General features: G+C 32.8%; 10 protein-coding genes, 1 long non-coding RNA gene and 1 pseudogene across 23 annotated transcripts; 6 read left to right on the forward strand and 6 right to left on the reverse strand.

Moving 5' to 3' along the window:
- Positions 1 to 719: 719 nt before the first annotated feature.
- LOC114370721 lies at positions 720 to 1,826 on the reverse strand. Its single transcript, XR_003657910.1, has 2 exons — positions 1,231 to 1,826; positions 720 to 924 (listed from the first exon to the last, which is right to left on the reverse strand). It is a non-coding gene; the product is annotated as an uncharacterized LOC114370721 (long non-coding RNA).
- A 1,301-nt stretch (positions 1,827 to 3,127) lies between these two features.
- On the reverse strand, positions 3,128 to 8,973 carry LOC114384977 (protein DETOXIFICATION 1-like). 8 transcript variants are annotated; one of them, XM_028344895.1, is made up of 9 exons: positions 8,856 to 8,973; positions 8,423 to 8,543; positions 8,127 to 8,344; positions 5,275 to 5,819; positions 5,001 to 5,162; positions 4,852 to 4,908; positions 4,522 to 4,760; positions 3,775 to 3,980; positions 3,128 to 3,656 (listed from the first exon to the last, which is right to left on the reverse strand). In XM_028344895.1, the coding sequence occupies exons 3-9, from the start codon at positions 8,340 to 8,342 to the stop codon at positions 3,579 to 3,581; spliced, it is 1,503 nt and encodes a 500-aa protein (XP_028200696.1). In that variant the 5' UTR covers positions 8,343 to 8,344; positions 8,423 to 8,543; positions 8,856 to 8,973; the 3' UTR covers positions 3,128 to 3,578. The 8 variants fall into 8 exon arrangements, with proteins under 8 accessions (XP_028200696.1, XP_028200689.1, XP_028200704.1 ...); XM_028344888.1 differs by having other exon boundaries at positions 8,808 to 8,973; XM_028344903.1 differs by having other exon boundaries at positions 4,522 to 4,754; positions 8,127 to 8,351; positions 8,808 to 8,973.
- Positions 8,974 to 11,658: 2,685 nt separating this feature from the next.
- Positions 11,659 to 14,859, forward strand: LOC114385006. Its single transcript, XM_028344924.1, has 7 exons — positions 11,659 to 11,810; positions 11,978 to 12,174; positions 12,397 to 12,447; positions 12,852 to 13,087; positions 14,143 to 14,256; positions 14,324 to 14,383; positions 14,474 to 14,859. The coding sequence occupies exons 2-7, from the start codon at positions 11,997 to 11,999 to the stop codon at positions 14,540 to 14,542; spliced, it is 708 nt and encodes a 235-aa protein (XP_028200725.1). The 5' UTR covers positions 11,659 to 11,810; positions 11,978 to 11,996; the 3' UTR covers positions 14,543 to 14,859.
- Positions 14,860 to 15,387: 528 nt separating this feature from the next.
- LOC114370142 lies at positions 15,388 to 54,903 on the forward strand (annotated as a pseudogene).
- A 2,069-nt stretch (positions 54,904 to 56,972) lies between these two features.
- Positions 56,973 to 63,484, forward strand: LOC114385012 (EEF1A lysine methyltransferase 2-like). The gene is made up of 7 exons (XM_028344938.1): positions 56,973 to 57,248; positions 57,830 to 57,955; positions 59,703 to 59,903; positions 61,642 to 61,738; positions 62,410 to 62,513; positions 62,683 to 62,734; positions 62,970 to 63,484. Exons 1-7 carry the CDS (start codon positions 57,025 to 57,027, stop codon positions 63,192 to 63,194), a joined length of 1,029 nt encoding a protein of 342 aa, XP_028200739.1. The 5' UTR covers positions 56,973 to 57,024; the 3' UTR covers positions 63,195 to 63,484.
- A 10,021-nt stretch (positions 63,485 to 73,505) lies between these two features.
- Positions 73,506 to 77,235, forward strand: LOC114385019 (peptidyl-prolyl cis-trans isomerase FKBP19, chloroplastic-like). 2 transcript variants are annotated; one of them, XM_028344950.1, is made up of 11 exons: positions 73,510 to 73,835; positions 73,917 to 73,956; positions 74,054 to 74,188; positions 74,336 to 74,421; positions 74,521 to 74,571; positions 75,014 to 75,094; positions 75,180 to 75,224; positions 76,074 to 76,129; positions 76,567 to 76,642; positions 76,720 to 76,864; positions 76,958 to 77,235. In XM_028344950.1, exons 1-10 carry the CDS (start codon positions 73,764 to 73,766, stop codon positions 76,795 to 76,797), a joined length of 720 nt encoding a protein of 239 aa, XP_028200751.1. In that variant the 5' UTR covers positions 73,510 to 73,763; the 3' UTR covers positions 76,798 to 76,864; positions 76,958 to 77,235. The 2 variants fall into 2 exon arrangements, with proteins under 2 accessions (XP_028200759.1, XP_028200751.1); XM_028344958.1 differs by lacking the exons at positions 76,074 to 76,129; positions 76,958 to 77,235 and having other exon boundaries at positions 73,506 to 73,835; positions 76,720 to 76,856.
- Positions 77,236 to 89,247: 12,012 nt separating this feature from the next.
- LOC114370728 lies at positions 89,248 to 90,155 on the reverse strand. The gene is made up of 2 exons (XM_028328124.1): positions 89,800 to 90,155; positions 89,248 to 89,655 (listed from the first exon to the last, which is right to left on the reverse strand). The coding sequence occupies exons 1-2, from the start codon at positions 89,912 to 89,914 to the stop codon at positions 89,387 to 89,389; spliced, it is 384 nt and encodes a 127-aa protein (XP_028183925.1). The 5' UTR covers positions 89,915 to 90,155; the 3' UTR covers positions 89,248 to 89,386.
- Positions 90,156 to 101,560: 11,405 nt separating this feature from the next.
- LOC114385032 (eukaryotic translation initiation factor 5-like) lies at positions 101,561 to 104,157 on the forward strand. Its single transcript, XM_028344968.1, has 2 exons — positions 101,561 to 101,684; positions 102,232 to 104,157. Exon 2 carries the CDS (start codon positions 102,576 to 102,578, stop codon positions 103,899 to 103,901), a length of 1,326 nt encoding a protein of 441 aa, XP_028200769.1. The 5' UTR covers positions 101,561 to 101,684; positions 102,232 to 102,575; the 3' UTR covers positions 103,902 to 104,157.
- A 1,099-nt stretch (positions 104,158 to 105,256) lies between these two features.
- On the reverse strand, positions 105,257 to 107,499 carry LOC114385041. Its single transcript, XM_028344978.1, has 7 exons — positions 107,198 to 107,499; positions 106,840 to 106,911; positions 106,662 to 106,735; positions 106,415 to 106,565; positions 105,944 to 106,030; positions 105,762 to 105,848; positions 105,257 to 105,658 (listed from the first exon to the last, which is right to left on the reverse strand). Exons 1-7 carry the CDS (start codon positions 107,306 to 107,308, stop codon positions 105,572 to 105,574), a joined length of 669 nt encoding a protein of 222 aa, XP_028200779.1. The 5' UTR covers positions 107,309 to 107,499; the 3' UTR covers positions 105,257 to 105,571.
- A 16,743-nt stretch (positions 107,500 to 124,242) lies between these two features.
- LOC114385049 lies at positions 124,243 to 126,781 on the reverse strand. The gene is made up of 2 exons (XM_028344991.1): positions 126,433 to 126,781; positions 124,243 to 124,631 (listed from the first exon to the last, which is right to left on the reverse strand). Exons 1-2 carry the CDS (start codon positions 126,680 to 126,682, stop codon positions 124,477 to 124,479), a joined length of 405 nt encoding a protein of 134 aa, XP_028200792.1. The 5' UTR covers positions 126,683 to 126,781; the 3' UTR covers positions 124,243 to 124,476.
- Positions 126,782 to 127,422: 641 nt separating this feature from the next.
- LOC114385056 (ATP-dependent Clp protease proteolytic subunit 3, chloroplastic-like) lies at positions 127,423 to 130,646 on the forward strand. The gene is made up of 5 exons (XM_028345003.1): positions 127,423 to 127,795; positions 128,249 to 128,363; positions 128,891 to 129,066; positions 129,953 to 130,048; positions 130,148 to 130,646. The coding sequence occupies exons 1-5, from the start codon at positions 127,508 to 127,510 to the stop codon at positions 130,430 to 130,432; spliced, it is 960 nt and encodes a 319-aa protein (XP_028200804.1). The 5' UTR covers positions 127,423 to 127,507; the 3' UTR covers positions 130,433 to 130,646.
- A 2,506-nt stretch (positions 130,647 to 133,152) lies between these two features.
- Positions 133,153 to 140,796, reverse strand: LOC114385061 (phenylalanine--tRNA ligase, chloroplastic/mitochondrial-like). Of its 5 annotated transcripts, none has more exons than XM_028345047.1 (11): positions 140,669 to 140,796; positions 140,111 to 140,472; positions 139,442 to 139,632; positions 138,061 to 138,267; positions 137,866 to 137,983; positions 136,588 to 136,664; positions 135,843 to 136,022; positions 135,613 to 135,657; positions 135,063 to 135,167; positions 133,623 to 133,736; positions 133,153 to 133,512 (listed from the first exon to the last, which is right to left on the reverse strand). In XM_028345047.1, exons 2-11 carry the CDS (start codon positions 140,316 to 140,318, stop codon positions 133,462 to 133,464), a joined length of 1,296 nt encoding a protein of 431 aa, XP_028200848.1. In that variant the 5' UTR covers positions 140,319 to 140,472; positions 140,669 to 140,796; the 3' UTR covers positions 133,153 to 133,461. The 5 variants fall into 5 exon arrangements, with proteins under 5 accessions (XP_028200848.1, XP_028200815.1, XP_028200840.1 ...); XM_028345014.1 differs by having other exon boundaries at positions 140,102 to 140,472; XM_028345039.1 differs by having other exon boundaries at positions 140,102 to 140,322; positions 140,669 to 140,795.
- Positions 140,797 to 144,179: the final 3,383 nt, after the last annotated feature.

Genomic DNA, 144,179 nt, shown 5'->3' on the forward strand with positions numbered 1-144,179 from the left:
TTCAGTTGCAATTCGTAATCACGCTTGATCATGTTAGAACTTATAAACACATTGAAATAGTGCAATATAGGTTAATAAAAAATTTAGAATATAAACACTACTACAAAAAATCTTTCAAAAACAATTATTTACACACTTCCACAACATTTTCAACCGTCTTTAAATTAATCCGCCATCTTAAAAATGTTAACTTTTCACGATAATTTTTAATTCATCTTAAAAAGTTTTTTTTAGAAATCGTCTTAAAATACATTATTTTTTGTTAAAAAAATGTGAGGATTTAAATATTATTTTTTAAAAAACCATCTCAAAATATATTCTTTCTAAGATATTTTTTAAAAATCGATATTGTTTATTTTTTTTCATGTTTATTTTGTTTTATAGAAAGGTATGAAGGCAGAATATATTAAGTTTTAAACTTGCACGAAACCAATTCAATGGTATATATGACAAAAAAAAAATTAAGCTATCAAACTTTAAAGTATAAGGACCAAAACCATAATAAAAAAAAATTATAATAACAAAAAATATATTAAAATCAAATGCGTATATGACTATCGGCCTAAGACAATCCAAATACAATATTCTCTCTAATGATTAAATATCTTCTCTAAAATGTTAGTCATATTACTATCATATTGTGAATGCTAAGCCCTTTGACTCGAACAGATTAGCAATCAATATGTAGAAACAAAATATGTGCAACAAAGAAATAGAAGTGAAAGATTAAGCTTACATGTATAAAGTGAATGGGAAAGTAAGGTTCTAAAATATCAAAAACATCTTTAGCAAAGTTTGCAAGTAGACCAGATGAATCTGGATATAATTGTGACAAAGACTTAACAGTATGAAAAGCAAGCTTTAAACAATCTGGATCCTTTTCTGCATCTACGGCTTCACAAATTCCATAAATAAGGTCCTCCCCTGCAAAAGAGTCAAGAAACGAGTTATAGAGATAAAAGTCGGGGGGAAGGGGCATCAATGCAATAAAAAGATAATGCAGCAGATTAATATAACCAGCTAAGATTCAAGTTGGTTTAAAGTATCAAATTTGATTCTCCGACACAGATGGTAAGCAGAGTCTAAATTGACTAGCATAGTTTGTGAATATTTTAGCTAGCAGTGTACTCATTAACCATGCATTGTGCTTACTATGGTGTAACACATGTAACATTTATTTCTTAATTAGTATGAAGTGTGAACAAAGCTAGAGGATTAGATTAAACTTACGGATCACTCCCTATGACCCTGGATACCATCTTGATTGAGTCTTTTAATAGCAATAACAATGCTAGTGCCAAGTTTGGTAGCAGTCAATGAATTCTCATTGATCCACCCCTTAAAAACTTATCCAAAACCACCTTCTCCTAGCCCTTCAACATATGCTTTGGTTAGGTTCAATACCTGCAAATTAAATGCTTTTGAATAATCATACTGTAAATAAGCAAATTAATTATCTAAACTACATATAACAAAGCTTCATTATTTTTTTACCTTTATCCTGCAAGCATTGTTAGCAAAGTAAAAATAAAAAGTAAAACTACTCAAATGAGTTAATACCAAATAGGCATTGGTTTCATTCTTTTTTTCCTATAAAATAAGAAAAATATTCCAGACATTGTTGTCATTATATTTTTTACTATATCCTTTCTATCATGGTGATAGCTATTTTTAATCTTTTTTTTTTTTCCTTTGTTTTAGAGTTATAACCTTTTTGCGGCTTCTGTTTTTACACCATTAGTTCAAGCTTCAATTGTTATAATTCATAGATCTATTATGGTTTTATGATCGTATTGTTTCTACACATGGATATAAGAGTAACAATCCTAATTATAAGAGTAACTATAATAATATTTAATGGTTCTCCATATAAAATAACATTATCTGTCATCTTAAGTAACACATGGCTTGGAAAGAGTTTCTTAGCTTAATGAATATCTTTGATATGAATTTAAGGAAAAAGATGATACAAGCTCTGTTGAAGAACAAAATGAAAGGAAAACTCATTTATGTTTCTTACTTTCTATTAATTTGGGAAATGACGGGGATGTTGGAGGAGGGCAGTGAAGGTGTTTGGAGGAGGGTTCTTACCTTGGCAGAGAGACCATAAGAGTGAGGTATGTGAGCACGAGAGAAAGAGGGGAATGAAAACGAGTAGAGCCAGAGTGAAAATAAAAATTGAAGGCACATTCGCAACGGGTCCAGTAAAAAATGAGATGTTGAGTATCCCATTTTAACAACGGTTTTGAAAAAAATAATTTATATTTGAAAATATGTTTTTAAGACAATTTCGTGAGAATCATCATTGAACAATTATGATTATTTACAAAAATATCATTCAGTTTTTGGAACCGTCCCTCTTGTAGAACCGTCCTTAATGTAGTGTCCTAGAAGAACTTGCATTGTATGTAATAGTGAAAAATATTAAATTTTAAATATGTTAATAGGCAAATTAAAATATTTTACTCATTAGTTCAATTCAAATAAAATTGTTTACAAACAAGCTAAATTGGTTGGAGTTAATTAATTTTTTTTCTTTTTTAAAAAATCAACTCAAACTAACCTATTTAAATTTGATTGAATTATGTGATGCAACTTCCAACATCTACATACACCCCTGTACTTGTGGGCTTGAAGTTAAGAAGTTACTCATCAAATTTCTTTTATGAATAGCCCAAACTGATCAGTAGCTATTTGATACTTTAAAATAGTTGAAAATATAAAAATAAGTAGCTATTTCTTACAAGAAAATTGAAAATTCAGTATAAGACGTACATCTACAAGTTTGAAAATGAAAACTCAAATTTATATTAGAGAAGTTGATTAAAATACTGTGCAAACAATAATTATCTCACCATAAAAAGTAAGGGTGTTTTTAAAGAGAAATTGAAATGTATAGTTGAAAAATATTGTTGACCTAAATAAAATTTTCTTTTTTAACAATATTTTTAGTTTTGTTGTTTTAACCATTGTTTAAAGTTTTCTGTTTAACATATTTGTCAATCAATAAATATTTAAAGAACAAAAAGAAATATTTAAAGGAGTAAGAGAAAAAAGAATAAAACACCAAAGCAGGTCATTTTTAAAGTTAATCAATGTATATTATATGCCAAATACCTCTGATGAGTTGGATTTAGAAATGCCACCATCTTCCATAATTTATTTGGATGAGTCCAATCATGTTTCACGAGTTAAAATAGCTTACTATGGATAAGATCGGTCGCCATTCCTACTGGGTATCATATAGCAGACATATAATTAACCAATGTGAACTTGCGCCCATAGTTTTAATAATCTCTAATTGGAGTTGATCCAGCATTTTGACCAAATTAGAATAATATAATAAAACAGTCATGCATGGACACTCCATTATTACAAACACTCCATTATTTTTCTTGTAACATTTATATTATCTGTTACTTATTTCTTTGCTTTCATTTATTTCTTTGGCTCTCTAGATGTTGACGTAGGTGTCTCGTAACATTTCTTTGCGAAACCATAGTTTGGTGACTTATTTCCTACGGAAAATCAAAATTATATATCTATGTCTATGTGAGACACAGCTGACCAAACTAGCTTTAAGCACTCGTCATGTGATATGATCCATTTACGTCTGGTGGTTTAGCATCAAATACTCTTTCCCTTGCCATCATTGCCTACAAAAATTGCACAAATCCGACACCTAATTAACACCAAACATACAATATTTCTACATTGCAAAAAAGAAAGCATATTGGATAATTAAGGATAGTGTCAAATTTATCAATTGTGAACCTGTTTTTTCCAGTTGGTAAGAGCAGTAATAAGGGAAAGGAGAATCGATTGGACAATGGAGCCAGTGACAATTCCAATCCAGAGGCCCTTTGCTCTGAAATGTGCAACAAAGCCAAGTAGGATACCCACAGGAATTCCTACCAGATAAAACGCTCCCAGATTGACATAGGCTCCTAGATGTTGCCACCCACTTCCTCTAGCAACCCCTGATTATTTTATCTATTTACTTATTTATTTTCGTTGCAGGTTAGCAAAATAATAATGATAGTTACTGACAAAATATAACACACCAAATGCATTGGTAACACATTTTCTAACGTTATCTTTTTAACAAACCCGCTTTTGAAATTTAGGTGACTCCATCCTAACAATTTAGAAATGTTGATAACATATTTTTTAACACTTATTTTTTTAACAAATTCTTTCTTACTAGTTAAAATTTAAACCACTCCAAACAATTTAGGAATGTTACCCCCATCAAATAAAGAATGTGACTTACAACATATTTAGTGAGATGAATTTTACTCTAATGATTATGGGAGAGGCTGCGTCTGTTAAAAGTATCAAAGAGTGGTGCATTTCTTCTAGTTTAACCAAAAAAGAGTGTATTTCTAGCAATTTTTTGTTCTTGTTAGCTTTATTTTACTATGCAGCATTCAAGAGTAACCTAGTTGGTTGAAAGCACCAACGTACAATTTAATTTTCAAAAAGCAACAAGCAAAAAAAGAATAGGAGAGAATAATTAACCTGAAAGAACTCCTTGTAAGCTGTCAGTAAAAATAGAGAGACAGAGCAGAGGGATCATAACAGCCACATAATGAACAACCATACGGTCATCACTATAGGCATAACCCAAGATATGTCTGCAGCCGAATAGTGTTGCACTTACAATGAAACCCTCTGTGACTGCAAGGAACATCGTTGCAGAAACAGCCACATGAACTGCTTGTGGATTCCCAGCTCCTAATTCATTCGAAACTCTAGTGCTATCACATAGTATTAATTAATGTGTCACTTTTTACTATTAGCAAATGGAAAAAGAAATTACCATATAGTTTGATTAAGTAAGAAACAAACCTAGCAGCAGCCCCAAACCCATAAGGTATGGTGAAATGCAACGTAGAGATTGTTAAGCTGGCAATATTAAAAAAAAAAAAAAAAAGTGGTTAATTTCGTTTTCATCTAAATAAAGATGGGCTTTCTTCAAATATCAAATTAAGCATTACCATATAGATAGGACTGATGTCTCCAACTTTGGGTTTGGAAAAAGTCCAGCTAACAAAACAAGTATCTCGCAGGCCCACCACTTAAGACTGTATGACAGATAAGTGACCATGTTGGCCAAATCATTATGATCGTGTTGCAAAATCTTCTCAAAATACTCAAGACTTTTTTTTTTTTGTATTGGCAGAAATAAAAAATAGTATAAGGAGATTTATTTTAATTAATAAAATATTCTTAAAAAAAAGTGTATGGATAGCAAAGCGAGAGAATAGTTACCAAACCATGACTGCTGCTGGGACAGCAAAGCGAAAGAACTCTCCAACACCAACCAAAGCATTCTTGGAGAAAGAGATGCGTGTTTTCTCACAAGCAGAGGAATACCTCACAAAGGACAAAAGCATTATCACATTAAACCAAACGCAAAGGCTGAAGGAGATTGCGGCACCAACATGTCCCAACCCCAGTTTAAAAACAAGGGTCCAACATGTTACTACGTGGAAGCACAAAGCTATAGCGGAGGTTAGAATCATGGGAGAAATCAAACTCTGGGTCTGGAAAAATCGTGTTAGAGGTTTGAGAATTGCGGAACCAAATAGAGCAGGTATTAGCCAAATGGCATATTTACGAACTTCAAGGGATATTGTTGGGTCTTGGCCTAATAGAGTTAATATTTTGTCATTGAAAATCCATAGAATTGTGATCGGGAAACAAACCAAAGAAAGGGATATTATGGCAGTGTAAGTATATAGTCCAAATTTTTCATATTGCCCTGCCCCGAAAGCTTGGCCACATAAAGTTTCCAATCCACCAGCCATCCCTGACTGCAATATTGACATAAATAGAAGTCATGAGTCATATTTCAAACAATTTGGTTTTACAAATTTCACATAAGATTGCTCCATAATACTATTTCTTATGAACACATTTTCCCTTGAAACGTCTTTTGTTATTTTGTGACAAAAAAAAGAGAGTTGTTATTGTACTCAGAGAAATCTAAAGGCTTTAGTATAGTTGTTTTTTGGGTCAATAGTTAAATGAATTTGAGTACACCAAGAGAAAGAATCAAGGAGGGAAAGAGTTTCTCTATTAGTAGAATAATATCTTTAAATTTTTAAGAGTACTATAGAATTTCTCAAAAAAAAAAAATAATTGATCAAGTTGATTATGTCATATAAAAAAATTTAAGAATACTTGCTCAATTCGAAAACTCTTTTTCGAAGAGAATTCGTCCAAAACATCTAAATCGTTGATTCGAAGGTAACAAAAGGAGAAAAAAATAGATAAACAAAAATATATTTGGATTTTAGATTCTCATTTTTTTCTCTCTTTTTCTCTTATTAAAAATCATAAATATGTTAATCATACAGGTTTGGATGATGCTGAAAAGAATTCACTTGATAATGATTGTCATCATCAAAAAGGTGGAGAATGTAAATATATGAATACAGGGTTTTAGTGATGCCAAAAGTATAATCAAATAAGATTGCTTCAACAAACATTCAAAGATTAAGCATTGCTTCAAGATTAATTCAAGATTAAGCATACAAGATCAAGAAAAAGATAAGGTCTCAAAGAATCTCACTAGTTGATAAGCTTTTGTCTCAAACACATTGTTTCCAATAAATCAAGACACTGGTAATCTATTACCAGACAGTGTAATTGATTACCAGAAAACAAGTTTGCAAATTAGCTTTTAAAAAGGATTTTAAAATTTGAATTTAAAAGTTATAATCGATTACTATTGGTGTGTAATCGATTACCAGTAACGGAACTCCTTAAATTCAATTTAAAAAGTCATGACCCATCAAAATGTAACTGTGCAATTGATTACGAGTATCCTGTAATCGATTACCAATGAGAAAATTTCAGAAAAACTTTTTGAAAAGACACATATCTTCAAATCATTTTGCAAAGGCACGATGAGCCTATATAAATGTGTGTTTGACTTCAAAAAGTAAGAGAGAAATATTCTAAGAGAACTTAATTGTTAAATGTTCTCTCAACAACTATTGGACAAACACTTACAAATCTATTGAGAATTTATCCAAGAACTTCAATTTGTATTATCATCTCTAAAAGAGAGAAATTTCTCTAGAATCTTCAATTTGTATCATCTACTCTAAAGGAGAGAAATCTTTCTATTCATCTCAGAAACTCAGTTGTAATCAAGAGACTGATTGTCTCTTGGACTTTGAGAATTGTAATCAAGAGACTGATTGTCTCTTGGAGAATCTTAAACACAAGGGTGAGGGATCCTAAGGTGTGTTCAAAGTCTATAAAGGATTTACAGAGATAGTAGAAAATCTTAAGTGAATTGCTTGAGGACTGGACGTAGGCACGGGAAGTGGCCGAACCAGTATAAATCAAGTTTGCAATTTTCTGTTCCCTCATCTTATTTATTTTATTGCAATCAATTTTATCTTGCACGTTTAAAAATCATTATTAAATTGATTGTTGCTTCTTCTTTTGAATTTTGAGCCTATCATTTAAAAGGAGATTAAAAGTTTGTTAGTGAAAAATTTTGTAAGACTTAATTCACTCCCTCTTAAGTTATTGAGGCTACTTGTCCAACAAAATCATATGAAAAAAATAGAGATTTTGTTACTACTATTTTTTTTTATCCTTTTAAGAAAATTGTAATGAAAGAATATAAGTCCAAAAAACTAATGATAAAATTTTTCATAGTTCCAAAAAATATTTGTTTCAAGAATATGAAAGAAAATTAAATAATTTCAAATTCTCTTATTGATCCTATATTTATTTGATGAAAAATATTAAATATTATTTATATTTTCAACATATTTAATGTACTTTTTTATTATTTTTTGATAAAATGTTAAGACAATTGGTAAAAGAATCATGTAAGAAGATATAGTCTTACACATGATTCATAAAAAACAATACAAAAGACAGCTTAAGATCATAATTTTTTTTAATGCAATAAGACACCAAAATTTTATCGTCATGTGTTCGTTTAACTTACCATTTGTTCAACCCGAATAGATTAATTGAGTAGAGCAAGATTGTTGACAAGCCTAAAAGTAATTAACAATGAATTTGTTTCTTTGAACAGGGTAATAAAAAAAATAGTAACAATGAATTAAAAATTAAATCAAAGGCCTACTTACCAAAACACTAAACCCAGAAACATTGGTGAGAGAGGTCGCAATAGCAACACTTGAAAGAGAGAGCTGGTTAAGATGGCCAACCATTACTAAGGACACCACTGGCAAAAGGTATTGTAACACACTTGAAACCGCCATTGGAGCTGCTATAGTACCCACCTTCTTCAGCTCTTCCCTCATTTTCATCCATCCCCACTTTCCTGTCGAACTTTCTTCCATCACTGCACCCTTTTATCATTTTTGTACGATCAATTTTTACTCTTTTATATCACTCACTTTCAAGTGTTATATATTATTACCTTTTCTTCTATATGTCGATCTTATCCTTCTTTGGCTCTGCCTCTACCTTTGTCCTCTTTTGTATCATCACAACTAAACACAACTTTGCGTTATCTTTTTCAGTCACCCACGCAACTATACCTTAATAAATAACAAGCAAATAAACATACAAACTAGTAACGACAATCTATACACATTTCAACAAAATATTAATGTAGATATTTTGAACGTACAACTTGCAATTTCTATTTCAGTTTAAGTTGCAGAACAAATGTTAAATGATTTTTAGACCGTAATTTTGTAAACATTCTATAACTTAAAGCAGTGTATATGTCAAAATTTAGAACATAATCATCCAATAGCAAATCAAAATATATTTGTACGCCATATTTATATAATGTATACCTAACAACTTGTATAATCAATGTATCAAAATATTTTATACAAACCTACATATATATTATTAAAAACTAAATCATAGACGGGATCAATCCGCAGATGCTTCATTGAGATTTGATATATATACATATACATACATATATATATCTGAGTGATTTATCTGATATTGAATGATTAATCTCTTTAAATTAAAATTTTGATTCGAATTGTATGGATTAAAAAAATATAATTTGAATGACAGAAATCTCTAAAGATGATGAATTAAATTTTCTGATGAAAATTAGTTATTGATATTCCGTACAAATAAAATGATAAATATTAAAATATATTATATATGCCTTGACATGGTACATGAACCCTCTCTGATATGCATGAAGTAATAGCAACTGGTAGGACCTTCAGCTTCATGGACAGTCATCTCGATTTGATATGAATAACATTTTTTTATTGGGATCGATCAACTTGAATTATTAATCGTGATTTTAAATTGTGATGGGTTATTATGAAGCATTGCTAAAATGTGGGTAATCAAATAATAATAGAATACTTTTTCGCAAACAAAACAAAAAGGTCGTGTCCTTTATAGATAGTTTTCTGAAATATTCTCATACATTATTTTAATTGATATATAGGTTCAATGTAACAAAATCTTAATAAAAAAAAAACACTTATCTTTATTTTAAGGATTCTTTAGTTTTCTGAAATATTCTCATACATTATTTTAATTGATATATAGGTTCAATGTAACAAAATCTTAATAAAAAAAAACACTTATCTTTATTTTAAGGATTCTTTGTCTAATAGCTCTTCCGAAACCTCACTTATATATACACTTAATTATTATAGAGATCGCTAAACACTGCAACTATGCAAGATATCCTCATGAGGATATTATTATTTTCTTAATTGAAAAATATTATTAATATACTAATTTCAATATTTTTCTAGTATAAAATATATTTAAATATATTATATTATTACGATTTATAATAAATAAAATTTTTGTTACTTCACTTATATACAAAAAGGAGATTTTAATCACTAATTCGGTTGCTAATTTCAAAACAGAAATACGCACAGCGACTGCATTTTGGTCGGTCGCTATAATCTTGATATTACGACCGATACATCTTTAGTTGTTATCTTCAACTATATATCGATCGCTACTTTGGTGGTTAAAATACTTTCATTTTTTACATTTACAGCAATCGAAATAGTCATCGAAGTCTTCAGTGACCTTTATCTTCGGTTGTTAATTCAGTTGCTAACACAAGTTAGTCATCATTATCAAATTCGGTCGCAAATTCAATCGCGAGTTGCACCATTAACTGTATGGCCGCTACTGCGATCGCTAACAGAGATTGAAGTTTTTGGGTCGCTAATTTCGATTACTAAATTGCATTTTTCTAGTGATGATCATCACTAATTTGGGGTTGACGTCTAGCTAACATATTAATTCTCTGTTTGAACTTTGAACTTTGAACGTAAAGCCAAACTCCACCATGGTAAATGATTAGCAAATAAAAATTAAATTCAAATATCATAAATGAATATTTATTTTTTAATTGATTGGTAAGATCACAGTAGTGATATAAGTAATAAAGTGAAAGTAAAATATAGTCTCTATAAATATTGTGATTTAACAACAAAGCAACAAATTAACTACTCGCTGATTTAGGAATAAAAGAATAGTTGATTTTGGATTTTTTATTACTTAAATGCAATTAACAAGTGTTAATTAGAAATTTAATTGTGTAAAAAAAATTAGAAATTTAATAGAGAAAAACGGTTAGGTGTCAGAATCCCCTTGGTTTTCTTTAAAGTAATCTCCTTCTCTTCTAATAAATCTTCTTTTGTTATATATTTTACTTCTAATTTATCTAAATTAGTTTAATCCTAATTCTTTTATGTACCTAATATATTAGGAAAGATTGATTAAAAACATTAAGAGAGAAATTTACCCATAAGCATACAACTTATTCTTATCCGTGGACTCAATAGATGGTTGTATAATGACACCAAAAACAAAATAAAAATAGATGGTTGTATTATGCGATTTTTGTACCTAGGGATAAGAATAGGTTGTACCTAATCCTTTAGGCAAACAAGAATGCTTATAAGCATTATTTTAAGAGAATTTTTTTTTTACCTAGAAGCATACAACATATTCTTATCCCTATAATTTTGTTGTTACCATTGCAGCACGAATCTTCTGTAAGCATTCGGTGCTTCTACCATCACTAATGCTTAATTTTATTTGTGGGCCCGTAAAAATAATTTAATAAATAAACTATCATGTAAGGAAGTGAAATTACAGATGGGACCCATTTACTAAATTTTCTACAGGTGCTAGATTGAAGGAATTGGTTCTTAGAAGATGCTTAAGTTGAAAAAAAGTAAAAATGAGTAGTGTGTATAAATGAATCCACTTGAGAACTCAACCGAGAGATGCTGGATTGGAGATGGCCCACCCCCCTTCTTTCTCTCGCCTTCACCCCTTCCCCTCTCGCACTCCTCATATCAGCACCCTCATCTTCTCATTTCTGTCTTTCCAAAGCCATTTCAAACCATCTTGATCTTCCATTTGTTTTTTCTTTTCACAAATGGTAATAATTGTAATGTAATTATATATATATATATATATATATATATATCATGGGAAATATTTTTCATAATGCACTAATTATTTTTATACATCACAGAAACTAGTTTCCATAAAAAAAATTTTATTATACTTGTCACTTGGGACCCATTTATATTTTTTTATAATATTAATTTCTAAAAAGAAACATCTTTGTCAAAAAAAAATATAAAAAAAGATGCAGGTTGTGGAAAGGAGAGAAAAGAGGTGCAAAAGCAACCGCCATCTAAGTGGGTTGGGTCTATGAAGCCCAAAAAAATAACAAGTTCAATTGCCCATTGTCCCTATCGAACCCTTTCGTTTGATCGCCACTTCGGAACGCGTGTTGGTCTGCCACTTCTCATTCTCGCCGTCGCTGCCAAGTTCATGTAAGCTCTCTCTCTCTCTCTCTCTTCGCAGCTTCATTGATTCATTGGTCTATGCACCTATTGCATGCGTTTGTTACCAGTTAAGTGTCATTACAGACTACAGAGTGGACGAGTTTAACGGTTTCGAAGTAGTATTGTTTACGGAATCACGTGTTTTGTTGCCGCAGTTAGGTTTCGCGACACAAAATGATAAAGAGGAGGTTCTTCAAGCTCGATCACGGTGATCGAGAGGCCTCCGATCCGTCTTCTTCTTCTTCGGACTCCGAGCTTGAAGCCGTAGCTGAAACCTCTGAAGAAGAATCAGAGGAAGATGCAATAGCAGAAGTGAAACCGAATGATGATGAAGCTGGCTCAAATTCTTCTGGTTGGTTTGTTCACATTTTGTTAACTGTGTTTTATTGCTCTCTCTAAAATGTGTTCAGTGTTATTAGCCCTTGCCTCTGCCTGGGATAGAATTGCATTAGCTGATTATGGAATCATGCAGAGTTCAATATTTGAACAACAGATATTAGTTCTTATTTATAATGGTGTTTGTTATTTATTAATGCTACTCACTTTTTTAAATTTTGTATTTTGGCACATTCAGGGTATGCAAGTGAGGATAGTTCTGCGAATGATGTTGATGTCAACTCAGCAGGTAGGGTTTGCTTGTACACACTAACACAGAATTGTTTACTTCTATCTGTGAGGAAATATGTTATGCAAATGTCCTCTTTCAGCTTATTGATATTTCAATAATCAATATTATAATTATAAATGGCATAATTGTCCCTTTAACTCTATTAAATTAATTAAATGAATAACTCTTTCAGATGATTTAGTTTTCCACTAGGGTTTGATGGTGCTTGAGACTTAAGTCTTGAACTTTTGGTCTTTTGCACTCGTTCAAAATTCTTTTATCATCTTACTTCCGTATGTCAATTAGATGTCTACTTCTAGGATAATAGCTTCCTTTGTATTGGTTATTTCTGTAACCTGCGTGTACCTATTCCTTAGAAAAAAATTCCTTTCTTGATTGTTTTAACATTGATGTAACATCAGGTCTGCTATTTAGTGAAGATGATGCTGGAGCTATAAACGAAAGACAAATGCTTATTAACAGAGAGTTGCTGAGTAAAGGTGATACCGAAAAGTCTAATGTCTTGGCTGAAAAGAAATCCTTACCGACAGATATGCCATCCCATGTCTTAAAATGCAAATCAGTATTTAAGTGCAGGCTGTGTCCCCGGATTATCTGTTTATCTGAGGAAACTTTGCGGGATCATCTGCAATCAAAGGTAATGTGCCTTTTCTTTTGGTGGCTTATTATGCTTAAGCAACAGCTTTTACTATTCATTGTTATTCTTTAGTTTTGAGAAGTAATCCATAAACTCCTATCTTATTTATTCTTCCCAAAATCTATCAATTATTGCATACATTTGGCTGAAAATTAGTCCTGGGTTTGAACTTTGAAATGGGAAAGGATTAGGAATATACAACAATAAGTTTAAAGCTATTTACGTACTCTGGGATAGGACTAGCACACTTTGGGATTCTCCTACTCATTGCTACAATTTTTTATATGATCCCTTTCTTTAAGAACAAAAGTTGTTCACTCATTGAGTGTATGGCCAATATAAGGATGCTGATATATATTGGTGGCAACAAGTTTAGATTAGTAATAATAAAAAGAGGACAAATGTTAGTGAGAAGGGAAATTATGATGGGACTCTTTTAAGTGATAGACATTTGACAGTGTATAACTTGGGTCAATATGACATGGATTCTCTGCAAAGGATGTGGTGAATGTAAGTGTAACCCCCAGATTGGTTGACTACAAAAATGTATTTATAGAGCATTTCTTTTTTGTGGGTTGTAAGATTTGCCTTTCTAAATAGAAGAAAAGCAGGGGACGATACACAAATGAAACAATAGAAAGAAAACAGTCAAATCTTTTAGCTTTTCCTTGAAAGCTAGCATTTTTTTGGTTCTTGAAACCTATTAGGCTCTGTTCTTTACATTATTAATAATTAAAAATGTTAATAGTATTTTGCTCTTGCCTAATATACCAAATAACTCATTTTATAGTTTTGTTGTTCCCTCTGTAGAAGGACTTGCTTTTAGTTTGTGTTTGGTCAAAGTAATCTTTCATTCCTAACTAAATAAGGAAGACTTATATTGCCTCTCCCACAAGGTCCTACTCAAGAGTCAAAGCATTAAGATGAAACTAACATTTCATTCAACTCTCAATAGTTTGATCAACTTGGACAGGACAACTATCAACTATTCAATTTTTCCTTATCATTGCGTAAAGCTTCTTATTCATGTAATGAGGACTTTGTTATTACTGTAGAGACATGCTCGATCTGAAAAACTACTTAGCGAAGGTAGACTGAAGGCTATCCTCAACAGTGATGGTGAAATTGAGAACCAAGAGATCTCAGAGATCCAAACTAAAGATTCGGAGGTTGGTTCTTCAACATGTTATTGAATTGAACACCCTTGGAAAACTAAATCATTTATGAACTTTTTAGGATGATGCGGAGAAGAATCACAAAGGGAAGAAGCAGCATAAAAAGAGATTGAGAAAGAAGGTAAAGAACACTGGTATTTCATTTATAAGGAAGATTTTAAATTGAAAATTTGAAACTGTAAGGTTTATGATTTATTTTTTTGAATGGCAGAAAAGAGACAAAGCAAGCGCAAGGAAAATGCTGTCAACGAAAGAGCCAGGCAAGAGGAGAAAGAAATGACAACTCTAATGGTATTTGGCATTTTGTAGAGCAAATTTTTCCGCCACTACCACTTGCCTTCGTGTGCAAAGCCTGCGTAGTCTGATATATATGCTATACTGATGACACTTTTTGAGCAGTCCCCCGTTCCCCTTCTGTTCAATATTTTCCTTTTTTTTTTATTTGTTCAACATTGCCCTCTGCTTTCTACAGTTTCTGAGAGTATTATTATTTTTCCCTTTTCCCTTAGCATACTAATGTAACCGACATCAAAATTTCCTTGTAAAAGACTTGCCTAGTAAAGTTTATTTAAATTATATGAGGTTTAATTTTGCTGTGCTTTGGTCATAAAATGAACTATATGACATATTGAACACTAACTGTGATCCCATGCCACGTAAGAATGTAATGCTAACGGTAAGCATTTTATGAACAATTTGATAAAGAAAAATATAAGGTGGGATTTAAGGTTGATTGACGTTCAATGGTGTGTAGAAATACAATCGTTCAATCATTAAAGAAATTTGGCTATCAAAATTATAATTTAGGAAGTTCAAAATGAGACTAACATGTCATTTTATCATTTAGATGGATTTGACCCGACTAGAAAAAAAAAGTGAAAAGTTGTCAATGCTAATTGATTGGAACAAATAACCCAGAAACTATGCATGTCCTCATGGAAGTATAAAAGAAAATAACTATGTGATCACTCTTCCATGGATTCCGAAACCCTAGACTCCACCCAACTATTCCTCATCGCCCTCAAAACCCTCCAACCCCAACCCTCACTCCAAACTCATCATCCCCCACACCCGCTTCCTTGTCAACGCCTTCAGCCACGCCGGCCCCCACTCCCACTACTTTGACCTCTCCCATTTCTGGTCCCGCGGCGTCATCTTCTACACCTCTCACCTCGCCGCCCTCGTCGTCCCACTCCCACTCTGCCAGCCGCTCTACATCGCCGGCGTCCAAGTCACGCCAACCACTGTCCCAGTGTCGTCCAGTCCCTCTTCATCCCCCGCGCCACCGATGACACCACTGCCCTTAGGTACGCCCACAACAGCGATTTTCGCTTTTCTAATTGCATGGTTTCTGAACCCGCCCTCGCCCCATTCGTCGGTGTCGATGCAATGTTTCTTGACACCACCTATTGTAACCCTAAGTTCATCTTCCCCTAACAAGAGGAGTCTATTGATTACGTTGCCCACTGATGTGGAGAGCGTTGAGTGCAAGTGTGAGAATAATAGTAATGATAAAGTTTTGTTTCTTGTTGCTACTTATGTCATTGGGAAGGAGAAGATTTTGCCTAAGCTTGCGCGTAGGTTTAAGAGGAAGATACACGTTGATGCTAGGAAGATGGAGGTTTTGAGGGTTCTTGGGTATGGGGAGAATGGTGAGTTTATTAAGGATGAGAAGGAGAGTAATATTCATGTTGTTGGGTGGAATGTGTTGGGGGAGACTTGGCCTTACTTTAGGCCTAATTTTGTCAGGATGAAGGAGGTTATGGCTGAGAGAGGAGGGTCATATTCCAGGTTGTCAGCTTTGTTCCAACCCAATGGACCTATGAAGTCAAGCGGAATAAGTTTGCGGTGAAGTCCAAGGATTCGTTTCAGATTAATCTTGTGCCATATAGTGAGCACTCGAACTATGTCAAGCTCAGGGAGTATGTGATGTTGAGAAGAGTGACAGTAAACATGCTGACAAAATGAGGAAGTACTTTACCTGGCTGGTTGATGAGACTGCCAACAAGCAGGATTTTTTAAGGGGTTTTCATTGTGTCCCTTGTGAGAAGGGTGAAGTGGGTTTCAAGGCTGAGAAGGTTGTTAGTGATGCTCGGGAGCCAGGGCAAGACATGGACAAAGAAGTCAATGCATTGGAGAAGACAGAAGGTGATATAGGTATTGGTCCAGATGTGGCTGTGGGTTTGTCTTCTTTTATGGAAGAAACATGTACACAAGATCCTACTTTGCTGAATGATGAAGAAAAGGAGAAAATAATTCAAGAACTGATTTGTTGTTTGCCCTCATGGTTCACCTGAAACCAGTTGTTGGATCTGATCAGCATCTCAGGGAGCAATGTCGTTGAAGCTGTTTCTAATTTCTATAAACGTGAAACTGAATTTCATGAGCAAGTGATTTCTTGTCAAAATCCTGTTTCAACACCCAAGGGCTGCTCATTAAATACCGATTCACTTGCAAAACCATGTCTTAATACAAACAACACTGGCAAAAATATTGACATTTTTTCAAGTCAAGACTCTAAACTAAATAACCTGAGGCATACAGTGCCTAGTCCCATTTCTCCTGCCAAAAGGAAGAGAAGTAGTGACAGTAAGCAAAAAAAAAAAAAAAAACCTAAAGTCAAAGCAAGATCTGAACCAAGTGGTTCAAAGCAGGCCACAATCACGAGATTCTTCAGTAAATTAATACCTGAGATGCCTGGTGGTGCTCATTCTTATAATTCTGAACCAAAGCTTGACCAAAGCTCTAAAGTTGAAGACTTATTGCCAACTGATGATAGGCAATTGTACAAGGATGAAATTGATCAATTTATGCAAATAATAAATGGGAATGAGTCATTAAAAAAATATGCCATCACTATAATTGAGAAGACAAAAGGTGATATCAATAAGGCATTGGACATATATTACGGTAATTCTGAATATCTTGGTGAAAATAAAATATCAGTGGAGAGCAAAATTGATAGACCTGTAGTGAAGAAGCATGCATCAAAGGAATTGAGAATTAAACTTGATATTTTTTACTAGAAAGTCTTGAAAGATAATGTAGATGCTACCCATTTATCTCTACCACCTGAGAAATACAACCCTAAAGAACATGGTTTGTTTCAGTTTTTACCCCCCAGAAATATTGGTTTAGAAGTTGTTCAACTCACTGCATTTACTTCTATATTTACTCTTTATAATCACGTTATGTCTTGTAACATATGTACACAACTGGTATAAATGAGCAACGTGTTGGAGAGATGGACAGCCTGCACCATATTTACATATTGCACGAACCTTCAACCTGCTTGAGGGTGAGAAAGGAAAGATTAAAGCTACTTCATTGCTATGCAATATGTTCAGAAGGTTCCTTTGTTACTAATTACACTCTTTGTATTAGTCATTTCCTCCCTCTTTTTTTATGGAATAGTGAAACAGTTTTTCCCATAATTGGCTGATTGAGGAACAATATTTGCATGCAATGTTTCTATCACACAGTTTGTCGGCCTTATCTCTAGCAGATGTGCTTCCTGCTGTGTATCTATGCAATACCAAAATTGGTGCAGACCATGAAAACAAGGTATGTTTATTTCTGGTCTTGACTATTTGGATTTATAATTTTTATCATTAATGAGAATGGAACTTCAGCTGAGTAATTCAAAATAAATAAATGAGTAAATAAAAGTAAAACCTCTGTCCTGTTCCTTTGCTCTGGTATATGTACTCTGTCAAGTTTTTAAAATTCTAGGACTTGAGTTCCTTAATGAACACATTGACAATTTGTTATATATGGCATTTTAGTCCTTCATTGTTGATTGAGGGTGACTCTTTGTATCGAAACTTGCACGTATAGTTTTTCATTGAATTGCTATTTCCCTTTTCTTCTTCTTTTGTTTTCTTTGTATCGCGACAGCAAGGAGTGTAGCCTTGATTTCAACACACTAGTGATTTAATTGTTGTTTATGGTAAACAACATGTGAGCATGTAGGAAGTAGGGCCCACTATGCCCCTCTGCACAGTTTTCTTCTCCAGTTTAAAGAGAAAGAGGATTTCCTAGTTCTAACTTTAAAAAATTGCCTCTAAAATCCATCAGCCAATTTAAAGGTCACTTTATTTATACAATAAAAATACCTTTCTGCAAACATACATTACTATTTCTGGTTGTTAATGTTTAAGTTTGACTGCGAGTATAGGAGTCTATTGTATGGCAATAAGAGTTATTATGCACTAACAAAGTTCCTTTTATATTATTTAATATCAGGAACTAAATATTGGTGGAAGTTTAGTCACTGCAATATTTGGAACTAACAAAGTTCCTTACATTATACTATTTGACTGTTTTACTAAACCTGTTCAATCTGTGAGGATTTTGAATAACTGAAATAACATGTGATTGCTAAAGGGTGATGTTGCTCAAGAGTGTCGTCAAACACACAAGAGTGTCGTCAAACACAGATTGCTTGCAACACCTACACCACTTCTAATTAAGGATGTTTTCTCTGCACTACAAAAGATAAGGTATTAACAACCATTCTGTTTCTTATTGTAACTTTTGATCTTACAAGTTACAACGGATATAAATATAATTTACCCCCAAATGGTCTTCTCTTCAAATGTTTAGTTAAAAGTTGTTGCTAGACTTAGCTTCATGGTGTTACTTTGTATGTGGTAACTTAACATTCACTTAAATTAATTTACTCAAATGTTTCTATTGCTATTTAGTTAGGTAAAATTTTAGTTTTGCTATACATGCTCTTATGTAGTGCTCATTAGTGTAGGCAGTGGAAGCACATCTCGGAAGAAAGGCATCATTGTTCATCTCATGCATTCCTACTGTGAGAAGGAGATGAAGTTTCTTGTTCGGACCTTGGTAAATATCTGGGTTTTTTTTAGGTGCATAGAAGTTTTGTGGGAAGGAAGTTTACCCCATTTCAAGGTCAAGGCATGCTATTATTAAGACTCAATAATGGCATACAATGACACTTTGTGGTTAGGTATTATTAGAGTATATAAATACATAACTGTGTAAACAGTTTTGTTTCATATTAAACAACAATGTATATTGTTAGTCGTCTTTTACGACTAACTTTTGCATAGAAAAGTTTTTAAAAATGTATATATTTTCCCCAATTTATGGTTCTTTTTGGTAGGATTGTAAATATTTCTTGTTTAGTTTTTATATTTGCTCAGTAGAAGCTTTCCATATGAATTTAATGTAAATTTCACTTCAATTCCAAGTAAAAAGGAGAAAATTTTGAAGATGCAAAAGTTGTTGTCTCGCTAAGCTTGGACCGTGCGCTTAGCGAGACTCAACCGCTAAGCGAGACATCACCCGCTTAGCGAGTGAGAGGAATATTAAAGAGAATTTGTCATGTCATCACACGCTCAGCGCGTCATCAGCTCGTTCAGCGAGAAGATTGTCTCTTCTACACTTAGCGCGAGAATGGAGCTAAGCCAAATTTCACTTACTCGCGCTAAGCACGCCTTCGCGGACAAAAAGCCCTTTTTAAGCCTGAATTGCAGAGAATGAAAGGAAGATGTCTGAATAGACTACGTGAGCCTAGTGCTGAACGAAGAACAAAGGTAAAGCTGAGCAAGGAAGACAAAGGCCCTAACTTTCAGGTAGATTTTAGGTTTATGAGTGATTCCTAGGTTCCTAGAGGTGGAGGAGACATCCCCACTGCTTTGTAATATGGTATTTTCTCTGAAACCCTTCTCCTATTTGTGAAAGGTACTCCCTTGTAATGGAGGGCTAGAATCTTTTGTTGGGAAGTTCCGTTGAGTGCTTGATGTAAATATTATCACTATCTATTTGAAGTTGTTTTTATGTGTTCAATGTTTCTATCTGTGCTTATGTTATGCATGTTTGTGGCTTGATCACCCATTTGTGTGTAAGGTTAGGAGCTTTAGCATTGGAAAATGTACTGCATCCTTAGAACTGGATAGGGCAGGGCTAGGTTATCGAACTGCCGGACACGGAGTGCGGTAATTTAGTTTTTATCATGTTGTAATTGTAATGCTGTTCGGTTAGGCTAAGTTCAACACGAGACATTTGAGAACGAAGTTTAACTTGAATTAGGCCAAACTCGAGAGACATCGGTGTTTGGTATTTGTGCCTTCAGCATAGAACATAGAAATAATTTCAAGTAGAGAAAAACCCTAATTGCATCAAGTATCTCAGTGGAAGGACCCGACGATTTTACATATTTTTTTTCACATTCACTTGCTCATAATCACTGCTTTTACTTATAATAGAATTACTTCTGTTTTTACTTCATGATAATCAATTCTTTACGCAAATTCCTATTTACTGAATGATGTGTTGCCAAGTAAAATAAGTTCCCTGAGTTCGATACTCGGTTCACACCGTTTTAATTATTTACTTGACGACCCGGTGCACTTACCGATTAGATTTCACATCCACAAAAACAAGTAGTACCAGGATGCGAGCATATATGTTGTAAGGGATGTTAGTTTTCACTAAATTGCACCCAAGTAGTTACATTATGTTAGAAGTTGGTTAGAGGTAGTTAGAGTTAGTCTACATTCTGTTAGAAGTTAGTTAGAGTGATGCAATCCTACTCCCAAGGGCATTGGATAGAAGACTCCAAGAAGATTGAGCCAGAGATGCAAGAGAAGGCCCTACGATTCTCATGAGCCTTAATGTAGATTTCGGGCCCATGGGCTAAATATGAGCCCACTTATCTTTGTACATATTAGATTAAGGTTTCATTAATCTTTCTTCCTTCTTCATTCCGCTGCCATTAATCTTCAAGAAGCAAAGGACTCCATTGATTGTAGATGCAATTGGCTTTGATGTTTTGATGATGATCATGATGATATGTTGCAATTGATGCAAATGGGCTTTTCAAGATTAAAATTCAAGACAATACTTCAAGATTACAAGTCACAACATCAAGATGATCACTAGAATATTAGGAAGGGAATTCCTAATTGAATTAGCAAAGGTTTGGCCAAGTGATTTAAAAATAAAGTGTTTCTCAAAGGTTTTACTCTCTGGTAATCGATTACCAGAGGATGTAATCGATTACCAGTGGCCAAATACGTTTTATAACAGCTATAAAAATTTGAATTCGAAATTTTAGACTGTGTAATCGATTACACAATTTTGGTAATCGATTACCAGCAGTTAGTAAACGTTTTAATTCAAATTTTAAAAGCTGTAATCGATTACACAATTACTGTAATCGATTACCAGACAGGAATTTCTGAAAAATAATTTCAAGAGTCACAACTTTTCAAAGGCTTTACTCATGACCACCAATGGTCTATATATATGTGACTTAAACACGAAATTGTAAGAGATTTTTCAGAACAACAAAGTGTTTATCCTCTCAAAGAGCAATTTCATTTTATCCTCTTAAGAATTCCTTGGCCAATTCAATTGCAATTCATTAAGGAATTAATTGAGTGCTCAATCTGTAAAATCCATCTCTTTCTAGAGAGATTTGTTCCTCTTCTTCTTCTCATTCTCTAAGGGATTAAGAGACTGTGAGTCTCTTGTTGTAAAGGATCTCTAAACACAAAGGAAGGGTTGTCCTTGTGTGTTTAGAACTTGTAAAAGGAATTTACAAGTTAGTGGAACTCTCAAGCGGGTTGCTTGGGGACTGGACGTAGGCACAAGGGTGTGGCCGAACCAGTATAAAACTGAGTTTGCATTTTCTCTTCCCTTAATCTCCTTTATTTATTATTGCTTTATATTCATATTCAAGTTGCTTCATTTGAATTAATATTTAAGAAGATTGTCATTAAGGGAATTCATAACTTGAGTAAAAAGTAAAATAGATTTTTAATTAGGGGAAATAGTTTGGAATATCTTAATTCAACCCCCCCTTCTTAAGATATCTGAGGCCACTTGTCTAACAAGTGGTATCAGAGCTTCATTCTTGTACAAAGTTTAGAAGCTTCAAGAAAAAGATGGCCTCAGCAAATTCCTTATTTCCAGAAGGAAATTCTATCAACAGACCTCCAATCTTTAATGGAGAGGGTTACCACTACTGGAAAACCCGAATGCAAATTTTTATCGAGGCAATAGATCTAAATATCTGGGAAGCCATAGAAATAGGGCCTTATATACCCACCACAGTAGAAAGAGTTTCAATAGATGGTAGTTCATCAAGTGAAAGCATAACCATAGAAAAACCTAGAGATAGATGGTCTGAAGAGGATAGAAAACGAGTACAATACAACCTAAAAGCCAAAAACATAATAACATCTGCCCTAGGAATGGATGAATATTTCAGAGTTTCAAATTGTAAGAGTGCTAAGGAAATGTGGGACACTCTTCGATTAACACATGAAGGAACTACAGATGTTAAAAGATCTAGGATAAATGCACTAACTCATGAGTATGAATTATTTAGAATGAATGCAAATGAAAATATTCAGAGTATGCAAAAGAGATTTACACATATAGTAAATCATCTAGCAGCCTTAGGCAAAGAATTTCAAAATGAAGATCTTATAAACAAGGTGCTAAGATGTTTAAGTAGAGAATGGCAACCCAAAGTAACGGCTATTTCTGAATCAAGAGATTTGTCTAACATGTCTCTTGCCACTTTATTTGGTAAGTTGCAGGAACACGAGATGGAACTATTGAGATTACACCAAAATGAAGAAAATGACAAGAAAAAGAAAGGAATTGCTCTTAAAGCATCATCCTCAATTCAAGAAGAAAGTGATCAGGATAATGATGCAGATGATGATGATGATCTAAGTCTCTTTGTAAAAAGATTCAACAAATTTCTTAAAGTAAGAGGAAATCAGAGGCGACCAAATTTTAAATCAAAGAGAAGGACAGAAAATTCATCCTCTACTCTAAAATGCTTTGAATGCAATCAACCTGGACATCTGAGGGTTGATTGTCCCATCTTCAAGAAAAAGATGGAAAAATCTGAAAAGAAAAATCATAGTGAGAAGAAACTAAAGAAAGCATACATCACATGGGATGAAAATGATTTGGAATCCTCTGATGATTCTGAAAATGAAGAGATAAATCTTTGCCTTATGGCAAAAAGTTACGAAAGTGATGAAGAGGTAACATCTTCAAACAACTTATCTATTTCCTTTGATGAATTGCAAGATGCATTTGCTGATTTGCATAAAGAATCAATTAAACTTGCAAAATTAGTTTCATCATCAAAGAAAACAATTTCAAATTTAGAAAATGAAATTTTAAAATTAAACAAAGAATTAGATCTTCTTAGAAATGAAGTTTCAATTTCTAAAACAAATGAAAAAGTTAATATCTCCACTATTAATGACAAGAAAATTACAGATTCTTGTAGTTGTTGTGATAAATATGTAAAAGAAATTAAAGAGTTAAAAAATTCTCTTGCAAAATTTTCATATAGTAGAAATAATTTAGATGTTATATTAAGTAAACAAAGATATGTGTCTAATAAAAATGGACTAGGATATAAATCTGAAAAACTACAAAAGATTCATAAAAACTTTTTCACTTCCACACAAAAATGTAATTCTAATTCTATCACTTGTTTTTACTGTGGAAGAAGAGGACATGGCATATCAACTTGCTACTTCAAGAAAAATTACAGTAACATTAAAATGATATGGGTCCCAAAAGGATCCTCAGTTTATACTAACATGCAAGGACCCAATAAAATTTGGGTACCTAAGTCAAAAACTTGATTATGCAGGTATCTTTGAGAAAGAAGTGGTACATAGATAGCGGATGCTCAAAACATATGACTGGAGATGCATCAAATTTTACACACATATCTCCAAAGAAAAGCGGGCATGTAACATATGGTGACAACAACAAAGGTAGAATTCTTGGAGTGGGTAAAATAGGTACAAATTCTTCAAACTCCATTGAAAATGTTCTACTTGTTGAAGGCCTTAAGCACAGCCTGCTTAGCGTTAGTCAACTATGTGACAAAGGCTATCTAGTATCATTTGATTCTCATAAATGTCTTATAGAACATACGCATGACATTAATATAAAGCATGTAGGACATAGAGTCAATAATGTTTACATGATAGACTTAAGCATAAAACAAGAAAACAATCATTGCTTTCTTAGTAAAGATGATGATCCATGGTTATGGCATAAAAGAATTGCTCACATAAACATGGATCACTTAAATAAATTAATTTCAAAAGATTTAGTAGTTGGTTTGCCTAAATTGAAATTTGAAAAAGATAAACTATGCGATGCATGTCAAAAGGGCAAACAAACAAGAGTCTCATTCAAATCTAAAAATGTTGTTTCAACCACTCGACCATTACAGTTGTTGCATATGGATCTATTTGGTCCATCTAGAACCATGAGTTTTGGAGGAAATTACTATGCTTTAGTTATAGTTGATGATTTTTCTAGAGATACTTGGACATTATTTATTACACATAAAAGTGATTCATTCCAAGTATTTAGGAAACTTGCTAAAGTCATACAAAACAAGAAAAATCTCAAGATTGCATCCATTAGAAGTGATCATGGGGGTGAATTTGAAAATAAAGATTTTGAATTATTTTGTGATGAACATGGTATTGAACATAATTTTTCTGCACCAAGAACCCCTCAACAAAATGGAGTTGTTGAGAGGAAAAATAGGTCATTGGAAGAAATTGCAAGAACTTTATTAAATGATACTTCTCTTCCAAAGTATTTTTGGGCTGAAGCTGTCAATACTGCATGTTACATCATGAATAGAGCCTTGATAAGACCTATTTTAAAGAAAACCCCATATGAGTTATTTAACGGTAGAAAACCTAATATTTCTCATCTACATGTTTTTGGTTGTAAGTGCTTTGTACTTAATAATGGTAAAGATAATCTAGGAAAATTCGATGCAAAATCTGATGAAGGTATTTTTCTTGGATATTCTTTACAAAGCAAAGCATATAGAATATATAATAAGAGAACTATGAATATAGAGGAATCCATTCATGTTACCTTTGATGAATCTAATGCTATATTGTCAACAAAGAATATGCTAGATGACATTGCAGATTCTTTAGAACATATGAACATTCATGAACAAGATTCCAAAGGAAATGACAAAGGAAACAATGAAGATCCTCCAGAAGAAGGCAAATCCAATGATGCACTCCCAAGAGAATGGAAAACTTCAAGAAGAACTATGATTGAACCTAAAAATATAAAAGAAGCCATAGTAGATGATAATTGGATCATTGCCATGCAAGAAGAACTAAACCAATTTGAAAGAAACAATGTGTGGAAATTAGTAGAAAAACCTGAAATTATCCTATCATAGGAACAAAATAGGTTTTTAGAAATAAATTAGATGAACATGGTATAATCATTAGAAATAAAGCCAGGTTAGTAGCAAAAGGGTATAATCAAGAAGAGGGAATAGACTATGAAGAAACATATGCTCCTGTTGCAAGATTAGAAGCCATTAGAATGCTTTTGGCATATGCATCCATAATGAACTTTAAACTTTATCAAATGGATGTTAAGAGTGCCTTTCTAAATGGCTTAATTCAAGAAGAGGTATATGTTGAACAACCCCCTGGTTTTGAAATTTCTGATAAACCAAACCATGTTTATAAATTACAAAAGGCTCTTTATGGTTTGAAACAAGCCCCTAGGGCATGGTATGAACGATTAAGTAATTTTCTTCTTGAAAAAGAATTCTCCAGAGGTAAAGTGGATACCACATTATTCATGAAGAGAAAGCATAATGATATTTTGTTGGTTCAAATATATGTTGATGATATAATTTTTGGATCCACTAATGATTCATTGTGCAAGGAGTTTTCCCTTGATATGCAAAGTGAATTTGAAATGTCAATGATGGGAGAACTAAAGTACTTTCTGGGATTACAAATCAAGCAAACTCAAGAAGGTATATTCATCAATCAATCCAAATACTGCAAGGAATTGATCAAAAGATTTGGGATGGATAGTGCAAAACACATGTCTACACCGATGAGCACTAATTGTTACTTAGATAAAGATGAATCTGGTCAGTCTATAGACATAAAACAATATCGAGGTATGATCGGATCTCTTCTTTATTTATCTGCTAGTAGACCTGATATTATGTTTAGTGTATGCATGTGTGCTAGGTTTCAATCCAACCCCAAACAATCACATCTAAGTGCAGTAAAGAGAATCATGAGATACCTATTAGGAACAATCAATTTAGGATTATGGTATCCTAAGAATTCAACATGTAACTTAATAGGATATTCTGATTCTGATTTTGCCGGATCTAAAACTGATAGAAAAAGTACAAGTGGAACTTGTCAATTTATTGGATCGGCCCTTGTCTCATGGCATAGTAAGAAACAAAACAGTGTTGCTTTATCTATTGCTGAAGCGGAGTATATCTCTGCCGGTAGTTGTTGTGCACAAATTTTATGGATGAAGCAACAATTATCTGACTATGGCATCATTCTTGATCGCATACCTATTAAGTGTGATAATACTAGTGCCATAAATCTATCCAAAAACCCAGTTCAACATTCAAGAACTAAACATATAGAGATTAGACACCACTTTCTTAGAGATCATGTCTTAAAGGGAGATTGTGTATTAGAATTTGTTGATACTAAGAATCAACTTGCTGATATTTTCACTAAACCTCTCCCCAAGGAAGTGTTTTTCTCTATTAGAAGAGAATTAGGTCTCTTAGATGTAAGAGATTTAGAAAAATAGGGATTGATTGGTTGATTGATTGGTTGATTTACTTTTTACCTTTTGATTGTAGATTATTTTGTTTGATCTTGTTTGAATTCTTGTTTTTATGATAGAATTTATGATTTCTTGTGTATATAGTAATTGAATGATTGAATTTAGTGTATTAGTAGTGAAAATTAGTCATATAGGATGTATTTGAGCATAAATATAGATATTCTCTTAGAAACTAGCCTAGGATAGGCTCTGGTAATCGATTACCATCCAGTGTAATCGATTACACATGAACAGGCAGCCTGTAATCGATTACAACATCCTGTAATCGATTACCAGAAGGCTTATTGGGCATGTAATCGATTACCAATATCTGTAATCGATTACAATGCGTCATCTTCTATAAATACTCACGAAATCAGAGCTGCTGCGCAGCCAAAGCTTCCTCCACGTTTTCCTCCATACCTAGAACTTCAAACCTTCGATTCTCACTCAATTCTTCACCAAATCACGTCCCGTAAAGCCCAATCTTCCTCTTTTTCACTCCTCTTTCACTTCCATCGATCAAAATCCAGAAAAACTTCATCAAATGGCAGAGCCATCAAAGAAGAGAAAGGGATCATCCTCCACCGCTACCGCTGCTGCCCATCACCGTCACGGCCCATCCGGAGCACCCACAGCACCTATTCCTCCTTCTTTGTCATCTCCAAGATCATTAACACTGTTTTCATCCGATGATCAACGTCTACGGTACCTTTCTCAGTTTTCTTCTAGAATAATCTTAGACCCTAAGTACCTAGACGTAGAGTTCTTTAATGATGAAACGTTTGATTGCTATCAAGTGTTTCAAAATTCTGGTCTTGTTGATTTCATGTCATTTAAATTGCCATATTATCCTGAACTTGTAAAGGTCTTCTACTGCAATTTAAAAATTCAGGATGGTATTATTATGTCTGAGGTGCATGGTACTTCTATGGTCATTGATCAGTCACTTTTCTTTTCTTTGACTCATTTACCCAGTCAAGGTGCACCTTTTGAGGGCACCATTGTTGATGACTGGAAATTCGATTATTCGAGTCATGATGCTCGTCGTATGGTCTGCAATGATCAAGCTGAAATGACCGGTAGATTGTTGGTCGGGTCATTAACTTTTGATAATCGCATCATGCATTATATCATTGTTAGAATTTTGCTTCCTCGGTCTTCAAATTTAGCACAAGCCTCTGAGGAGGATTTGATTCTTATGTGGGCTTTTCTAACCGGTCGTCAGATCGACTGGGCCCATTTGGTTCGGTACCGAATGCATAAGGCATTACGGGCCAATGCACCTCTTCCTTATCCACATTTGATTACTCTGTTTTTGCGTCATTTTCAAATTCCGCTTGATGATGAACCCTTTGTTCAAGTCAAGCGTTCCTTTGCAATTGGTGCTGGTGCAGTGACCTCCTTTGGGTATCGTAAAGATCGGAATGGACAATGGCTGAAGAAGGATGTACTCCCTCCTCAAGATGAACGTACTCCTTCACCTCCCCCTCAACGTGAAGATTCCGCACTCATGAATGAAGTCCTCTCCGAATTACGGGGTCTTCGTTCTTATGTTGGTGACCGCTTCGACTCGTTAGATTCACGCTTTGCCGGTATGGACATTCATCTTACACAGCTTGAAGAGGATGTCGGATACATTCGTCAGAGTTTCGATCTTCCACCACCACCTTCGTCTTCTTAGATTTTAGTTTCTGATTATTTATCTTTTATAAGCCGTGTATTTTGGCTTTTAGTTTCTTAGAATTTACATTATTATGCTAAGTACTTTGCTTATTTATCTTGTGGTTTTTAAATTTCAGTCTTGGATGTTTTGTGATTGTTGACATTTTCAGTTATTTTGATTCTGGTTTGATTATTTCTTCTTTGTGAGTTTGGCTTCTTGTGTTTTATACTCTGATATTTATATATTTTTCTACTCCTTTGTCATATCTGTGTTGATTTCCGAGGTCTTTGGCTTTTTGATGTTGCCAAAGGGGGAGAAAAGGTTGTAGAAAAAGCTTAAGAAAAAGCTTAACAAAACTTAGAAATCAAGTGATCATGAATTCCGAAATATAGGGGGAGTAAACGGATGCACATTTTATCTATATACAATTGTTTGTTGCTTGCTTGAATCTTGATTTCAGGTATTGTATTGTCATCATCAAAAAGGGGGAGATTGTAGATGCAATTGGCTTTGATGTTTTGATGATGATCATGATGATATGTTGCAATTGATGCAAATGGGCTTTTCAAGATTAAAATTCAAGACAATACTTCAAGATTACAAGTCACAACATCAAGATGATCACTAGAATATTAGGAAGGGAATTCCTAATTGAATTAGCAAAGGTTTGGCCAAGTGATTTAAAAATAAAAAGTGTTTCTCAAAGGTTTTACTCTCTGGTAATCGATTACCAGAGGATGTAATCGATTACCAGTGGCCAAATACGTTTTATAACAGCTATAAAAATTTGAATTCGAAATTTTAGACTGTGTAATCGATTACACAATTTTGGTAATTGATTACCAGCAGTTAGTAAACGTTTTAATTCAAATTTTAAAAGCTGTAATCGATTACACAATTACTGTAATCGATTACCAGACAGGAATTTCAGAAAAATAATTTCAAGAGTCACAACTTTTCAAAGGCTTTACTCATGACCACCAATGGTCTATATATATGTGACTTAAACACGAAATTGTAAGAGATTTTTCAGAACAACAAAGTGTTTATCCTCTCAAAGAGCAATTTCATTTTATCCTCTTAAGAATTCCTTGGCCAATTCAATTGCAATTCATTAAGGAATTAATTGAGTGCTCAATCTGTAAAATCCATCTCTTTCTAGAGAGATTTGTTCCTCTTCTTCTTCTCATTCTCTAAGGGATTAAGAGACTGTGAGTCTCTTGTTGTAAAGGATCTCTAAACACAAAGGAAGGGTTGTCCTTGTGTGTTTAGAACTTGTAAAAGGAATTTACAAGTTAGTGGAACTCTCAAGCGGGTTGCTTGGGGACTGGACGTAGGCACAAGGGTGTGGCCGAACCAGTATAAAACTGAGTTTGCATTTTCTCTTCCCTTAATCTCCTTTATTTATTATTGCTTTATATTCATATTCAAGTTGCTTCATTTGAATTAATATTTAAGAAGATTGTCATTAAGGGAATTCATAACTTGAGTAAAAAGTAAAATAGATTTTTAATTAGGGGAAATAGTTTGGAATATCTTAATTCAACCCCCCCCCCTTCTTAAGATATCTGAGGCCACTTGTCTAACATTGATGAAGAAGATCCAAGGCCTACAAGCTCCACATGAAGCTACGTCATGTGGTATTAGAGCATCTTCATCTAGGTAATGTTCTTTTGCTTCCTCTATCTTTTTGTTTGGTCAATTCACTTTAATTCTTTGTTCTTCATCTTATTCTCCATGTATATCCTCTATTGACTTGTGGTTTGGTGCTGTTTAGAGTAGATTAAAAAAAAACCGATTAAATCTTAGATCTACACTTGTTCTTGCATTTCTATGGTTCAAATTTTATAGATATACTCTTGAATCATGTTTTTGTGTTGATTTTAGGTTCTATCATTTTTCAGTCATAATCTTCTTATGTTGAACCTTTAATTATAAATTTTCTTCCAAAATATTAATTAGAAAAAAAACACAAAAATTTAAGTGTAAATCATTTATTCCATGTTGTCTTAGAGTCATGTTTAGTCATAATAATTGTCACATTATGTTCTAAGTTTGTGTTGAATTTTGATTTTGTTGATTGAATTCTAGATATATTTGTTCATGTATTCTTGTCATTCTTAGCCTATCTTTTGAATTTTGAGTCTAATTCATGCATGTTATTTAGTTCATAACATGTTTTAAATCAATTCCTAGATGTAGTCTTGTTGTTGAACTTTGTTTTGTTTTCTAAGTTTCCTATATGATGCCTATGAAGAAATTGAGTTATGGTGCTGAGTTGTGGTTGAATTTGTTAATCAAAATAAGTCTTAAACTCTCTTGAATTGTGTTATTCAAGACATTTTAGCATAAGCAAACACAAATTGTAATTATCCAAACCTTAAGCAACATAAATACTACTCTTGATTTCTAGATTGAAATCGCTGGTGCTGGCAGCTTGAACATACGTACTTGTAAAAATTACTGGGAATTGGTCAATGCGAATTTTGAGCTGAAATTTTTACTGAATTTTCTAAACATCTGGAAATAAATTATAAAAAAATAACCAAGTTATTTGGATAATGTGGAAGCAATGTCTTCCAAGATTATTTTGATGATGCCAAAGAATCAAGAGTTAAGAAACGATTCTTTTCCCGAGAGCAGAAACACTTGAGTGTTTCAAGTCTTATTTTTTGTGTAGCCTTGGAAAACAACCATTCCTTTCTCCTTCTTTCTTCCAAAACCCTTCCCCAATGTCCCAAGCTTCTTCTTCACCACCCACAACCACCAGTAGACACCACGAACCACCGTAGTTCTCCGTTGAAAGCCCACACCAAGAGGAACCCTTCAATCGGAGTGAAATCTTCTAAACTTGTCTCGCGGTTTCGGTAGAGAACGAAGCCCAATCTGACCTTCGCGGTTTTCTTCGAGGTAACCATGATTCTACACTTGTTCCTTGTTAGGTTTAGCTTGTCTTTGCATCTTTTCTTACTTTGGAACCACCATTGTATGTTTTTACGCTTCCTTTGAAAAACCCTAGAGAAAGAGACTTTGTAAAAGTTATATTTTTATGAAATGGGTGTTATTTCCGTGACCTTCGCTGAACCCTGATCACATTGGTGTGATCGGAATTTTAAAATGATGTTCCTTTTGTAGAATCCGAAACGTCCTTAGCCTTTTCATGTAGTGACATGAGTATTTGACTCAGAATATTGTTGTTAACCTTATTTCTGAAATCCATAGTAATTTCCTTCATTTTGGCGTAATAGAGACTTGCTTTGGACCGACAAGCGTGAATGAAAGAGAGACCTCTAAGTGAGGCAAAGAGGAACCGATGGGAAGCTCACGATAAGTGAAGGGAGTTTATTATAAAATTTATCGTTTTGACACCATAGTTAGGATCAAGGAACCTAGCTACGAGAATATATGTCTGTCCATGTTGCATGCTGATTTTCCTTTATAGAAAACAACATTTTTAACTAATGGGATGTGATATAATTGTTATTGATGTGCATGCTAGTTTTCAAGAAAAACTATGTTTTTTATGAATGAAATGCGATATATTTATTATTGATGAATGAAATTATTGTCTTTATTTGACTTGTGTTGTTTGAAGACCTGGGGAGTGTGAATCTCAGGCATGAAAGAAATATGTATATGCGGAATGCGACTTACTGTTGATGTTGCTATTGATGACTTTAATTGATATGTGGTGATGTTGATATTTATGATGATATTGATTTGAGATGACGTTGCTAATGAAGATCATGCCAACATGAATTGATGTTATTATTGATGATTATGTGAATATGAAATGAGGTTGTTGTTGTTGTTGATAATTTCATTGAGATGAGATGATGTTTATGTTGAGAATGATGTTGAAATGGAATGTTGATGATGTTGGAAATGCATTGAGATGTGCATGTGTATGTTCATGGGGGGGTGCAGTGACCTTGTCGGATGTCCCTTGCGTGGAAAACTAGAGTGGTTAAAGAATTTAAGCATTTATGAGGGGATGTTTAGGAGCTTTAATTCATCCATGGTCATGTACTTGATGATGCCCATGTTTCATACGTTGGATGTTGTGTATGTCGTGGAGGGGTGCAGTGACCTTGTCGGATGTCCCTTGCGTGGGAAACTAGAGTGGTTATAGAATTTAAGCATTTCTGAGGGGATGCTTAGGGGCTTTAATTCATCCATGGTCATATACTTGACGATGCCCACGTTCATACATTGTATGTTGTGTATGTTCATGGGGGGTGCGCGGACCTTGTCGGTGTCCCTTGTGGGGAAAATAGAATGGTTAAAGAGTTTAAGCATTTCTGAGGGGATACTTAGGATCTTTAATTCATCCATGGTCAGGTACTTGATGATGCCCATGGTTCATGTCTCATATGACATGAGAAATAATATAAACTATGGCAGTATGTACTTTGTACTAGGGGGTGCGTCACCTGGTAAGGAACTCCCTTTTGGCGCAGGCTGATCACTAGGGGGGGAGTTACGGTGCACGACTAGGTGGCCTTGACAATTACTGCATAGCTTCCCTAAGTGAGGTTTCGTGTGGACATGCTTAGGCTATTTCCTTGGTTGATGGTACGTACCACATTGCATCTAAGAGTTGAGATCAGGTGTATGCATCATCCTGAGCATAATTGATTGGATCCATGATTGGATGATAAATAATTGTTGGATGTGTGTGTTGATTAATGAATGTTATGTAAGCTCATGATGTTTGTCTATGTTCTCTTACTAATTGTGGTTATTTGGATTTAGTATTGGTTCTTTTTATAATAAACTCACCCTTGCAATTTTGTATCATGTGGTTGATACATGTGATGATCGCGAACCTTGTTCGTGGGAGCAGAATGACAGCAATAGGGTACAGGAAGTGAGATTCTGTTGAGGAGCTGTTGAGCCGACGTGATGACGTTGGGATTATTTTAGGAGAGAGTTGTGTTTTGTTAATCAACTCCTCCATAGTTAGTTCATGATTCCTTTTGTTGAACTAAAGATGTAAAGCTCAGATTTTTAATTATATGTATGAACAAATTTAATTTCTATTATGTGTATGACGTGTACTGAGTTACTATTCATATATATATATATATATATATATATATATATATATATATATATATATATATATATATATATATTCACTCAAGTGATGGTGTGTTGTTTGGTGAATGTATGTCAAGACAAAAAATTACTTCTATTTTCATAAGCAAGTTAAGGGAGTTTTAAAAAAAATGAATTTCTTGAGGTATTTAGTGGTGATATCGTAGCGACGAGGCAGGTCATTACAAATCTCTTGGACCACCATTTACTGTATGCAATTAAACCCTAAACAGATAGGAAATTGCCATTCTTTATGTTTGTCACTGTTTTCTGTTATAAGCCTTTTTCATTATATGTAATTAAGTTAGTTCATCAGCAGCCATATCTGGCTAGATTGTATGGCCTTCTTTCTCCACACATTGCATATTTACTGTTCTGAATGTACGTATATAATGGAGGCTGGTGGTTTGCTTCTCAAACACCTTTATATAGATAGTTAGGAAGGTAGATTTTTATCCTTATATGATAAAGTCTTGGTTTAGAACTTTGCTTCTTGTGCAGGTTTGGAACCTAAGGATTGGGGCAATGCTTAGAACTATTTTTCCTGCATTGGCTCATGCTATTGATATGAATTCTTGCCCTACTTTGCACCAAGAAGGAACTGCAAAAAATATAAAGGACAAACTCCATGTTCATTCTGCAATCATTTGCTTTTACCTATGACCAAGTTTATGTATTAATGTGCTATTTTGATACCTTGTCTGCTTTTTTAATGGTTAATATTATTTTGTCATAAATAATTACTTTTCATCTGCCATTTTCTACACAGAGGAACTTTAGTTTAATAGGATAATAGGAGATTTCATTACTCTGAGAAAAAGAGAATATATTAAAGCATAAGATAACCGTATTGGAGAATATGTAGGAAAAAACATGGATGTATAAGATAACCTTCAATTTTTTCCCTTTGAAACGTTTTTTTAAAATCTGTGACTATTTGTTATAACTATTTTCCATAAGCTTTGTGAAACATTTTTGTGAAAAGATGAAGCTGCATGCAAGGTTGTGGGTTTTATCTGGGCTGCAATGCTTAATTGGATTTAACACGAATAGTTTGTTGCAGGTAAAAATGTTCTAATAATAGAAGTGGCCATTTTTATCTGTCACTAAATATTTTTCTCACCTCTCCAGGTTCTTTCTATGGCAGTTGTTGAAGCATATAACATACTGCCAAACTTAGTAAGTATTGGATATTTGAATTATGAATCTTGCCTATATATATATTTTCTTATTGACACCATAGCATTATTGCATTCATTAGGTTGCTGTCTATGCTTTACATTACTCAAATATTGTAGGACTAAATGTTTCTTTGGTTATGAACTACTATTGTTGAAAGTGAGAAAGTATAAGCATTATAGATTTACATCTACAACATCTATTAATATGATCAAATATTGACTACGTTGGAGGCACAACTATAACCGGTAATTTCTGTTGCAGTGCCAATAAATTTGTTTATGTGAAGTTGTTCTAATTTTCTCTTGATTACCTATCATATTTGATTGTTTTAATGCTGACTAATGAAAGATAATCTAACTACTTTTGACACTATGTAAGCAACAGTGCAGTCTTGCGATGTTAAAAATTTCATTGTCATTTATGTGACACCCTCTACCTCGACAAACATATAAATAAATAAAACATGTAAAAATACTGATAAACAAATTCACGTGGGTAAAAGGTTCACATTCACTTCACTATTACCAAATAAAACTTATTAAAAACATATCCGGCTCAGAACAAGGCTATCAAAGTTTACAAAAGAAATTTTGTTAAATCGGTGAGGTAAAATAAAATAAAATAACATCATGCAATTAAAATAAAAACTCATCCCCAATGTCACATCTTATCAGAGCATTGTGTCCCAACATCCTCTAGCATGAGGTTTTTTAAAGTCATCCACCTAGTCATCTGCTCCCACGAACACAAGGTTCAAGATCATCACAGGATCCAAACACAAATAACACACAAGGAGTGAGTTATCTTATTTCTAAAAAAAATACAAATAAATAAAGACGAAATCCAAATAAATTATAGAAGTATTTATAACATAGCTCAATTTAATACAACTCACATCACTTAACCACTTTATCATTTAAAATTCGTTTTTCAATCACCAATCATATTACACATGAATCACACACTCAAGTCAAGACGTAATAACACTCATCAATTTCATAATAGACAATTAGCAAACATTATACAACAATTATACTAAGACTCAAACCTATATGTGATGTCGTACCATGTAAGTGGAAAACCACCCTAGGGCACTTAAGAGTACATAACAAGACACACCACACAATGAGTATGTCAGGTCACTCTTACTAAGTAAAATCATAAGGTGACCAGTTAAGGTCACTCTGTTTTGCGAGAATGCTCCAACCATTTGGGATCAACATAGGCTTAAAGGAGCACTCAAACCGAGTGTCTTTACCGCCAAGGCCTAGACTCCAAAGAATCTGTTAGGGCCTCACCTTCTTGATTCAAGTCCAACCCCTAAAACAATTTTTTTGCATGCATGCATTGCTCATGAATTATACAATACCTACAACCTCACACTTGTGTTTCAAACACGTTTAACACATTGCGCTACAATTTAACATTGGTTCCTAACTAGGAAACCTACATTTTTCCTTTAACACTGCGCCTAAACATTTTTCTCAAGATAAACACCAATCGGATTATTGTATAACTCACAGCTTACAACACAAGTATTGTCACATCAAGTGTTAACCACACACTTATTCACAATCAAATCTCATGTCCACAATTTAACATCTCCACCATCACATGTTTACGTGTATCTCACAAATTAACACATGTTCAACTTTACACTTATACTCAATCTCAATAACAATATTATAATCTCTAAGCAACATGTTATCCCACAAATCATCATATATTTAATTTATCATTTACACACAATTTTAATCACAATTTCATGATCTCAATATTAAAATTTATCATGCTCACCTAGTAAATCTTAACCAAAATACAAATAATTTATACAAAAATATTTCTCACAACATGGAGAGTAAAACCCCTCAAACAATTTCACAAAACATAGGTAAAAAAAAATGAAAAGACCAAGAGCACTCAATTTATCAACCAATTCGCATCAGAATATCAATTGGTTCGTCAAACACAACAATATCATATTTATAATCATAAAGGAAAAATTATAATTTAATAAACATCCCAAAATAAATCCAATTTAATCATCTAATGATCCCTACACATGTTCATTCTAACCACAATTATGATAAACCCATCTCTTACCTTTAAGCGGGCTCACGTGTGTAGTCTGGCAATGATAGTTGCAACTCTAGCAGTTCCCTAAGATTCCTCAAGTTTTTCCATTGTTTGTTCTGTTAGGGTTTCCAAGCGTTAGAGAAAAGGAGAAGAGAATGTAACCTCCATTTTACTATCAACGTGTAAGGGACATTTCTCTCTCTTTGAACATTATTTCAAAAATCTCAACGGTGGAGATGTGTGGAAAGAAATTCCAAAGGTGGTGTCCAAATTTCACAATGATCTAACGGTTAACGAATCCGGAATCATTGTTTTACTGGGACAGGTTTTGGGCCTCTACGGGAAAAGAGAAAGCTACAATTCGAAGGGAATTTCTCTTACCTCCGATATTGTTTCATAAATTCCAACGTTAGAATGTTTGGAAATGAGTTTCGAACCTGGTACTCATATTTCACTATGATCCAACGGTTAACGAATCCAAAATCATCGTTTTATTGAGACATGTTTGAGTGTATGCGGGAAAAAAAAAGAGTTTTGGAAGGAGGAGAAGGGAAAACGAAATTAAGAGAAAGAGGAAGCGTAGAGGTTATCATCAGTCTGAAAACTGACCTAACATGTCTCTATTTATAGCTAGGGTACTCTCAGCCTATTATTTACTTTATTTTTCTTTATTTATTATTTTATAAACAAATATTATTTTATTTTCTATCAAATGAATAAACCAAATATCCTTTTTAATTTCCTTCAAACCATTATTTTAATAAAGTCATTTCTCCTTATTTATTTAATTATAAAAACCTCACCATTTTTCTAAAACTCTATTTATTTTTAATTAAAAAACCTTTTTAATTTATTTTACGAAAAATGGGGTGTTACAATTTACTTTATGCAGGATCTCATTGTTCCATTTGTCATGAACAAAGGGATTGATTTTTCAGTTTCAAGTTTATCAATGGTTCCAGGAATCACTATTAAGCCTATGCTAGAAAAGTATATACTATTCCACATATTGGCCATTTCTTGAATTCTTGGTGATATTTCAAGTTTCTAAAACCTTTTCTTAACTTCAGGAGTTCCCACCTACTTTATTAACTCCTGATTGATTCTTTTTTCCTTGTATTTTCCCTTTCTTCATAGGATCACCAATGGTATTCCCCAAGCATTGAAGCTATTTGAAAATAAAGCATTTACAAGTGAATATAAGTATGTCCTATTCCTTAATAAGTTATTTTTCCTTTATGCTATTCACTTCTCTCTTGACATCTCTCATTGCATTCAACAATGAACATGGAGAAGTAAGTAGCCATTTAAAACTTTGGTAGGATATATTAGTGGGTGATATGAAGTTTCAATCACAGTGGGTTAATAGTTAAACCAATGTGGGTCTTAATATAGTAATTGATCTACATCACTTCAAAGTGCCTCAAATTTGTATGTGAATACTATAGTAATCAAGCATCTTGTGTGTGAATCCTGTACAGTTGTAGATTGTAGTGCATGTCTTTTCAGTCATGTCTATACAAACTTATACGAAAACATGCTATTAAGCTTCCTAGATTGTGAAATATAAAGTTTTCACAAGATGACTTTAAAGAAGAAAATAAAATAAAGAAAGCATCTTTCTTGAAAGCATCTAAACTAAAGAGTTTATCTTTTCTAAATGGTCTTGAAGGTAGAAATTCTGGCACAAGGCAAACTCATCAAATTGCTATTGAAAAAAAAATGACTTTCAACATTCTAAGTTTCAAATTTTTAATCTTGCAACAAAAAATAAAAAAAATTATAAACCATTCAACATTCTAATCTGATTTCTAATTTCTAATCTGGCAGTCATAGTACAATGGTTGGTTACTTGCATTATTGTACAAAAATGAGGCGGTGAGAAATGCAAAGTCAGATTGCTTCATGTATAATCAGTTTAATGTGAAACTTGCAAAATCTCTTGGATGGTTTTAAATTGTGTATTAAGATCCTCTTTGGCATTACTTATCTCTCTTGTTCAAGAATAAATTGCATTTTTGTTTTACATCACCTGTTAAATTGAGTTTAATGTATTCCCAGGTATGATGGTCAACGGGCTCAAATTCACAAATTAGTTGATGGATCAATTTGTGTTTTTTCAAGAAATGAGGGTGAATCAACTTCGAGATTTCCTGATCTGATTGACATATTTAAGGGATCCAGCAAGTTGGTTGCATCAACTTTCATAATGGATGCAGAAGTACAAAAAAATTCCATGCCATAATATTCTTTATATTTGTTCTTGTTAACTAAGCTTCTATTATTTACTCATAATTTTATGGTTGTTGAACCTTTCAGATTGTTGATATTGACAGAAAAAATGGATATAGAATCATGTCTTTCCAGGTGCTATCTTCACGTAGGAGAGGTGGCAAAGATACATTAGTTACTGCAGAGAGCATTAAGGTTGAACATTTAAGTGCTTAAAAGAAATTGAAAACCTCTATGCCTAAAGCCAATTAAGCTTTAATTGAAAGTTACCAAATATAATCATTATATTATGAAGTTGTTATGCTAAAGGATATTTGGTTCACTTGAAAGTTTATGGATGAAGTTTGCTGTAATATCTGTCTCGAATTTATTTTAGAGAGAATTATTATGGCAAGGAGAAAAGATTCAAAGGGGAAAGAGAATAGGATTTGTTAGAACAAAGGAGACAATGGATGGAAGTTTGAGAAAAAACAGCTTTAAGTCCCACATCGCTCAGGGTAAACACTTGAATAGTGTTTCACTCCCTATATTTAGAGAGTTCATGTCTTCATTTTTTCTTGTTCCAGTCGAGAAGCATTTCCTCAACTTTTCTTTTTCCCTCCCAAATCTCAGCCGATGCATTTTCGACAAACTTCTCCCTCTTTCTTTCTGTCGCACTAAATTTTCGGTTGGCTATTAGAATGATTTTTCAAGTTATATTTTTTGTTGGCTATTAGAGTGACTTTTCATGTCATATTTTCAGGTGGCTTTAGAGTGACTTTTCAAGTCTGCTTGCACAATTTTTGGCAGTGCCACGAAACGTCTTAAAGAAAGCGACATTGTCCGCGACTCAGCCAATAATTTTTTCGGTTTGCCATAAATTATTCCTAGAACAAGATCCTGTTCCTCCTAAGCAAAAGAACAAAACAAAAAACAATAAAGGAAAAAGAAAATCAACGAAAAAGCCTCCCAATCACTTGTTAGCCAAAGAAATCCAATTAAGAAGGCCAGAAGCTTTACACCAAATGGATGCCAAATGCCTAATCTTATTCCAAGTTAGTTGGTGTACTGAAGAAACCTGCTTGATACAATAGTTTCACTCCAACTAAATACACCAAATTGCAGCATAGATTGCTCATTTTACCCGAAAATCTAGCCTCTTCATTTTTACTAAAAACATGAAAGCTAATCATAAAAAATTGGTCCCGGATCCCAAGATACACCCAATGTTATCTTAAAAAGCTGAATAAGGAATTCCATAAGTGAACTGCAGCAGAACTATGTAATGATAGGTGAGGAGTAGATTTTAAGAAAGCAAGACACATTATTATAGCATATCAGGGGAAAGACCTTTATGTTGGCCTATGAACATACATGTCATTTGTATTAGTTCTATCAAGTACTACAGTTCAAAATAAAACTTATAAAAAAAACTTGATCTTTGAGGGCTTTTGATTTTCACAAGGATTTGGCAAGACAAAATTTACCCCTACTCAATAAATATCTCAACACAAGGCACATTGATAATGGTTTGTTCTATGGACACTATCATACTTTATTGTTATTTAACTTTAGGTTTTAATTAACTTAGATTAAAACCAATCATTCAACTATCATAAGAATGCTATGTGATTCACTTCCTTTATGAAGGGTTTAGTATGATGAAGTATGAAAACATTTGTTTAAGTATCAAGAACATTGAAATTAGAGAGGGGTTGGAGAGCTAATGCTCTTTTTTTTCTAATTTCTGACTTAGGTAATCTCTTTTTGGTTTGTTTCCTTTAGAGCTTTTGTAGTAGGATTTCTTATCTTTCTTTTTTCTTCTCTAGTTCTCTTCAACTCTGTTTGCTGTTGAATTCTCTGGATTTGTTTCTGATATCTTATGTTCATGTAGGTGGATATTTGCATCTTTGTCTTTGATATCATGTTTGCAAATGGAGAGCAGTAATTATCTTTTACTTGAGTTTAAATAAATTGATGATGAACTTGGTAGAAATTCTCATTCTCATATAGTACATACAAATGATTCTGTTAGCAAATGGTCTATTGAATGCATTAGCCTTGTTTGGTGCACTCTACTGTATATGGCAAGATAGTATATTGATCATAGGGGAGTATAGGTGGCTAGCGTGCAAGATGGTGCAACCAATGGTATCTTGTGTAGGATAGACCATAAAAACCAGATAGGATAAAAACAAATGTGGCATTTTTGCATTAATCACAATAGTGCAGTTAATCAATCATGACCAAGCATGTGAATCTCAAGTTAGATGCAAAGTAGGACAGTGTGGGCAACATTGATTTGTCTTATAATATGTAAGACTAATTGTCCTTAAGCAGTTGATATTTACTTTGAAATACAATTTGTACTGGCCCATTTAAGTTCTGTTTTCAGGTTATTGGGTTTTCCTCTCCGCCTTAGACGAAAGTTTATGCATCTAATCATCTTATGTAAATCTTCTGCATTTGCTGGCAAGGCAAAAATGTACTGTAACTTGTAATTACACTTTCATTTTAATCCATTTGTATGTATTGGAAATCATACAGATCTGAAGGATCTATTTTCAATTTATGATTACTATTTTATAATGAAATCTATTTAATGAAGGTGTATATATATATATATATATATATGATTACTTAAATGTAGATTGAAGTAGATGATGCTTGCTTAACCTATGAAGCCACATTAACTAAGATAAATGCTTTCCTGGAAGATGCACTTTGCTCTTCATGTGAAGGAATTTTGGTGAAAACATTGGATGTTGATGCTGGGTATTCTCCATCAAAGCATTCTGACAAATGGTTAAAAGTTAGTAATTATGCTACAGGACTTTGGTCACTTTGTTTAAGACTCAAAAATCAGGTATTAAATCTGTATTATGTTCTGAGCCTTCATTTTGTAGGTCGAGTGAGATTATGTGGAAGGATTAAATGATACTCTTTATTTAGTACCGATTGGTGCTTGGCATGAAAATGGAAGGAAAGCTGGATGGTAAATTTCACCTTTCATACTTTTTTCTGTCTCTTGAAATCATTTAAGATGCTGCAAAGAAACTTGCATTAACTTTATCTAACATCTTTACTACATTAGTTCTGTCAAGGACCAACTATTCTAAATGCTTGAGATGTTAGGTGGAGGCAAAATAATGGTTTTGTAATTTGTATCTCTAGCAATTCCATGTCCTGCAAGGTTTATCAATCTCACATAGTGGTGGTAGTGCATAACAACTGATCCCCCAAAATGCTAGTTGTATAGTGTATAGTGGGTGGCTCTGCTGCTCTGGTTGCACACGACATATAGAAGACGAGGAAGAGGTCTCAAACAAAGAGAAGAGATGAGAAAGCATGGAGAAGAATAAGTAGGGTTTAATATTTTTAACCTTTTGGAAGGTCGTCTTTACCCCTAAAAACCCTCAAAATAACAGTTTTGAGGGCTAAAATTGGATTTCAGTCAGCTACCACAAAATGCCACTTTTTTGGCCATGAAAGTGGCTGCAACACCTGTGAACAGAAAGTGCACCACACCGCGAATTATGTGGTGACCAGCATCTGCTTCACCACAAAATCTAATTTTAACAACCGTATGAATATAAAAAGTTCCTTACAACCAATAAATTCGTGTGTGGTGTAATTTGACCAAATGTGTGGCTGACCGAACAAACCAGCAGTGTGACTGGACAAAGAATTCTCATTGGAGATTAGGTGGTGAAGGCAAAGGGGCTGGGCAAATAGAAACCCCTAAATTCAGTAGGGTAAAACATCTTTGACCATAAACATATAATGGGATTAGGGTACGAATGTTGAGCAGCAACTGTTTGTGACCTGACGTTTTTTTATCATAGTGTATTATGCTTATCCATGGATGTAGGCATACACTTCTCTGCTATGATAATTTATAAATTTACTTGTATCCTGAAATGGAAATATTTATAAATTTACTTGTATCCTGGAATGGAAATAGTGCAGGGGAATGCTGTCATTTCATGTTCAGATGCTCAGTATGAATCAAAAGATGGACTCTAATTTGTTTTAGTATGAAATTTATTGGGTGAAACGACTGTGTTATGTGCAATCAATACAAACAATAATAACTATATATGTCCTATCAACAACAAAATGTTATTCATAAGATGAGAAATTTCTCAGCTGAAGGGTGGAAATGGGATTTTCAATGGAGGCGACAATTGTTTGACGACGAGATAGACATAGCTGCAAAGTTCTTGGAAGAATTAGATGGTATCAACATCCATCCGGATCGACAACATAAATGGTTATGGAGGGAAGATGCATCTGCTGCATACACAGTGGGGAGTGTGACACCCTCTACCCCATACATATATGTACTAATAATAAAAGAAATAAGAAATAAAACTTAATTAAAAGTTTTTAAAACACATTTAAATACAAGTCTTTCAAGAAGGTAGAAGGCTCACATTTACCTTTCTAACATCCTAATAAAACTTGTCCAAATAAATAATAAATTCACTTCGGCTCAAAACAAGGTCGTCTAAAAGTTCATACAATTAATATAAAACCTATACCCTAATGCAATCCTACCCCCCTAAGGGCATTGGTTAGAAGACTCCAAGAAGATTGGGCCAGAGATGCAAGAGAAGGCCCTAAGGTTCTCATGAGCCTTAGGGTAGATTTTGGGCCCATGAGCTAAGTATGAGCTTACTTATCTTTGTACATATTAGATTTGAATTTCATTATTTTTGGGCCTTATATTTAGGGCTCCATAATGTAGGTAGGGTACCCTAGAAATGTAGGATTTTCCAGCCCTTGTATTTTAGGGCACCTATACTAGTTTTTATATTAGGGGTAGTTTTGTAATTTCACATGCATTAAGTAAATATTTGATGTATGTGTTGAAAAATAAATTTAATTAAATTGGGAGAAGCCCAATCCAATTAAATTTTAGAGGGGGAGGTGAGCATTTGTTTGCTACACCTCATTGCCACATCATATAGTCACACTTTGTGCATATCCTTCATGTTTTACATGTCTCATAACACCTAAGCACACTTAGTAGAGAATCTTGGACTTGATCTTAGATTAGTGGGCTGAACCATATCTGAAATTCACTAATCATAATTAGTGAAATTTTGGCTCCAAAATTTGGCTCCACAAATTCAATTTCAAATTCAAGTGAAATTTGAATAGAAATTCAAATTTTCCTCCAATTTTGTTTGACACTTAGGCTATAAATAGAGGCTATGTGTGTGCATTTTTTCAACTTTGATCATTTGAAAATTAAACTTCAAAGCTCAGAGCTCTCTTAGAGCACAAAATTTGGTGCTCTTCTCTCCCTCTCTCTTCATTCATCTCCTTCTTCCTCCAAGCTCTTATCCATGGCTTCCCTATGGTGGTGAGCTTCTTCTAGACTCATCTTCTCCTTGAAGTGGCATCTCCTCTCAAATCTTCTTCTTCTCCATTCCGCTGTCATTCATCTTCCAAGAATCAAAGGAATCCACTGCTGAAGAAGATCCAAGGCAAACAAGCTCCAATGGAGCTTATATCATGTGGTATCAAGAACATCTTCATCTCGGTGATGCTCTTTTGCTTCCTCTATCTTTTTGTTCGGTGAATTCTCTTTAATTCTTTGTTCTTCATCTTATTCCCCATGTATATCCTCCATTTTATTGTGGTTTGGTGCTGTTTAGAGTAGATTCAAAAAAATAAACCGATTAAATCTTAGATCTACACTTGTTCTTGCATTTCTATGGTTCAAATTTTGTAGATCTACTCTTGAATCATGTTTTTGTGTTGATTTTAGGTTCTATCATTTTTCATTCATAATATTCTTGTGTTGAACCATATATCTAAGTTTTCTTCCAAAATATTGATTAGAAAAAAAAACACAAAAATCTAAGTGTAAATCACTTAATCCATGTTGTCTTAGAATCATGTTTAGTCATAGTAATTGTCACATTATGTTCTAAGTTTCTGTTGAATTTTTATTTTGTTGATTGAATTATAGATACATTTGTTCATGTATTCTTGTCATTCTTAGCCTATCTTTTGAATTTTGAGTCTAATTCATGCATGTTATTTAATTCATAACATGTTCTAAATCAATTCCTAGAAGTAGTTTTGTTGTTGAACTCTTTTTTTTTTCTAAGTTTCCTACACGATGCCTATGATGAAGTTGAGTTGTGGCTGGATTTGTGAATCAAAATAAGTCTTAAGCTCTCTTGAATTGTGTTATTCAAGATAATTGAGCATAAGCAAACACAAATTGTAACAATCCAAGCCTTAAGGAACATAAACACTACTCTTGATTTCTAGGTTGAAATCGCTGGTGCTGGCAACTTGAACATACAAACTTGTATAAATTACTGGAAATTGGTCACTACGTTTTTTGAGCTGAAATTTTTAATGAATTTTTTAGACATCTGGAAAAAATTACGAAAAAAGAACCAAGTGATTTGGATTAAAGAAAAAAATAAGAAAAATCACACAAGTTGGCAGAAACAACAGTGTCCAGGAAAAAAAAGTGAAAGGGAAGTGTGTTTGTTGTTTTGACTCAAAATTTGTTCTATAATTGATGCATATTTTATACCAATCCTAGTTCTGAAATTTCAATTGAAAATTATTGTGAATACAAGTTCCAAAACTAGAGGTTTTTGAGTCTTTTTTTGTACTAGAGTCATTCTAAGTTTCTCTTTGAGTCTTAGCTTGCTTTTATGTGCTTTTCATTGCTTTAATTGTTGAATAATCCTTGAAAATTTGTCTTGTTAAAACTCTATTGGTTTAGCTTTCATTTCATTTTTTTGGTCTTTGGTTATTGTTTGTCTCTTTGTTTCCTTGTTTGTGAGTTGCCATATATGGAATAGGAAAGGAGGATAGGTGACATCCCTTGAAGAATTTGAGTCAAGAAGCAAGGAGAAAACCACCTTAAGAGCTATTGGACTAAGAAGCACTCCAAATTGAGTGAATCACCAAAGAGAGAACAACCACCAAAATTGAGGACTTTTTTGTAATTTTGTAATTGACAATTTACTTACTTTCATTGCTTTCAAATTTTGTAACAAAAAGGCCTTTCATTGGAAGTAAGTTGGGAGCCTCCAATAGGTCACCCTACTTACATTTGTGTGTAATAATTTTAGGCAATTTTCCCTTAGGATTGTGAGTGTTTTGTTGGGAACCTTAAATGTGGTCATCCAAACACTCTTAGGATTCGCCTAGTTTACATTTCTTGCTTACTTTCATAGCTTATTTCCTTTACCTTCCATTGTCAAACCGCCTAGATAGCTTACCTTTTACCAATTATTTTTTACCTTGTCTTTCACACCTCTTTTAGTGTTTATTTTGGCTAGTTTCAACCATAGTTTCTTTGACCTTTTGTTTTCAAACCCCCAACAAGAAAGAACCACAACTTAGGAACCAACAAAAGTCTTCATTCTTCATCTAGTGTTAATGGTGAGGGTTCTACTCCTAAGGCCCCCTGTATAAGATATTAGATGAGTTGAGATCCCTTAAGTTGTGGAAAGAAAAACAAGAGAGAAAACAAAAAGGAAAAAAAAGAGTGGAAGAAATAAGTCAAGATAAAAGAGAGAAAATAAGAGAGGAAGAAAGAAGAAAAATAATGAAAGAAATGAAAAGAGAAAAACATGCCTCCTATAGTAGTCATGACTCTTGCAAGAGTTTAAGTGAAGAACTTAGCGACTATTATAGAGGGCACCATAGTTCACTTGCTAAACATCATTCCTAAAGAAGAGAAAAGGATAGAAGGCCTCAAGAAGTTAACATTAGCCTCCCATATTTCCATGGAAAAGATAATGTTGAGGCCTACTTAGATTGGGAAATGAAGGTTGAACAACTCTTTACTTGCCATCATATTAGCAAAGAGAGAAAAGTTCCATTGGCTACCCTTAGATTTTAAGGGTATGCCCTCTATTGGTGGACTTCCCTTGTTAGGGAACGAAGGATTCATGAGGATCCTCCAGTAGAGTATTGGAATGATCTAAAGAGTGCCCTTAGGAAGAGGCACATTCCCTCCTACTATGAAAGGGAGCTTATGTACAAGCTCCAAAGGCTTAGACAAGGGAGTATGAGTGTTGAAAAATATAGACAACAAATGAAACTTCTCCTTTTAAGAGCTGGACTTAGGGAGGAGGAAAGAACAAGAATAGCTAGGTTCCTTAGTGGGCTTAATATGGATGTGAGGGACAAGGTTGAACTCCTTCCTTATAGGGACCTAGATGAGCTAGTCCAACTTTGTATAAGAGTGGAACAACAACTTAAAAGAAAGCTTTCTTCAAAATCTTATGGTTCTCACTCTTATCCAAGGAAGGACCAAGCCCATGGAATTTTGGGGGCTGCACCTTCAAAACCCAAGGAAGATAAGGGTAAGACCATAAAGAAATACACCCCTAAGACTAGTTCCCAAGAAAGGACTAGCAACATTAAATACTTCAAATGTCTTGGGAGAGGTCACATTGCCTCTCAATGCCCCACAAAGAAAACCATTATCATGAGGGGTCAAGACATTTATAGTAGTCAAGAGGAGACTACTTCTTGCCCTTCCTCTAGTGGAAGTGAAGATGAAGTAAGGGGCGAAGAGTCTAGTGAGGAAGTCTACCCTCATGAAGAATGTGACCTTTTAATGGTTAGAAGGATCCTTGGAGGTCAATCTTGTGATCTATCTCAATCCCAAAGAGAGAACATTTTTCATACAAGATGCAAAATTTTAGATAAAACTTGTTCTCTCATTGTGGATAGTGGATATTGTTGCAATTGTTGTAGCAGCAGATTAGTTTCCAAGTTGAACCTCACTATCATTCCCCACCCAAAACCTTATAAACTTCAATGGCTCAATAAGCAAGGGGAAATGATAGTTAACCAACAAGTGAAGGTACATTTCTCCATTGGGACATATAAGGATGAAGTTAATTGTGATATAGTTCCCATGAAGGCAGGACATATTCTTTTAGGAAGGCCATGGCAGTTTGATAGGAATATAATTTACAATGGCCTAACTAATGAAATTACACTCACCCATCTTGGCACTAAATTTGTGTTGCATCCTCAAACACCTTCACCGGTGGCCAAAGATCAAATAACTATGAAAGATAAGAGGGACGAGGAAGAAAAACTAGAAAACCAAATGAAAAAGAAGGATAGTAAGGTCTTCTCTTCAAAGGCCAAGGGGAAGGAAAAAGAGAAAAGTGACTCCTCCAAGAAGATTGTTAAGAAGGAAAATCATTTTGCAACAAAATGTGATATCAAAAGAGCACTCCTTCTTAAACAATCTTTTTACCTTATCCTATCAAGGGAAACATCCCTTAGCACCGCCATACCTCTTGAGCTTGAGGTTATTCCTCAAGTAAAGGATTTGTTGGATAAGGGTTTGGTTCGTGAGAGCTTAAATCCTTGTGCTTTGTTGGTGTCCAAAATAAGTATTATGAGGCACCAAATCCCTATGATAGGTGGTATGATGAATGTGTTGAGTGGTGCAACCCTATTTTGTAAAATCACTCATGCACCCAGCATCTTCATGATTTGTGTACATAGGGACTCATTAGGGAGGTTTGTTCTTATTTTTTGTTTCAATACAAACTTAGGTGCTCATATGGGACACCTTTGGTTTGTCATAATTTTTTGTAGGAATAATCAACATGAAAATAAAGAAAAAGGTATGTTTTATTCCAATACTTTTCTTAAATTTTTAAATAGTGATCAAGGGCTTCCCATGGACCCTAAGAGAATAAAGGTAATTCCTGAATGGCCTACTCCAACATGTAAAAGGGAAATTTGGGGCTTCAATGACTTAACAAACTTTTACAAAAGATTTGTCCCATATTTTTCTATACTTGTAGCACCACTCATTGAGTTGGTGAGGAACTATGTTCTCTCATGGGAAGATGGTCAGGAAAGGGGTTTTCAGTCCTTACCCTACTCTAACATACCCAACATCACTAATACATATGTTTTTATTTTTTTTACAGGTGTTAAGGAAAGAATCCCTGAGTTTCAAGAACCTATGGATTTTAGGTCAAATCCATTTCAAGGGGGAGGGAATGATGCAATCCTACCCCCTAAGGGCATTGGTTAGAAGACTCCAAGAAGATTGGGCCAGAGATGCAAGAGAAGGCCCTAAGGTTCTCATGAGCCTTTGGATAGATTTTGGGCCCATGAGCTAAGTATGAGCCCACTTATCTTTGTACATATTAGATTAGGATTTCATTATTTTTGGGCCTTGTATTTAGGGCTCCATAATGTAGGTAGGGTACCCTAGAAATGTAGGATTTTCTAGCCCTTGTATTTTAGGGCACCTAGACTAGTTTTTGTATTAGGGGTAGTTTTGTAATTTCACATGCATTAAGTGAATATTTGATGTGTGTTGAAAAATAAATTTAATTGAATTGGGAGAAGCCCAATCCAATTAAATTTTAGAGGGGGAGGTGAGCATTTGCTTGCTACACCCCATTGCCACATCATATAGTCACACTTTGTGCATGTCCTTCATGTTTTACATGTCTCATGACACCTAAGCACACTTAGTGGAGAATCTTGGACTTGGTCTTGGATTAGTGGGCTGAACCATATCTGAAATTCACTAATCATAATTAGTGAAATTTTGGCTCCAAAATTTGGCTCCACAAATTCAATTTCAAATTCAAGTGAATTTTGAATAGAAATTCAAATTTCCCTCCAATTTTTTGTGACACTTAGGTTATAAATAAAGGCTATGTGTGTGCATTTTTCTAACTTTGATCATTTGAAACTTAAACTTCAAAGTTCAGAGCTCTCTTAGAGCGCAAAATTTCGTGCTCTTCTCTCCCTCTCCCTTCATTCATTTCCTTCTTCCTCCAAGCTCTTATCCATGGTCTCCTATGGTGGTGAACTTCTTCTAGACTCATCTTTTCCTTGAAGTGGCATCTCCTTTCAACTATTCTTCTTCTCCATTCCACTGTCATTCATCTTTCAAGAAGCAAAGGAATTCATTGATGAAGAATATCCAAGGCAAACAAGCTCCAATGGAGCTTACATCATACCCTAATGCCACATCCTATCAGAGCATTGTGTTCTCATGTCCTCTAGCATCAGGTTCTTCATAGTCATCCACCTATTCATCTGCTCCCACGAACACAAGGTTCGAGATCATCACAGGATCCAAACATAAATAGCACACCGGGAGTGAGTTATCACATTCCTAACTAATGAAGAGTAACGAGACAACATGTAGGTATAAATATCATAAAAACAAAATAAAACTTACTTAAACATAACTCACATCATTTCACTACTTTGTCACCCAACATCACATCATAACACAACACATCTCATTCATTTTCACAACATTCACGTACTCAAGGATAACACACAATATCACCAAGTCAATCAATATCGATCAATACACAAGCGTTATGCAACATATACACTAAGACTCAATCCTATATGAAATGTGGTACTAGGTAAGATCATAGGGAGACTAGTCAGGGTCACGATGTTTTGCGAGAATGCTCCAACCATATGGGATCAACATAGGCTTAAAGGAGTACTCAAACCGGGTGACCCCCAAGGCCTACACTCCGAAGAGTCCTTTAGGGTCTCTCCTTCCTGATTCAGGTCCAACCCAAAAAACATTTTAGCACACAGACTCTATCTATGAACTGTACAAAACACACGACTCCTTAGTTGTTCTCAAAATAGTTTTAACTTGTCGCCCTTTAAGGGTCTTAGCATTAACTCGTCGCCCTTAAAGGGTCTTAGCATTAACTCGTCGCCCTAAAAGGGACTTAGCATTAACTCATCGCCCTTAAAGGGTCTTAGCATTAACCCGTCACCCTTAAAGAGTCTTATGGTCGTGTGATTGTACGATTCATAGTTCACAACTCAATGCACACAACATCTCAATGCACATATATATCTCAATCATATACGTACTCAATTTATCACTTACACTCGATCTCAATCATGGTATAATCTCAATTTAACACGTTATCACACCTCATGAATCATATACACTTTACCTATGAACTATGCAATACACACAACTACTCAATTGTTTTTCAAAATCATTTTATCTCGTCGGGTTCCCACAGTGGATCTCATCACAATACTTATCGCCCTTAAAGGGTCTTACAATTGTGTGATTGCACAGTTCATAGCTCATAACTCAATACACACATCTCAATACACATTTATTTCACCATTCATCACAGGTTTAATTTATTACATACTCACAATTTAAATCACCATTTCATAATCTTACTATAATAATTTATACAAAAGGTTTATCACAACATGGGCAGTAAAACCCCTCAAATAATTTCACACAATTATATCAAAATCATGGGTCAAAACACAAGACATCAAGAGCACTCAAGTTTATCAATTAATTCTTATCAGAACATCAATTGGTATGTAAGGACAATAATATTGTATTTATAATTGTAAAGGAAAAATTATAATTTAATAAACACCCCAAAATAAACACCAATTTAATCCTCTAAGTATCCCTATACATGTTCTCACTAATCCCCAATTGTGAATAACTCATCCCTTATCTCTAAGCGGGCTCACATGTCTTCCGACAGCGATAGCGGCATCTCTAGCAATTTCCTGAGATTCCTCAATTTTTTCCTCTGATTGCTCTGATAAGGTTCCCAAACGTTATAGAGAAGGAGAAGGGATTGAAGCCTCCATTTGTACTGTCTTCATGCGATTCTGTTATCTCCCTCCACGAATATTATCTCTCAAATCCCAACAGTGAAGGTGTGTGGAATTGAAACTTAAATAACATATCAAAATTTTACAACAATCCAACGGTTAACGAATTCGGAATCGTAGTTTTACCAAGACAGTTTTGGGTTTCCTCGGGAAAAGAAAAGGCTACGATACGAAGTGTATTTCTCTCAGCTTTGAAATTTTCTCTTAATTCTCAATGGTGAAAAGCCTCAGAATTGAGTTGCGAACCGGGTTCTTAAATTTCACAATGATCCAACGGTGAATAAGTCCGATATCATTGTTTTTCTGAGACAGATTTGGTGGTTTGTGGGAAAAAGAGAGGGTTTTGAGAGGAGAAGAGGGAAAAACGAAAATAAGGAGAAGAGAAGGCATGTTGGTGTGAAAACTGACATAACATCGTTATTTATACCTAGGGTACTCACAACTTATTATTTACTCTATTTATTTATTTTTATAATTTTATAAAAACAAACTATATTTTATTCTCTATCAAATGAATAAATAAAATACACTCTTTATTTTTTCTAAAATCATTATTTTAATTAATAAAGTTATTTATCCTTATTTATTTATAAAAAATCTTATCATTTTATAAAACTATATTTATATATAAATAGTAATCCTTTTTAATTTAGTCTACGAAAAATGGGATGTTACAGGGAGTGCATATAAGAAGCTGATGAAAGACCACACTGATGAAAATCAGGATGGTGCTTTTAATGCACTATGGAAGGAAAAGGTCCCTAGTAAAGTTTCTCTCTTCTTGTGGAGGCTAGTCAGGGATAGACTGCCAACTAGAGAAAATCTGCATAGGAGCAATGTGGAAATAAATGATCCAACCTGCCCATTCTGCACAAATCAAGAAGAGGATGCAACTCATATTTTTTTTAGCTGCAACAAAATTTTACTGCTATGGTGGGAATCATTATCGTGGACAAATATTTCAGTGCATTACCACAAAACCTGAGACAACACTTCCTCCAGCACATGTTAGGGAGGGATAGTGGCAACAGAGGTTAGACCTGGCAGTGTTGGTGGGTCTCTTTGACATGGAGCATTTGGCAACATCAAAATAGGAACGTCTTTTCAGACGAAACTTTTATGCGAGTAATTGTGATAGGAATTTGTGTTCGTCAAATGAAATCATGAAGTTTTATTATCTTGCTCACTGGTTGATACACCATACATGATTACTTAAGAACTTTTTTAACATACCACAAATGGAAAAGGAAATAGTAGAAAAAGGAACATGCATTTTCTGTGGCTTCACATTGTTTTTTTTTATATATACAAGTGATTTACTGCTCTGTTGTTAATCTGGATCTTTTACTATTGCAGGTATAGTCCATTTCTTATGGCATGTTTCAATCCTGAAGCAAAGAAGTATCAAAGTGTATGTTGTGTGATGTCTAGATTCTCAGATTCATTTTACAAATGTATAAATTCTTTTGACTTAAAAATATTATGCGCTATGCCAGCTTGCTCTAAAGTATCGTAGACTCTTTCCTCTTTTAAGTTAAGGATGTAATCATGATTATATTTTTCCTAGTCTTGTCTTTGAAATTTGAACCCTTAGAATAATCAATCTGTCATATCTATGTTACTTTTGCCTATACTGTTCTTAAAAAAATATTTTGGACCTTAAAGAATTGATTTTGCGGTGGGGTGGACAATTTTGTGTTGCTTATTAATGTTTTCTTTTCCTTTTTGAAGTTGTTAAGTTGGTAGCAAATTTCTTTTATCATCACTGACAGGAAATTGATATTGTGGTGCAGATGAAAGAACTCTTCTCTAGGGACAAAGTCTTGTCCAAAAAACCACCATATTATCAAACAGGAGTGGCATCAGACATGTGGTTTTGTCCACAAGTCGTTTGGGAAATAAGAGGAGCATACTTTACTGTATCCCTAGTTCATCGAGTGAATAGACATTTTGGTCCCTGTCTTTATACCTGTTTTGTAAATTAGTCCTTATCTTTTTGAAATATAAAAAATAGTCCATATCTTTGCATAAATGTTGCAAAATAGTTTTTGTCGTTAAATTTGAAAGTAACACCATTAGTGAGGTGCATTGTTGGCAATTTTAACTTGCTTCTTCTTCCTCAAATTAGGGTTTCTAAAAAATAGAACCCAAATGGAGCCAACAGTGCTGCAAAACAGATTGTGATTGTATTTAAATAACAGTCCACGAATTTTAACTTGCTGCAAAACAGATCGTGGTTGCATTGTGTGCTGCAAAACAAATTGTGGCTACAAAACACTTGGCAATTTTAACTTGTTTCTTCTTCCTCAAATTAGAGTTCCAAAACCACAATCAAGGTTTTAAATAACGGTCCACACTATGATTTTGTCCACAATTTCAAAGGTTTTTGGGGTGTTTGCAACCGTAACATGACCTCAATTGTGGCTGTATTTGATGTGGCGAAACTGCAACCCTGAATGCAATTTAAAACATTGACTGCAATGTTGCAGCTACAATTGCGGTTTTGAAACTTTGGTACTATTAAGGTTTAAATTGCAATAGTGGTTTTGTGTTATAGTTACTGTCATTGGCTACTATGGCCAATGCAGTCCTCATCTGCAGCAATTTAAAACCTTGGATGCATAATTGAATGAGTGTTTTATTTTGATTCATTGAAATCTAATTTTTTTCATGTGAGAAGGAGACTTGCTTTCTCCGAAGCTAATTAAAGGGGTCAAAGACTTGCCACATAGACATATGACTAACAGTGGAAATTGGACTTTAATGATAAAGACTTATTTGCATAACGGATGTAAAGATGGACTATTTTTTACATTTAAAAAAGATGGGGATTAATTTGTAAAATGGGTACAAAGACAGGGACCAAAATGTCTATTCACTCCCAGTTCATCATGCTGCCATTGGTTTAGTTCATCCATCTTGAGGCATCTCAATCAGATTTCTGAGATATAAGTTGTGCGTCAGACAGAAGCCCAAAAGAATGTAGCGCAATTGCCAATATAGTTGAAATGTTTCATTCTCAGACTCGGAAGATGGATGCCACAGCTGGAGACTGAATGTTGATTTGTTATGTGTGCATATATAGTCAGTTCTTGATGTAAATTTCATTCTTTAGGTATCATCTTATTGGAGATTTTAACATTTTATATGTACAGTCTAGCAATTTTAACAGCATATCTCTTGTAGGGCTCATGTTAGACTACAAAGAAGTTACCCTATCTCACTTTAGTTTTGCTAGCTTCTTTCTGATGTTCAACACTGGGACTTTATGTCCATATTGATGTTTTGCTTCCTTTTGGTATTTGAGAGAATCAAAATTTGATCTAACTTCTATTTAACCAATAGATATAGTCCTCTCATGGTAAAACTTTCTATGGGTTTGATGTACTTTGATCTTAAACAAGCGTCCAACATATGGTTACCTGGTTGGTTAAATGTTAATGAGAATAGTAATTCCCTACTTTTAACAAAAAGCCCGATATAGTTCTTATTCGTTATGCTATTGCCCCTACGTATAACTACATTGAGTCATTGACAAAACATTTATTGGTCCAAAATGTAGCTTTATGTCATGGCATTTATTCTTCCTATAGATTGGTTTAAAACTTGAACAACTCGCTTAGCCTTATAACGAGTCACGACCTTCTTTGACTTCATTGTTATCTGTCCAGTTGGTGTATATGGAAAAGCACAGAGAACGAGATTAGATGAGTGCAGGTGGGGCATTACAAGTCATGAGTGTAGTAATTCTCAGGAATACCACCATTGCTACCAAAGAAAAATAGGATCTTGACTGATGTGTTGTGAGAGTGAGAGGACGAGCCAGTGACAATTGACAACTGATAACTGACAACTGGCAACTTGAGAGAGTGGTTCTAGTTGTTGAGAATTTACAAGATTGAAGAAATGAAATACAAGAAAGTAATGTTTTGGATGGTTTCCTTTACAATATCCTTAAGTCTTATGAAAGCCTAAGTGCATCAATTTCTTGCTTTACCCATAAGAAAAGGATGAAGACCAATTTTACCATTATAAAGGGGAGGTGTTTGGTTGATTGTGACTTTCAGGAAGAAACATACAAGTCTGAATTATTTTTCATGCATGAATTCTAATTCATGCTTTACCTGCTTGGCTTGCATATACAAGGTTATCCTAAACTATAAACATCAAGACTTCAATCTGAATTAAGTCCTAAATCTTTGATCCAAATTTTTTTTTATAAATATTTTTCTTTGAAGACAATTATATTTGAGACACAATTAAATGCTATTAAATGTGAGTATTTGATTTGTTATATTGTAAGAGATAACTTTTAGTAGTCCCAACACTCATACCATATTCAAATCTTTAAACGTAAATCTTATGTCATAAGACCAAAATCTAAAAATAAATATTAACTAGTATTTTTAAGATATTTATTAACATTTTTAGAAAATATTTGAATAATAAACATAAATTTTAAAATTTCAATGTCCAGCTTATTTTCTTAAGTAACTAGTTTTTGGCTTGAACAATTCATTACTATTTGATAAATTTCATTATTTATTTTTCAAAATATAATAAATTTTGTTATTTTTTTTATAAAATCACACAAATACTCACATGTTTTGAGTAGTAATGTGATTTTAATTTTCTTAATTTATGACTTAGTTTATACATTTTTTTTATCATTGATCCATTAGTTAATTAGTTTGCCTATATAGACTATCAGACTAAGTTTGATTTTTGAAAATGACAATCAAACTTAAAAGAAACTTATTATAAATAAGAAGTCAGACTTAAACGTGTTAGGCCTATTCAAGCAATGTTTTTTCGCTTCAATCTATTTTCATTGAACCATTACTGTAACCAAATTAAAATACCAGTTATATGATTATTTTAAAAAAAATAGATGTAAAAATAAAAAGAATAAATAATGTATATTCTAATAGTATAAAAGTTTATGTTATCATTATCATTTAACACAAACTGTTATATATATATATATATATATATATATATATATATATATATATATATATATATATATATATATATATATATATATATATATATATAAAAGTTTGATTGTTTTTATAATAATTATTTTAAAGATAATTTTTATTTATAATATACAAACTTTTATAATATGCTATGTTAGACACAAAATAAACCAACGTATTCTCTTTCTCTCTTCAATGGCCGGAATCCGCTTGCAGCCGGAGGACTCTGACGTCTCCCAACAATCCCGCGCGGTGGCTCTCTCCGCCACCGATCTGGTCTCCGACGACGACCGCTCCGTCGCCGCCGACTCTTGGTCCATCAAGAGCGAGTACGGAAGCACTCTGGACGACGACCAGCGCCATGCTGACGCCGCCGAAGCTCTCTCCAACGCCAACCTCCGACCTCCCTCCGATTACAGGTTCACTTCCTCTCTCTCTCTCTCTCTCTCTCTCTCACACACACACACACACACACACGCACGCTCGCGCCTATACGAGATTGTATCCGAATGAATTGGATTTTGTGTTTTGTGAATTACTGCTCTGTGGACCCTAACGGACTTGATTTTTATTTGTTGATTGCGTTTTTCGCTGCCTCGGTTTTTGTTATGCTATGAGATTGCTGGTTAGTGATTATGCATAGGGTGAAAGTAAAACATGTTGTTTAGCTCTAAGCGAGATAAATATAATACCTAGGTTTTGAATTAATGTAAGGTGGAGGAAGTGAGGTGAAGTAGAATGTTAAGATCTGGTTTGTTTCGTTGGTGACATTTGATTTTAGGGCAGTTGGTTTATGTTTTAAGTTCGCTGGTGATTTATGAATCTGATCTGAATTGTTTGTACCTTTGTGTGGATTTTGGATTTTCTTTGAGATTTACAGTTGGGAACTGTGTGTCTGTATGATGGGAAACAAACTGGGAGATGACGACTGAGTTGAATGGATGAATCATCATTCTCGGTTTACCAATGCTGACTATTTTTTGTTATTCTGGATTTGCAGTTCTGACAAGGATGAACCTGATTCTGAAGCAGTCACATCCATGCTGGGATTTCAGAGTTATTGGGATTCTGCATATGCTGACGAGCTCACAAATTTTCGTGAACATGGTCATACTGGTGAAGTCTGGTAAATAAAACTTTGATTGCATAATGTGCTTTGCTGATCTATATGAATACGGTGCAGAGATTAAATGTGATTTGAAGTGGTACAGAATTATGCTGATTTTAATCTAATTTTGGATTACCAATTGTTTACATGTGTTCTGATCTTATTCTAAGCAAAAGGTGCAATCAGCTTACTAATTGGGCTCAATTAAAACATCTTTGCTGTAATCTTAGAGTACTGCTATACAGTACAAAACAACATAAACATGAAAGAATATGAAATATGTCTTGCTTTTTTTTTTGGTTGAACATTAAATGAAAAAAAAAAAAAAACTGAAAAACAGAATTGACGGAAATGATGGACAGCCGTTGATTTCTATTTTCGTACTTTTCGTGTGAGATATGCTTTGTACCATTCAGCAATTTGCATAATCTTAAGTTCAGCCAGTTGGTGAAATTACTTACTAGAAACCATATTTGGTGATGAGCAGTATTTGGTATTTAAGCACTCGGAGAGAAGTATTAATTTCTTTTTCTTTTGTTTTTATTTATTATTTGATTATTTGGTGATGAGCAGTATTTGGTTTTTGAGCGACTCATTAAAAATCAGCATTTCTTCATTGCTTATATTGTTTTCCAAGCTTGTTATACAATGTACTTTGCTACCTTAGGTACTCCTCCCTTTTATTGCATAGATACTGTGCATTCTAAGTTTTTCCTTATTAGATAAAGTTAATTCATTCATTCAGCACAATGTTAAAAAAAGGGATTATGTAAAACTCCAAAATCTACTTTGGCCTCCTTGCTTTGCTTAGCATGTGTTTGGGTGATTCTTTGCAAATTAAATGTTGGATGAACGTGATCTTGCAAAAAAGTTGATTGTAGTTAGAACTTAGAAGTGAGTTTAGTGTTAAGTGATTTATGTTTGGAAACTCTTGTCTCATAAGTAAACTTGTAGTAAAATTTAGTGTAAACAACCCAACACCAAAGTTAAACTTTTTCACATAGACTAACATGCAATAATAAGAAAAATGACATTTTGTTTAAAATAAACAAGCATCTTTTCTCTAAAATAATCATGTTTGGGAGCCCCAAATGTGAGTTGGAGGCTTCCACACCAGTCTAAATGTAGCATTAGACCAAAAAACCTTTTTCACAGCTTTGATCTATGTAACATCATCTAAACATACCTATAATATCCATGGACATGAACCAATAGATTAAGGAAAGTATGCACTTCAGACCCACATTAAGATTTCTGAGTTTTTACTCATCATTTTGCTTTGCATAATGTTTACAACACTTTGATTCATGGTAAGAGCCAATCCCTTTATACTACATTTTATGGAAAAACGATGTGATAAGAATAATTTTCCCATGTTTGAAAAGACAGATGAACATTTTAATGTGTAAACTTATGTAAGATAACAGAATGAGTTTGAAATCTTATTTTGCATCATTTTATACTGTAAGTTTGAGTTTTTCTGCTTCCCCTCAATGAGTAAGAAGTTTGTTCGTTGGGATCAATACCTTCTTATTTGCCTGTCTAGCCTTAAATTAAGAGATTGTATTCCAGTATTCCTTTGTAGTAAAGGACTGTAGATTCTTTATTTGCCTTTAATTAATGTTTATTTGCACTTAATTGCTTCTAGACAGTGATGAATGTTGACACTATATTCAATAGTTGGAAGTGACACATTCTATGGGTTTTCATAGCAAAAATGTTTAATTGCTATGTTTCTTTTTTCTTTTATTTTCTGTATGTTTAGGTTTGGAGTTGATGTGATGGAAGTAGTAGCATCTTGGACAAAAGCCTTGTGTGTTGAAATTTCTCAAGGTCACATACCAAATGGTGTCGATGAGGTTAAGGCTGAAGCTGACAAACTAGGTGATAAAGTTTTGTCTACTTGGAGTGTACTAGATATTGGGACTGGCAATGGTTTACTGCTCCAAGAATTAGCTAAACAAGGGTATGGTTTCACATTTTGTCCATTTTTGTTACTAATATATGTTGTGTCAATATAAAATAAAAATGCCTTAAATATATTTTTGGTCCCTCAAATTTAGGTTACTTTTGCTTTTTCCCCCAAATTTAAATTTATATTTTTAGTCTCTCAATTTTGAAACTATTCTCTTTAGTCCCTCATGTGGTCAAAAACCGCCACAAATTATACATCCAATATGCCAAAAGTCAATAAGGAAGGACAGAAAAGAACATTTTTCAAAAATTGAGGGACTTAAAGAAGTAAATTTAATTTTGAAGGATCAAAACTAAAAGTGGCCCAAATTTGAGGGCCGAAAAACATATTGAAGCCAATAAAAATATATATTTTCAAATAACCACAAAATGTATTGTCTTTCTCTACTTCTCTAATTTTACCCCAACATTCTTTTGCCTTCGCTCTTGACTACACAGAAATGTGTCAGTGCTTTGTTCTATTTGTTGGACAGCAAAAAGGCTTACTAATCTTGTACGAAATAAATATGTGAAAATGATTTGTATCAAGTAATTTACTTATAAAATATATGAAAATGTAATTAAATACTTGAATCAAATCAATCCATATAAGTGTCATTCATACCCGTGAAGTTATAAGGATGAGATTTTTCTATGCAAAAATCATGTAGAATTATCTTATTTTATGTTCATGATTATTTTTTTTAAAAATAAATTGAATGGTTTAAAATGAAAGTTTAGGGGCGTGAGTGTGTCTGAAACCTTACTGGTAAACTTTGATGAGAAAGTTTCCAAGGAATGAATCCAAGCCAGTGTTGTTAAATGGCGGCCATGGCGGCGCCATGGCGGATTTTCATGGCGGCTTTTCGAAAAAAAGCCACCGAATAGCGGTGGCGTGGCGGGTTTGGGATGGCGGCGCCATGGCGGCCGCCATAGCCATGGCGATCGTGGCGGTTATGGCGGGGTGGCGGAAAATCGCGTCCCTCCCGCACCCCACACGCGCACCCAGCCGCGTCCCTCTCGCACCCCACACGCGCACCCAGCCGCGACACCCGCAGCCGCACGCGCATGCAGCCGCGACGACCTCCGGCAGCGACGCACCGGCACAAGCGGCGGCGACGAGCTCCGGCAGCGACGCATCTGTCACGAACGGCGGCCTGCAGCGAGGAGTTCTCGCGGAGAAGACGAAGCTGCTGTCGCGAAGAAGAAGGCGTAGGTTTTAGTTTTATTTTTGCTGTTTGACACCCCCTGTTTTCTGTCTGTAGTTTTTTTTTCCTTTTGCTATTTGACACCTCTTTTTACTTTTAACAGTCCCATTTTTTTTTTCGTATTTGACACCACAATTTTTTTTTTCTGTTCAGTCCTCTTTTAAATGGCTGAGTTTATTTGAACTCTTTAATGAGTTTATTTGGTGTTGGTACTTGATTATTGTATGAACTCATGAAACTTTTTTAGTTTATTTGAATGCAATCCTTTGTTTTTTTCAATTTCAATGAGTTTATATATATGTTTTTTTTTTTTTTTGGTCCGCCATGATATCCGCCATTTTCCGCTATGCCATCCGCCGTATTTTTATGGCGGATTTTTTACTTTCCGCCATGAACCGCCATCCGCCATTAACAACATTGATCCAAGCTTGGTTCAGTCTAGGTTCTTGTAAATTGTGAATATTGGTAGTGGAGAGATATGTGCATTTGTTTATGTTGTATTGCAAAGATCTTATCAAGAAAAAAATCTTGTCATCTGTTCAGGTTCTCTGATTTAACTGGGACTGATTATAGTGAAAGGGCCATCAGCCTTGCCCAAAGCCTTGCTAATCGTGATGGATTTTCCAACGTCAAATTTTTGGTATGTTCTAATTTTAGTGTGTGTGTGTGTGTGTGTGAATATGCATGTGCATCTCTAAATGCATAGTTTTATTTAACTATTTTCTTCTTGTGTATAACATGAGTAGTAGTTATTTTGCTTTGTGTATACCATAGTAGGGGCTTCAACAGTAAACTAAGTGCATGTAAACTATGAACCTGGTGGAAGAAGGGCTAACACGATGAATTATGTTACTAAAATAAGAAAAAAAATGGAGGAATTCTGAATAAATGGAAGAGGGGACAATAATAGGAGAAGTACTGAAATGTCTGAGTTTTGTTTCAGCTTAACTGGGGCATGTACACACACATGAGCACAAAACACAAACAGTAAATAACAAATTTTCTTTTAATTAAACTGAGAGAAAATAAAAGAGGAAGTGCTGTAGAACTTTTTGTCTCTCTTGAGGAGTAAATAACAAATTTTCATCCCTACAAGAAGCTTTCTTAAACAACTTTATTAACTTAGCTAGTAGCTGGCTTATATTTCTTAACACTATCACATTTCGTAGTGTTTTGTTGTATTTGATAAATTGCATGGAGTTTTTACCTTCAAGTTGTTTCTTGGCATCCCCTTTTTGCATACAAGACATTACTTATTATCTTATATTATTGACATGTCTAATGCATAATATTGGCTTTGATTATTTTAAGGTTGATGATGTCCTCGAGACAAAGTTGGAACAAGAGTTTCGACTTGTCATGGATAAAGGGACACTAGATGCTATTGGATTGCATCCTGATGGTCCTGTCAAGAGGTAAGAGAAAATACTATCTTGTGTCCACGGTTCTATTATAATTCTATTGAAATGATGTTATTTTGCTTTATCAAACTATGTTTAACATTTCTTTCTTGCTTTACTTTCTGCATATTATAGTCTAATTGCATGGTACTGAGGAATTATATTATCACTTTCTCAATTTCAGAATGATGTATTGGGATTCTGTTTCGAGGTTGGTTGCATCTGGTGGAATACTTGTAAGCACTTTAAAATTTATTCAAAGCTACTGTTGAATGTTTAAATTTACTACCAAATTGTAGAGGCTTGTGGGTCTTGGCATGAAATTACAAAGTGGGATTCTTTTTATTCATTAAAAAAGAAGCCATTATTATTTTGATCTTGTTTACTGCTTGTTCATGAATATATAGTTGCAGCAGCTCTTAGTACCTAATAATGCTTGTTCTTATGGGCTTTCTCCTTGTTGGATGTAAGGTGATCACATCATGTAACAATACAAAGGATGAATTGGTACAAGAAGTGGAGAGTTTCAACCAACGAAAAATTGCTACTGCACAGGAACTTGGGGCAGTGAAGGACGAGGAACCGTGCAGAGAGCCCCCATTTCAGTATGTAAATCATGTCCGCACATATCCGACATTCATGTTTGGTGGATCTGTAGGCTCCCGTGTTGCAACCGTGGCATTCCTTCGAAAATGAAAATGTTTTGTCATTTGTTATGATTAAGGTCTCTGGTCGGATGGATTTGAAGTTGTTCCTAACTGTTGTGTCAAACAGTAAATATCTTTTTGCGATTTATGTGAAGTTCCATTACCTCTCCTTCTTGGGTGAATAGTAGTTATCATTCGGAGTTTATACTCTATAATTAGTAAGGAGAAAATACAGTTAGTTCAGCGTAGCAAAAGATTTTGTTATTCTGGTTCTTTTGTGATTCTGATTACGAGGTCGATGAAACTATATGGGAATTTTGTGTTTACCATGTTTGACCAGACTTTCTTTTCTTAAATGTTTTTTATTTTATTTTTGTGTTCATTGTTTTTGTTTTTTCTTGAGTTCAAAGTGGGAATTTAGTTTTTTTTTTACAAGAAAAAAAATATCATAAAGGAAATTCAATTACTAGGTTTATGCTAACCCAATTTGGTTTAAATATTAACAAAGAAAGAAATAAAAATAAGTAAAATAAATAAAACTAATGGGTTTAATAAAGTAGCAGTTGACTTAAGCATAAATGGGTTTAATAAAAGAAAAAAGAAAAAAAGAAGGTTGAATGAACTGAATTGAACCAGAAAAAAAGAAATAAGATAACAAGGCCATCATAATTGAGGTGCACTGTACAATGTTGGAGTGAATGTGTTTTTTCTGAGAAAGTAATTAGAGTGGATACTAAAATGTGAAAACAATGAGATGGCAGTTGCTTCCTGCACCAATTTGGATTTTTTTTTTTCCTTTAATCTGAATATCAAGAATTCAGAGTATAATTTTACATTCTTGTCCGATTTGAAAAGATTAAAAGGTGTAGGAAGTCCTTTTTTAAGTGCAGGAAGTAACTCCCCAATGAGTGTGTCATATCCTAATTTCGTCCGGGGTTCATTGTTTGTTAGCATGTGACCTTCATTTGGGATGTTTCGGAGAAAAATTGGCAAAAAAACACGAAAATGGGAGTGTATTTCGCAAAGTGGGGGTGTGTAAATAGACTGTTACACCCTAATTTTATTTGGGACCGTTGTTGATCGCTTCGGAAGGCTTAACACCCATCGTCGTGGAATCCGTAAAGTTCTGTAAGGAAAACAGCCAAAAAAACACAAAACAAGGGGTGAACTTATCAAGATAGGGTGTAAATAGAAATTTAGAATCTAGGCCATTCCAGAGCATTTTGGAAGCTGGGTTGCTTAAGGAGGAAGCAACCTAGCTCGCTTGGGCGAGCTGGGTGGCAACCTCCTCCCCCGTTTTGTTGAAAAATGGCTTCCGGGGCTTCCGTAATGCTTCCATAAAATTCTCGTAACTCTAAATAAGAATATTTCACTTAAAATGGGTGAGAAGGAAGAGAAAAAAGAAGAAAATCAAGTCCAATATATTTCCATAACTTTTTCGTGAATTACGTAAAAGAGGGGGTGAACTTTGTAAAATGGGGGGTGCATTAGGAAATTTCCTGAGAAAGCAACTTGCTCGCCTAGGCGAGCTGGGCGGCAAGCACCACACCCTCTTTTCTATAAATAGGTCGAGGAGGACTGTTCCAAAGGGTCTCTGATCCCTATGTTATGTATTTTAGCTGTTTTGGGTGAAAAATGTATTTTCGTGAAGAAAATTCAAGCCGAGGTGCTTTCGTAACGCTTCGGAGACGTTTCTGTGAGCAATTTCGTGAAGATTTTCCGACGTTTCGAAATCCGAGACTTTCAATTCATTTCTTGTTTTGTTAGCTTTCATCTTCATTTCGTTCACTTTCGATTTTCTTTTCTTCCGTTTTTAACGAGCTTTAACCGATCGTTTAAGCCGTTATCTCGCCTAATAAATGATAAAATGAATTTCAATTGATCATTTGTGTTGTAATGTCATTTAATCACTGTAAAAGCAAAATCTAACCGATTGTTCACGTTGTAACCTCGGTTAAATAAAAAAAGGCAAATAATAATAAAATAATCAAAATATCTTGAAAAAAATAATAAAAAAATAATCAAAAATATCAATCAGACATTTTTCTTTAAAAGTTTTCTTGAATGAATTGACTAATAATCAATGTAAAACTAAGGCTAAAATCAGCTCACAAACCAAGTTTTGTGCAAAAGTCACTCAAAACTGTTTTAAGGTCCAACGTCTTCTTTGCTTGTATTGATTAACATGAACCGTTCAAAAGCATAAAATCAACACATAACTTTACCGCTTTTAGCAAGAACTACGTAGGTTTGATTTCCTCATCGCAATTGAGGATACGTAGGAGCAAAAGCCCCGCTTTTGTCGACCACCCCAAGAGATCGTTAATGGTCCAATGTCTTAACGTTTCTCTCCTTTCAAAAACCAAGAGATCGTTAATGGTCCAACGCCTTAAAGTTTCTCTCCTTTCAAAAACCAAGAGATCGTTAATGGTCCAACGCCTTAAAGTTTCTCTCCTTTCAAAAACCAAGAGATCGTTAATGGTCCAACGCCTTAACGTTTCTCCCCATTTCAAAAATCAAAAGATCGTTTAAAGGTTCAATGCCTTAAACGACTTTTGTTCGGTTAAAATATATCTTGCAAAAAAAAGATAAAAACAACTTAACCAACGTTTAGTTCTGCAAGAACTACATAGGTCTGATTTCCTCATCGCAATTGAGGATACGTAGGAGCAAAAGTTTCGCTTTTGTCAACCACCCCAAGAGATCGTTAATGGTCCAACGCCTTAATGTTTCTCTTCTTTCAAAAACCAAGAGATCGTTATTGGTCCAACGCCTTAACCTTTCTCCCCCTTCCAAAAATCAAAAGATCGTTTAAAGGTTCAATGCCTTAAACGACTTTTGTTCGGTTAAAATATATCATGCGAAAAAAGATAAAAATAACTTAACCAATGTTTAGTTCTGCAAGAACTACGTAGGTCTGATTTCCTCATCACAATTGAGGAATACGTAGGAGCGAGGGAAATACCCTTGTCGATCACAAAAAGATAAAAAATACAAAAAGGCCCATAAAAAGCAAAAAAACATAAAAAGGGGAAAATACATAAAAACAGAAAGAGGGGAAAATACGTAGTTTTGAAGTTATATTTGCACACTTGATTGAAGGATGTCGTCCCTTGTAACAAACGCGTGGGGTGCTAATACCTTCCTCGTGCGTAAAAACAACTCCCGAACCTTTCACGATTAAAGTTCGCAGACCACATGTTTTGGTTTTTCCCGACATTTTCCTTGAATAAGTGTTGGTGTTGACTTTGCACGTTTTCTTTCCTTGGAAGACGCACCCTTGAGTCTCGCGTCGCCCTCCCGTCGAAAGGTAGGTTGCGACAGAGTGTTGTACAATGTAGGTGGGTGTCATGTTCCCATTGTTGGATAAAAAATGGAATAAGAGAGGACACAAGGGTTGATTGACTAAAAGGGCTAACTTTTTTATGGAAACAAACCACGTGCTTGGTTCAAATCAAATCTTCTAGGATGAAATTTGTGCACCAAGAGCAACAACCCATAACGAGTTTTTAATTTCGTTCGAATCTCGGTTTACAGAACTCGGATTTGAGTGATTCCAAAACAAGAAGAAAGATGATGCTCTGAACTACAATTTAAGGTCTAGAAACACTAAAAATAGACTCGTAAAATGTGTAAAACAAACCTGAGAAAATTCAGACTGAAGGCACAATCTGAAGAATGTCGAAAGTGTAGACATGAACAGAAACGTGGAAAATAGAAAATCAAAGAGGCGCCACAAACAACGAGGTTTGATAAGCCTAGAGGATCGCCACAAGAATTGGGTGAATTCCTGATAAGATTAGTTGGTTCAAGGGAGAACCCTAGCAGAGACAAAGCTCACACTTTTGCCAAAACAACAATTATCCTCTTCATTCAGTTCCAAAAGCTTTTATACAAATTAGTTCTCAAAAAAATAAGAGAAATGTAAAATCCCAAGGTCTAAAATTGGGCTTTCATTCCAAGCATTCAACACATAGGACTAGCAACTCTCCCTTGTGGGCCTCCAAGTGTTGGGCCTCTCCCTGCATTTGAACTGCCCTTACAATAGTCACCATATGTTCCACAGCTTCTTGGGCCTTTTTTGTTCTTGCTCTTATCATGGGTCCTCCTATGTCTTGTATTGGGTCTTGGGCTTCCATCTAGTCTTGGGCCTGGATCTGGTGGTTGTCATGGGCTTGGGCTTTAATGTCCACATCATCCCCTCCTTCTTGACAAGCATTTGCCCTCAAATCTCTGAAGTCATCACCTGCATCGAAAAGAGTGAGATCAACTACATTAAAAGTAGCACTTACCCCATATTCTCTTGGCAAATCAATTTTGTAGGCATTATCATTGATCCTGGCCAGTACTTGAAATGGACCATCTCCTCTTGGCATGAGCTTGGACTTCCTTTGGGAAGGGAACCACTCTTTCCTAAAATGTACCCAAACCCAATCACTTCGTTCAAATGTTACCTTTTTCCTTCCTTTGTTTGCATATTTTGCATACCCTTCCATTTTCTTCTCAATTTGGGACTTGACTTTCTCATGCATCTTCTTGACATATTCGGCTTTGACCTACCCAAACTTATCTTTAAATTATGAAATGTCAGGTAAAGGCAACAAATCCAAAGGAGTTAAAGGGTTAAAACCATAAACAATTTCAAAAGGTGACAATTGAGTAGTACTATGCACAACCCTATTACAAGCAAATTCCACATGTGGTAAACACTCTTCCCAAGTCTTAATATTTTTCTTAATAACAGCCCTAAGAAGAGTAGAAAGATTTATGTTGACCACCTCGGTTTGCCCATAAGTTTGAGGATGACATGTAGTTGAAAACAATAGCTTAGTACCTATTTTCCCCCACAAAGTCCTCCAAAAATGGTTAAGAAATTTAGAGTCACGGTCACTTACAATACTCCGTGGCAACCCATGCAATCTTACTACTTCCTTGAAAAATAAATCAACAACATGGCAAGCATCATCCACCTTCTTGCAGGATATAAAATGAGCCATCTTAGAAAACCTATCAACCACCACAAAAATTGAGTCCTTTCCTCCCTTGGACCGAGGCAAACCAAAAACAAAGTCCATAGAAATATCAATCCAAGGATGTTCAGGAATAGGTAATGAAGTATACAAACCATGTGGCTTGACTTTAGATTTAGCCTTTTTGCTAACAAGACACTTATTACATAATGAATGCACATCAGATTTCATGTGAGGCCAGTAAAAATGCTCATGCAAGATATCATATATCTTTTGAACTCCAAAATGCCCCATTAACCCCCCCTTCATGAGCCTCTTTAATAAGAACTTCCTTGATGGAACTCTTAGGCACACAAAGTCTCTTATCCTTAACCAAATAACCATCATGTTTAAAATACCCATCAAATGCAGTAGGATAACATGTTTGGTAAATATGTGAAAAATCAGCATCATGTTCATATAATTCCTTAATGCACTCAAAACCTAGAAACTTAGCTTCAAGAGTATATAGTAAAGCATAACTGCGTGACAAAGCATCAGCAACCACCTCAGATGCATCGCATTCAAGTTCAAAGGATTTAGCAAAGTTAGGCAAAGCAAGTATGGGTGCATTTGTTAATTTCTCTTTCAGGACAAAAAATGTTTTCTCTTGTTCCTCTCCCCATTTAAATCTCGCATGTTTCATAACTAGTTCATTAAGAGGTGCAACAATAGTACTAATGTCCTTCACAAACCTCCTATAGAAACTAGCTAAGCCATGGAAACTTCTCACTTCACTCACATTCTTAGGAATTGGCCACTCTTGGATTGCTTTTATTTTCTCTTTATCTACATGCACTCTACTAGAGTTAACCACAAATCCTAAGAACACAACATGATCTTTACAAAACGTGCACTTTTCCAAATTTGCATACAACCTTTGTTTTCGAAGCACATGCAAAATAGATTTTAAATGTTGCAAATGTTCATCCAAGTTTTTTCTATACACAAGAATGTCATCAAAGTACACAACCACAAATTTTCCTAAGAACTCTCTCAAAACATGGTTCATTAACCTCATGAAAGTACTAGGGGCATTTGTTAGACCAAATGGCATTACCTTCCACTCATATAAGCCATACTTGGTTTTAAAAGTTGTTTTCCATTCATCACCTTCTCTAATCCTAATCTGATTATATCCACTTTTCAAATCTATCTTAGAGAAGTAACATGATCCATACAATTCATCAAGAAGATCATCTAACCTGGGAATGGGATGCATGTACTTAATGGTGATGTTGTTGACAGCTCTACAATTTGAGCACATCCTCCAGCTTTCATCCTTCTTCGGCACCAATATGATAGGAACAATACATGGGCTCAAGCTTTCCTCTACCCAACCTTTAGTCATCAAATCAGTGACTTACTTTTGGATCTCTTAGGTCTCCTGAGGATTACTCCTGCATGTTGGCCTATTAGGCAACACAGCTCCTATAACCAAATCAATTTGGTGTTCAATGCCTTTTAATGGTAGGAGTCCTTGTGGCATCTCCTTTGAAAACACATCCTGAAATTCCTGCAAAATAGATTTAACTCCACTAGGAAGTTCAAGGTCTGAATCAAGGGTAGCAATCTCCTTATTATAAAGTATATACATAGACTTCCTTGCCATTAAAGCTCCTCACCTCTCCACTTTTCACAAATAATCCATTCTTTCTCACTTTCTTTTCTCCACTTTTTCTTTTTTCTTTTTTCTCTTTTTCTTTATCTTGTGGGTCTCTCTCTTTCTTTTCTTTTTTCTCTTTTTCATTTTCTTTTCTCTCTTACTCTTTTTTTTCTCTCATGATACTCTGATCATCACAAACCTCTTTTGGACATAATGAAACCAAGGTAACCTTGCGGTTGTCATGATAAAAAATGTATTTATTTTTGTGACCATCATGGCGAGCTTTTTGATCAAACTGCCATGGTCTCCCAAGAAGCACATGGCTAGCTTCCATAGGAACCACATCACACAGAATTTTTTCCTTATACTTCCCAATAGAAAACTGAATCTCCACTTGCTTATCCACCCTCAACCCACCTTCCTCACTAAGCCATTGTAGCTTATAAGGTCTAGGATAGGGTTTAGTCTCTAAGTTCATTTTCTTCACCAACCTAGCACTAGCCACATTTGTGCAACTCCCTCCATCTATGATCAAAGAGCACACCCTCCCTTGGATAAGACACCTAGTATGGAATATGTTTTCTCTTTGGCTTTCCTCACTCTCCTTGGCTATCCCTCCTAACATCCTCCTCACAATAAACAAGTCTCATTCAAGGATCTCCTCCTCTTCCGCACTCTTTTCTTCACTTGATGGTTCAGAATGAGAACTCTCACTTGTGATTTCCCCATCATCTTTTAATATCATAACTTTCTTAGTAGGACATTCAGATGCTATGTGTCCTCTACCTAAACACTTAAAGCACTTTATGTCTCTAGACCAAGAATTGTTGGCCACTTCCTTGCCCCTATTTTGGGTGGGCTGTGGTGCAGCCCTTGGGGTCCTATTGGATGAAGTTCCCTCTTTCTTAAACCCCTCCCTCCACCTAGAGTTATCAAAATTAGATGAACTCTTCCTCACACTTTTTTTCTTTAATTGCTGCTCCATTTTCATAGCATGATGGACTATATCCTCTATCTCCACATAATTTTGCAGCTCCACTACATCCCTTATATCTCCATTCATCCCATTAAGAAACCTTGCCATGGTTGCCTCCCTATCCTCCTCAACATTGGCTCGAATCAGGGCTATTTAAGGTCTTTGTAGAACTCATCTACACTCTTACTCCCTTGGGTCATTCTTTGGAGCTTATCAAGAAGCTCTCTATGGTAGTGAGATGGAACATACCTCCTTCTCAACACTCTTTTCAACTTCTCCCAAGTCTCCAACATAGGCTCTATATACCTCTTTCTCTCCCTTTGGAATTGATCCCACCAAACTAAGGCATAGTCAGTCCAAGGTAGCTAGCTTGATCTTCCTCTTTTCAGTTAGGGTGTGACAAGAGAAAATTTGTTCTACCTTCAACTCCCACTCAATATAGGCTTCAGGATCACTTTTACCCCTAAATGGTGGAATGGAAACTCTTCCTTCCTCATCTTGGTTTCCTCTTGGTTCTTCCTCATTTCCTCTCCTTCTTCTCCCTTCATGCCTCTCATGTCTATCCCTATCTCCATGTTGGTCATTTTCCCAATTCATATTTTGGTTTTCTAAACTCTCAAGCCTCTCATAAATTCCCTTCGTATGCTCCCTCAACACTTGGTTCATCCTTTGAGTTAAGGCATCTAACAACATCCTATGATCTCTAGTAGGGGATGGAGGTCCCTCACTCTCAGCCATGAATAGAATCTAAAATAAGAAGACCTCACCAAAGTGTTTCACACAATTAGGCTTTTCAGTAAATGTACTCTCTAGCCTTTTTCTACTCGTTCTCTAACTTAAGGTTCTTACAAGAATCAACAATCTATGATCAAGAATCACTTTCAAGGGTAACAATCACAAGGCTTGACAGAATTTTGAACACCAACAAAAGGGAAGTAGCAAAGAACAATTTCACTACCAACAAACAAGAACAAATTCTATGGAAAACAAGGGTTAGAGAAAACACTTGACACTTAGGAATTTTATCAAACAAGTGGGGTGCAAGGACATTTAATGACTACAACTGTTGTACTTTTTTTTTATATACTGAATTTAATAACAACAGCCACAAGTTGTGCAAATATTTTTTTTAACACCAATTGCTTCTAACAATGAAATTTGTAACCTTGCAATCAAACTTTTAAGTTGCAGCCACTAAGTTACTAGATTAGCATTCCCCACAAGACAAGCTCATGTTTAACACTCAATAGAAATCAACACCAAGAACAAATATGCAGCAGAGTATAAACAAAACAAGAAATTGAAAATAGCAAACAACCAAATTGCACCATCCGAATTTTAGCAAACAAAAATTAGGGGTGAGTCAAACCTAAGGTGTGACCAGAATTGATTAAGAGAATGGAGAAAAAGGTAACTCAATTCCAACCCTAGAACTGAGCTCTGATACCAAATGATGGGAACAAACCAAGACAACAACCCAAAACGAGTTTTTAATTTCGTTCGAATCTCGGACTACAGAACTCGGATTTGAGTGATTCCAAAACGAGAAGAAAGATGATGCTCTGAACTGCAATTTAGGGTCAAGAAACACTAAAAATAGACTCGTAAAACATGCAGAACGAACCTGAGAAAATTTGGACTGAAGGCACAATCTGAAGAACGCCGAGAAACACTGAAAACAAACTTGTAAAACGTGCAAAATGAACCTGAGAAAATTTGGGCTAAAGGAGCAATCTGAAGAACGCCGAAAGTGCAGACACGAACAAAAACATGGAAGATAGAAAATCAAAGAGGCGCCACAAACAACGAGGTTTGATAAGCCTAGGGGATCGCCACAAAAATTGGGTGAATTCCTGATAAGATCAGTTGGTTCAAGGGAGAACCCTAGCAGAGACAAAACTCACACTTTTGCCAAAACAACAATTGTCCTCTTCATTCTGTTCCAAAAGTTTTTATACAAATTAGTTCTCAACAAAATAAGGGAAATGTAAAATCCCAAGGTCTAAAATTGGGCTTTCATTCCAAGCATTCAACACATAGGACTAGCAATTCTCCCTTGTGGGCCTCCAAGTGTTGGGCCTCTCCCTGCATTTGAACTATCCTCAGAATAGTCACCATATGTTCCACAACTTCTTGGGCATTTTTAGCTCTTTCTCTTATCATGGTTCCTCTTATGTCTTGTATTGGGTCTTGGGCTTCCATCTAATCTTCAGCCTAAATTTGGTGGTTGTCATGGGCTTGAGCTTTGATGTCCACATCACTTTTACAAGCAAATTATTAAAATGGAAGTGCATTTGTTTTTGTCGTCACGGGAGCAAGATGGAACTAGTGCACAACTCAATAGGGATACTCCAAACAAAAGGGAATTTGAAATGGCGGTCTAACTCGAAAATGCATCAATCACTTTAGCAACGCAATTATTTTTCTTGGAAACATTCATTCATCGAAAACTGAAGCAAATTAAATGCCAAAGACAAAAAATAATAAATGCTGATTAGCATTGACGCTTTTCAAAACATTCATTCATTGGAAAATGAAGCAAAGAAAATGCAAAAGGCATAAAATCAAATAATAAAATAATCATAAAATAATAAAATAAAACAATAAATGCACATTGACAATGACGTTTTTAGGCGGGAATAGGGACGCTTCTCATGACGACACGTTAGCACTTTCACGGCCACGTAAGCATACATAAGCATCGCCATGGCCTTGTTTGTATAATATAGATAGATTGTTAAAAGTGGGACAGACAACGATTTACTAATGTACATAGACAGTGTCAGGGGTTTTCAGGAGAAAAAAACGCATGCACTGTGTAGGACCGACGTACATGGAGAGGATCTTTACTCACCTAGACCTTTTTTAGAAAATGCTACTAACACCGCAGAGAGCATGGGATCCACAAAGTAACTTTGGTCAATCAGCTGCGAGAAAAAGGAATGAAATAGCACAAAGTTTTCTCCTCCACTCACCCCAAACCCAATTCTCAACTCTCTCTCGCGCATCTGTTTGTTAAGTTTTGCCATGCCATGGCGTCAATTATGTCCTTATCTCTTAGTTATGTTTCCCTCCCTAAATCTCAATTCTCAATCTCTGGTACGCAATTTCTTCGTTCATTAATTTTCCTATTTCTTTCCATTGCCGCACTCTCCAATGATTTTTATTTCTCCCCTCCAGGACCCCAAAAATATCTCCGATTCTTCTTCCTCCGCTTCCGGTGTGCCACTTGTTCAATTTTCTTTCCAGTCATCACTTATTAGTACTATGCTGAGTATGCTCCATTCTCTTTCTCATTTCTACTACCATGTTAGCAGGCAGGACGGCAAGTTGTTGCTGTGCGCCATTGTTCCAACGAAGAAAGATGCTTTTCTCTTCCATAGGCATCTTTGCCGGAACCTTGTGCAACATTCCACTCACCGGAATTTCTTTGGCAGCTGAATTTGCCGATAGTAATTCTCTATAAAAACCCATCTTTCATTTTTGAATATGATGCTATTGTGTGTTTTCTCTGCTGTGTTGTGTTGAGCCACGTGTTGATGTGGAAAGTATAAAATAAGAATATGCATAGCTACTAAGAATTCACAATGTGAATGCAGTGCCAGCGCTTAGAGGGAAGGATTATGGAAAGACAAAAATGCGATACCCAGATTACGCTGAAACTAAATCAGGACTCCAATATAAGGTGATGTAGTAGTAACTGTAAATACTCATGACCATGGGTTAATTAAGCATGTTTTCTATTATTAATGTTTTAATTAATTTATGTACATCATGAATGCAGGACTTGCGACCGGGGAATGGCCCCAAACCCAAGATGGGTGAGACAGTAGTGGTAATGCTCTGAATCGTTTCAACATTTTTTTTATTTAATTTTTTTGTTACGGTTGATTGGTTTAGAAATTCCAAGTCTGATATTAGCCAGTTAATTAAAAGTTGAAGCATTCTAAGGCTCAAAATTTCCAATGCACTGGAATGATTTTGTATGGGATAATGAGATAGCTTTTGGACAAATTTCACAACTAAGTGAAGAAAAGAAGAGTAGGCTGCATTTCTCCCAGTGGAGTCTAAACAAATCTAAACCCTTAAAATTTATTGAGTTCAATAAAATGTGGATAGAAAAATAGTGTTGAATAGTTTTGAATGGTGAGATTTGCAACTGCACTCACTGCAATTACTTTTACAACTGCAAGGGATCCACATCCTGTTCTTGACACTATTGTTCTCCCTTCAAACTAAAATAACTGAAGCAACTTTGGTCTTCCAATTTCTTTCAGGTAGACTGGGATGGCTACACCAGAGGTTATTATGGCCGCATATTTGAAGCACAGAATAAAACCAAGGGTGGTTCCTTTGAGGTATGAATGTTTTGAATCTTCTAACTGGATACTATAGGAGTGATTGATTATTACACACCTGTTGTGCTATTTTTATATCATGCAGGGCGATGACAAGAACTTTGTCAAATTCAAAATAGGTTATAATGAGGTGAGAGATCTCGTCATTTAATGATTAAACTAGTTCCTTGCAACTTGACTAGGATCTTTGTTATACATTGTGAATGCTATTTCATGAACAATGTTTACATTGTTGCTATGTGTGAACCAAGTGATCCAGAATGGGAGAGGGTCTTAACTATTTAGGGTTACTTGGATTAAAATACTATTTCTTTTGTAAATTAATCTTATATTTTATGTTCTTTTAGTAATTTTTTATTTCCACCACTGGAAATGGGGTTTTAGAATTTTCTTCTTGGTAATCGATACGATGTAAGAGAAGGATCTTGATTGAAACCTCCTTTGTGAAAATAAGTGTTAGCTCCTTGTGTTTCTGTTTTATCTGTACTCTTTAATGCATATATTACTCTTGGCCAAAGGTATTCTTTGGTTCCACTCCTATAACAAAATTGTGTGATAGATATGGCATGCTTTTTCGGCCAGACCACAAGGTGTCCTGTGCCCTTTGACTGTGGGATTAAACCCTGCTTGGGCATTGTCTTCCCTTGTCCACAAGATGCTTCATGTGGGTGCCATACAACATGTTTTGTGTACTTGTTTTCAATTGAATTCATCACAATTGTTAATTCACTAAAATTATCTCACTCCCTTATCAAAGTAAACAGATCCTTGGTAGGAACATTAATTCCTTGTTTACCTTGAAATAGTTCTTAGTTATATCCCTTACATCATGCTTCTTGATGTAATGCTTCACTTTGAAATTGCCAATGGACATTATCGATGGATGCCGAAAACATATTAGGTGCTCAATTGTGTTCTATTTTTTGGGTTCTGCAACTCTGTTTTGAAGACAGATCTCTTATGTACTTTGAATGTTCAGGTAATACCAGCTTTTGAAGAGGTTGTTTCGGGCCTGGCTCTTGGGGGCATTAGAAGGTGTTTCATCTATATTGCTAGAAATATTTGATGCATTCTAGAGTTCTTTCCTGCCATTACAATAGCCTGAACTTCATTTCTTTAGTGAAGAATAGTATTTTGATTAACATGCAATTGGAAAATAGCTCCATGCATATCACACCTACAATTAGCAGTTGGAAGTCCACGAGGCATAATATTATTTTATTGAACTGCAACTTCTATTAATTCTAACTCTGAATCTGGGGAACTTAACATCCTAACATTCATAAGTTAAAATTATGAATCACTGGGAATATTTAGTTCAGAATCTTCTATTTAAATCATTTTAATCCTGAAAAAAATATGAATATGATAGAAAACCTACACAAATGTATTTTGGGTTCATATACATATACTATGGAAAGAAATGTATAGGGAGAGATATACAAATTTCATTATGTTTATCAATGATGTAGGATAATTGTGCCCCCGGAACTTGGATATCCTGAGAATGATTTCAATAAGAGTGACCCAAGACCAACAACATTCTCGGTAAGAAGTGAATATCTATGTTCATCCACTATCTGAATGGATTATGAGGAAAATGCAATGCAAATATATTTTTACAGGGCCAACGAGCCTTGGATTTTGTGTTGAGGAACCAAGATTTGATAGATAAGACTCTCTTGTTTGATATTGAGTTGTAGAAGATTATACTGAACTGATTGATCAAATTTTGAATTGATTCTCAAATATCACCGTCAGAACATTGAGGTTAGTTTCCCTGTCCTAAGCATTAAGAGCCACAATTGACTTAAATTTTTAATGCCTTATTGTTATTTTTAGTATCTTGTGTTTTGGTTGTAGGTCTACCTATTTACAGAGGATAAGAGGATGCATGCAAACAACTGTTCTGTAGAAATTTTGTTAATATTGATATTTGATGCTTGCGTCAAATGGCCCCGGGAATAGATGCTATGAATAGTAAGTATATTATGGTCTTCGTTGTTGGTTTCTCTAGTAATAGTAACATATGAGGCATTCAAAGCAATTCTCCCCCAACATTGGGATACTGTATGAGACTGTAAGTACATGGGATGGAGCATCATATGATCAATTAGAAATTAGTAATAGTTAGCAGAAAAGCAATAATCATTGTAATATGAGAACTAAACATAATTCAGTGAAAATGGGTGATTTTCCCATTACACTTAAATATCAAGATTAAACATTAGTGTTAAATCTGGGCATCAACATTGTACTTGAGGTGCTTCAACATTCTGGATAAGTAATTCATTGCTCCATTTTCCTGTCTGATTTATAAGTCATAAATTGAATAAATCAAGTCATGTCATTGCCAAACACAGTCTTATTAATTTATAGAATAATAATCCTAATGAATATTTTTTAGCACCACTTTTCCTTTCACACCCACGACCATGGTATTCTAGTTAACCTCAGTAAAAGGAGAAACCAACTCCAGTTCAAACGAGTTTTGATAGATACACAAGATTGGTTTTAATAGCAAGCTTATCGCATTAGGAAAAAAAAATACCGTAGTTGCAACAACTTACTATATCTGCTAACATATTTATTCTAAACACTAAATGCATGTTTAGATTAAAGCTTGTAAATTTAAGTTTGAGTTAAATTTAAGTTAGTAAATTGAGTTTGCAAAAATAACTTAGTGTACTACGAAATTGAGTAGTTTTCAGACAAAATTTTAGTTGCACATAGTTTTGAGGATAACCAAACTATGTTTAGCATTCAAAAGTACTTTTTGAACAGTTAACCAAACATGTCCTAAATCATTATACATTAACAAATTCCTTTATTCAAAAAAGTTTAAATATGATTTATAAGGTTCATAGTATTAAGTTCTGGATTATTAGTTTTTAAAACATTTGATCTATAAGGTTAGTTTTATCAAGCGGCAAGTCAATCGTGTCGTTCACATCTTTGCAAGAGCACCTCGTTTCTATGCTAATTACTGCATTTTTTTATTTTAACCTGTATGTATGATCTTATTTTGAATGAAATGCAATAAGTTATTTCTAGTAAAAAAAAATAAACATTTGATAAAAACAAATTAAAGCATGCAAAAATAACTCATTAGCATCGGTTAAATTGAAGGGTTTGAATAATTTGCACAAGGTTCTGAATTCAAATCTTGTTCATTGTAAAAAATAAAGCATGAAAAAAAGAGGGGCAAAATTTAAACATAAATAATAAGGATTCGGTAAGATCGAGAATCGCAATGTAGGGATTCAGATAAAAATATGTTAAGCAGATTGAAGGATAATATATATATATATATATATATATATATATATATATATATATATATATATATATATATATATATATATATATATATATATATATATATTGTATCTGAAGGATAATATTTTAAATTTACTGAAGCATAGCTCCAAAATTACGCGGTTCCGTTCGTGCCGCATAACGTTACCAAATTTGTCTTTTTCAACAAATTCTGGATTAACAATTGAAAGACGACATGCGATTCTGTGATTGCATTTGGTGAATCTTCATGTCATGACAGATCAAGTCAAGAATATGATTAAACAGAGTGATTGGACAATGTTTTGAAAAGTAATAAAATCATAAAAATAACTTGACCATTTTTTTTTAATAAACGTTTAGTTAAATTAAGTCTTCTGAGCTCATAGGATTAAAGCAAATCTCTAAACTTTATAAATTACTTATAAAGATACTTATATATCGTTCATTAACAAAATCCTTATATTATTAACAGAGCTTAAATATAGGTCCATGTGAAATATGAATTTAATTCTTAGTAATTAGACGAAGCATGCAAATTCAACTCATTAAATTACTCCCATCATTTTAAATAGAGAGATTTACATTAATTATTCCTGTAAAATTATATGGGCATTCCCTATTTTTTCTTAACTATCACACTAACTTTCCTTGTAGGAAATATTAGTATAATATATGAGGGTGCGCAGAGTGATATTTTCAAGCATTAAAAAAATAGTGTAGGAATAAAAAAAAGAGAGTAATTTTATGTGTAATTTGAAAAAAATTGAAGGAGTGCCAGTGTAATTTTTTCTTTTTAATATCATACATACTCACAACCGAATAGATGGTTTTATGTTAAATCAGAAGGTTTTTATGATAATGAATACATTTAATTAAATTACATATCAACTAATCATCCATTATATAATTGCATTAAATATTTTTTAAAAATTATCATTCATAATAATTCTATTCAGTTCAGATATAATTATCTCTCATAAATGGTACTTGTGTTCTAAACAAAAAGAATTACAAATTAACCAGTACCAATTGGTGTATATATATATGGTCGAAATTTGATAAGCATATAGACACACTATTGGAAAAGAGACATTTTACGACGGTTAAATTGGGCATATAATGACGGTTTTGAACCGTTGTGTAAACAGACGTTGTAAAATACCAAAAAAATATTACGTCAATTGCAAAAAATTGTCGTTGAAAATTGAACTTTTTACGACGGTTATTTTATAACCGTTGTGAAAAGTATTTGATATTTAAGACGATTCATTTGGATAACCGTCGTAAAATGATGTTCTTTTATGTGGTATACTAAAACGGTTATCCAAATAACCGTCTTAGTATGTCAAGCGGTAATACACTTTCTACACCGGTTATCCATAATCGTCTTAGTTTCGCACGACATTCTACATCGTTTTGTTAAACAACCGTCGTAGATTCACATCATATCCTAAGGCAACTATAAGAACTGTCGTTGTATTCATATTTTTTTTTGGATTTATTTGTATTTATTTATTTGTTCTTTTTTTTTTCTCTGGTATCTTTAAATGGCATACATTGGTGGACCACAAAAAGTATCATAATCTTTTTCAAAAATTACTTTTATTTGAAAGTATTTCTAAAAAAAATGTTAACCTAAATGAATATTTAATTGAATAGAAAAATATAAACTGTAAGAATGAAACAACTAATACTCAGAAATATCCATCTCTTAAGCCATGAATAAATAAGGGATTTAATGGTGGTAGAATTTTGTTTACTAATCTACATGATCATACACTGCTAAGAGATTTAAAATATCATGGTCCCATATAAAATTGTTTTGTTTTCCCATTCTCCAACATCGCAATACATGTTAAAATAAACAGTAAAAAGACTATATATTTGTCATCTAGCCTGAAAAATCATTAATTAATCTTAACAACGAAATTGCTCCCAAATGCTCCTTAGCATTTAGCTCATAAAAATATATCAGACCTGAGTAACTCTCAATAAGGCAATCATCACCATAGGTCCAAGTACATAGTATTCTTTGAAATCGAGGATCCTTGGCAATCATGTTATGTATAAAAGGGATAAATAAATACACGCAGATAAGTAGAATTGAATACCAAGAAAGAGACTGGAAGCATAATGAACAACTCAATGTCATGATTCATCAATAATGCAGTGTCAGGACAGGAGAATTTAATCAACAAACAGAGTGTGTAAAAATTTTAGGGTCAGTGTCAACCTTTTAGTGTTTACATATACCCTAATACCTATTTTGGTAGGTGCATCACCTGTTCTAGCAAGCATTAGTGGATTGTAACTTCTATATCTATTAGGCATCTTTAATTAATGTCTTTAAAACCTATAAGAGCATGGTAAATGAAAGTTCAAATCACATGAACTGAGGCTCTGTAAATTTAAAAGAAACTAAACAGACAAAAACTACTATCAGCATTTCTAATATCTGCTACAGAAAACATCAGCTCTAAGTATAGTAATAGTATAATCACAAATGTAATAAGCCATGCATCAATATAGCTTACCTTTATTTTTTTAGTTCCCTTTAAAATTAATTTAAGCAATTAAAAAATAAAAATTAATTTATTTCAGTTAAAGATCATCATAAAATGTTACTTTATTATGTTAGAGATTAAAAAAATAATTTATCAAAATTTAGTGTTTAAAAAAATACAATTTTAAATTTTAGGACAAGAAAATCACATATCTCAAATTTATGAACTAAAATAATAATTAAGTCGTGATTTTAGATAAAAATAACTTTGTGAATTTTTATTTGGGTTTAAATAAGTTTTAAAGTTATTTATGTTTGATTGTTTTTATTTTAAAAGTTAAAATGTTAGTATAAATAATTTTTTTTATTCAAGACAATTATCTAAAAGCCGGGCAACAATGGAACGATAGTGACAACAAGCTTCGTGGCTTTTATTTAATGTGAGACTTGTATATGTAGAAATTCACTTAAAAAAGCTGGTATTTGAATGTAATTTTAGATTATATGAATTAATAATAAATGTCATCACAAGTTATCAAGGTAAACCAATTCAAATTAGAACAATAACAAAAAAGAGCTGCGTTCGATTTTTGAAATTAGAGTTTCTAATTATAATTAAATGTGAAGTAAAACTATAAAAGTAAAAAAAAGTAAGTTTGTTAAAAGGTCCTAGTCCTAACATATAGTAAAAACTTAATTCCTAACACATCGTAGCAACTCAAAGGGGTCATATTAGTAATATATATATATATATATATATATATATATATATATATATATATATATATATATATATATATATAAAGGAGAATTAAACCATATGCCAGGTATCTACATGACTGAATGCATTGATAATCAAAGTGTGCATAAGGAAATAATATGAAATATGATAATCAATCCTAAGAGATAATAAGGAAATAAGGAAACTAATTCTACCTAGAGGATAATCAACGATAAAGGAGGGAGTGACATACAAAGCAAATGTCAGGCAAATAACATCTACAAGTGTGGCAAAATCAAGTTGAGCAAAATTTATAAATAAAGAAACTCACAGTAAAGTTCTTTATCATAAAAATTTTATCTGCTATCCTCCACAATAAAAAAATAGCAACATTAGCTATAATCAAACCCAAAACCATGTCATTAGCTGTTAGCCCACGGAGCCATCATCACCTGCAAACAGGAAAAAATATATTATTGAAATTACTATATTGTATGCAAGAGGTATCATCTCCTGCTTAGTTGTGTATTTTTTTATAAATTTTTTGATTAATTTTAATTGCAAGTTATATTTTTTAAAAAGAAATAAAAATAAATTTTGATATAATTTATGATTTTCCAATTTTTTAAATTAAAATTGAATTAATTAGATAGAAATTATCATTTATAAAGTATCCAAATTAATCATTCTATGAGTTACCTATATTAATAGTAATCAAATAAATTTATATTTAAAATTGGACTATTTTCTTTTACGTATATCCATTAATTATTAGTGTGTATTATTTTTATTTATTTATTTTTAACTTATTTGTTACCATTAAACACGTGGATGTATTGACATATAATTATTTTAATTTAATGAATGGTTTTAAAATGAAGTCTTATTTATACTGTGTTAAATATTTAAATTAGCAGTGCTCTATCATAATATGCCGGCAGGTAGCGTGAAACAAAATCTCTCACCTGGAGAGGGCAAACCATGGAAATTCTTAGCTTCAATCATTAGAAGGTAGATGTTGCACCATTTTTTAACACAAAGATACATGGATGCTACAACCAGGTTCAGAACACAGTTTGTAATTTTTGAAAGAGGATGTTAAAAAAACCTACTTGTAAGCGCCATTCTCTAGCAAATTGTTATAGTCAGCCCTTTAGTATCATAAACTCCATGTGTATGATCTTGAGAAAGAAAAAATTAATTCTAACCTGGGGATCAACAACCTTTAGTGCGTCAACTGGAAGGGGCTTCAAACCAAGCATCCTTACTTTATCATATCTTGGTAACTTCAATTTCATACCTGGACACTTTTCAAATAATAAGAAATTACAAAAACCAAAAAAATAATATAACAAGGAGAAAACAAAACTGAATACAGAGAACCACCACCTTCTCTTGTCAATCATACACTTGAGAGAATGACAATCACCATCCCAGATGCCCAGAGTTTTGAATTTTCAACACATCTATTCTCTCATGCTTCCTTAATATTTATTAAATGAACATAGGAAATGCTAAAAAGCAAGCAAAGCCTAAATTTTGAAATGAAAGGAAATTTCTTGACTTCAAACTAAAGCATTGCTATCATTGCCATAAACCAATAACCCAGTTTTATTGCTATCATTGCCAAAGACTCAACGATGATTATCAGTTAAATAATAGATTTATGAGAGATTGTTCCCAATGCAAGCAGGATATAGCCATACATGGACACCTCTTATACCTGTTTATAGATCCTAGATGGTAATGAATTGAAGAATTAATTCAGAATTTTTCATGCATCATATCACATGGCTAAATTTAAAATACAATATTAATAGCTTCAAAGAAAATCTCAACATGTTCAACATCAAAAAAGTTTTGCAATTCTATCTGTGTTGAGAGTCATCATAACTAAAAGGCACAGAATCCACTGATACATAACTGATTGTAGACCCTTTCCGAATAAATAAATAGTAAGCAAGCAAGAACAAAAGCACATCATGTATGGAGTTATTTTCTAAAGTGAAAAAGAAATTTCACAGTGAATGAATTTTCTTGCATATCAAAATGGCCCGTTTATCTTTGCTGAAAAGTCAATCACCATATATAGCTTACTGGATTTGTAAATATATATATATATATATATATATATATATATATATATATATATATATATATATATATATATATATATATATATATATATATATTCAAGTAGTTTTCTAAATATCTTGGCAGAGATGTGAACTGAGTTTTCAAAAATATGATGTGATTTAAAATTGGATTAAACCACAATTGAAAAAATCACATCATAAATAGAAGTAATTAGGCATATCACATCTATGGTTTAAATATAAAATATAGAAGGTAAAAGTGCTTCCAATCAATTTTTTATTCTATAAGAACAATTTAAAACAAAAGCATGGTAATAAAATACAACTAAGATACTTCACTGTACATTTTGGTGGAAAAATTATTAACTTTAGTGGGAATCTCTTTCAAGCATCTCCCTGTTTCCTGATCTTCAAAGCATATTACCATATTCTCTTCAAAAATAAAATACACCAAGTCAATTAATTTTTATAAATAACCAAATCCTTTCAATTGAACATTGCATTATAAGAAAAATGAAAAATCAATCACGCATGCATCAAAGAATCACAGATGGCAATCTTGTTATGAACTGTAGATAAAGGGACAACATAAGTATATTGTTTTAACAATTGCACAAGTAGGCATTCAACACAAGACAGAGATTAATTTTTTGGAGCAAATATAGGACCCAAAATGCAGAGAACTTGACTAAGTAAATTTATTAAACATAAAAGTAACAATGGCTAGTTTGCTGAAAAAAAGGTAAAAATTGAACAATAATTTACAATGATTTCCAGAAAATTAATGGCTTGAAATTCAAAAGCACCAACTAATTGGTATCCTATTGATTTTGAAAAAATTATGTTCATCTAAGAAAGTTTTGACAATGACAAACCTTCATAACTAAATACAAGCCATATTTCATAATATGACTTCATATCTCTTTAATCCTAACTATAATCAAAACGCAATAATACAATCATAATTCTTCACAATCTTGGTTTATAAAAGATAGTCTATAAAAATCATTAATCACTACTAAAACTAATAAAGTAGTGACTAAATTTGGTACAAGAAATTATTTCCATTACTAATTAGTAACAGAGCTGTTTTATGATATTGAGTTTAACTTTAAAGAAAATAAAAGCGGACCCAGATCGAGGTTAACAATGAAGAGCTAAAAAGGATGAAGATAAAACTTACTGCTTAATCTTATAAATAGAAGGTAATCAAACTATTAAAGAAGTTACACATTTAAGGATGAAGTTATACATTGACAGTAAAAAAATAGTAAGAAACGCTAAGAGTGAAAAAAGAAGGTTATTACCTCTGGAAGAAGTGATGAGAGCGAAATAACTCTGTTCGAGTTCAGACATGGAGGAGCGAGCGTCTTTCCGAAGCAAGCAACACTTAATCTGCTTGTAGCCTTCTTACGCACTTCGAATTTCATCCTTGTTCTGCCGCTTCGTGAGAATATCCTCCTGAGACAGTGGGGGAGTGGACGGCGTAGGTACGCTTTGTGGAGAGGAAGGGGTTGCTTTGGATTCCGGCGGCGAAGACGGTGGCGGTTCTGGTAAAGGCTTGTAGAGCTTTCACTTCTTCACATGTTGTTCCGCTGAAGTCATGGAGGGAGTAGCCTCGGTTTAAGGTGACCTAGAAGCCTCCGCGGGTTTGGTTTCGCAGATGGACGCGTCTTCTCGAGAGCCTAGGAAGATGAGACATTGGAATAGGAGAGAGACATTGGAAACACTAGACTGCGCGAAGCAAGGAAAGGAAGAGTCAAATTTTAAATTACTCAGAGTTAAATTCGGGTTTCGCATAAAACCACATTTGTTTTATATTATTTAAAGACGGGTTCGCAAAAATCGTCTTTAAAATATTATTGGTATTTACAAAAATACCACCACCCCCAAACCAAAGCGGTTTTCTACACCCGACTTTGAATCCACGTCGTGGAATGCGTTATTTGTAGTAGTGACATCTTAATGTGTATATACTTATTTTTAATTGAAGTACGTTAACAATCTAAATTATCAATATATTTTAAAACAATCTTTAGTCATAATTATCTAACACAGTCCAACTTTTTTTTTATAATGGTTACATTAATAAGTTATATCCTTAATTATCTTTTGGAAATTAATGTACTATGCAGTCTTCTTTATATTTCAGAAGTAGTTGATTAATAAATTATACCTTAAGAATACTTTAATATAAAATAGAAGTTATAACGTAATCATTCTGGCATTATCAAATTCAAGAGAGAGAGAGAGAGTTTTTTTTTCCGCAAATTTAATTAAAACTAAATCTATCTTTGAAGGAGTCAAAGTTTGTCCAGAAGGTCTTAATTTGAGATATAGTTAAATCATAATCATAGATGTCATAAATTTCCAAATGCCCTTTAATCCCAGATTCCCAGGTGTTGTTGGAGCCTAATACAATCGAATATTAATGCAGTTATGTCTGCTGCATCAAGTCAAGACACCACAGACACTTTTTTAAGCGAAGGGGCTTAAACTTCAAAGACAATATAAAGAACAAAAAAAGTATCACAAAGGAACATAATTGTGTCATAATTCGTTTCATACCAATGCATTGTGGCCTGGGGGATTAATCTTTTCAATTCGTATCTGCATGCATGCAGCTACGAAGTGTTAGTGTGTGCCAAAACATGCATTTGTTGGCACAGTTGTTATTCGCATGTGATTGTGTAATGTTACTAACTGTCAGCGTGCAATCACCGTATTATGATATTATCATCTCATATTGGCCATCTAGTTACCCAAAAAGCATCCTATTAGTCATAGAAGTCATATAAACTAAAAAACAAATACCTTAGAAGCACGATCATGCACAAAAACTAACAATTAGTATTTCCCAAGCAAATAATATTCTTAGGGGAGGTGGGGAATCGTTGAATTGGTCAAATATAATATGTTTTAGTCAAATATAATAAATTTTGATTTTAATCTTTCAACTTGTTTAATTTGAATTTTGCTAAATAATCCCTATTAATATTATTTATTAATAATGTGACATATATTATTGACTACTGTGGTGCTCAGTAATGAAAATTTTATATATATATATATATATATATAAAAGGATACCGGGAGTTTTGCAGCTATTGGCCAAAGTGCAGAAGGAAAGAATGAGAAAGCATGATTCCATAATTTTAAAGGTCAAAATAATGATTTGAAGATGAATGGAAATATATTTATGTCATATATATTATTATTTTATTTATTCATTTGCCTTCTGTATCTGTGACATATATTTTGGGCCATGGCCTTTTAAAAATAATTCCTATTATTATTTATTAATATTGTGACATATATATTTATATGTCATATATTACATGCATATGCTACGTAGTACTGATCATGATCGTTAACGTGATATATTTAAATGTGTTATGTAATTAATTACTAAATGATGATACAAAATTTTAAATAATAAATTTATAGATACTAAAATCGTCAATAATTTCTTTTGAAAGATTAAAATTAAAATTTGTCATAATTTACTTATTAAAAACATCTGAACTTAAAAATATTGTAATATTAATAATAATAAATTAGGAGTGGGTTGATAATAATATTTTTGAGTAAGTTACTAAAGTTCATTTATAAGTTATAAAATTTATACTTAGTGTTGACAATTTGACATATAAAAATTATACTTAATAAAAAATATAACAAGAAAGAGTGAGAATATTATGTCCAACGTCCATAAGAGACGGGCCACGGAAACAAAACATTCTTAAAGCTACACTATTAGAAAAAGGATTTTTTATGACGATTAATAAATATTTTTAACGACGGTTGTCAATTGTCGTTATATATAACGTCGTTAAAATTAAATTACTTTTTACAACGATCTTTTTTGGCACTTAAAACCAAATGAATTATGCAACAAATTGGAGAGAAACATGCTACAATAATAAATTAAAAAAATAAACAGTGAAGAAAACAAGACTATGTATGTGTGTGTTGATGTGGTGTTTGTGATGGAAGCAGAAAAAAAAAAAGAAAATCTTTACAGAGACGGAGGGGTGCAGGTTCACTGAAAAGGGTAGGGGCTCAAATGCGAAAGCTACAACGAGAAGGTAATTGCTCTAAAATTTTGTTTTCTTTTTTTGTTCTTTTTTTATTTTGATTTACTATGGTTTTATAATAAAAATCAGTGTAAATTTTATTACTCTAAGACGGTTTTCAATAACAGTCTTAGAATGTATGTAGTCAATTACAATTTTTTCAACAATAATGACAAACGCTACTTGCTAGAACAATTATCTTATAACTGGCGTAAAAAGTAATTTTTGTAGTATAGCTAGCCAAATATCTAGCAGGGGAAGTATCCATCGAAACTTCGTCAACCACGTTAGGGATCGATTATCACGTGAATCACTTTATGTAGGCAATGTCCTGTTGTACCTTATTAACTATCCATTCATTTTTGTCTAAGGGACCCTTTGTAGTATCAGGTGACTAAAAGAAAAAAGATTGAGAAAGTAAGAGATTTTAAGGTACCACTGAATAAAAAAATCAAAATCCGATATTATTATATCGCTAATTAATTGTTACATGCATATTTTCAAAGACAAAAAGTTTCTAAAAAAACACACTTATATTTTAGTTGATGACTGTGTTTAACATACTTTTATTTATATATATATATATATGTGTGTGTGTCACACTTATATTTATCTAATCCAAAAGAAAATATTATTCCGCGCTAGTTAAGTAACCCAGCCCCATACCTAAAAATATTTTATATCAAATTTAAGAATATTGTCAGTTTTTACTATGAGAATATATATAGAATATATCTTACTAAGTAGTGTTATAAGAGTACTAATAAGGAATAGTGTGTAATTTTTTTAACAAAAATAACGGTACATAGAATTATATTAAAAATTATATGTAAGAAACTGTTAGTAAAAAAAATTCATTAAAAATATTTTAATTCTTTAACTAAGACTCTAACTAGACTTTCTAAGTTTGTATTATTTTTTGTACCATTGATAGATTTTAAGGAAAAATATGGTTTTAGTTATGTACTTTGTAGTATTTTTAGTTTTAATCTCTATATTTGATTATTTGAACATTTTATTTCCTGAATTTTTAAAAATCAGTATTTTTAGTTACTTAGGACAAACATTACATAAGAAACAGTGTTAACTGTCTGTCCTGAGGAACTTAAAACGGTTATTTTTTCTTATCTTTTGCCAAAGGTAAAATAATTTTGCATATAATACTGAAATAACAAATATAATACTCCATCTAATAATTACCCTTCTCGATCAGTTGTCTTTTTCTATTTCTGTTTTTTTCTTTGTCTTTCTTTTAAGAATAACAGTGAAAGTAAGAATTGAGTTACGAAGAGCTAGCGTCAGGCTTTGTTTCACTGCATGCTTGCCTACCACCACTCAATAAAAATCCGCATGCTTCGCGTGGATTATGTATATAATTTGGTTATTTGTACCAAGACTATACATATTTTAACAAGTTTGCAGATTCATTAAATAGGGCCGCAGCAATAAATAAAATAATAGTAAATCCCCTCATAATCTTCATCATACAATAATACAATTAATTGATGGAGAAATGAAAAAATAAATGTTAATTCTATGAGCTCTATACATTATGATGGTAAATAAATAAAAAATGAACATCATATACCCTTTAAATCATAAATGCAGATGAACAATCAAGGAAACAAGGCAAATGAAGAGTGATCCACCAAAACAAGTAAGACCAAGAGTCCCACAAACTAGACCTGTGAACTCAATTAAGCTGAACTCCTCTTTGTTTCCTTTGATTATTCTGTGGTCAGAAACTGGCACATAATTCCAACCATGTTGAGATTTGCAACACCTTTCCAATCTCTCCTTCACCCTTAACATCTCTATCCTCTTCTTTAGAACATTTAAATTCGCATCTATGTTGGTGGATGTCCCTGTTGATTGGTCATGATTATTACAAATAATGAGATGATCGAATAACCCAAAAGAAAATCAATATTAAAAAAGAAGAAAAGAAAAATCGTAATTGTATAACACTTGAAAGAGAATCATAGACTATATATGAAATTGATGATCACCTTCATCTTGATAGTTTTGAACTTTTATTATTTGTGGCCCTCGACGTATATTGCTTCTTTTGAGACATGCTCCTCTTGCTTGTACAGAGAAGAAAGAAGGGAGAGATGCAGCCATGTCACTTTGCACCCTAATTAATTAGTTCTTGTTAATTACAATATGATCACTGACTAGCTAATGAATATCACTCACTTCTGAAACAAAAAAAAATGGTGAGATAGCTAGCTAGCTAGCTAGGGTGGTGGTGATGATGCCACTATATATAAAGTATTGGAGGAGTACCTTAAATTTTGGAATATTTATATGAATTCGTTAGCCTTATATTATAGGTTCCCTTGACCTTGAATTCTCTTATACGACATGAGAAAGGGTGTTTTAGGGGTCAAGAATCAAGATACAATCCCGTACGTGCTTTGAGGACCGGGAAAGAATTTGATTTATAAGAAATAGTTGGTAGTTGATGTATATTCTAAGAAGTCTAGCTACTACACTAGTAGTGGAGGAAAGGATGTAGAAAAAGTCGTGGTTGCAATTAATAAATGATTTTACCCTGACTTTGGTGTTATCTATTCATGGATCGATTTGTCCCAAGTGACCGGCATTTTTAGTTTATTAATTAATACTAATTTGTTTTCTTCTTTAAATTAGATATTACTCATCAATTCCTATATCATAAAAATTAAAATATATATAGTTTTCAGAATGACAGATTCTTTTTTCACTTTTAATTTAACATTTTTAATATTCTCTTTCTTCTTTCTTTCAAAGATACATTTCATTTATACGCGTCTCCCGCAAAAACCAATAAAAAAAAAATTCTCTCATTTTATATTAATCTGTATACTTGATCTTTCTAACTGTTTATCTATTTCAATTTATTAATTTTTATCTTTACAAATTTAAATTACAATTTATATTTTAAAATTATTTTTAATTATAAATTTATATATATAATATTATATATTTTAATTATATAAAATAAATGTACATTATACATGCAGAAGCAAAACTAAAATATAATTAATTAATTCTTGATACTTTATGTTATTGAACGAATAATTGGAGTTGACTTAACTTTATTATCAGTTTTTATATTTTTTTTTTGTCCAAAGAACTCCTTAACGAGAGTTATAAACTAATTTTTAAGATAAGAAGATTTATTTAAAGAATTCATCTCTTCCAAAGATATATTTTATACATACAGCATGGAAGGTTGAACTCCTAATCACATGTATATTTCAAAAACATAATTAGTTATCTAAATACCATATTATGTTGGTAGTTTTATTTTTTTACTGATATTATGTTGGTAGTTTTATTTTTTTACTGATATTATGTTTGTAGTTACTCCCTTTAATCCTTTTTATAAGAAATAAAATAAGTTTTAGTGTATTTTATATTAAAACTTGTTTCTTATATAAAAAAAAGACTAAAGGTAGCATAATATAATTTTATGATTTCAGTCGGTCTCAATTTTAGTTTTTATAGACCAATGTAGTCGGTCTCAAATAGTACAAATGTCGAATTTTGCAATGTTAGAGACCGAAACTTTCAGTCTCCATAGTATTTAATAACATTAGCGACTGATAAGGTCTGCAGCATAATATTGTAGTCGCAACCGAAATAGCAACCGATGCTACTTTGATAAATTTGCAACTTATACAGCAGTCTCTAAGTCCGTCGCTGAATCTCTTCATTCAAAACTAAGTCTGTGGCGGTCGCTGAATTAGTCTCCATTTGCGACCTGAAGTTTCAGTCACAAAAATTTTGATTCTAAATTGATTTTTGTAGTGTGATATCTACAGAAAAAACTTTTTTGACCACCGAAGAACTTTTCTTGCAATCAGATTTTACTCAAACTAAAACTTTACTTAAAAAGATTGAACTTAATTTAACTCGAATAAATGATTTGTTGATATTATAACTATTATTAAAACTCTATATTGACAGTTAGATTCCAACTCATTTAAATTGAGTGTAACTTACTAAAATTTATGATAAAAATTATTTTTTTAATTCATCAATGATATTATAACATAAGTTCATACTAAATAATGTATTTGAATATACAAATTATATTTTAGATTTAAGATGGACAATTTATGTTTTGATATAAAATTATTCTTAATTATTAACAATTTGTTTAACAAAATATTTAAATATAATTTAAATATTAAGATAACATATTTTCATTAAAAATGAATTAATAAAAGAAAATAGACCTTTTGAAAAAATAATAAATAAATTAATAAAATATTAGTATATTATATTGTCTGCGAGATTGCCTAATAATGAAGGTTAATAACTACTCACGGGATTTGAAATAAAGTAAGTTCATAATACTACTTTTTTATTATAAAAAGTAAAATTAATTTTATCTAGAAACTTCTGAATAAAATATGAATACATCATATTAGGCTGCATAAAAAATTATTTAATTTTCATTTAAAGTTCACAAAAAAGGTCTTAGAAGACTAGAAAGGTCTGCTGAGCACCTCACTTGAACACTTGTTTCGAATCAACTTTAAGATCATAATTATTTTAATGAATAACTAAAAAAAATAGATTAAATTAAAGAAAATATAAAATAGATAGTTGTGAGATAAAAGAGAATAAAACTCAATAGAAACATCTCTAATAAATTCACAAATTTTGTTTTATGTTGACAGGTATCTTTGTACATATTGTTTGGAAAGTGGAAGATTCAATGATTATTCGTTTACCATAATTAGAATTGAAAAATTGGGTAGATAGATATCCCATAAAAACTTCTTTCAAGGAATGGACAAAACCAAATCATTTCTCAAGAACAATAACTAAGGGATATGAAACTACTTGGATCTGAAACCTACATGTTGACTCATAATTTTGATTAGCCATACTAATGATTTAGTGAAGATTTTCCAAAAAAAAGTTTTTAGTATTCAAATTGGGCAACTCTCTATCAACTTTCTTTGACTAAATGGCATGTATTTTAATGGTGCTCGTTTTTCCAATTGAGCCATGGTTAAGTGATCCTATTCACATTAAATATTGAAGGGAGAAATAGTCATGGTAAAATATACTAATAAAGATAATATATATATATATATATATAGTTCGAAACCATTAACATGGGCATTTTTACTAATTGCATGATTAATAGTATGTGAAATGTAATTTTGAACTAGAGATGAAAGATAATGTTGAGAATGTTTAATTGGAAAACTGTGCAAAGTAAGACTACTAATATTTTTTACAAATTTCTGTTTACTCTTTTTTAGTTGACCATTGACTTAGTCCTACGATCAACATTTAATTTCAGTTAAGTAACAAATGAAGACAGCTTTTGACAAATTCAACTTTACTAATGACAATAGTTTGAGAAAGCTCATGATTTTATAATACATATTTGCAAGCTGTATTTTTTGCAAACAATATTTAAAATAAAATTTTCTGTGTTAGGCCTAATTTTTACTTTTACCAAGTCCAATTCTTTTTTCTTTTGACAAATATTAATTATTAATTGTTAATTTTTTCATAAAAATCAAATTAAAAAGGCTTTTTTCTTTTTCTCTTCTTTTACTATCAAACCAACCTTATAATTGTGTTAATTAAAGTCCAATTCGTTCCACATGATATCCATACAAAATGTATCCCATTGGTAATAAGTTAACACTTCATCCAACGTATTTTGAACATTTTTTCCTCTAAAGAAAGAAGTAGAATTAAAAAAAAAGTCAGCGGGTGTCATTATTTTCTTTAACAAAAAAATCATGGCATTCTAATCTCACAATATACATGCCTCCCACTCTTTTTATTCTCCAAAAAAAAAAAAACCTCTTTTTATTATTGTGTTATCTCCTCATAGTTATAAAAGATATTTTTTTCTTTGGCATGGGGAGGAGGGATGTGGAATAGGTGAGGATTGAGTCCAGGCCATTTTACCCGTGTTCATGCTCCGGTACAACAATCCTTTTATAATCGGAACGAAGAATTATTCAATGAAATAATTACATACTTCTCTTCATATTAATCACCGACGGGCCTTTAGTTAAATAGGATATATGAGTGTTATAAATTTTATGGTATTGCATTTAATAAAATTAAACTTTGAACCGTGAACGAATGAGCTTTTTTAAAATTTTATATATATATATATATATATATATATATATATATATATATATATATATATATATATATATATATATCATTTTATATTTATTTATTTATATAAATAAAAACAATAATTTTTAAATATTTAGAATTATGTTAAGCATAATTATATTATAATTATATTATTAATGAAAAAATTAATTAATTATATTTTTATTTGAGTTAATTTTATCTTAAAAGTTAAATATATTAAAAAATTTCGTTCATTCAAGTAATAATAATATAATATCCTTTGAAAAATAAATATACATAAATAAAATTATTCATTTTAAAGATTATAGTAGTGAAATAAATATATAAATATTAAAATTAAAAAATAATATTAAATATTATATTTTTGATGAACACTTGTTTTCTGTAAACTTATTAAGTCATTAAGTCTGTTAAATTTTACTATAATTTTTTTTTCTATGAAACATAAAAGTTAAAAAATAATATATATATATATATATATATATATATATATATATATATATATATATTAAATAAATATGGTCATATTAATCATTTTTAAAAGTATAATTTTACTTATTTTGAATATATTAATTTTGTATAATATTTTTAAATTTTTAAGTGTGAATTAATTAACCTCAATATGACGTAATATAAATCGAATAATCTCGATTTAATTATTATTACTATTATTTATTTTTCCTTTGTTTTAATTTTATTTTCATTGCTTATTAATTTTCAAAATTTATTTATAAAAATAATTATATGTTTTAAACTTTAAATATTATTATTTATATATTTATTAACTTATTGAAGATATTTCCAATTATTTGTGTTTATTATTAATCTTTAATATGTTATCAATTATTACATTTTATTGTTTTTTAATAATAATTATAGTGTTACATATGTTAGCTATTTCAAATTAATGATATTTAATTGATGTTTATTATTCTTTATGGGCTAAATGAATAAAAATATTAAGTTATAGCTTCTTATGATTGATGTTTATTAATGTTATTGTTGTAATGGAATTATTCAAAATATGATTGATAAAAAAAATAATAATTGTCACAATAATAGAATCTATTCATGTGTTATCGAACAAATATAATATAAAAGTAAGATTTCTAATACAATAGTTATAGAAGAAAAAACATGAAACATATATAAAAAACCTTAACAATAATAATAATAATTAAAACTTACAATAATATAACACTAAAATGCAGAAGAAGGAAAAAAAAAGAAGCGATTCTTGCAAATAAAAAAAGAAAAAAAAAATAATGAAAGACAACCAGAAAGATGATTTATGTAAGAACTTTAAAATAAAAGAATGATATTGATTCAAATATTTATTTAATTTCACAAAAATTATTTAAATAAAAAATTAGACCTAAAATCCAAATATAAATATAAAAAACACTAAAAATAAAATTTTAAACAAATTTATTTTTCCGAATGATAAATATAGATCCACATTATACCTTACTAATATAAAAGAGTTAAATTTTGATTGTTGATGATGATCAATAGAATGCTCAAAGTATCATTTCATACATAAAAATGAAGAATAAAATAAATAATATTATATAAAAACATATAATAACATAACAATAAAATTACGAAAAGAAAAAATAATGAGAGTGATACTTGCAAAGAAAAAAATAATGATACAAAACAAAGAGGAAAATGATATATCTGATCAAATATGGTCTCTAATTTCCATTTTTCAATCCTCAAAAAATGTATTGGATAAATGATTCATATAAGAACTTTTTAATAAAAACATGATATTGATTCAAATATTTATTCAATCTCACAAAAATTATTCAAAAGAAGAGTTAGACCTCAAAATATAAATATGAATAACACTGAAAATAAAAATTTAAACAAATAAATTTTTTTATCAATTATGAATATAAATCCAACTTATACATTGTCAATCTAAAAGAATTAAATTCTTAATTTTGACGATGATCAATAACACATTCAAGTATCATTTTTCATACATAAAAATAAAATAAAGAATGAAAGAAATAATATTATAATAATAAAAGGAAGAAGAAGATAGTAAGCACACCGAAAAGAAATTTGGTGGATATTTACCACCATTTGAAGTAGAGTTTATATAAAAAATGAAATCATCAATTTGATAATCAACGGGGAAAATGGTAATATAATTTTAATTATAATCAATGACTATGAATATTATTAATTTAAAAAATAATTTCATTATTAAAAGCTTTAAATAATAATAAATTTTTATAATGAACCAAGTGAAAAAAAACAAGAAACATATAATATATTATACTATTTAAATATATAATAATAATAATGTCTACTATTTTATTATATATAGTAATAATAATAATAATGTCTTAGACAATTTTAATATATATTATTTTACAGTATAAAATATTATAAATATTTTTAGTTATTTTGTGAAATATATACTTCAATGTACCTTATTTAAAAAAAATTAAGCATAATCAAATATTATTTAATTTACTGTTAATGTGAAAATTCTTATTTAAAATAGCATCAAAATTATAGAAATAGGCTTAATACATTTAAATGAATATGGATGAAGTAAAAATTATATTTTACAAATAAGTTAACTTAGAGTTCAGATTTATTTATAAATAAAATTCAATCTTAAAACTCATTCATGCATTGTTAATTTTGTTTAATATGATTTAATAATATTTTAATACATATAACGGCTAAATCTTATTGGTATTCATTATGTAACTTCAATGTGTTATTAACGTAATCTAAAATAGAATTAATTTCTTTTATCAATGAACAAAAAGTTATTTTAGAAAAAATAATTTAAAATTGAAAAATATCGTTAACTTTTCTATATTTATATTAACTATTAGTCTTCTATCATTGATTTACATTTATCTAATTAGTTGTAATTTAAATAATTAACATTGAATATAACTATTAATAATTATACATATATATATATATATATATATATATATATATATCTAATTTTTATATTTCTTATTTTCATATTATATTATATTATAACTTTAAAGTCATGAATTTAATTTATTATTTTTCCAAAAAATATTTTTTAAGGTAATTAATTATAAAATATATAATTTGTGCATAGATAATAATATTAAATTAGTGTAAACTTTTATATTTATTTTATTTAATAATTTTTTCTTCATATTAAATCAATATATAAAATTAAATATTACAAATGATTTAATTATTATTAATGTGAGAAGTTATTGATTTTATTAAAATATATCAACGACTATTGATTAGTATTATTTTGAATTAATATAATGATACAAAACGTAACATAAAATGATCTTGTTCCTCCAAATTACTAATTTTGTTGATGATATTGAAAAGCTTAACTTTTTTATATTACAAGTTGATAAATAGATATTAATAAATATAATCTCTATTCAATTTAGCTATTGTATGGTACTCTTGTATCATTAGCCATGACACGTAAGTTGTAATATGAACTATGATTTTTGAATACCTATTAAATAAAAATATTTGGTTAACACTTATTAATATTACTATTATTATTATTATTATTTTTATCTCTTCCTTTTTGTTTCATCACAATATTAAGTACTTCAATTACTTTTATACCTAAATTTATAATATAAGCTCTCCTATGATTGTAATAAGAAATGGTTTTATTAAACTCTATAAATTATGAGTTTAATAAGCATATATTGTTAGTGTAAAAACTTTAACACTATCAATCTATCTAAAATCATTTTTAATATAATTTTTAACCAATAAATTTAATATGATTAAATCATAAGAAATCTTTAAACTCTCAATACTATTTATTCACGTTATATTTATTTATACTCACTCCAGTTGGTATAATGGTGAAAGGTTTAGATAATCTGTAAATAAAATCTTAAAGTTTTAACTTTCTAACCCTCATTGCAAAAAAGTTATATTAGTTTTCTTTTCATATATATATATATATATTGCTTCTGTTTCTAACAGTTAATTTTTTTTTTCTAAAATGGAGGCCCAAAACTATGCTACCACACTAGAGTGGTCCACCTAATTACAATCGCCCTGCAGTAATTGTAAAAACAATTAGACATACAAAAATCAGTAAAGAACATTCAAGGTTGTAGAAAATTTGTTTCCTCTTTGTTTGTAAATAGTATATATTGTTCTCAATGGGCGTAATATTTCAAATGTCATAATATTCACAATAAATTTAAAATAAGATTATGTATGTATGTGTGTGTGCTCCGATAAAAATCATATTAAAAAATTAATAATTAATGAAATTCTAAATAAATAAAATGCTTACATAAAAAACAACATCTTGACGCATTTAAATAAATATAACAACATACGACTCAGTGATTCTCATAATCATAAGACTCAATTCTTTATGTAATAACTTTTCCCTTTGAGGTATCTAGGATCTCTTTCTCATCCTAAATAGATATATCTATGATAATTTCATTCTCATCCTAAATAGAGATATCTATTATATAATTCAAAATTACCATTTTATGATATGAATAATATGTCATTCACAATTATAATTAAATAAACATAAAATATATAAATATCAATATTGTTATTCACACATGCCACAAATATACTTGCCAGAAAATACCACAAAGTGACATCAACATTTATATATGTGTATAATTGGGACCCCAAATTTTCTTTTACCATTGTTATTCAAAAATTAAATATAATATAATTCAACATAAATCAAAAGTAGTTAGACTTATATTTATATTTAGTGGCACAAATATTTGAATGGAAAAAAAACTCCATTAGTTCCTAAAGAAATTAGTTAAAGAAATTTGTTGTCTTGAAAGGAAATATTAGCACAACATACTAATACAAATCAATTAGTTAAAGAAATTATATTAGTTCTAAAATATATTTGATATCATTTGAACGTAAACACCATTAATTCCTAAATTCTTTATATCAAGAACACCGTAGAAGAAATCGTTCATAAAGAATTATATCATGAACGTTAAGAAAAACATTATTTTACTTATCTCTTAAAAACAAGTAATTAGGGTTTTTTTTATCTTCACCTCAATAGAATTTCTCTATTTTTTTTTCTTTTTTCTCAATTCTTAAGCAACCCATTAATGCCAAAAAAAAATTATTTATTTGTGTGATTCTAAAAAAATGAACAATATATTATTATATAAGCATTATATGGAATTTGAAATGATATTTTTTGAGATTTATTTAATCAACATTTCTTTATCTCTTATGTTTATTATCTTTACTTATTATTATATTTAAGAAATATAATATATTATTATACTAACATCTTTTAAAAAAAATAACAATCTAATATATTAAAATAATTTAATATATCTTTTCATTTACTAAAAAATATATTTATATAATTTTTATCTAAATAATTATTTGATATTTTCGAGATATTACACCTCCAATCCATGTTAATTTTGGGTAGTTTTTGTTTCCACTGCCCATTCTTCCCATTTGTAATTTGTTTTTACCAAAATATCCTGTGTTCTAAAAACTAATACAGTTTCTTTTTATCAGATTATGAGTTTGTAAACAGGGGTTGACTTGGGTCAGAGAACTGCTGGAAACTGTCATGCCTTCAAACCTTTATAGACGAAGCATGGGAACATGAAAACATGTATTGATCATTTTTTTTATAAGAAAAGTGAATATTTTATTATTGAGATAGCATGAGCACTAGTAGTGCCCAGGCCATAACGTTACAAAAAAAGAGCAACATGCAATTTTCAAATTGCCACTCCCTCAATGAGTATCATGCACAATCCAACACAATTCTAGCAACTATTTTCTCTACAATCCACTAACAGAAACCATAAATACACCACAGTACACATGCCTCCCCCAAACCATCATATTTGATGCAATGCATGAATCATGATATCACTTCAAAATAAAAATCAAATATAGCTAACAGAACTTATTTTCCACCATTGACACATCACCTCCAATATAGCCTTGAAACTTCTCCACGCCTTTTAACACAGTCATACCACCACCAATTGCCTAATTAATTTGTTTCATTTAAAATAATAATTATAAAGTAAAACGAGGAAAAGGGGAAGAAGCCAAAATATGTTCTTTTTTTTTTTTGTATTGCTTTAATAAATTAACATTTTATATTTCCCTGATCTAGTTTCATTGTCCAGTGGTAATGTTATAGGCAGGTTTCAAATTGGGACATATATTTCATATTTGGGAATTAGTTGAAAAACTAATAAGGATTTATTCTAATCAGTAGAGTGAGAAAACATGATTGCTCTGCATTCAATATGTTGCCATGTTGATTTGGCAGAGGGAGGAACCATAAGGGGAGTGTATTAGTTTCTGGAATGCAGGATATTTTGGGGAAAAAATTAGAAAGGGTAGTGTAATAGTAAAAGTGGGGAGTGGATATAGCACAAGTCTAATTTTGTGGTTCGAGAACATCTGTTGGGTCAACCCAACCCCACCAAAGTCAGTTTTATCTTTAGGTGAATGGATAAAATTGCCCTTGTGTTAAAAAAATAATTCCTTTTTTCGGAAGAAGGTTCTTCCGGTAGAACAATTTATTCTACTGGAAGAATTTGTTCTACCGGAAGAATCTTCTTCTAGAGAAGCTACCGAAAGAAGATTTTTCTGGATGAACAAATTGTTCTACCGGAAGAACCTTCTTCCACCGACAATACAAATTGTTCTTCCGAAAGAAGGTTCTTCCGGTAGCTTCTTCGGAAGAAGGTTCTTCCGGTAGAACACAAATTGTTCTTCTAGAAGAAGGTTCTTTCATAAACTTTTTAGAAAAACCTTCTTCTAGAAGAAGAAATTATTTTTTTTAATGTAAGGACAATTTTGCCCTTTCACCTAAGTGCTGGGTGCATCAACAATGTTACTAGATGCACCTAGCATGTCCCTTTTATCTTGCTTCATAGTTGACAATTTGGTTTAGGACTTTCAGGTTTTCAAATTTCAATATACTGAACATATTTTGGTTAAGGGCTAATTCACGCCCTTTCTTTACTTTTTTTTATAGACAATCGTGCAATAAAAAATTAAAATTAAATTTAAGATCATATTCAAATTACTCAAACATAAATCAGGTTTTGTTTTGTTTTTTTATTGAAGATTCACTAGTTCACATAAAGCCCAATTATCACATATAAAAAAATAAAGCCCAATTATTATTTTCAGAATCTTATCTTATCTTATTTACGTGCGTTAAAATTTACTTACTTTTGATGTTTTCTTTAAATATTTTTTAGATCCCTTACAATAGTATTATATTATTTATACTTATGTTAGCATATATTAATGAAATTGCAGTATTATTTACTTATATTTATTAATTTAAAAGTCATCATCATGCCCCACGTTTTCCTTTACCAAATTATTACATATTATATTTAAAGTTTTTTTTATATTAAAAAATAGTACAAAAGAGATAAACATACGCCTATTAGTTTAAATTAGCTACACATATTTGCTGTGTATTTTTCAAACTTAAAAAATATCCTTTTCTTTTAGCCGACGTAACAAAGAGATACGTGGCGGTTAGAAGAGGAGGCGTGCGAAAAATGTTGATCGAGTCAACATGATGAAGGGTTAAGATTGAACCCTAGTAAAGATTGATGTGGTATTTTTAGTACCACAAAATAAATAAAAACCGAACCATAGCGCAACAATATTATTCGACAGAACACAAGGCACAACACAGCGCAGCGCCGCCTCAACATCTCAACTTTCCCTTCGATCTCATTCTCAGGTACAACTTCACATTTTTTCTTGATCTCTTTTCACGTTATTATTATTCGTCACGATCTGTTTGCATCTGCACATGTTGTTTTTCTTTCATCATCGTAATAATATTGTTAGTAATTCACATTGTTGTGCACTTTTTGTTTTATGCTTTTCTAACGACCCTCATCGTCACGCGTATTGATCTTCGTTTAATGCTTCGGTTTGGGGGGGGGGGGGGGTGGGTTGAATGCGAAGCACCATACATGTGATGGCTATTCCTTGTCAGATGTTATTGTTAACGCTGTTTCATATATGTTTTCTAGGTTTTCAATTACTATTCTGTTATGTTTTTTGTGCAATTATTTTTTATGCGTTATGGCTTGTGTCCCGGCTTGGCATAAGATATATGAAAACTTTGGGAATAATAATTTATGTGCTTGATTTTCCATTGCACCTGGTGTATGACTTGGTCTTTTTTTTTTTTTTATTGATTTCATTATAATATTTGTGTTTAGGACTTACCTTGAGTTTCAATGTTGTAATTTTAATTTTTTCTGGATTTGGAATTGTAGGTGTTGTTGAAGCTTCCTGTGTTGGCTTGGTATCCCTGCAAGTTCTGCTGTAGCAGATTCCAAGGTGAAGGTGTCACGTTAAAGTTTCTTTCATGTTTGAACAGGCTACTATCCATTTGGGAGCAACTGAGCTGCTTGGAGAGTATTTTTCTTCCTCTAGAAAAAATTACAGACCCTCACCACAGAGACTTAGTTGTATGAACGGTTGGCCACCTTCCATTATCCTTGAAGGAGATTGTTCAAGGATACAGGCTACCTTCGAGGCTGAAATTGCGGCTGCATATAATTTGAATTCCAGCGTTTTCTGCCTCTGAATATCTCTGGAACTTTGTAAGTCAACAAGCATGGCATTACAGAACATTGGTGCTGCAAACAGTGATGATGCCTTCTACAGGTATAAGATGCCTAAGATGATTACCAAAATTGAGGGCAGAGGTAATGGCATCAAAACTAATGTTGTCAATATGGTTGATATTGCAAAGGCATTGGCAAGGCCTGCATCTTACACGACCAAGTATTTTGGTTGTGAACTTGGGGCCCAGTCGAAATTTGATGAGAAGACTGGAACTTCTCACGTCAATGGAGCACATGATACTACTAAGCTTGCTGGCCTTCTTGAGAACTTCATTAAGAAATATGTCCAGTGTTATGGTTGTGGAAATCCTGAAACTGAGATCATAATCACTAAGAACCAAATGATCCAGCTGAAATGCGCTGCTTGTGGTTTTATGTCTGATGTTGATATGAGAGACAAGCTGACTACCTTCATCATTAAGAACCCTCCAGAAGTTAAGAAAGGATCCAAAGACAAGAAGGCCATGAGGAGAGCTGAGAAGGAGAGACAGAAGGAAGGTGAATTAGCTGATGAGGAACAGAAGAAAGTGAAGAAAGAGGTTAAGAAGAAAGGCTCTTCATCTTCTAAGGATGGCACTGCTAAATCAACCTCTTCTAAGAAAAAAGCAAGTGGCTCTGATGAAGACCGCACTTCACCTACTCACAGTCAAATTGACGAGAAAGAGGAGGCTCCAGATGAAGATGATGACGACGACGTGCAATGGCTGACAGATACATCACTTGATGCTGCTCGTCAACGTATCCAAGAACAGTTAAGTGCTGTGACAGCTGATATGGTTATGCTTTCTACAGATGAACCAGAGAAGAAGAAAAAAACAGTAAGTAACGGAAATGGTGGTTCTCACAATGGTAACTCAATGCACTACGGGACCCTGGTTGGTGAAGTGAAAGCAAATTTGAAGAAAGGTGTTGGGGCAAATGAATTGCTGTCCCATCTTGCAGCACTTCCTGCACCTGCTCAAGAAAAGATGAGTGCACTGGTTGAAGCTCTATTTGATGGAATTGATAAAGGTTTTGCTAAAGAAGCTGATAAGAAGAAGAACTACTTTGCTGCTGCTGTTGCCGAGGAGGGATCCCAGCTGTTATTGCTTCATGCTATTGAAGAATTTTCTTGCAAGTCTACTTCCAATGCTTTAAAGGAGGTTGCCCTGGTTCTAAAGGCATTCTACGATGCTGATGTGTTGGAGGAAGAGCACATAGTGCAGTGGTATCAAAAGGGACTGAAGGGCGATAACAAGAACTCTAAGATTTGGAAGAATGCTCAACCTTTCATTGATTGGCTTCAGAGTGCAGAATCAGAAACCGAGGAAGAATAATTTTCCCATATTCTCCGTTTCTTATGTTTGCTTGCTTTTGTCATGTCCTTTATTTCCAATAAAAGGGTCTTGTTGGCCCCAGCGTTGTGGAACTACTATACTTGTCTGAAGGGTGCATGCTTGCTGGACTAGTATAGCATGTATGCGTCAGTGAGTTTTGTGATGTGTGGTTCTAATTTATTTTGGTTATTGGTTGTTTATGATTATGTTTTATATTTTAATAAAACGTGTCTTGATAATATTATTCTGTTTTCTATTCATGATTTTTCAAACATGTGGTTGATACGAACATCCTCTAGCTGCGTAGGGAATTACTATAAGACAGATTACAATGTCTTTTTTCTTATACCCTAATTAGTTTTGCTGGATTGTTTGGGAAGGTTTTGATTGGGGAGGCTTCCGACAATAACTTCTATTATGATTATCAATTATCAATTGGGTTTAGCATATTTTAGGCAAATTGCATGTAATTTTTATAATCTGTTTTTCTTTACTCCTTTTAGTTTTGTTGGGGGAGGTTTTGATAGAGGATGCTTCTGACAATAGCTTCTGTGGTTATGATTATGAATTGGGTAAGGCATATTTTAGGCCAATTGGGTGTGATTTTGATTCACATATGCTAGTATGATGGTTCCTCCTTCTCAATTTTCGCTAACTTGGAAGTGGGTGCTTTATTTTAGGCAAATAGGCTTTAGATCTAATCATCTAATTTCTCATCAATTTAGCCATTTAGGTATGTCTCAAATGACAATGAATGAATGAGAGAGTCAGTTTTCCAAGGGGGATAATAACGGGGGTAAGTAAAGACACTCTTGTCTATGCTATGCTGGTTATGGATTTTTTTTTTCTTGTTGGCAGTATTTCCTACAGAAGAGAATGATCTGGTTCTTCAGTTCTTGTAGTGGTTTTAAGAACAAGACAAAAGACATTAGCTGTAGGCACTTTTGATGTCACTATCATCAAGTTTTGTGATCACACTGACGTGGTAAGTTAATTTGTAACTGTTATAGAAGTGCATGTTTGAATCAGCATCCAATATGTTTGCCTGAATGCATAAGAAAGTCTGAGTTGTTTCAAGTTTACGCAAATCTAAACGGATGTGGCCAAAACAAATACACCAAATTGTGATAAAAAAAAAAGCCACAAATGATGTATTCAAACCGCAAAAAATCGGTGAGAAGAGACTAAAAAATATTTAATGAATTTAAAAGACTAAAAAAATACAAATTTTAATTCCGAAAATTAAAAAGATATCCCAAATTTGAGGGACTAAAAATAGTCAAGTTTTTTTTTTTAATTTGTAACAAACAGGTCCTAAGTGTAAATGAATGAGTAAAATAAGTAAAAAGAAAGTGTAAATTAAAATATAGATGACAAGGATCCATTTTATTTTTATCTGGTGATGACAATGTATATACTTTCTCGTTCTTTTGTTTCTGGTAACAAGGGGTTATGTTGTATATACAACAACATCCTGAGTTACATTGAATATGGACTTTCACAGACGAGTAACTACATCAAATATCTCTTCAATTCGGTCTGTTTATATCTCTTCAATTCGGTCTGTTTTCACCCTTCCTGTACGTAAAAAATAATTACGACTTCACTCTGATTTATCTTTTCAACATTATAAGTTATAACAATTTCTTCATCCGAAGTTGACCATGGAATCACTGAATATGAATGACACGCAACTGAGATTGTCCTATTTCATCTTCCCCGTGTGCTTGCATAGGGGAATGCTGATTATCGAGTGTCTAACAAAAGCAAATATTCAAGGATCAAGACTATGGACTTTGGAAGCCACATTCACATCTAACTTCGTGCAAATGTTCAAGAACAAAAAATGAGTTTGCTAACCTGATATTGGAACTGTTGCATTGCAATAATAGCTTTAACCATTATATACACTGGTACAATCATTCCAATGATTCTCAACACTACTAGCTGCAATGCATTGAACAAAATAAATTTTCTTTTACACTAATCCTCTCAAAATAGTCAATTGTTTCTGTTATAAATAAATATCAATATTCTCTTACCATAAACACTGCCAATGAATATGCTCTTGCTCCACTGAGTATAAATATGATCGGAAGTGTATGGCGTAAAAGAAGAAGAACAATAAACTGCAATAGATAGAAATGGAAACAACCATATTCAAAGAAGAATAGCATGGGAAACGGGTAACATTAGAACAACCAGTGCCATATTCATTTACATTTCTGGTGTGCGTAAAAAAGGACACACATCTAGAAAGTTGTCTTTGTCACAAGATTCTTATATAAATCAATTTCAAATGTCTCCTTACCACAAAAAATTATTGCATGATCTAGGTTCATGATGTATCAACCAATATCCACGTGATATATGTACCACATTTTTCAGATTATTGCTACGTGTAGATTGATTGAGACTTTCCACACCACAGAATAATTTCTCACATACCACTTTTTTTTTTTTCATTTTCTTCATGCAAAACACACATGTGTAAAGGGAGGAAAAGAAATTACAATAATGGCAATAATGCGGCAAAATATCAAGCTTCTTGTAGAAGGTGCTGACGAATATGAAAAGTCAAGGTCTAGGAATTCACGATTAGCATTAAACATCGCTATGAACTGGTGGCTATGAAGATCCCTTCTTGAAATCTCCCAGTTCCATCTGAGATAACAATCGTGTATCATCATTTGATCATAGAAAAAAGAAAGAAATATATATAAATTAAGACTATGAATTCAATGACTAATTAACACGTACCCAAAAGTTATTGGAGAACCACCATAATGTAACAGAGGAGGCAATGGCGGTGCAGTATAGCCGGGCTTAAGTTGCTGTAGTTACCGAAGTGGGGAAAAAGGTAAGATTTTCACATTGATTTTGAATAAATTATAATGAGCACACAAACTTGTGAATAAGATAATATCATAAAACAGACCTGTTGGCAAATTTCACATATAGTATCACCTTTCTCATTGCACCATCTTTGAACACATTTTTTATGTGCATACTACAATGATCAAAAGAAAAAATGAGCTCAAAATACGAGCCAGCAAAAGTGCCAATAGTGCAGATAATTGAAAACAATCCTAACATATGTAAAAGTTAACCTGCAGATACTGAATACCAATAACCGCAGACATTAATCCACTGCTTCAATAAATTGCCAAATACATCAAAAGATTAAACAAATATCATGGTTTAGTAAGCAAATATAAAAAGTAGCTTTGTTAAGCTACGCAAGTAAATTTTACAAACTAACATTATTGCAAAAGCAATTAGCAAGGCAATCCTACCTTCAATGTGCCACAACAAGAACAGGGTGTGTCCATGTTTGACTCTTCATCCTCATCGTGGCATATTCGACACTGTACCAATATATTAGATGACATAATTTGCTCATCCATCTAAATCATATTAACATGGTTCGACCACAGAGTTGTTTGTTTTAACCTCCTTTAGATCTCAGTAACAGGCTCAAAGGAAGATTAAGTATGTAGCATATCAACCAACAAAACAAAATGATCTCTAATCCTTTCAGCATTAAGACATTTATATTTAGAAATTAAAAGCACAATATAAATCAATTCCATCCATGTTTTCGTGTAGTTTTTTTTTTGCTTTATAACTTATGAGTAGATTATTATTTATTTCTTTGGTTTGCCTAAGGTGGTACGTTTCACAAGAGATAAGAGAAGAAAAGAACTTCCACATAGACACGGAAGGTATACTGTTAGGTGTTAGCAATCTGTTAAATGCTAATCAAACAAAATATTCATCACAAACGAAGTATATGAATCTTGACATAGCCTACCAAAGATGACCATTGGCATCGGAATATCAAAATTTTTAAAACCTTCCTCTCTACTTTCCTTCGCCTTTCTCCTTTCTAGGTTTGTGTCAGAAAAAATATTTATTGTTATTGTTATTTTAAATGTTTTACGCTTCTAAGAAAAAAAAATCAATAATTAGGAAGTTCAGATGAAAAGTTATGAATTAAAAATTTCATATAATATATTATTCACACAAGTTTTTTTTTTTTTTACTGAAACACAATATTTTTTATAACACTTTCTACAACATTATTTTTTTTCATTATTTTTCTCATCACTTCACTATCTTAATCATATACTTCTCTCTCATTTCTTCCTATCTCACTCTTTTATAAAAAATTTACAAAAAAAAATATTGCATAGCTAAACATTTCTCAAAAGTTATTACGTGAATACGTATCTGATCAGTGCTTGAATAAATTAATTATGAGTATATTATCTAAAAATATTTTATTTATTTATTAGGTACATTTATATGTGAAAATATATTTTTTATTATTATTTTATAAGTTTAATTTCTATCCATTAATGCTCAAAATTATTTTATACTGTCTGTTTAAATTACTTTAAAACAATTATTTTAAAAGTTAATAAACTTATTATATATAGTGAATGATTGAATAAAATTTTTTAAACTCTCATTATATAACTTTTTTCTCTTATTTTATACGTATCACTTATAATTAATTTTAATTTTAGGAGTCACATTTCAAATAAATGACTATTAAACTTCTATAAATATTCTATCATTTAGATCTGTTTGTTTAATTTTTAAAAAATATTTAAGATTGTACAAAAAGCAATTTGTTTTATAGATTTTTTTTCTTTAAAGGTGAACCAAATTTTTTTCATTTAATTAAAATATAAAAAACACTTTGTATTTTGAAAGTTATTAATAATTTCAATTTTGTTTTCTCAAAAACTACCCAAGTTAATTTCCTCAAAGTAATTAGAAAATGACTTATTTCCGAGTTTTTTAAAACAAACTTAAATAAAGTTATTAAAAGATTTTGAAAGTGATAAATTTCTTTTTAAAATTAAAGCTGATATTCTGTATAATATATAAATAATTAATTAACACACTCTTTCGCTTTGCCATAAAAGGTAAATGGATTTCGTCAATCGTCATAAAGGGAATCTCCAGTCCCCACATACTTTAGGTAACTTGCTGAGTCGCTGTTTTGCTATCTTTTTTCTTTTTTCTTAAAAAAGTAAGTGAATTGCCGGGTGCCACCTTTTCAAATCCTGAAATTAATAGACGAACGTATTCCAGGTTCAAACACTAAACCAACATGCATGAATGTTTTTTTTTTTTTTTTTTAATTTGATTTATTATGACTTAAGATACACGCTAAAGAGAAACTTTAATTTTCACTTTTTGTTTTCTAAATCAGTATTTAGTTGCAATGAAAATGAATTTATTTAAATTTGTCTATAATGTTAAATTTAGTTTTTTTCTTCTAAATCACTTTATGATTTTATTTGATAATTATTATATAGTTTTTTTCCTTCTAAATCAATATTTAGTCCATATTCACCTTTAATTATGATTTGATAATTCTCAAACAATGATTATTGCTCCGGGTAATTACTGTCGAACACAAGACTTTGGTAGGTATGTGATTCATTGTCCTCGATTAAAATGGGAACATGATGGGGGCATTTTTCAACTTCAAGCATAAAATTAAAAAGTGAGCTTATGCAGGCAAAGACAAGACCAAGACAAAAGTTAGTGGGCAACTTTTCATCAGATTGAAAAGAGAATATTTTAGGTCATCTTTTCAAAATATTGGTACTTTTATATTAAAACTCGATCCTACTATAGAAAATTTATATTATACCGGATCCTACTATAGAAATGGGTCTTAATTAATTTTGTCAGTAAAAATTAAGTGAGAAAAAAAATCATAATAAATCTAAATTTTAATTGTATTATGAATTTGTGATCAATGTGACTACGTACCAATATTTTTTAGGGTCCCCATCAAGATTCATTATTCTTAATATTGTGATATATTTTTTCGATATTTTTAATTATTTTTTATTTTATTGATATATTGTGTATTTCACGCTTTATACATATACACGTAAAGTTAAACTACTTTAAATTAGATTGAATTAATTAAGAATGAATTTAGAATCAAACTTATTAGGTAGTAAAATAATAAAAAAAAACAAAATTATATCAAAGGACATTGCTATTGAAATTTGTCCAAAGTACATTCAAGGTTGATCATGTACTCCTGCTAGGATCCCTAGCATAAAATCCAGATTGCAGCAATTTTTTTAAATTTTATTAGTAACTCAGATTGCAGAATTGATATTTGCTCATATATAAATTAATTAGAGTCCCCTTTGGTTTAGGGCACAAAATGAATTTAATTTATCAAAACTATAAATTTGAGATTAATTAATTTCTGTTTTTTTTTTCAACAAATAAAAAGACTATATTGATATCTAGTATGGTGCAAGGGGTACCATCCCATTTACATCAATTCTGATATATATATCTACCACATTTACAGCAACACGACCATACAAAGTCACCATCACAAAAAAGAGCCCGTGGCTAGCATTCTGAACCTAAAAAAAAAAAATATACTTTCTACCAATATTATTAGAACAAAAGGTAAAAGCAATTGAAAAATGAATTCTTATTCCTTTAGCTCATTGTACAATGTACAATATATACAATAACAGAAACAAAAAAGACTAACTTAACCAACTAATCATAATGGACTAATAGCTAAGCTAACTATGGTAATAATCCTAACTAGAGTTGGTTGTAATACTCCTCCTCAAGTTAGGTGCATAGATGTCTAGAAGGCCTAACTTGGACAAAAAAACAGAGAATTTGCAGTGAGGCAAGACCTTGGTGAAGATGTCAGCAAGCTGTTGATGAGTAGGTAAGTATATCTGCTTGATAAAATCAGAGTGCACATATTGTCTTATGAAATGACAATCAATATCTTTGTGCTTAGACCCATCATTTGAAGTTGGATTCTCAGCCAATGCAATAGCTGATTTATTGTCACACATGATCATTGTGGAATCAAGAGTAATCTAGAACACACGAAGAAGCTGCCGCAGCCACAATAACTCACTGGTAAGAGAAGCTAAAGCTCTATACTCAGCCTCTGCTGAGGACCTTCCAACAGTGGGTTGCTTTTTTGACTTCCAACATATGAGAGATGAGCCCAAGTAGATACAAAAACCAGTTGTTGACCTTCTAGTATCCTTGCAATTGCCCCAGTCAAAGTCTACATAAGCTGTGACGGTGGAATTGCTGTTTGCAGAAAAGAACAAACCTTGGGCAGGAGTTGCTTTGAGGTATTAAAGGACTTGATGAAGAGCTTGAAGGTGAGGTGTCCTTGGAGTTTGCATAAACTGGCTAAGCTTGTTTATGGGAAAAATAATATCTGGCCTTGAGATAGTCAAATACATTAACCTTCCCAACAGTCTTCTGAATTGAGTAGGGTCTTCAAGAACTTCACCTGCAGTGCCATCCAATTGAAGACCAGGATCCATTGGAATTTTTGCAGGTTTGCAATTGGTGAAACCAATATCTTCTAACAACTCTAGGGTGTATTTCCTTTGGTTCAAGTGAATTCCTTTTACAGACTTAGCTATTTCCAAACCAAGAAAATACTTTAAATCACCTAGGACCTTGAGTTTGAACAAACCTTGCAACTGTACAATGACTCTGTAATTAGAGGTTTGTTTGGGCCAGCTATGATGATGTCGTCCACATAGACTAATAGGAGAATCATAGAATCATTGCCCCCTTTAGAAAATAGAGAGTTATCTGCAGTAGATTGATTGAATCCCAGCTTGATGATGGAATTGGAAAATTTTTGGAACCACTTAGTTCAAGCCATACAAGGACTTGTGTAACTTGCACACTTGATGCTCCCCCTTTCCAGGATAACCTAAGGGCAGATCCATGTACACTTCTTTAAATAAATCTCCATTTAAGAAGGCATTGTTGATGTCAAGTTGTGTGAGATTCCACTGTTTCTGAGCTGCCATGACAAGCAATAACCTGACTGTAGTCAACTTTGCTACAGGTGAAAATGTGTCAACAAAGTCTACACCCAACTGCTGTGTGTAACCCTTGGCAACTAGACGTGCCTTATGCTTGTCTAGACTACCATCAGAGTTGATTTGTTCTTATACAACCACCTGCAGCCTATTGTTTGCTTGCCTGGAGGTAAAGTGACAATGGACCAAGTCTTGTTCTCTTCCAAGGCTTTTATTTCCTCATTCATAGCATTCCTCCATTGAGGATACTTCACAACTTGGTGATAGTATTTTGGTTCATAATGTTGATCAATATTGCATATGAACGTTTGATAAGGAGTGGATAGAGCAGAGAAACTCATGTAGTCAAACATAGGGTAGGTAGTTTGATGTATGTAAGCATCTAGGTAGGAGGGGGGGATTAGATACACAAGTTGATCTTCTAAGGACAGTATCTGGTTGTGTCACAGTGACTGGTTCAGTTTCCTGACTAGGCTCATTTGGTTCATCTGCAGGAACTGGTTCATTTTCTGCAGTGATTGGAGGTTCGCCTGTAGTGGATACAGGCTCTGTTTGAAGGTCAATTGTGTGTGTTTCAATAGGTTTGGGCAAGACAATGTGCTCAAAAGGATCCTCAATGGTTGTTGGTTCACTAGCAGATGTGAAGGGAAATTTATGTTCAACAAAAACAACATCTCTTGATATAGTAAACTTCCTGTTAACTATATCATACAGTTTATACCCCTTACAACCAAGAGGATATCCTAGAAAGACAGTAGGAACTGCTCTAAGTGAGAATTTATTTCTCTGATGCAATGGTACAACAACATAACATAGGCAACCAAAAACTCTATGGTGTTCATATGGTGGTTGTTTTTTTGTAGAGAATCTCATATGGTGAACAACCTTTAAGAGCAGGAGTAGGCACTCTATTAATTAGAAAAATTGCAGTGTTTATACATTCTCCCCAAAAACGAATTGGAGCCTTTGATTGAAACAATAGAGACCTAGCAACATTCAACAAATGTTGATGCTTTCTTTCCACCACTGAATTTTGCTCAGGCCTATAAGGGCAACTAAACTGATGCAATGTCCCTTGTTCACTTAGAAAGTCATCAAGTTTTAGTTCTTTGGCATTATCAGATCTCAATTGCTTTATAGGCTTGTCAAAAATTGTTTTAACAAAAACAAAGAAATTCTTGATCAACTGAGTAGCCTCAGACTTATTTTTCATTAAATATAACCATGTAAACCTAGAACTATCATCAACAATAGTCAAAAAGTAATGCTTTCCATCATGAGTAGCATGTTGATATGGTCCCCAAGTGTCCACATGTATGAGATCAAATGGGGACTCGGAATAATGGTTATTTGAAATAAAAGAAAGCCTTCTAAATTTGGACAGGGGGCAGACCATGCAATCTTTAGAACTATGAGATGTCAAATGCAATGAATTTTTATTTGCAAAAAGTTTCAAAATCTTGTCAGATACATGTCCCAAACGGGAATGCCACAAAGATTGTTCACTAAGAACATTATTACAACCTGTAACTACATCATTACAGTTTGAAGAGTGTGAATTCACAAGTGTGCGTGAGGCGGCAAATGTGAGTGTGTGCTCTGTATGGAGAAGAAATAGATTAAGATGGAGATCACCTCTGCCAATCGTCTTGTGTGTTTGAGTGTCCTGGAAAAGAACAAAAGTGTCTTCAAACAACATACCAATTTTACAATTGGGAGTGATCTTAGGCACAAAAATCAGATTAACATGAAAAGAGGGAATATAAAGGACATTATGCAAAACAATGCGAAAATTTATCCTAACAGAACCAGTTCCAACCACTTGAACTCTAGTTCCATTTGGTAGAAGCACAAACTTGTTTTTTTTTTGAATTTGAAGTTAAAGAGAAATTCAGGAAAACAAGTAATGTGAGCTGTTGCTCCAGAATCAACAATCCAAGCATTAGGTGCTTGGAAAGGGGAATTTAAAGTAGATTTTAATGTGCCTATGGTTTCATTACCCGCCGTGTCAGAGGAGTCTTGCTGAGAGGCACCAGGCAGCTGTGCCATTTGAGCTTGAAGGAGGGCAAGAACTTGCTGGCATTGTTGTTGAGACCAAGATTGACTTTGTTCTCCTAATGCAACTTCAAGAATGTTATTCACTAAGTTATTTGCAGCTGAAGTATTCCCAGATTTCTTGAAGCTTGGAGGGTATCCATGGATCTTGAAGCATTTTTCCTTTGTGTGCCCATGGATGTCGCAATGAGAGTAGAACGGTCTATCCTTGCGAGTAGGTTTTCCCTTGGCATTGGATTGGGTTACAGAACAAGTCATTTCAGTAGGAGGAGCAGAATTTGGTTGAACACCAACAAGCCTCTGAGTTTCATCTTGAAGCAATAATGAGAAGGTCTCATCAATATCCGGAATCGGTTTCATCAACAAGATTTGACCTCTAGCATGGGCAAAACTCTCGTTGACACCCATTAGAAATGACATGACAAATTCCTCTTTGATGGAAGCAAGAAGTGGAGCAACCCCGCCGCAATTACAACTGTGATTGGCCTTGAGTTCACCCAGCTCAGCCCAAAGCCCTTTGAATCGCGTGAAGTAGATGTTGATGGAGTCCGTTCCTTGAACACAATTGAGTAATGCTTTCCACAATTGGAAGATTTTGGGTCCATTCTTGATGTTGAAACGTTTCTCAAGATCGTTCCAGATGTTGGATGTAGAGGTTGAGTAAATGACACTCGTGCTAATTTCCTTTGTGAGTGAATTCAAGATCCACGACACAACAATGCTGTCGTTTCTTTTCCACATGCGAAGCTTTGCAGTATCACTGAAATCGGGAATTGGGATGCTGCCATCGACGAAGCCCAATTTGTTCCGACCATCGAGAGCCGAGATCATAGAGCGCCGCCATGTGAGATAGTTCAAGCCGTCGAGGGGCTTGGAAACGAGCACCAATCCTGGGTTATCCGTATGGTGGATGTAGAAAGGATCCATGGGGTCGACCGGAGAATAAAGAGTCATTGCCGGAGTGGAGCGAGAGGTGGTGGTCATTACGGGGGTTTCTTCTTCTGATACCATATTAGAACAAAAGGTAAAAGCAATTGAAAAATGAATTCTTATTCCTTTAGCTCATTGTACAATGTACAATATATACAATAACAGAAACAAAAAAGACTAACTTAACCAACTAATCATAATGGACTAATAGCTAAGCTAACTATGGTAATAATCCTAACTAGAGTTGGTTGTAATAAATATTCCTATCACCATAACACGAAATAGACAGAAGTTAAAAAAACAAGTTTATCATATCTGTCCAAAACAAAGAACATGTATATTGTAACATTCTTATATAATCCTTTGAGACACTCCAGAGGAGTTTGGGTATGTATTGCTTGTTGTTTTTCTTTTATATCTCAATGTTTATTGTCTTATATATGCTTATTTGAGCTGTAATCATGAGATAATCATGTGTTTGAGCCGGTTAATAATTAAAAGTATTACGAATGATAAATTTTTATTTCTGAAAATTTAATTGCATAGTATTTAAGGACTCAAACTCGAAATTTTATTAAGTTTAATTTGAATATGCATTTCAGTTAACAACTTAACATCAATTAACTTTTCAAAATTATTTTTGGCCAAATTTTAAATAAACATATGCTAATTAAGAACCAAAAAACATGTAATGGGAGAAGTTCAATGAGAATGAAATCATATATAAGAAATTAGATACTTTAACATTGATATTTTGTAGATTCAAGTACAACTTAGTCACTTAATTTCCACTGGGTGAAGTAATGATTCTAACAAGAATCATGCATGCAAGTAAATCAAACCACTGGACACACGATTATCTCTTAAGCATAAGCCAAAGCTAGAAAAAATGGTCTTCCCTATTTCAAGGGCACAAAACAAAAACATTGCAGAAGAAATTGGAACACTGAAAGCAACTAGAGTTAGCATCCCCAATGCAACACTTGGTCTAGTCCACATCAAATCTGCAGCAACCCTATTGCATTGCAAACATCTTCATCATAGACTCATAGTGATCATAACACTTCTTCTCCCAATCCAGCGCTATCATGCTCTCATCCACTAGTTTACCCTCGTGATTATCTCTTTCGTTACTTGCTCTCACAATCGTGCTGTTATGGCCCCTCCTCTACACTGCACGCCCAATATGGAAATAGTATGCTTGCAAGATGAAAGATATGAATAAGATGTTGTAATTTTAATGTTTATTTCAAAATATTTTTTTTATTAAAAATATTTAATTAAAGAATATTATAAATTATTTATAACTAACATAATTTGTTTCATTGGAGATTTTGATAACTAACTTAATTTGTTTTTGAACTTTGGAGATTTTGTTAACTATCAATATTTGTTTTGACTATCTAAAATCAATTGATAATATATCTTACGATATATTCGTTTAACTAACACTAACCAATCAAGCACAACAATTTGTGAGAGAACTCTAAGGAAATTTGCCAAAAAAAAAAAAACAAAGACAAGGACCAACATGTATACCAACCATATATATAAACATTTCCTACGTACACATAATATATTCCTTTGGCATTTTTGTTTCCAAAAAAAAAAAATAACATGGGTGCTTACATGAGCAACTTGGTTGACCATATTTTTTTTTATATTATTATTATTTGTTCTTTCTTTTTGTTTCAATTAATCTCTCTCCCTCTTTATTTCTGGATTGGTTATCTTTGCGAGTTATGTAACTTTAGCTCCATTAAAAAGTTCTTGTTGCATCCTCAGAGGTTTGCGTGGGACACTATGAACAAACCTTTTAGGTTTGTCATGCCTCAGGAAGTTCAACTGCATTTGTGATTTTTGACTTCAGCAGCAACAATATAAAATGTTTATATCATGGCTAAAGCCACAAAACCTGTCAACAATGCTAATGCTTCCAATCCCACGCCACTGACTGCAACTTTTGCTAAGTCGCTGGCTGATGTCTCAAAAATTGAGGTCTTCATTGGCCAAAACTTTTGTCATTGGCAAGAACACATTCATACCTTGTGGATATGCATCGAGTTGTCTTCGCTCTTTCCACTCCCAAACCTGATGCCGTTACTGATGCCAATCAACTTCAACAATGGGTTCAGGCCAATAATGTATGTCATCACACTTTGTTAAGTGCCTTGTATAATGATCTTTTCGATGTATACTGCTCCTACAAGGAATCCAAAGAGATATGAGACTCTCTCATACTTAAATACATTTCTGAGGACGTGGTCAAACAAATATTCATCATCTCCAACTACTACTGTTGGACTATGAACAAAGAAAAAGACATAAAGGTACAAATCAACGAATACCACAAGCTGCTGGAAGACTTGAAGACTGAAAACATCTCTTTGCCTGATGAGTTCGTTTTTGAACTCTTGATTGAGAAGTTGTTGGAGTCCTTGACAAACTACAAACAACATTTAAAGCACAGACACAAATAGATGTCATTTCCAAACCTTATCACCTACATTATCATTGAAGATACAAATAGGAAAGAAAGTGTTGCAGCATATCATTCAAGATACAAATAGGAAGGAAAGTGTTGTAGCAAGGACCAAAGCAATGTCTTCCAAGGAAAACATGGTACAAGACAAACCGTTTCATAAGAAGTATGTCAACAAAATTGATCACAACAATAAGAAAAAGTACAAACATAATAACCCACGTGTTGCTCCTTCTAATCCCATCCCATGTGCTTCTGCTTCTAATCCTTCTTTTAAGAAAAAATGAGCCTGTTTTGTTTGTGGGAAGCCAGAACATTTTGCTCCTTAGTGCAAGTACATAGTTGTGAGAAATGACAATCCTCCTAAGCCTAGGGATAACCTGGTTGAAGGAGATGACATTATTACTGCAGTCATTTCTCAAGTGAATGTTGTCACCAATGTTAACAAATGAGTGGTAGACTCTAACGCTACTAGGCATATATGTGATAGTAAGAGCATGTTTACCTCCTACACTGTTGTAGGGGATGGAGAAAAACAAGTTTATCTTGATGATTTGAGAACTACTCCAGTTTAAGGAAAGGGAAAAGTTTTTCTCAATCTCACATATGAAAAAATACTGGCTTTGAATGATGTGCTACATGTTCCCTCTATCAGAGTTAATATTGTTTCTGTAGCATTGTTGGGAAAGGTTGGGGTAAAGATATTCTTTGAGTCTGATGAGATAGTTATGACTAAGAATAATGTATTTGTGGGGAAGAGTTATTGTCATGAGGGTCTCTTTGTACTCAATGTTTCTGAAGTGATTAATGAGAATACATCTTCTTCTGCAATTACTTGATTGATTCTTATGATATATGACATGCTAGATTAAGACATGTTAATCCACTATATGTTATGAAATTGCAACGACTAGGTTTAATTAATATGCATGATAAGCAAAGTAAGAAATGCAAAATATGTGTTGAATCAAAATTAACTAAGAAATCATGTCCTTCTGTACAACGTGAAACTGAATTGCTAGGCTTAATTCATTCTAATCTTGCTGATTTAAAACAAACTACGAAAAAAGGAGGTAAGAGTTATTTTGTAACCTTTATAGATGATTACTCTAGATACACTAAAGTTTATCTAATTAGACACAAAGATGAAGCGTTTGATATGTTTTTATCTTATAAAGTCGAAGTTGAAAATCAATTGAATAGAAAAAAGAAGAGGCTAAGATTTGATAGGGGTGGTGAGTACACTTTGTTTAATGACTTTTGTGAAAAGGAAGATATAATTCATGAAGTAACCCCACCATATTCACCCAAGTCAAATGGAGTAGATGAAAGGAAAAATAGAACCCTAAAGGAAATGATGAATGCTTTAATTGTTAGTTCCTTTGCTCCTAACAACCTTTGGGGAGAAGCCCTTTTGACTGCTTATTTTTTTTTACAAAATTTAATTCCACATAAGAAAATAGGTTTGAGCCCTTATGAGTTATGTAAATGATATAAACCAAACCTGAAATATTTGAGAGTGTAGGGGTGCCTAGCCAAAGTGATGTTACCCGATCCAAAGAAAAGGAAAATATGATCTAAGATTTTTGATTGCTTCTTTATTGGTTATGCTAAACATAGTGCTACCTATAGGTTTCTAATTCTTAAGAGGGGTATGATTGAGTGCAACACCATCATGTAGACTAAGAATGCCAAATTCTTTGAGGACGTTTTCCCTTTGAGGTATAGTGCTAGTTTCAGTACTGTTTCTAGCCTTGAACAACTAGTTGAAACCTATAGTGAACCTATAAGTGAGGATTTTAGGAGAAGTAAAATACATAGGATAAAGAAATCTTTTAGAGATGAATTTTATACATATCTTATTGAGGATGATCCCTTAAGTTTTTCAGAAGCTATTAGTTCTTCAGACGCAAACCTTTGGGAGCAAGTCATTAGGATTGAAATTGATTCTATTAAAAAAAATAATACATGGACTTTAGTAGATCTACCTGAGGATGCAAATCCTATTGGATGTAAATGGATCTTTAAGAAGAAGTATAACCCTGATGGGTTTGTAGTTAATTACAAGGCAAGGTTGGTTGCTAAAGGGTTTATTCATAAACCTAACAAATTTTTTTGATACCTTTGCACCTGTTACAAGGATTTCCTCCATTAGGATTTTGATAGTCTTAGCTGCAATCCATAAGTTAGTGATGCATTAGATGGATGTTAAGGCAACTTTCTTGAATGGTGATTTAGAGGAAGGGATATATATGACTCAACCTAAGGGGTGTGTGGTGGATGGTCAAGAGAACAAAGTGTACATACTTTTGAAATCCCTATATGATTTAAAACAAGCGCCTAAACAATGACATGCAAAGTTTAATGAGACTTTACTTGTTGATGGTTTTTCTAGTAGTGATGTTGATAGATGTGTGTATTCAAAGTCTATGAATGATGATCATGTTATTATATGCTTATATCACTACTACAAAATTTACTTTTTGCATTGTTAGAATAACATCAGTTTTCTATAAAACCGTTGTAAACCAAAACGTGGTGGCATAATCGTAAATAACATGATTTCGTCAACACCGATTTTACTAAAAACCGATGTTAACATTGATACTTTAATGTCGGTAGTTTCAACATCGATTAATAATCAATATTAAAAGTCCTTAATAACCAATATAAAAAGCCTATTTTCTAGTAGTGTATGTGGATGACATGCTTATTTTTGGTACATGCAATGGTATAGTTTTTTAAACTAAATCTTTCTTAGCATCTAAATTTGATATGAAAGACATGGGTGAAGCAAGTGTTATTTTGGGATTTAAAATTATAAGGAAAAGAGATAGTATATTACTATCGTAAGAGCATTATGTTGAGAAACTTCTTAGGAAGTATAAATATTGTGACTTTAAGTCAGTGGGTATCCCTTATGATGTTAACCCTCAATTAAAGAAAAATAGAGGAGAACCAATTGCTCAAACTTAATATGCCCAAATCATTTGGAGCTTACTGTATTTGATGAACTTTTCTAGACCTGATATTGTATATGTAGTAGGTAGATTGAGTAGATATACCCATAGTCATAATCAAGACCATTGGGATGCACTTACTAGACTCATGAGATATATGAGAGGTACCATGGATTATGGTATTGAATATAATGAATTTCCCGCAGTACTTGAAGGATATAGCGATGCTAACTGGATATCTGATTCAGACAAAATCCTCTAGTGATTATGTGTTTACTCTTGGTGGTGGTGAGATAGCTTGGAGATCAGTTAGACAAACTATTATTGCTAGATCAACAATGGAGTCAGAGTTTGTTGCTCTAGAAATGGTTGGTAGTGAGGTTGACTGGTTGAAACCAACCCCATCAATATCTATGCTTGTGATTCCCAGTCAACGATAATTATGGCTAAGAATAAAACATTCAATGAGGAAAAACATACACATACAACTTAGACATAATTTGGTCAAGTAGCTGCTAAAATATGGAACAATTTCCATAAATTATGTGAAGTCAGAAGGAAACTAAGCAGATCCTTTGATAAAACCCCTAAGGAGGAATATGATATTAGAAACATCGAGGGGAATGAGACTTAAGCCATTTGAAAACAAACAAGTGATGGTAATTCAACCTTTGGGATCGGAGATCCCATGAAGAAGGTTCATATGGGTAAAAACAAGTCACTTGTCAGTTCTGCTAATACTCAAATTGATTTTTATCAATTTCCTTTTAGTCCCTTCCTATGGTGTGAGAAAGTGTTAGAGTTGCATTAATAAGAAGATAAACTTTATAGTAAACTATATGCGTTTAAGAAAGCTTTACATCTTATAAAGTTTTTAATGATTTTCATATCCCTTATGGGTGGTGTATGATTTGCAGCATGCACTTGATAAAATCATCTATATGAGTGTCAAGTGGGCCCGCTTGCATGAGATCTTGGCGAGATCTCTAGAGTACTAATGAATATTGGACACGCGCATGGCCTAGTAGCACAACACAACGATAACAACAAAGACTGTGGGGGTGTCTTGTGATTGATAGACCACTATCACACACTAAGTGTTTTTGGTTCATATAGCTTGCTATACCAACTACACTGTGTGTTCAGTCTTTATTTGTCTAGGTTTGATTCATATAGCTTGCTATACCAGGTCCGATGCATTACAACTCATGTTAATCTAGGAATTTTCTTTTATTTATTAAACGTAATTTATTCTTTTGAAATATGTGAGAGATTTTGATAACTAACTTAATTTGTTTTTGAACATTGAAGATTTTGTAAATATTTTCTTTGACCATTCACAACAATTAATTGATGATATCTTTTAACTATGATTTCACCGTATATTTGTTTAACTAACTAACACTCAACCAAATACAATAACCACAACTGGCATGCTCATTGCACCTAGCTTGTACATATATTACAAAAGCAAGTGCATGAAAAGCTCCAAGGAATTAATTGTCAAAATGCCAAGGACCACATATATAAACCTTTCCTGGGTACACATAATATATTCTTTTGGCATTTTTGTTTCCAAAAAATAAAAATAAAAATATGGGTGCTATCCTCGGAGGTTTACGTGAGACCACAAATAAATATTTTAGATAAATGATTGTCACACTACATAAAATTCAATCACATTCATGATTTTCGACTTCAGCAAAAACACAAAAAACTTCATTATTCTTAGGGAAATTAATTAGTTAACCCAAGAACTTAGAGCGTCCTAAATTAGTTTCTTTATTTTATTTTATCAGTGGAGTGGAATGAACAAGAAAGAGTGATAATACTTATACGAGATATGCAATGCAACTGTGTAAATGACGTGAACGAGTAACACATTTTTCATATTCCCCAACTAAGAACGGTGCGTTGACCAGGTACGCGTTCATATCAAGAGAAAGGAGAAAATTTTATGTTTTTTTGGAAGGCAAAGATGGTATGTGTATACTAATATAAAGACTACACAAGATCGATGTACAGTTAGTTTACTTACATAAAAAAAAAGGATTTCAGATATATATACATTAATTGCTAACAAAAGACTAGATGTGATCAAAATATATATGTGTCTCCAACTGTATCAGTTGTTTAAATACAATAAAAGATTGATAAACGAAAAAAAGATTATCTTTATGGTGTTCAAAATCCCCCCGCATCAAATTGTTGTTCTCTAAAAGCAATTCTGTTTCTCCAGTTCCATTGGCACCAACAAGTTACATGCCATAGAAAGCATCTTCATCTTTGATTCTTCCTTTCGCAAGCATATAAGCCAAACAGTGTATAAGCTGTGAAAGCCTTCAGGAATGACCATGTTCACCCCATCCATCTAAAGACCTCATACCAAATCTAAGTTGTCACGGGACATAAGATAAACACAAATGGTTGTTTAATACTCATTAAAATATATAATGCGGTAATATATAATTAAAAATAAGAACTCTTGTATACTTATATAGTTGTTCAGTTTTAATAAAATTGGATATCAACAATTAAGATTACATATGAAATCATTGATATATAGTATAATTCTTTGTGTAACTTATATAGATGTATATGAATTAATTTATCCCTTCACACACACATGCATGCAGTGGCAAACCTATGTGCAGTTACAAAATGCGTGTGGAGATACAGAAAGGAATTGAAATGGATGGCTGTTGAGTGTTGACAATAACGACTAATATTATAGCGTATTTATTTTTGGTTTGAAATGGTGTTCAATATACATCAATCAAACGGTGTTCAATACTACTACAATTTACTAATAACTTTCCCGTTTCGGAAAGTGGGAGAACGTGTGCGTAAAACACACCCTACCCTATCCAAAGAATAAAAAATTTTGTGCGTGGATTCTAAGGCTGCTATGATATGATACGGTGTTTATCGATGTCACGAATATCTTACAAAGTCAGTAATTTAATCATTTACAGCACAGTTAGCAGATCTACTAGTAGAAGTAAAGTCGCACACGGCGGGTGAACAATTTTCTATAAATCAAGATGAAAACTATTTTTTATTCTGAATGAGAAGAAAAATGAAAGAATTTGAATCAAATGGTGATGTACATGTCTTCTTTCTTTTCTATTTTCACCATAACTTGGGCTCACACTATTTTTTTATTAGAATTTCATCATATCATTTAGTTTTTTATTGTGAGAAAACATGATCCTTATTAGTTTTTATCCGTAGAACTAAATAATATGTACCAAAAATTCAAAATAGTTATAATCACTAACATTTTGTTCAACTAAATTAAATTTCATTGATATATTATTCTTATATAAAGCCGATTAAACAAAAAGACGAATAATAATAATGACTAAGAAAATAGATGGACAATATCTTTCTGGATAAAGTCCATCGCATTAAGGCTAAATCTTTTATTCTCTCAAATAAGTTGGCGGCCAATCAAAATTCCTCATATCACATCAATAATATGACAATGATTAATTTTGGAAGGAGCAAACATGATTCTCACTAATTTCTTCCGGTGAACACACCTTAAATTTATGAGAGAATTTGAGTTTGATCTTATCAATCATAATAATTAGTTTTCAATTCCTTTAATTATTTAGCCGTGCAAATCTGTGCAAATCTGTTATTTCCAATTCTGATTTGTTGAGAATTATTAGGAGATTGGTAGCTTGATTCATTACATATTAGGGCTGTTTACTTGTATATATATCACTGTAAACTAATATCAAATTCATCAATAAAAGTTACAAACTTATTCCTCTATAGATCTCATTAGAATACACCCTATAGGAGAGACAATAAGTCACTTTGTTAGTTAATGACTGTAGTTACTTGATAGAATAAACTCTATAAATGGAGTATTAGTATACCAGATTAAATCATTTTATTCAATATGATTTCCTTTGAATTTTACTCTCAATTTTCAAACTCCCAAGCTTCCTTTTTCTTTCCTCCTCATCCTTTGATAACCAATAGTCACAGTTGAATGGACTCCAAAGATGATCAATTGCAAGTCCTCCTAGAGAACAACCAGCCGCATCACAAATAAATTATACCCTTCTGGGTAACAGATTAAATGTGTAGTCACACTTTTCTTTTCTTTTTTTTGCATGAGGAATGTGGACGACATTTAAATTTTCAGAAATTATTTAAGGATTCTAAAATTTTATACAAGAGTTTAGAAACTATAGCTAAAAGAAAACTAAATGGAAGAGGTGAATTAGATTCATGGATGATGATGAATGGCATCTGCATCAATCATCATATGAAGAATGAGGAGAAGCAGTGCAACCAGGATCGAATGGATCTTCAGAACCACAGCAATGCCAATACTGAAAAACTTTGCCAGAGTCAGGAGTATTCATTGTGCCCCCTTCATACACACTCTCAAACTTTCTCTTAGTTTCTCCTGTGAGGAAGATAGAAAGAGATGTGAATCAGGGCCAACTTAAATCCAAAATCCGAATAGTAACGCAAATGAATAACATAATATTGAAATTTGAAATGCACAAATTTTCGTCAATGTAATGGTTAGACGAAATTCGTAAGGTGTACAATTTGTCCCGATAAGGATTACACAAGATTTGCTTCCACTTTAGACTCAGTAGCAAAGTCTTTCACTAAAATACTTGTATGAGAAATTAGCCTTCTAATTGCATAACCCCACATCCGAGCTTGAGGTGTTAACGTCTTCATAATAGATCCTTCTTTGATCTCAGCTTTGCTAATAGTTTAATTTCCTTTGTTTAGACTTTAGACTCACATTATGGCTCTGTACTGCCAGAAGAAACCATGTTTTGGCTAGTTTTTTTGGCTACAGAAAACTCTATTTTAAGAGTGAAATCATAGGATCAATAAGGCAATAAGACATTAGTTCCAAAATCAGAAGTGCCTCATCATGAATGCCAATGAATCTAAATTACTCTTTGAGCTTTGTCTGCAGAAAATACAAATATGCTGCCTAACAGCACAGGCTCTAGATAAGATAAGAAGATTTTTTGCTCTCCTTCCCTGCAGCATTATATATATATATAATTTGTTAGTTAATTTTGCTCAGAGCAGATCACAGTCTGGATTTACACCGAACACCTGAGTAACATTCAGACCTACATACTGAAAAGCTACAGATTAATGACATGCTATTTGAACAGGAACCACCGAGTAACATAGGCCTCATATCTATATTCCGTTCCCCCCCGAAATTAAGAAAATGAATGGGTTTTATAGGCGTATGCTACATGTCCCAACTCCCAACTAATCAGTTGAGTCATCTTAATTTTCATAGTAATAGTCCTGGTCCTATTTAAGGATGAAAGATGTTTCCATAGAGAAGTAGCTTTCACGTTCCAACGAAAAGAAAGTAGTTAAGGACCCAATCTCCCAGAAGAAAGTGAACTAGGAAAGACATTGTGATAGCTTTAAAGAATTAAAAGGGTTAGAAGATAGCTGTGGTAATTATATCCCACGATAACCAATCTACTTAGTGGAAGCCCATCTATACCTCTCAACTCTCAAGTCTCTAGTGTATCACTAACTCAGAAGTCAGAACTTTAGCTAATAAGGAATTAGGTATTCACGATATAAATATTGGATATAACAAGTGATAATGGTTTTTATACCTACATTCAAGCCCTTGATATCGGGTTTTGAAGTAAAGAATTAAAGATAACCAATATATATAACTTAGCCATACTTTTGTCAGCCAAAACAAGTAAAAACCTCCATGAAAGCAGGGAACTTCAGAAGAGAAAAAAAAACAAAAAACATGTTCTGGTAAATTAACTTAGACAAATAAACCAGTTTTCTTCACTTAATTGAGATCAATTAATCTAGCAGTAATACGAGTTTTTTGACCAGGAATTTAATTAAATGATTTGAGATCATTGGAAGAAATCTGATTTCATATCATATGTGAGCTTCTGAATTAATCAACAAATATAGGCAAACTTCTCAGGAGGAACAATTATCTATTTACCTTTAAGTCCACCCAAACATACATAATCCATGTAGCAACGAATTAGAAGGGACATTCCTAGAGAGCTCAAGGTGGTAATATAGCATTAGAATAATCATCATATTCCTTTGTAATTTTTTTCATGTCAAAAGTCAATCTTTTTCTTATCAGATCAAAAAAAAAAATCAAAACTTGAACCTAAACATAGTGCAAGGGCAAAATAAGCATGAACTAAGTGAGAAACGAAGTGGGGAACCTCCAAAATGGGAAGTGTGAAATCGACAAGCATGAGGGTGATTGAGTGAAGGGTCGAATTGGGTTTTGCAGTTCTTGCAAGTTTTGAGGTTGATGCTGTTTTTCTGGTTCAAACTTGAGCAACACCGAATAGATGGGTATGTGAACGCGCATGTGTTGTTGGGCTTTGATGAAGTTATGCGTTGTGACTGCAGAGCTAAAAGTAATTTGTTCCCATGAAGAAGAGGATGATGAGAAAAGAAGAGAGCCATGGACCTATCACAACAAAGATAAGAATTGTATTGCTACTTTTCTCTCGTTTTGGTTTGGATTCCCTGAGGCTTGAGCAATGTTTTCACTGTGATAAAATCTAAGTATGTAACAATTAAAATTTGTATTAAGTGATTGACCTATTCATTAACTATACCTAAAGAAAATTAATCAAACAACAATATAAACACAATCTATTTAATTGTTAGTTCCTTGCTGATAAAAAAATATTTATTTAAATAAATGTAAAACTTTCGTTGACCCCTGTTTGAATTAGTTTGGTGAAAATTATCTATGTAAAGGATTGATAAATCAACAAATTTGATTATAAGAAAAAGAAAAAATATAGCTTTCACTTCATTGTGCACTTCAATATCAAAGGTAATTGTTTGGGAATGAATTTTCTTACGCTTTTTTTTGTTTTTTTAACACACCCTTTTTATATTCTGAAAATTAATTTATGGATAGAACAATTGCAAAATCTTATTTCCAAAATACAGAAGTCTGAAGTTTTAGTCACAACTAATTTAAATAATTAAAGGAAGAGTTTTGTTTATTAAATTAATTTTATTAAATTTAAATAAGATTGATTATAAAAATTGATACGTGTGGTATAAAAAAAATACTGAATATTTTAATATTTATAATAACCTATAACACATTTTAGAAAGAAAAAAAATCAAATAGTTAGGCTCCAAGAGGAACACTTGAGCCCAAATCTAAGCCCACTTTACATTGATGAGCATCAATCAAACAAAAGGGTCACCACCGCATCGAGCTAAAACAAAAAGAAGAGGGGAGCGAAGAAAAGAGAAGAGAAGAAGAAGATGGAGGTGAGTTTATCCTCAACATCATGTATACCCTTAAGCTCGAAGTTGAAGCATAAGCATGGCCTTTTCCACTCTCAAATTCCCATTCACACAGCTTCAACCAAAACCAGAAGAACCAAACCTTTGTCCGTTGTTAACGCCTCCAGACAAACCTTGTCTTCCAATTGGCTCGTTTCTCCACACGATTTTTCTGCATCCACCGCTTCCCCATGGCTTCCCAGATTCGAAGAGCTCGACGCCACCAACATGCTTCTCCGTCAAAGAATTATCTTTTTGGGTTCTCAGGTTCTCTCTCTCTCTCTCTCTACATATATATAAATATTTTGGGATGGATTTCGTTGTTGTTGTTTCCATATTTTAAGAATACCCTTTGTCTTTCTGGTTATTTTTTAAGGGAAATTTGCAAACTTGTTCATGTGGGCTCATTCTAAAGCACGCTCACAATATCAGAAGAATTAACAAACAGGAGAGAGAGAGAGAGAGAGAGAGAGAGAGAGAGAGAGAGAGAGAGAGCAAATAGGAAAATTGACATGATAGTGTGAAATTGCTGAAGAGATAATGTTTGATGCCGTTGATTTTAAGATTTTTTTGGCTTGTTAATGAGGGTTCATTCTGAACTGTTGGATGCCCCAATATATCAAAATAAAGAAGAAGATAAAAAACACTGTGAAAAGGGAATGAAACTGCAGAGAGAGACAGTATCTGATGTTGTGTTTGTGAATTGTTTTGTTTGATTAGGTGGATGATATGACTGCAGATTTTATCATTAGTCAGCTTTTGTTTTTGGATGCTGAAGACTCCAAGAAGGATATCAAGTTATTTATAAACTCACCTGGTGGTTCTGTAACTGCTGGTATGTTGAAAAGGTTTGGTTCACTGTTTTTACGCAATTATTTTTATCCACCTGACTGACAGATGCACTTGACTCTGAGCTCAATTTGTAATTCGATGTTAACTTTCTTTATCCCATGCACGAGATTTAAGGCTTTAATTCCTCAGTTTAGTGTTTTGCAACTTGTAGTAACATAAACAGACACTTAGCTAAGAGAGTATTGACTGCAACATTCTTATATATCTATAGGGAAAATATAATTTAGAAGCTAGTGAGTTGTTGGTCTGTGTTATATTTATATCCTGCTGTATTTACTGACAAAACAATAAACTATTAATCATACTGATTCTCAAGATAATTAAGATCTGTGATAACTTGAATCTCGTTAGAACATTTAAAAGGTTCTCTTGACAAGAGATTGAATGTATTGAATCTGTGATTTTAGGATAGGAACATGCTATTAGTGAAGTTTGGGGCATTGTTGAGTTTAATGAATCTGAATTATGTCTGTCTTCTGCTAATTGCTCTTTGTTTATCATTTCATGTAGGAATGGGAATTTATGATGCCATGAAGTTATGCAAGGCCGATGTGTCAACTGTTTGCCTTGGGCTTGCTGCATCCATGGGTGCATTTATCCTTGCTTCTGGTACAAAAGGCAAGAGGTATTGTATGCCAAATTCAAGAGTTATGATTCATCAACCACTTGGAACGGCTGGTGGAAAAGTAAGAATTTCCTCTTATATCTTTTGGCTTTGATTATTGTCAATTAGAAGTAGGTCTAAAATTTTTTGTGGTTATTTTTATTTGCATTTATATGATCAGGTTGAAGGTTAGTTTTAGATTTCAAGTGTATGTTGGAGAAGTATACAATGTGGAAGGCATACAATTCCTTTTAACTGCAAATACCTTTGTTTACTCAATTCCAACTTGAAATGAGTAAAAGAACCTCTAGTGTAAAGAGTAATCTACTCCAGAAAATATGTTGCTTAAATATAATAAACTGATTAGGTGACATTATTTGGTTTGTATTTATGCTAACAGCTAAACTATTCTTTTTTGCATACTCTACCAACTTAATGGGATTTATGTGTTTTACAAGTGATAACACAAACTTCAATAACCAAACATGCTAAGCATGAGGTGGCCGTGTGGTAGATTGAATTTCTGATTTCATCATCACACTATGGTCTTATTTACTTTGGTCTGTGCCTGTTGAGGTTCAAGCTTGTTGGCTGGAACCTGGAAGGAAAGTTTTAAAAGTGTTGATTTGGTTGGAAATTGAAAGGTCAACTTTTGACTGGCATGCCTTTCTTTGTAGATGCATTAGAATGGTGCTAGTTTGATATTCTAAGTAAAATTTTGCAGAAACCAAATCTGGTGAATATTTGAAGTGCAAAAAGTGAGTTTTGATAAATACTGTGACGTGAACTGTGATAATAGAAGCATTTTCCTGGAGTTGTTCTGCCCATCTATTATGAATTCATGATGTCTGCTGTAATTACTATGCAACTACAGTATGCATAATAGGTTCATTGAAATTAGCTTGTGTAACGCTTCTTAACATAAACACTCCATTTTATATTGCTAAAAAGGTAAAACATAATTGCAGGCTACAGAAATGAGCATTCGCATAAGAGAAATGGCATATCACAAGATTAAGATAAACAAGATACTATCACGAATTACAGGGAAACCTGAAGAGCAGGTTAGATATCAGATGGATCCCTTTTATCTAAATATCTTATTAGTTTGTCAACCAATATAATGCATATGTTTTACCCCCATTGCTTTATTTTATCTGCAGATTGAATTGGACACTGATCGTGATAATTTTATGAATCCTTGGGAAGCCAAGGAATATGGTTTAGTTGATGGTGTTATTGATGATGGAAAACCAGGATTGGTTGCACCAATTGGAGATTCATCACCACCACCAAAAACTCGGGTATGGGATCTATGGAAAATTGAAGGAAGCCGGAAAGCCAAGAAAAATTTGCCCTCAGAGCACAAGTTTTTGCAGAATGCATCCAAAGGAAGTGATGGTGATAAGGGCACTGGACAAGAAGGGGAAACACCCGTTGCTGTATAAGTTAGGGGAGAATGATTGTACTGCTTCTATACTCAATAGATCTGTTTATTTTAATTTGTTAATCACCTCATCCTGAAGATAAAAAGGGTTTTTCTCACTTAGACACAGAAGATCATATTCTACGTAGCATCCATACTGTATATTAATTATGTTAAATTTCATTATATGCTTCAAGTGTTAGATGCAAACTTAATGAATATGTTTACGTGTTTAATTGGCCTGCTTTGGAATGAAACTTCTGATAGTGCTTAGAAAGTAATCTGTTTGTTTGCTTTCCTAGAGGTTTCTAGGTTGGCTAATACATTCCATCCACAAAAAAAATAAAAATAAAAAACAGTAATCTGTTTATTTTGTGCTCATCAGTTTCTAGCACTAGATTGTTTATATTACATTCATTTTGTTGTATTTCTTGTAATATTAATAAAAAAAACTCTATTGATTCAATGAAGTATCTTTTTTTTCTTTCTAATTTGCCCTTGCAACTCAGAAGAGATTATATAGTTATTATGAATGTTATGTCATAAACTTATATGTTGCTTATACTTTAAAAGAGAAGGATAAATATCGGAGAATGAAATTTTATAAACACTAATTATTAATTTTTTTAAAAATCATTTTTGACAATTTTAAAAGATGATTTAAGGATCTCAAAACATTCCAGTACAGAGAATATGGAGTAATTGGAAGTGAAATTTTTTGTGCTAGAGATTAATAAAACTTTACATTGATTATCAATTGTCAAAAATCTGAGACCGGTTGTGTTCTGATAGTAATTCAATCACTAGACTAGCTTTTGTTGTTATAGGTGAAACCAAAGGAACGAAGTAGCTTGAACAAATTGAAAATAAACAAGCTTCCCATGAATTTTTTAGGCAACAAAATGAGTTAAATGCACACAAAATATTCATGGATTCCTTTTTTACAAGCGCTAGCACAATAAGTTTTATTATTGTCAATGTGGTTTAGCACTGTTAGATTAACAAACACTAGCACAAGTGATTAATGATGTGATTTAAGCTCACTTTCATAGGTATGAGCTCAAATTCACCTTATGTCACTTTTTTGTTTAATGAAAATCCTCCTCACGAGGATCTCCTATTGCATAAGAATTAGTTGAGTAGTTAACAATAAGTAAAACTGCCTGAAAGAACTTTTGTAGTAATCCTTTATCTGAGTCTTTGTTGGTAACCCTAACATGGAGTGGGTTTGAATCACCAAGAAGCCACCTTTTTTGCTGGGTGGCATCCTCTATTGAGATTCCCTAATACTTATGGGCTAGTTGAGTAGTTAAAACTCAATGAAACTATTTGTGGTTCCAGTATGTGTTTTTGTTTGTAGTTTAGATTTGTGTACTAAATCTTTAGATGAGTTTCTGCTAACAGTCCTAACATGTCACTAACGTCTTATTATGTAGTATTGAAAATGTTTATCTATTATATCACTTTTTAATCTTAAAAAAATTATCACACAATATTAACATTGTAACTATTTTTACACATTTTAACCCTATATATATATATATATATATATATATATATATATATATATATATATATATATATATATATATATTAACGTCCTTAAAAAAAGTCAGCGTAAAAGTTCAACCGAGTCCGACTCTCAATGTGTGCTTAGTTTATTTAGAGTCCACGTCAAACTCCCTAAGCATGGATTGGAAATGTAAAAAACCGATGAGTTACATAAAGTTGTTTTGAAAATTTATGAGCACAAGCTTGAGTTAACATTAAATCAAACTCTCTAGTATAATAAGTAATGGGGTGTTCACACGTTAGAATGGTATTAGTTCAAGATAAAAATTTAAACTAATTATATTTGGAAAAAAATGATCATGAATTAATAATATAAAATAGTTTTATACAATTATCTAATCATAAAAATATTAAATATGATAGGTTAGTTTTTACTTTTATAATAATTATCTTAAAAAATATTACAAATTATAAATTATTAATTGTGATCGAGTAATAGTATAAAATTTTACATTGTTAACACAAAGTTATTAAACTCTTTTATTAGATTGGTTTAGTTAAAGTTTGAAATTTCTTTTGACTAATCCAAACCAAACTAAACTACTGAAAATTGAATTAATTCGAGTCACCGCATAATGATAAAAATAAATAAATTATTATATTCTATTCAAGTTTTTATTTACACTAATGGTCAATTTTATATAAATATTTGATTTTATATTAATGCAAGATAAAAAATATTCTTTATTTTTTAATTATTAATTATTTATTTTATCTATAATTAAGCTCTTAACTTGCTGCATTCCTAAACTTTATTCTCTATTGTGGTTCAATTGGTTTTTGTTAATCTATAAAAATGTGGACATCTGATAAGTAATACGAAAGAGAGAATTATTGAAATATATGTTGGTTATTCAATTTTTTACTTGCTACGAGGGTATGTCGTGTAAGTTTTTCTGCTCTAGCAAAGAAAAATAGGAAAATAAGCCACAAATTTATACAAAACCTTAAAATAATTAATTTTAGATTTTCTTATTATCACAGAAACATAGCAACTTCCATTCCTTACATTCATTGGCATATCTTAAATAGCACAAATCCAAACATTCCTTGCATACATTGAGACAAAAAAATGGATCCGTAATGTATAAAGTAACAATCGTCCACAATCCCACTTTCGGCAACGGGGATTCTTTTATTTTTCCGCAAGATCATATCAGTGCTTTGTTATGAAACACAAACACAAATTTTATCGTTGGGAACATACCATTTCGTGTGTAGGGGTCCAACAATTTTACAATAAAACAATTTTTCACCAAAACAGGGTAGTATTATGTTCTTGAGGAAAATAGATGATACAGATAATCCTGTTGGGCTAGCCATGGCTCGTTATATATTGTAGTGTATATTCACTATGTGAAAATTAAATAATAGATCTGTCTATAGCGCTGTTCAGTCGCTAAAGGGAGGCAAAACATCTATACATTAACAAAATTGAGATCGAAAACAGCAAAGCTGTAAATTTTCAGCATTTATAGTTCATCTTAAGACAACATTCAATTTGCTCTGCACCTGTTCTCTTACTTTCCACTGCATTGACAAGGGGAAAAACAAGTGTTGGTAACTTTCAAAACAAAATATGACAACATAGGACCTAGACTAGTTATGATTGCACTAGTATTTCTAATTATATTTAATACCTGCAGATCGTTTATTTCCTCATCAGTGAGAGAACGTTCCATAGACCTATATGCAATCCTATAGCAGTGGCTGGTCATTCCTTTCTTGTTGGTGAAGTTGTCTATTAATTGCACCTGCAATTTCAAGAAGCAAAACAAAAACAGACAAAAGGGAACAAACTTAATGTAGCACTCATTAAAAAAAGGGGGAAATAATCCTATTAAAAACTAAATGATTATTCTAAGAAAAAATGAAGAAAAGAAAGAATAAGATGTTAAACAGTTGAAAAGCCAAGTAAATGAAAAGAAAACAAAAGCTCCCTTTTTCACTCATGATTTTGTTCTTGACAGCCATGAACATTGAAGTATGAGTCCATGTGACAAACATTGGAATGTGGTGGTTCCATCAGATCCATCTGAGGAGACCCACTAAGGGATTATTGTATGAAGCCAAAGGCAGTATATAGGGGAATGGTTATGCTGGTACAGATTGGGAAACTCTACTTTAAATATATGCCTCATTAACTTAAATAGATCTTATGCACATTAACTTAAGCTTCACTAATCACTATACAGTATAATGAATGTCCGAATCACTTCAGTTATTCCACTAAAACAGTGTTCTATCTCTACATCAAAATCTTTCTACAACTGACTCTATATTCACACAACATGAGCACTAGCAAGTACCAATGGCAGTAATCAAGTAGAATGACTATCCTACTGTACAACAATACCTACTCCCCAAAACTTCTGGTATATGTTCTTTTATCAGGCACATAGTGAAATATAAGTTTGCCGCTCAATTTAATGATTCAACTCAAAGTTTTATATTCCAATATGAGTACAAGTAGCAACCAAGAACTATTTCTCTGCTGGTAACTAAGTTGGCACTTGGATTAGGAACTAATTGACAACATACATCAAAGCCTCTTTAAAACATGGTTTTAAAATAATGAATACCAACCACCTGCTCAGAAAGGATTTTGGTTCCACCAAGTCTTCCTCTATATTTGGTAGCTTCATTGGAGACAATAGGAATCTATTTTACAGATGACATAATATCAAGATAGATGTTATGCTTTTGTCTGTCAAGATGGGATTGCAAAGGCCATTTCTAGTCTTTTGTGTTGGTTTATCAACTTAATCCCTTAAACAGAATTGAGGTTTGCCTTTTCACATTAATTTCAGCCAATAAAATATTATGGCAAGTGAAGCTTTAGACTTCTGGGTTGAATGATTCTAGTAGATTTACAGTTTGGGTGTGATAATTTGATGATTATTTTTGTAAGTAAAAAATGCAGCATCCGAAAATACTATTATCAACCCTAGTCAATAGTGCTGGATCAGCTCATCTAATATGCACTTAGTTGCCATTGAACATTAAGAAAGCAGCTAATTGTGAATCCAAACAAGTAAAACATCACAAAAAAGTTCTGCACAAATTATTCAAAGATATACCTCCTCTACAAGATCCCCGGCTATTCCTCTAACAACTTCACACAGATTGTTTTCAGTAAATGATTCACTGATCCAGAAACTCATGTCCTTGTAACAAGGAGGATACTGCAAAGGCAAACACCAAAATTAGAATGTTCTCACAAGATTTTAGGAATGTGTCCACTGAAATAAAAATATAAATTCCTCAAGATTCAAGACTCAAAATCAGAAAATATATCTATACCTGTATATGCTAGTTTAAAATAACTAACTATACAAAGATCATGACAAGGCCTTTAACATAGTGAAGCATCAAAGCCATGGGCATATTCAGGTCTAAGGCAAACTGTATCTTGCCATTTAGATTAGACCGTCAAAACTCACTATATTTTACATAACAATTTATGTGGATCATCTTAACTTTCAATAACATTAATCATTCTCATCCAGCTTTCAAGTTTAAATTGCAGCCATATATTGTAAGGAATAAGAGACACATGAACATACTCAGAAAAGTGATAAGAAATTTAGACACCCAAGGTAGGCACACATTTGGACATGTAGATGTTACCTTTGAAAATGGCTTAAATTTGACTCCCAACTGACCCTTGGAAAACTGTATATAAAATCAAAAAGCAAGCACATGCAATACATTAGAGAAGAGATCACAAAAGAACTAAACAAATAATATTTTGACTTTCAAGATGACTACGTAAATTCTTGTAGTTACATCACATGTGGTAACCAGGAAAAAGAAGAGACAACATTGAAGGATGCTTGTTGAATGCATCCATGAAATACCTGAGAGGTAAATCGCTCATCATTTGACCAAAAGAGACGAATATCAGGTATGTCAAATAGAACCATAGCTAACCTCTCCAACCCTAGGCCAAAAGCCCAAGCAACCTTATTAGGTTTCCCATTTCTCTTCAGAATCTCTTGCTCTGTCACTCCACACCCCAAAACTTCCAACCACTTTTCCTGCAATAAAAGATATATTAAACATTACTTAATTTTATTACAAAACTATTGAGTGGGAAAAAACAGGGATGAAGAGAAATAAAACAAGCATAGGAATAAATGACTTATGGATAGCTGCCTGTTAAATCATTCATTAATGAAGCTGCTGCTTCATAAATTCAAGTTGGATAAAAGGTGTATGGCCGTATGCACTAACTAGTAATGACATCAGTAGTGGGGCCATGCTAGTCCCACTACTGATGCCCTCCAGATTCTAGTCTCACTCTTGATTGCTCATAAAGAACTTCTTAATCTAAATAGTTTGGCCATGCTAGACTTTAAGAAAAACATGTCAACCTGATTAGAAATCTGCAAATTTTAATCACATGTATAAAATAGTCAAATATGGTGATGATAAAATTTTAAATTTGAAAGGTCAAAATAAATTTGGGATGAATCTAGTGCACTTTAATGAATAATTTTTTTTATATATAATGCACAATCTTCTTTTCATATTATTTTTTAACCATACTAGTACATAACATTTGTTGTCACCATGTTATGGAGATAACTATGCATAGCATACCTTGAAATAAATTTCAAGTTCAAATGATGGATTAGTAAATGGGAAATAAGTATCCACCCAGCGCATTTCCACAGCACCTGAAACAGTAAAAGGGAAAATTTATAAGTACGTAGCTTTGCAAATTATATTTGACTTCAAAGGAATATCACAAGTTCATAACTAGACGCCTTGTGTATATAATTTCTTGTAGAAACAACTTATGCATTTTAGCATCAAATGAGAATATCAACATAAAATATTTAATATTTTCACTTCTTGTTGATAGAGTTTTACTTTAGCTCAAGAATTTTTGCAATTATAATTCCAATTTCACAATAACTTGCAGTTGAAATATATTTTTCTTTTAACCTATAAACATTGCTTGAAGTGTAAGGAGGCTATTTAAAAAAAGAAAATCATTTACATAATGTTAGGTTAGAGGGAGATGGAGGAGGCTAAACTCCCTCCTTGCTCAATTTTGGCTCCCTTCAAAATTGGGAAATGTGGAAGGAAGAGAAACTTTTACACTTATTAGACTAAATTACTCTTAATTTAATAGCTTTATTTTACCATTCTAAGTATATAATAGTAAATTTTTTCATTTTCCTCCCCTCCTTTGTATCAAATAGTGCATTAAGGAAGACTATGTAAATTATACACATGTATTTTGTTGGAATTGTTGGTTGTACACAATTTTCTTTTTATAATGTTGGGACAACTAAATTGTAACATAAATTTTGGCTCCCTTCAAAATTGGGAAATGTGGAAGGAGGAGAAACTTTTACACTTATTAGACTAAATTATTCTTAATCTAATAGCTTTATTTTACCATTCTAAGTATATAATAGTAAATTTTTTCATTTCCCTCCCCTCCTTTGTATCAAAGTGCATTAAGGAAGACTATGTAAATTATACACATGTATTTTGTTGGAATTGTTGGTTGTACACAATTTTCTTTTTATAATGTTGGGACAACTAAGTTGCAACATAAATTGCAGCCTAACACATCCAGGTTCCTACCATTGTCAGCTATTCTACAAAGGTCAGATGTATACAACCTTACCCTCAAAGAGGATGTTTCCACAACTTCCGTCCTTCACCACTAAAGTCAGAAGTCATAAAGCAAATTTCTCCTCTTGAAAAATGCATGTATTGATGTATATGCAATAAAGATGAAGTATCTAGTAACCTTAAATTGATTATTTTCTTTACTTTAACTAACTCTTCTTACAAATCCTCATTAATTATCAAAATGCAGCAACTGAGAATGAAGTGCATATATTGGCCATTTGGGAATACCAAATAAATGGCGTGCTAGACCCTCAAGGCATTGCTTTAAGTCTGTTGCTGCAAATAATGTGGCATCCATTCCAGATCCCTCCCATTCTTCTGGAACAAAAACCCGAAAGCCTTCCATCTACATAATAAAAAAGATGAAATTATATAAAGTTGACTATTATTAGATTAAGCCAGTTACTGCATAAGGGGACATACTTGATGGAAGACAGGATAATGAGTTGAATCAATTGAATCCCTACGGTAAACATCTCCTGTAACAAGGAAATGGGTGTATTCACTTCTCAATAATTCTGCCTGATGAGCACTTGTGTGACACCTTAAAACAGTCTGAGGATCTATGTAGTAAGTATCATTATAGCTTCTACTTACATGGTCTTCAGGAAACAAGACATCATCGAAATTCTGCAAGAAGATTGTTGTAAAGAAACCCAACCAGAGTTCAAACCACCTTATGAACCAAAAAGAAGTGATAAGATAAGCAAACAAATTGAATGGGATAAAAACAATGGATAGAAGAACTATATTAGCAGAGATGAGGAGGCACATTTACTCTTATGTAGAAAATGTAACATTGACAAGACATGGCAGTATTCTTAAGTCTTAACTGAGGTTTCAATAATTAACTATATTAGTTTAAATGAATATGATTGTGAAACTTGAACTTCATTCAACCTGTAAATATGGTTGATGCATCACAACTTGAACTTCATTAACAGTTTTTTTATATATGGAGTCGTGTACAAACAACGTTACTATAGTCATCCTTTTGAATAGCATTCTTTCTTTATCCCTCTTTTCCTCTGTTTTATATATCTTTCCAAAAGGAAAGGATTAAAGAATCCACAGATACTGGTTAAATAGCATCACAAAAAACGACTTAAGAATTAAATCATTTGAACAAATGTAACACCATGTACAAGAAAAGAATGAAGAATGATATAATTTCATCAAAAGCAGCACCATGAAAGGACTGAAGAGCCATTTGATCAAAAGCCCCTAAGCATGTTATAAGCCACATAAACCCAAACAGAAATTGCAACAAGTTTTAAAACAAGCCTTGCAAAGCAAGGGAAAAAATAGAAGGTTAATGACTCAATCATCTGTGAATAGACCATTCATTAAAGCCAAAGTAAAAGCACGGTTTCCTTTATTAGTCAGCTTTGTGAGTTCATATCAAAGAAATGGGATAAACATATGTAATTCATAAAATAAATTCATAAACAAATTAGTATCAATTACTTTCAAAATACTTTTCTTTCCCCTTTAGAGGCCTTTTTAAGGATTTAAACTCAAAAAGTTTATTGGTATTAAAAGAATGAGATTTGTATATTCCACAAATATCGTTTACCTGTGGAAGAAAATCAACTTGCAAATTACTCAAATAACATCAAATGACAAATATAGAACATCATTGCCATGAAAAACTCAAAAGAATAATCAGCATAAATCTAGAAGGAACTAAATGCATAAAAAGAAAATAGTGTATTGACATGTGTGAAACAAAGTAACATCTAAAACTATTGATGCATCATATAGGAGCAAAGGGCAACTAATTCTTCAATTTATTTTTCCATACCTGCTTCACTGAAACAATAGGACAAAGATCATCAAACTTGTTGAACTTATTTGAATAATTAGTGTCAAAATACTCGTATATCGCATTCTTCAGTATCCCAAGAGGGTGTTGATCCCTCCGGTGAAGCTGCACTCCAAGTTTTGAAAATATATTGTCTGGCACATTGTTTGCCGGATCATCCCTCACCACATCTATAACACCACGAATCAGAAATTATAAGAATTTTATAAACCAAAGAACATTTTTCAACCAAAACATTAGCATAAAGCAGCACCACAAATGTAAAGGCATATAGAAAGTAAAAGAAGGGGAATAAATTATACACCACCCAAAACATCCCAGTCACTTCTACAATAGCAATTATATCAAAATGTGAAAATTAAATAAAATGACTTCAGTGTCATTCACTCGCAGAAAGTGCAAATAGGTCATAGTTATGGACATTCTCCTTAAAAGTTACCACACGAATAGTGGTTGAATAGAACATCCTTCAGTGTATCAAATGATTCAAAACTATGGGGAAAAAATAAGAATATTAGTGCATACCTACCCAATTTTGAAAGTTTTTTTTTTTCTGTGTATCATAATACTTGATTACAGCTCAAATAAGCATTTATAAGACAATAAACATTCAGATATAAAAAAGAAAAAAAGCAATACCCAGAGTACCTTCTCTGCTTATCTTGACTCCGCCAAGATCCAACACTGACAACACTGGCTGCCTCCATTTCTTCCGTGAAAGATTGTGAGAGGAGACAGAAGCAGCTGAAGATGAGAAAGGTAAACACGATCTAAAGCTTCTTAGGCCACTACTTTGGCAAAAGAAAGAGGCCCTGGCAAATAGTGTGGCATGAACAGAAGAGATCACCATTGTCATGCACCTGCGTGGAGAATCTTAACCAGCTATATTTGATGCACTTGACAGAAGACAGAAACAGATTTCACAAGGCAACTCTACTCTTGACAAGCTATTTTATCCTACGGAATCCGGTGCCTCACTGGATGGGAGGCTAATTAGAAATAACTCAATTCTGCTAAAAATAAATTAGGTAACATGAACAATTTGATCAATTGGCTATAACAGAAATTACGAGGAAACAACTTGATGTAAAACGGGGATTCAAAATAAGGAACTATTTTATGCCTTATTGTGAGTTGATGAGATTGAATTTGAACCACAAAACAAAACAGATAATACCCAAACGTACGTTGAAGAAGGAAACTCACCGTTGGAAATATGGTTGTTGTTGAGCTAAGTGTGTAATGTAATGGGTAGAGTAGCTATAGTTCAGAGTTCAGAGTTCAGAGCTCGTTTTTTGTTTATCGGGTCTTCTTTGCCCCGGTCCATTTCTGTATTCTCGGATAAATTGGGCTATTTTATTCATTTATTTTATCCACACGCTCTTTGCTCTATCTCTTTGATGCTTGTGTTTAATTTTTTTATTTTAATTTTCAAAATAATACAGTACTTATCTTATTTTCTGAGCTCATTGGAAAATGAATTTTTTATATCATTAAATTTGACTTTGTATATAACATTAATTTTAATAAGGAATTTATGATTTTATTTTATTTTATTTTTGAAAGGAGGAATTTATGATTCTATTAGTATATTAACTTTGTAACATGTCAATTTATTAGCTTTTTCTTTTGGTGATTTTTTTTGTACATATTTCTTTTGGTGATTTGTACTGGATAGAAGAGTCTTCACAAGTTTAGTCTTTTAGTACAACTTGATGTAAATAATTTTGATTCTTCAATAATACTATCTGGCTCAGTTGTCGAAAAGGAAAAAAAAAAGTTTCTGATTCATGTTTTTTTCTCGACTTTTGTTTTTAAAGATTTTAAAATAAAAATAAAAATAAAAGATCAAAGAACATAAATTAAGTTTTTTAAGATTCGGTATTTATTGGTGTTAAAGGTTTCTAGTGTCTGCAGTTTCTTTTTTTCTTGGTTGCAGTAGGTATCTTAATTTTAAACTACTACATTTTTTTTTACAAATAATTTTTAACCAATACATATATATCTCTATCATATGTTGATTTTTTAAAATTACAAATGATTTTTTTATTTAAATCAACTTTAAATGCTTATTTAAAGACCATTATTGACTTCTGCTATCCAATCACACATGCATAGTTAGAGGAGATATAAGGTTAGATAGATAATTAAAAAGAAGAAGAAGAAAAAAGATGGTGGGTTTGATTTTTTTTTCGGTTAACAAAAAACAATTAACAATTAACATTTATCGATTAAAAAAATACACAATTTAAGAAAATGAACAAGGATTTCTTTGAGAAGTGTAGGGAGATAGTAGATAAGTGTCTTAGTGATGCTATAAGATGGACAAGAGTGAGGTGCAGCATAATGAATTGTTTCACAACTAGAAAAATCTTATTTTCTGACATACATTCTACATCGGTTCTTCAAAACTGTTTTAGAAGAATATACGGTAGCAAATTTGTAATTATGTTCTGCTAAACAAAGACGGTGGTGCAAAACCCGTCTTTGTATGGATCTTACAATGTCGGGTCCAGCTATGACCGTCGTTGAAATGAGAAATCCACATCATTTTTCAATTAAGACCGTCGTGGTATGCATAGTCACTTAAATGACTAACCTCGTGCACCTGAAGAGACTCACAAACCCTACGCTTGTGCCCTAGCCTTAGTCATTCAGATACTGAGATTTCACTGAGCTCACCTCCTCCCGTTAGTTGTCCTTCGTTGCATGTGCCATTGTGGTGGTGGAAAGTTGTTGTGTCGCCGTGTAACACCGTCATTGTCAAAGGTATGTTTTCATCACTGTCTAATAATTATCGCCTCTAACTTATTCAAACTTTATTGGGTTGAATGGGAAAAGAGTTGTTGTTCAATGTACACCCAATTGGGTTTTTGAACTATTTCATTGTATTTCGGCAATGGCTTTTGCGAAACGTGCATTTGGTTTTCTACTGGTAAGCTAGGTGTACCTCGTTTACTATTCCGTCAATAGGTTCATGTCTACCTAACTCTTATATTTACTGTTCCAGTCTTCGGCTGCTTTAGTGGTTATGTTCACCCAATTTGTTTAATTTGAGCTTTATGTGAAATGAATAATGGTTATGCATGGTTTTGTCTGTAATGTAGGGCAAATCCTTGTCAAATTATATTGACTATGGTTTTCCCTGAGTTTTTGAAATGTTTTACATGAATAAAAGTTTTGTTGTTTTAAAACTATGCAACTTAAAAGGTTGTGTTGTTCTATACCTTAGTGTGAATCAAATGTGTTCTTTAGTATTAGAGAGTATCAATTACTCCTCAAATCAAGTAGCAAAAGAAGCCTATGCAAGTTACTCTCCCAGACAAAAGTCCATAATAAAGAAATTGAAAGGCTACTTGTCTTTCACAATAGCACTTGAAGCCCCACTATTGCTTCTTGGTATAGAAGTTGAACCAAATTCTAGAAATTGGAATAATAGAATGTAAATAATTGACGATGCAAATATATATCACGATCAAGTAGTTATTGTGCAGTGCTAACTGTCAAATAGTGATGGTGGTGGTGAGCTACGAGCCCCCAGTGGGTGGCAATTCAGACAAACCATCTTAACTTCTTCACGTTCACAATAGAGCACTCTGCCACATATCAATATTTAGTGTCATGCAATGCATATAGTCAAAATTGTATCAAAAAAACTCGTGTAGTTAAGTCTTCCTCCCCAGACCCACATGTACATGTACTGCTAACACAACTAGTAATATCAGTTGTTACATTTCCGATCCATTTACATCTGGATATTATTATTTGATTTTGACTGTGGATCTCATCCAGTAAATAAAGCTACATTTCTTCTAAATTTGATGTTTGAAGGGTTGTATTCCCATAGTCCGAAGTCATGGGATTAATCCTTGAGATGTAAAGATCACCGAAATAAATTATGTTTCTCCTAACAAAATATTCTTCATGCTAATGTCAGAATAGGATGCAATATAATAATTCTTACAGGCATACTGTCATAATTCCTTTGGTCACGTGTAGTAAAGTTTATTTGGATTTTTTGAGGTGTTAACCAGATTTAAGACTTCTTAATAGTGAGTATATAAGTATATATAAGACCAGAAGGTTAGTATCCATACTAATAAATAATTGTGAAGTACTATTGTAGTGGCATTAGTAGATGCCAAAATCCACTAATATAATATAAAAAATTGAAGGTTTTTGGAAAAATTCAACATTAACTTCAACATAATAATCATTGGTATTCTATCACTTGATTGAAAAATGACAATTTAAAGAAGAAAAAATTGTTGTTCTTCACTTAATTTGTTAGGTGTTAGATGAAGAAGAGAGAATAAGAAAAAAGATAAAAAAAAAGAGTAAAAATTGTTATGAGTGAAAGGATAAAACTTTTCACTATAAAAATTTTACTGAAAAACTAGTGATGCCTCTATATCTCCCACTTTACTAGTCCTTTTTAGCTCAGAAAGGCCATATCATCATGTTCCCATAATCATCACAGGCAGCAAACTTTTTGATTTAGATACACCAACAACAAACAAAAAATGGTCTATCTCTAGAGTCAAGCTTGTAGGTTATTAAGGGGCACTGTTATTATATTTCTCTTATGACAAGGATGTGTGTTGAGTCCAAATGTCGCTGACTTTGCAATCTTGTGCTCAGGAAACAGATGATCTGTATGATGCTATGGAAAAAGTTGTAGCAAGAAGTGAGGTGCATTGTGTCTACTTGACTTTCT

Source organism: Glycine soja, chromosome 2 (genome assembly GCF_004193775.1).
Source record: "Glycine soja cultivar W05 chromosome 2, ASM419377v2, whole genome shotgun sequence".
Classification (NCBI taxonomy): domain Eukaryota; kingdom Viridiplantae; phylum Streptophyta; class Magnoliopsida; order Fabales; family Fabaceae; genus Glycine; species Glycine soja.

What these genes read in the sequence shown, in the direction of transcription:
- LOC114384977 (XM_028344895.1), bottom strand. Translation starts at nt 8,342, where the DNA reads ATGGAAGAAAGTTCGACAGGAAAGTGGGGATGGATGAAAATGAGGGAA. An exon ending in TTTCTGGGTTTAGTGTTTTG is followed by an intron (nt 5,820 to 8,126) that starts GTAAGTAGGCCT and finishes TCAATATTGCAG; the next exon opens with TCAGGGATGGCTGGTGGATT. An exon ending in CCAGCAGCAGTCATGGTTTG is followed by an intron (nt 5,163 to 5,274) that starts GTAACTATTCTC and finishes AAAAAAAAAAAG; the next exon opens with TCTTGAGTATTTTGAGAAGA.
- LOC114385006 (XM_028344924.1), top strand. Translation starts at nt 11,997, where the DNA reads ATGATAAAGAGGAGGTTCTTCAAGCTCGATCACGGTGATCGAGAGGCC. An exon ending in TGTTGATGTCAACTCAGCAG is followed by an intron (nt 12,448 to 12,851) that starts GTAGGGTTTGCT and finishes ATGTAACATCAG; the next exon opens with GTCTGCTATTTAGTGAAGAT. An exon ending in AAAAGAGATTGAGAAAGAAG is followed by an intron (nt 14,384 to 14,473) that starts GTAAAGAACACT and finishes TTTGAATGGCAG; the next exon opens with AAAAGAGACAAAGCAAGCGC.
- LOC114385012 (XM_028344938.1), top strand. Translation starts at nt 57,025, where the DNA reads ATGGCCGGAATCCGCTTGCAGCCGGAGGACTCTGACGTCTCCCAACAA. An exon ending in CAAGAATTAGCTAAACAAGG is followed by an intron (nt 59,904 to 61,641) that starts GTATGGTTTCAC and finishes TCATCTGTTCAG; the next exon opens with GTTCTCTGATTTAACTGGGA. An exon ending in TTGCATCTGGTGGAATACTT is followed by an intron (nt 62,735 to 62,969) that starts GTAAGCACTTTA and finishes GTTGGATGTAAG; the next exon opens with GTGATCACATCATGTAACAA.
- LOC114385019 (XM_028344950.1), top strand. Translation starts at nt 73,764, where the DNA reads ATGCCATGGCGTCAATTATGTCCTTATCTCTTAGTTATGTTTCCCTCC. An exon ending in TTCTTCTTCCTCCGCTTCCG is followed by an intron (nt 73,957 to 74,053) that starts GTGTGCCACTTG and finishes CCATGTTAGCAG; the next exon opens with GCAGGACGGCAAGTTGTTGC. An exon ending in AATCAGGACTCCAATATAAG is followed by an intron (nt 74,422 to 74,520) that starts GTGATGTAGTAG and finishes TCATGAATGCAG; the next exon opens with GACTTGCGACCGGGGAATGG.
- LOC114370728 (XM_028328124.1), bottom strand. Translation starts at nt 89,914, where the DNA reads ATGGCTGCATCTCTCCCTTCTTTCTTCTCTGTACAAGCAAGAGGAGCA. An exon ending in TCAAAACTATCAAGATGAAG is followed by an intron (nt 89,656 to 89,799) that starts GTGATCATCAAT and finishes ACCAATCAACAG; the next exon opens with GGACATCCACCAACATAGAT.
- LOC114385032 (XM_028344968.1), top strand. Translation starts at nt 102,576, where the DNA reads ATGGCATTACAGAACATTGGTGCTGCAAACAGTGATGATGCCTTCTAC.
- LOC114385041 (XM_028344978.1), bottom strand. Translation starts at nt 107,308, where the DNA reads ATGGATGAGCAAATTATGTCATCTAATATATTGGTACAGTGTCGAATA. An exon ending in TATGTGAAATTTGCCAACAG is followed by an intron (nt 106,736 to 106,839) that starts GTCTGTTTTATG and finishes CGGTAACTACAG; the next exon opens with CAACTTAAGCCCGGCTATAC. An exon ending in TGCAACAGTTCCAATATCAG is followed by an intron (nt 105,659 to 105,761) that starts GTTAGCAAACTC and finishes TGCTTTTGTTAG; the next exon opens with ACACTCGATAATCAGCATTC.
- LOC114385049 (XM_028344991.1), bottom strand. Translation starts at nt 126,682, where the DNA reads ATGGCTCTCTTCTTTTCTCATCATCCTCTTCTTCATGGGAACAAATTA. An exon ending in TCACACTTCCCATTTTGGAG is followed by an intron (nt 124,632 to 126,432) that starts GTTCCCCACTTC and finishes TCTTCCTCACAG; the next exon opens with GAGAAACTAAGAGAAAGTTT.
- LOC114385056 (XM_028345003.1), top strand. Translation starts at nt 127,508, where the DNA reads ATGGAGGTGAGTTTATCCTCAACATCATGTATACCCTTAAGCTCGAAG. An exon ending in TTATCTTTTTGGGTTCTCAG is followed by an intron (nt 127,796 to 128,248) that starts GTTCTCTCTCTC and finishes TTGTTTGATTAG; the next exon opens with GTGGATGATATGACTGCAGA. An exon ending in TTGGAACGGCTGGTGGAAAA is followed by an intron (nt 129,067 to 129,952) that starts GTAAGAATTTCC and finishes ACATAATTGCAG; the next exon opens with GCTACAGAAATGAGCATTCG.
- LOC114385061 (XM_028345014.1), bottom strand. Translation starts at nt 140,318, where the DNA reads ATGACAATGGTGATCTCTTCTGTTCATGCCACACTATTTGCCAGGGCC. An exon ending in CTATTGTTTCAGTGAAGCAG is followed by an intron (nt 138,268 to 139,441) that starts GTATGGAAAAAT and finishes ATCTTCTTGCAG; the next exon opens with AATTTCGATGATGTCTTGTT. An exon ending in AACTTGAAATTTATTTCAAG is followed by an intron (nt 136,023 to 136,587) that starts GTATGCTATGCA and finishes CTTTTATTGCAG; the next exon opens with GAAAAGTGGTTGGAAGTTTT.